Source organism: Triturus cristatus, chromosome 10, assembly GCF_964204655.1.
Source record: "Triturus cristatus chromosome 10, aTriCri1.1, whole genome shotgun sequence".
Classification (NCBI taxonomy): Eukaryota; Metazoa; Chordata; class Amphibia; order Caudata; family Salamandridae; genus Triturus; species Triturus cristatus.
The window spans coordinates 784,865,381-785,009,559 of NC_140593.1; positions in this window are offsets into that span (position 1 = coordinate 784,865,381).

Here is a 144,179-nt window from a genome sequence, read left to right on the forward strand (position 1 = left end):
GGTACATTTGTCCAAGTATGATCTGGTCAGGGGACACACGTTTCTCTGTCACCATAGTGTCACTGGCCCCTGTGTCCCTGCAAGCCATTGCTTCTTTTCCATTTACCAAAGGCTACTGTCTGAACTTGCCCAAGTTAGTGGGACTGACTAGTAGGGTGGCAAAATCTATGCCACCATCACAGACTAGAACAGCCTGAGCTGGAGTTCTGACTAAGTCAGAACTCCTCTCAGATCCCAAGTTAACCCCACTAATTGTTGGTTGCTGTACCACCACTTGTACTTGTGTTAGGGGGAGCAGGTGCCTTAAGGGCAGTGGTAGTAGGTGTTTCCTTGCCCTTTGAACAATTAGTATCCCTTGTCTTTACCTTACAAATGTAGCGCCAAGGTTTCTGTTTGCCTTTCTTGGAATTTCTTTTTGCTTTTCTTGGAATTTTGGAACTCACCCCCAGATGTAGGTTTTTGGGACCCTTGTGAATACTTTTTTATATTTTCCCTTTCCCCACCCTTATCCTGGGATTTAGAAGAATCTTGCTTCTTCTGGTCACCTCCATTACCATTGTTTTTCTGCTTAACTCTGGTGTGGACCCATTTGTTGGCCTTCTTTCCCAATTCTTGGGACGAGGTCAAATCAGAGTCCACCATGTACTGATGCAAAAATTGGTTCTGACAGTTAATAAGGATGTGCTCACTCATAATCAAACTGTACAATCCTTCATAGTCCTGTACCTTGCTTCCATGAAGCCAGCCTTCCAGAGCCTTAATAGCACTGTTTACAAAGTCTACCCATTCCTGGGTGTGTGCCTTCTGGGCGTCTCTGAACTTAATCCTATACTGTTCAGTGGTTAAGCCAACCCCATCTATTAGAGCACTCTTCAGTACTGAGTAATTGAAATCATCCTCTTCTCTAACAGTGAGGAGCTTATCTCTACCTTTGTTAGCATGGGAGAGCCACAGGATAGCTGCCCACTGCTCTGGAGGGATCCTCTGAACTGTGCAGGCCCTTCCCAAAACAGTGATCCATTTATGGATATCATCCCCCTCCTGGTATGGAGGGTGTATCCTGCTCAGATTCCTATTGTCAAAATAAGTTTCTCTGATTCTAGGGACACTGTTGCTGCCACCATGGGACTCCAGTCCCAGTCTCTTCCTAGTCTTCATTACTCCCAGGGATACTTTATCAAGAGCCAACTGATCTCTCCTGAGGTTAAGTCTAACTTTCTAGAATTTGAGATTGGATTCTCTAGAGGAGCATCTAGACCTCCCTGGTCTACTCTGGACCTTCAGGAGGAACAAAGGGTATATCCTCTGTGGCATCTGCACTATTCCCTGAGGGGTCAGAGTTTGGCAGGTTGGAATCATTTGGGTCCTACTGCCCATACACAGAATTGAGATCAGGGAGAGCCCCTGATGCTCTCTCTTCAGGATTATTCCCACCAGCATTTTCCTGTTCTTCTGCCCTTACAGGATGGACATCATCCTGATACAGCAGCTCTAAAAGCAGCTTAATAGTGGGGTTTCCACCTGTCTTTATCTTTCTAAGACTACATAGGGTCCTTAGTTCCTGGAACTTTAGATCACTGTACTTAGCAGACTGGAGTACACTGTATCCCCAAGTAAGGACATGGTTCTAAGTGTGGTGAGGTGTTGCACCTACGTACCGTAGTGGAAACTAAACTCTGAGGTTGGAGAGGGGTTGTGCTAGACCCTTAACTACCCAGATCTAAGATCAGTAGAACTTACTTACTCTAAGCTGTATTATATGTGCGTAATATTAGTGATGGTGCACACCAATGTGAGAAGCTGGCTTGGTATATGGTACACACTTATGTAAGTGGGCACCCTGCACCAATCCAGACAACCCTTATGGTGATTGTAGTGGTCTTAGACAACCTAGAAAGCTCTCTAAGTGGTAGCTGTGGAGAGCAGCCTTCAGGCTTGTTTTACCAGAGCATCATTTTTTTGTAATCGTTTAGGTGAAAAAGAACCAAACAGTGGATTTATAAAAATATGTATTTATTATAAGACACTCACTAACACATACAGATGTCTCCTAGCTGGAGACACAATGCACTCAATGCTTTGCAATAGACACAGGTAAGTAGCACACATACACAGTGGTCTACAGAGGGAGACTAAACCATATACTAAAATAGTGGTATGCAAACCATGACTCAAATCAAGACTATACCCAGAAGACGTAGGAGTGGCAAGGGCCCAAGGAACCATCCAAGGTAAGTAACCGGGAACCCCATGGAGGCCGTGTGCAGAGTGGGAACATGACAGTGGGCTCAATACAAGTCAATGGGTAAGTCGTAGTTGCAATTTTAAAGAAGGGCCCTTCCCAGTGGAACCTGAGGAAACCCCGTGGAAGACAGAAGGTTGGAGGTCCACCCCACCTGTGGATACCTTAGGAACCTGGAGACCTACACCAAGGAAGCTCGGTGCACAGGTGTGAAGTGTTGTCGGAAACCGCCGTCAAACTCAATGGAGGACTTCAGGAAGATGCCGCTGCTGGAGATGGTGAAAGTGTCCGGTGGAACCCAGAGATGGATTCAGGATGTGTCGTACTTTGCAATTTGGGACCGCGTAGGAGACAGGGCCCTACCCCTGTCTATCCCGGTATTAGCGAACCGCGAATGGTCAATGCGGTATGTACAAGTGCTTTGTATAACGTTCTAGCTATGAAAGCACTGTGTATACGATATTATACATCACTACGTGGGTTCCATCTTAGAGCGGTGGCCATCTTATGGTTGCCCTCACATAGGCTACATATCATGAAGCAAATACGGGCCTTTAGAACACATGTGCCTTCCTTTGGCTTCTCTGTGACCTCTGCAGCTTGGCTCCGCTGCCCCAGGTCAGTCCGGTCTCACGAGCTCCCCGTCCTACGGCCACCTGTGATTAGCATCAGGGCTTGACACACCATAAAGCCTTTTTCATCCCACACGAGCCTCCAGTTAATCTCTTTCACACCTGACCGTTCCTGCTTTATGGCTTGTTTTCCAAACAGGAGATGCCCGTGTTTATTGGGGCCTGTTGATATCTGATGTGGGATCTGAGCCTCGCTGGGTAAATAATTGTGGGCTGGCCTAACTGGAATGTGGGATGGTCATCATGACTCTGCCTCTTCGTTTGTAATGTATACCTGTAAATGACCATACCGTAAAACAAGGAATGTGTGCCTGAAGCATGATATTTTGTATTTAAGGAGAAGCTCATTTCTGTAATTTTTAGCAGTCTCCTGAGAACATACACGCTGTTGTACTTCTAGGATACCTGTAATTGGTCTGCAGCCAATAAACTGATCTTTGACTTCACCCAGAAGACTCTGTGTTTCTGTAGGTCTGAAACAGGAAGAACCCGAAGTCATAGGGTGTGTACACCTGCACCGCTGGGCTTAAAATTCCCAGTACATCAGATGAAAAGTGACTGCAAGCAGAGGGAACAGTCTATACCTCTTGGAAGTGGAAGTTTGACCCAAGCACTTTTTAACGTTCATGCATGCGCTTTTCTTAAAACGCTCACGCACTCGTTCTTCTGAAGACGCGCACGCACTCGTTTTTGGTTTGAGCACCCGGTAACTTATTCATCTATTTTATTTACAGGCACGAGATAAATCGTATTACAAACTACTAAAAGAAATCATTATATCGGCATTTCTCTTTCTCGGTGCACCTCTTAATTAATCTCTCAACTTTATTCACGGGCACTGTATCAATCGCTGCACATATGAATCGATGGTGACAATCACATGAACCATTGTCGTACACCACTTGCACTGTTATGTATTCAGGTATTGCACACGTCGACCGATTCACACTGCCAATTAACACACCAATGCCTGTAAAGAATATAAGAAATGCCAGCTATTCACAAAGATAACTCTAGGCTTTACCCGGACGTTTGTTCATGCACTTAGTTTCATATATTTTTATGGTAGCTTAAAAGTACTATTGGTGTGACACATAATTTTTATACTTTCAGAATTTAAGTTCCCTGAAGAAGGGCTCAGCCCGAAATGCATTGGGCAAAACAAATGTGGAACAAAAGACATATTATGAATGCAATAGTATGAAACCAAATTAATTCAATAAACAATGAAGAAAAAATCGACAAGATTTGTATGAAACATTATTGACAATCATTTAAGGAGTGCACATTTGGGGACGTTACTCCTACGGGATATAACGCTTCGTTTCTATGTGATTTACTTACCCTTGTGCTAATAAGGGTTCACCAATACGGCACCCACCACTGTGATTAAACTCAGTATAACAAATTAAAACTTGGAGTGCGAAATTCCACATTCCAATTGGATTTCACCTTTAGTGTAAGACACTCACTAACACATACAGATGTCTCCTAGCCGGAGACACAATGCACACAATGCTTTGCAATAGAAACAGGTAAGTAGCACACATACACAGTGGTCTACAGGGGGAGACTAAACCATATACTAAAATAGTGGTATGCAATCCATGACTCAATTCAAGACTATACCCAGAAGACGTAGGAGTGCCAAGGGCCCAAGGAACCATCCAAGGTAAGAAACCGGGAACCCCATGGAGGCCGTGTGCAGAGTGGGAACACGACAGCGGGCTCAATACAAGTCAATGGGTACGTCGCAGTTGCAATTTTAAAGAAGGGCCCTTCCCAGTGGACCCTGAGGAAACCCCGTGGAAGACAGAAGGTTGGAGGCCCACCCCACCTGTGGATACCTTAGGAACCTGGATACCTACACCAAGGAAGCCTGGTGCACAGGTGTGAAGTGTTGTCGGAAACCGCCGTCAAACTCATTGGAGGACTTCTGGAAGATGCCGCTGCTGGAGATGGTGAAAGTGTCCGGTGGAACCCAGAGATGGATTCAGGATGAGAAGTGCCTGCAAGCAGAGGGGACAGAGTCTGTACCTCTTGGAAGTGCCCAGGAGGCCTGGAAGACGAATGTCCAATGAAGTTGCGTGTTGCAGGAGAGCTGACGACTTTGAAACTGCAGCTGTGCGGACCAGGCAACGCTGTGGAAGACCAGGAGCCGTGCAGTGCATGAGCTGTCAGATGTCGAGAGTTGAGGGGTCGGTGTCCGTCGGATGCACCAACAAGCCTTTGCAACTGCAACCAACGTGGAAAGAGAAGAAAGTACAATGTCGGGACCAGCAAGGTCTAGGTGACTCACCACAAGCAGGGGAGTCAGGGTAGGTCCCGAGCAATCAGAGGAGCTCGCAGAAATCAAAGACGATCCTCAGGAGGATCCACAGGTAGGAGGTGCTGGAGTCGCAAGACGATCTCGAGCAGCTCACCAAAGATGCAGGCCCATGATGCAAGTGATGCGGTGAGGGCGAAGATCTTGGTCACAGTAGATGCTTGAGGTGGGGGTTTCTTGGAGCCTAAAGATCTTGGTGGAAGGAAGCCAACAAGCCTTTGCAACTGGAAGTCGACGCGGTGCACAGGGGTTTGGTTCCAGCGGCTCCGACGAGGGATACTGGCCTCAACCTTGGTGAGAGGACAGGGCAGGCCTTGAGATGTGAGTCTGTGGGAGTCCGCGGATCAGCAGACCAGTCAGCTTAGTTGCGGTGCCTGTTGGTGCAGGGAAGTGACTCCTTCACTTCAAGGGAGTCTTGGATGCCCACAGGCCTTGGAAGGTTCCTGTATGGAGCACAGGTATGGAATTTGCAGCAGGCGAGCAGGGCAGCGAAATTAGGAGCAGCAGAAGTCCTCTGAATTGCAGCCTTGATGCCCAGAGTGAAGTCCTGTGAAGTCCAGAGTGCCCAGACAGTCAAAGAAGGAGTGGTGTCTTAAAAATGAATCTTGTCCTACGATGAATCTAGGGACCCACCCTCAGGTAAGCCCTTAGATACCCTAAGGAAAGGGTTGTGACGATTCAGGGTTCCCTCCCAGGGGAGGTGTCAGACAGTGGGGATAACACTCCCATGTCCTTTGTCCAGTTCCGTGCCAGATCAGGAGCCAACGTCTCTCTGAGGTGGTTTGAACTGGACTATGCAAGGAGGGCACCAAATGTGCCCTTCACGCAGACTGAGTGGCGCTGGCAAGCACTCATACCCGGACCCAATACACTAATACACTAAACCCTGTCTGGGAGGTGGTTACATCTCCCTGTGACAAGATATCTATTGTTCTGCCTTCCCCTGCTCGAGCTTGGCTCAGCTGCAGGAGGGTAGAATTGTGTCTCTAGTCAGCAGTAACAATGTTGTGCTGTTCAGGTCTAGAAGACTGGCCCCAGGAGCACGGAGGGCCTCCGGAGGAGCTTTACAGTACAAGGAATCATACCTCTCACACCGATTACGGTGTGGTGGTATGATTCCAACATGTTTGATACGAAACATGACAGGGTTCGTTACAGCCAGTTTAGAGATGACTTGTGTATCGTAATGACTGATGCACTTACAGCCCTGGAGAATGGACTCTGAAGGCTGTAGGGGTGTTCTGCTCATGCAGGAGCACCCTCACACTTAGAACCGAGCACCCTGCCATCAGGATTGAAAGGGGTGACTTATAGGTTTTAAGTGCAGTGACCTTAGATATTGGGAAACCTATATCTTTCATAAGTGGTGCAAGTACCAGCTTACAAAGGCTGCAATGCCAGGCCTGCAGTTCCAGTTTGAGTGGTCCTTGATGGGTGGCATAATGCATGCTTTAGCTCATGAGGGACCCCTGGTGTAACTATGCCCTGGGTACCTCAGTACCATATACTAGGGACTGATAAGGGTACACCAGTGTACAATCTGGGATGTACCTATGTACTTAAAATACCAGTTTAGGGGAGAAAGCACAGAGACGGGGGTCCTGATTAGCAGAATACCAGTTAGACTAGTCAGAAACAGCATAGCACCAGGCAAAAAGTGGGGGTAACCATAAAAGCAGATCCTACTTTCCTACAGCAACCTAGTATTGCGGTCGGTAAACACCTCATGCCTCTTGGGCCATTATTCCCATTTGCTATGGGAAAGGGTTGCACAAGTGCTGCCACAAGTCTTGGAGGAGGCCTGGGCTGACCTCTCCCAAGCAAGCTGTTGTGGATGGGAGAGATGCAGGAAAGTTTGCCATACTTTGTGGCCTAAAGCGGTACAAAAGGGGGTGGTGATGGACGGAGCATCAGAACCAATCAAACTCTCACACACAGTCAACAGCTCTGTGTTTCATCCATCACCGTTCTTTAGCCCACTCTGCCACCCCAGTTCAGACATGGCCATATGCAAATCAGTCTGACCATGTACCTCATGGAAACAGCCCAGCCCGAACTGCCAAGCCATGCCTTCCCTGTACCGAAAACAAGCTTCCTAGGACCGGTTTCTGGCATTTCAGCCGTCTTCAGCCAGGCTTGCTTGAATCCAGTGGCAAAGTGAGCAAGGGACTCAGATCTGAGCATACCCTGCCAACTTATGGCGAACAAAGCGGTACAAGAGGGGGTGGTGATGGACGGAGCATCAGAACCAATCAAACACTCACACCCAGTCAACAGATCTGGGTTTCATCCATCACCGTTCTTTAGCCCACTCTGCCACCCCAGTGGCCTAGATACGACAGACTCGCTGGGCAGAGTGTTTCCCCGAGAGTGGCCTGGTTGAGAATGTCTGGCTTCTCAGGGGATGTCCAAGCCAATCTTATGGGCATGCCCTGTGATGACTCTTCTCTCTTCGGAGACTGGGCGGACGCGGCTAGAGTGCTTCAAGCAGTCATGGGCTACGGCCACGTCCTTTGGCCTCTCGATGTCATATCGCCTGCGTCCACTTTTTGCGTCTTTCGTGGCTACGGAAGGGGCTTCCAACTGCACCAGCTCTACCCCAGCCAGAAGACCGTGTAAGTTCTGCAACCACAGTGTGGTCGTGGGTGCAGTTCACCCCGACCCAGCGGATCAGGTGGCCAGAAGTCAGGTCAGGCCACAATTCCTTTCCCCTCTGCCTCCAAACCTTCCTGGTCCAATCCTCCCAGATCGTGGACGTCCAGTTGGTGGCAGGATACACCATCACCTACACCACTGGCAGGATATCACCTCTGACAGGTGTGTTGCCTCACCAGTGCCTCTCAGGTGTTCACCAAGGTGATGCCAGTGGTCGCAGCCCATCTGCGGAGATCAGGGATTCCAGTCTTCCCCCATCTCGATGACTGGTTGTTGAAGGGGGGCTCATCCCAAGCAGTCATCTCCCACCTCCAGACTATGGCAAACCTCCTGCATTTGTTAGGGTTCACTATCAATGTGCTGAAGTCACACCTGACTCCTTCTGATGCTCCCTTTCATCGGAGCAGTTCTGGACACGGTGCAATTTCAGGCTTATCCTCTTGAGCGGCCAGGATATTCAGGCCCATGATACCGATATTTCATCCTCTATCCTGTTTTTCGGTGAGAATGACTCTGAGGCTGTTGGGCATCATGGCCTCCTGCATCCTGTTGGTGGATCATGCCATATGACATATGCAGGCTCTGCAGTGGGACCTGAAGTTCCAATGGTTGCAGCATCAGGGGAATCTCACCGACCTCATTCATATTTCGGAGGGCACAAACCACGATTGGGTCCTATCCAGACCCCCCTCTCTCTTCCCCACCCAGATCTCACGGTGGTAATGGATGCATCCCTTCTGGGATGGGGTGGCCATCTGGGAGAGGTTCACATCAGAGGACTCCAGTCTCCGGCAGAAGCAGGGCTCCACATCAACCTGTGGAAGCTTTGTGCGATCCGATAGGCACTGAAAGGCTTCTTACCATCCCTCAAGGAGAGGCTAGTTTGTGTTAACAGACAACACAACTGCCTTGTGGTATTTCAACAAACCGGGCTGAGTGGGGTCCTACACCCTCTGTTGAGAGGCCCTGCATCTCTGGACTTGGCTGGAACAACAGGGCATGTCCCTGGTTGTTCAACATCTGGCTGGTTCTCTGAACACCAGAGCAGACTAAATCAGTCGTCTGTGCCTAGCAGATCATAAATGGTGTCTCCATCCAGAGGTGGTGCAAAGTCTCTTTCAACAGTGGAGAGAGCCTTGGATTGATCTGTTCACCTCTGAAGAGAACGTGCAATGTCAACGGTTTTGCTCGTTGGAGTTTCCAAGGCAGCTCTCGCTCGACGATGGTTTTCACACGGAGAGTTTAGTATCTCTAGCTTTTGCGGATAAGCATTGAGTCTCCGATCAAGCTGCTTCTTCGAGAGGATCTTCTGTCACAGCAGCAGGGGAGCGTCCTCTACCTGAACCTGTTCACACTCCGCCTCCTTGCGTGGAGATTGAGCTGCGAAGGTTGACAGCTTTTGACCTTCCTTCCAAAGTGTGTGAAGTTATTCTGGCAGCCAGGTGTCCCTCCACAAAGTTGGCATACACCTGCCAATAGCAAAGATTTTGTAAATATTGTATAGACTGGTCTGTTCATCCCTTGTCTGCCTCCCTTACTGACATTCATCTTTTCATTCTCTTTGACCCAGCAGGGCTCTACTCTGGGCACTCTGAAAGGTTAACTTTCAGCCCTGTCTGCTTTTCTTCAGTTGCCAGATCAACCGTCACTTTATAAATCACCTCATGTACAGCAATTCCTGAAGGGGCTTACTCATTTGTTTCTCCCTTCACCCTTGTAGGAAAGTAGGATCTGCTTTTATGGTTACCCCCACTTTTTGCCTGGTGCTATGCTGTTTGACTAGTCTGACTGGGATCCTGCTAATCCGGACCCAGTCTCTGTGCTTCCTCCCCTAAATTGGTATGGTATGAACTTGGGTACATCCCAGATTGGACACTGGTGTACCCTTATCAGTCCTTAGTATATGGTACTGAGGTACCCAGGGCATGGGTACACCAGGGGTCTCCCATGGGCTAAAGCATGCATTATGTCACCGATGGGGGACCACTCAAACTGTAACTACAGGCCTGACATTGCAGCCTTTGTAAGCTGGTGCTAGCACCACTTACAAAAGATATAGGTTACCCTATATCTAAGGTCACTGCACTTAAAACCTATGTCACCCCTAAAGCAGACTTTTCAATCCTGAAGACAGGGTGCTCGGTTCTAAGTGTGAGGGTGCCCCTGCATTGGCAGGGAACGCCTACAGCCTTCGGAGTCCATTCTCCTGGGCTGTAAGTGCATCAGCCATTACGATACATAGAGTGACCATGCGTCATTATGGGATGACCATCTCTAAACTGGCTGTAACGAACCCTGTCATGTTTGAATCATACCCCCCACACCATAAATGGCATGGGAGTTATGATTCTATGCACTATAAAGCTCTTCCGGGAGGCCAACAGTGTCCCGATACCAGTCTTCTAGATCTGGACTGCACAACATGGCTGCTGCCCACCAGAGACCGGATTCTGCCCTCCTGCTGCTGAGCCAAGCACGAGCAGGGGAAGGCAGAACAATAGATATCCTGTCACAGAGAGGTGTGAGCACCTCCCAGACAGGGTTTAGTGGATTGGGACCGGGTGGGAGTGATTTCTAGCGCCACTCAGTCTGCTAGAATGGCACATTTGGTACCCTCTTTGCATAGTCCAGTTCAAACCAGCTCAGGGAACCCTTGGGTTCTGCTCTGGCGTGAAACTGGACAAATGACATTGGTGTATTCTCCCCACTGTCCAACCACTCCCCTGAAACCCTGAATCATCCCAACCCTTTCCTTAGTATACTACGTTCTGGGCATCAGGACTGCAACTGGGAAGACTTCTGCTGCTCCTGATCTCGTCGCCCTGCTCGTCTGCTGCAACGTTCGTGCCTGTGCTCCATACAGGAACCTTCCAAGGCCTGTGGGCATCCAAGACACCTGAAGGAATCTTCTTTGAAGTGAAGGAGTCACTTCGCTGCATCTGCAGGCACTGCAACTAAGTTGACTGGTCTGCCGATCCTAGGCTCCCATGGACTCCGAAAGGCTCAGCAACACAGGTGGTTCTTCACTTCCCTTGAGGCCTGCCCTGTCCTCTCACCAATTTTGAGGCCAGTATTCCTAGTATGAGCCGCAGGAACCGCGTTGACTTGCAGTTGTAAAGGCTTGTTGGCTTCCTTCCGCCAAGATCTTCGGGCTCCAAGTAGCCCCCACCTCAAGCATCTCCTGTGACCAAGATCTTCATCCTCACCGCATCATTTGAATCATGGGGTTGCATCTTTGGTGAGCTGCTCGAGGTCCTCTTGCGACTCCAGTGCCTCCAGCCTGTGGGTCCTCCTGAGGATCTCCTTTGATTTCTATGGGCTCCCCTGAGTGCTCGGGCCTGCCCTGACTCCCCTGCTTGTGGTAAGTAACCTGGGCCTTGCTGGTTCCGACACTGCACCATCTTCACTTTCCACATTGGTTGCAGTTGCAAAGGCAGACATCGACCCCCTCAACTCTCAACATCCGACGTGAGACAGCTTGTGCACAGCTCCTGCTCTTCCACAGCGTCGCCTGGTCCGCACATTGCAGTTTCAAGGTCACTGTCATCTCTCCTGCAACACTCTACTTCGGTGGGCATTGGTCTTCCTGGCCCCTTCCAAGTGGCATAGACCCTGTACCCTCTGCTTGCAGGTACTCTTCATCCTGAATCTCCTTTGGGTTCCACCGGACAGTTTCACCTTCACCAGCAGCAACATCTTCCTGAAGTCCTCCATTGAGTTTGACGGCAGTTTCCGACGCCACTTCACAACTATGGACCCGGCTTCCCTGTTGTAGGTATCCTGGTTCCTAGGGTAGCCACGGGTAGGGTGGCTCTCCAACCTTCTGTCTTCCACTGGGTTTCTTCAGGGTCCACTGAAAAGGGTCCTTCTTCTTTAAAATTGCAACAGTGATCTAACCTTTGACTTGTATTGAGTCCGCGGTCATGTTCCCACTCTGCACACGGCCTCCGTGGGGTTCCTGGTTACTTACCTCAGGTGGTTCCTTGGGCCCCCTGCACTTCTACGTCTTCTGCGTATAGTCTTGACTCTTCGCATACCACTATTTTATTATATGGTTTGGTCCCCCCTGGAGACCACTGTGTATTTGTGCTTCTTACTGGTTTCTATTGCAAAGTAATGTGTGCATTGTGTATATCTCCAGCTAGGAGATATCTGTATGTGTTAGCGAGTGTCTTATAATAAATACATATTTTTATAAATACACTGTTTTCTTTTTCACTTAATCTATATCAATAAGATTATATTCTGATAAAACAAGCTGCTTCACGCTCCTTCTGGACTAAGCCTGAAGGCTGCTCTCCACAGCTACCATTTAGAGAGCTCTCCAAGGTTGTCTAACACCACTAAAATCACCATAAGGGTCGTCTTTCTTTATACTTTAGAAACTTTATTGCATGATTTGTTAAAAACCCTTATAAAAATGTTACAATATTTAAATTTGATTAAAAAAAACAGTTCCTGTGGGTAAAAGCGCCCGACAACCCAATTAATAAAACTCTCTTGTAGGTGCACTGTTCATAAGTCCTATAATGCTGTTCCCTTAAAGAAAAACTATAGTCCAAGATCAAAATAGCGTTTGAGACCCGGATTAGCTATCCTATAGGCTGCTGACCATTCTATTTTATTTTTCAAAAAAACTGTCCGTGTGCCTAACTGCTCAAAAAAGGAGTTTGTCCAACTGCTATTACGGTAAGCAGGGTGTCTGGGTCTCATGCCGAGAAAGCGTTGAACAGTTCCCCTCTCCTAGTTTTTTTACAGAGCGATCCATGAACCTAACCAGTGCACAATTTAGGGTCATGTTCGGGGATTAAAGCAGGCCAACACTGCGCCGCTACATGATCTGACCTCCTTGTCGATCCATCCCCTTCGTAGAAGAGCCCTTCTTTCCTTCATGAGGTTAGGACACAAACACAGTACATGCAGTAGATCTTCCCTATGTTGGCCGCAAAGCCGGCATGTTTCCAGGGCACAGTCTCTTTTCAATTTGGGCAGATGACAAATCAATGGAATCACCCCCAGTCTCAATTTTAAAAAGCGTAGCTTGGTGCGTGCACTGAAAGTGAGAGTTAAATAACTCTGATGTTTAAGCTGTGCATAGGTGCTAAGCGACATCCAACCGTGACTTCTAACTGAGAGGTTAGCTCTGTCTTCTGCTGAGGAAAGCCTTTTTGCGCTGAGTTTTGCTAGCCTCTTGAATTCACTTTGGCTTACATGTAAGTCCCAGTGCTCGCTTAGGCCACAGGTCAAATAGCGGTATCCCGCTAGCCATCGTCTTGTGTTCAGCTGTACCCATAGGTGGTGAGCCAGGCTGCCCTCCTTTGACGCCCTTAACTTGTGACAGCTCATTAAAAAAGTCATCCTTCGGCCCATTGACTGTTTGCAGATGCCGAATTCCAGCCTGATTTGTGCCGGAGAGGTGTGGGACGGTAGCGGGAAGTTCGTTCTAAAACGTTTTGCGACTATTTTATCTAGTTGGCCGCAGTCTAGTCCTTTTAGCACCTCACTTCCATACATTAGAGTTGGAATGACTTTTTCCTGGGCCGCCTGAAGGGTTGGAGTGAAGGTTGGGCCAAATAATTTCTTGTGAATGAAACAGTGCAAATACTAACGCAGTTCCTTTCTTTTTCTGTTCATCCAAAAGGCTCTTGTATCTGCCATTATTATTGAAGAAGACTCCTAAGTACTTGTGACAGTTGGTTTTTTCAATTCTTTCCGAGTTTAAGACCCATGCCAGCTTCTTGGGCCTTCCTGAGCGAACCATAAGTTTCGTCTGGATTGGTGCAGGGTGCCCACTTACCTAAGTGTGCACCATATACCAATCCAGCTTCTCACATTGGTGTGCAGCGGTTGGGATTCAAGCTTGCATTGTTTTACCAGATAATCTTGGTGTGGATTAATTGAAAAACCATCACTAATATTGGGCACATATAATACAGCTTAGAATAAGTATGTTCCACTAGGGTAGGTAGGTGCACCACCCCACTACATCTAGAACGATGTCTTTAGGTGGGAATACCAGTGTTCCCTAGTCTGCTAAGTACAGTGGTCAAAAGTTCAAGGAACTAAGGACCCTGTGTAGTCTTAGAAAGATAAAGACAGGTGGCAACCTCACCATTAAGCTGCTCTTAGAGCTGCTACCTCAGGATGATAAGCATCCTGTGAGGGCAAAAGAACAGGAAAATGTTGGTGGGAATACTCCTGAAGAGGGAGCATCAGGGGCTCTCCTCTCCCTGATGATCTCAATTCTGAGTATGGGCAGGTGGCCTCAAATGATTCAAACCTGCCAAACTCTGACCCCTCAGGGAATAGTGCAGATGGCACAGAGAATATACCCTTTGTTCCTCCTGAGAGAGTCCAGAGTAGACCAAGGAGGTCTAGATCCTGAGAAAGTCATACTTAAGCTCAGGAAACCTGACTCCTAGATAAAGAGTCACTGGAAGTACAAAAGACTAGGAAGAGACTGGGAGTAGAGTCCCATGGTGGCAGCAACAGTGTCTCTAGGATCAGAGGAACTTCTTTTGACAATTGGAACCTGAGCAGGATACTCCCTCCTTACCAGGAGGGGGATGGTATCCATAAATGGATCACTGCTTTGGAGAGGGCCTGCAAAGTTCTGAGGGTCCCTCAAGAGCAGTGGGCAGCTATCCTGTGGCTCTCCTTTGTTAACAAATGTAGAGATATGCTCCTCGTTGTTAGAGAAGAGAATGCTGATAATTACTCAGTAGTGAAGAGTACTCTCATAGATGGGTTTGGCGTAACCACTGAACAGTATAGGATTAAGTTCGGAGACACCGTGAAGGCACACACCCAGGACTGGGTAGATTTTGTAAACAATGCTATCTATTAAAGCTCTGGGAGGCTGGCTTCATGAAAGCAAGATACATGACTATGAAAGATTGCACAATTTGATTATGTGGAAGCACATCCTTAATAACTGTCAGAACCAACTTTTGCACCAGTACCTGGTGGACTCTGATCTTATCTCTTCCCAAGAATTGGGAAAGAAGGCAGACAAATCGGTCCGCACCAGGGTTAAGCAGAAAAATCATGGTAATGGAGGTGACCAGAAGAAGCAAGATTCTTCTAAATCCAAGGATAAGGGTGGGGACAAGGTAAAGATAAAAAAGTCTTTACAAGGGCCCCAAAAACTTGCATCTTGGGGTGCGTCCCACAATTCAAAGAAAGGCAAAAAGAAACCTTGGAACTACATTTGCAAGGTAAATATCCATTGGGCAAGGGATGCTGATTGTCCAAAGGCTAAGGAAACTCCTACTACCACTCCCCCAAGGCACTTGCTCTCCCTAGCACAAGTGTTTGTGCAGCAACCAAGGGATTAGTGGGGTTAATCTTGGGATCTGAGATGGGTTTTGACTTAGTCAGATCTCTAGCTCAGGCAGTTCTAGTCTGTGATTGTATCATAGATCTTGCCATCCTACTGGTCACTCCCACTAACTTGGGCAAGTACAGACAACAGCCTTTGATACTTGGAAAAGAAGCAATGGCTTACAGGGGCCAGTGTCACTATGGTGACAGAGAAACCTGTGTCCCCTGATCAGATCATGCTTGGACAAATGTACCAAGTTACCAACACCAGGAATGTCAGTACTGACCATTCCTTGGCACTTACGAACCTCAGCTGGGGAGGGGTATCTGGACCTAAACAGGTTGTGGTATCTCCAGACCTACCTGTAGATTGTTTGTTGGGCATTGATCAAGAAACTTCAGCCTGGGCTTAAGTGGAATTCAGGACTCATGCAGAGATGATGGGCCTCTCTGCTAGTGTATTTGCTGTCACCAGGAAACAAGCCAAACAGCACTACACTGACAAGGCACTGGATCCTGGAACAATGGAGGTTGGTAACACTCCAGAGGTTCAGAGGTTTCCTCCTCTCCCTGGCACATGATATTCCTCTTTCAGGACACTTGGGGCACGGCAATACTTGGGACAGGCGTGTTCCTCACTTTCACTGGCCCCATATGTCTGAAGACACAAAGGAGTTTTGTCGCTCCTGTGCCACTTGCCAAGTCAGTGGTAAGTCAGGTGGCACCACAAAGGCCCCCTTAATTCCACTTCCAGTGGTTGGGTTCCCCTTTGAAATGGTTGGGATTGACATTGTTGGTCCATTGAACCCTCCAACTGCATCTGGGCACAGCTATATACTAGTGGTGGTGGACCATGCCGCTAGATACCCAAAGGCCATTCCCCTTAGAACCACTACAGCTCCTGTAGTGGCCAGGGCCCTCCTGGGAATAGTTTCCAGAGTGGGCCTCCCCAAGTAGGTCTTAAGAGACAGAGGTACAAACTTCATGTCTGGGTATATCAGTGCCATGTGAAAAGAGTGTGGAGTAAACTATAAGTTTACCCCACCCTACCATCAACAGTGCAATGGGCTTGTTGAAAAGTTCAACAAGACCGTAAAGGGTATGATCTTGGGACTTCCAGAAAACCTTAGTCGAAAATGGGATGTCCTACTACCCTGTCTTCTCTTTGCCTACAGAGTGGTTCCTCAAAAGGGGTTGCCTACAGCCCATTTGAGCTTCTGTTTGGACATCAAGTTAAGGATCCATTGTGTCTAGGAGTTTTGAGAGGTTGCTCCCAACCTTCCTTCACTAACCATGACATTGTGGACTATGTCCTTGGCCTGCGTTCCTGCATGGCTGAGTACATGAAGAAGGCCAGCAAAAACCTAGAGGCCAGCAAAGAACTTAAAAAATCTTGGCATAACCAAAAGGCTGTCTTGACTGTTTACCAACCAGGCCAGAGAGTGTGGGCTTTGGAGCCTGTGACCCCAGCAGCTCTCAAAGACAAGTGGAGTGGTCCCCACATTATCCTTGAACAAAAAGGTGAAGTCGCTTACTTGGTGGACCTAGGCACTCCCAGAAGTCCCCATAGGGTACTTCATATGAACCAGCTGAAACATTTTGTGGAGAGGGCTTACTTGGGCTTGCTCATGGCAACTGACGAGGGACAGGAGGAAGAAAGTGACCCTCTCCCCGATCTCTTCTCTCACAAACCTGATGATGGGTCAGTAGATGGAGTAGCCGTGGCAAACAGCCACACTGACCAACAGAAGCTGATTGTAGGCAAGTCCTTAATCAGTACAGAAATAAGTTCTCCCTGACACCCAGTCAAACCACCTGGTGTACCCATAAAGGGGACACAGGTGACAGCCTGCCTGTTAAGAGTACACTCTACAGACAGCCTGACCATGTCGGGGATTGCATCAGGACAGAGGTCCAAAAGATGCTAGAATTGGGGTCATTGAGCCTTCAGATAGCCCCTGGGCTATTCCAGTAGTCCTTGTGACAAAACCTCAAACCAAGGGTGGAGAAAGAGATGAGGTTTTGTGTGGACTACAGAGGTCTCTATACAGTCATTAGGACTGATGCCCATCCTATTCCCAGGGCAGATGAACTTATAAGATACTTTGGCCTCAGCCATGTTTCGGAGAACATCTGACCTGACTGCTGGCTACTGGCAAATGAGACTAGCTGAGGATGCCAAGCCAAAAACAGCATTTTCAACCCCTAGTGGGCATTGTCTGGTTCTTTTTCACTTAATGTATACCAATAAGATTATGTTCTGGTAACACAAGCTGCTTTACACTCCTTCTGGGCTAAGCCTGAAGGCTGCTCTCCACAGCTACTACTTAGAGAGCTTTCCAAAGTTTTCGTAGACCTCTAAATCACTGTAAGGGTTGTCTGGATTGGTGCAGGGTGCCCACTTACATACGTGTGCACCATATACCAAGCCAGCTTCTCACAACCCTTTAATATACCCCAGTGGGACTTTAACTTAGTTCTCACCTTCTTGATGTGTGCACCTTTTGAACCAGTGCACAATTGCCCGCTCCGGCTGCTTACTATCAAAACAGACTTTTTAGCGGCAATAACTTCTGCCAGGAGGGCGAGCAGATTGCAGGCTCTGTCAGCACAGCTTCCTTAGCTGACCGTCTTTCTGGGCAAAGTAGTGCTCCCCACTAGGGCTTCTTTTTGCCTAAGGTAGTGACACCTTTCCATCTGGGGCAATCCGTCACCTTGCCCACCTTCTGTGCTCCTCCGCACCCTTCTAAGGAAAAATTGTGTTTCCACCATCTGGACCTAAAAAGAGCGTTGTCATTCTACCTTGATTGTACTAAAGAGTTCTTGGTGTACGACCGACTCTTTGTAGGGTATGTTGGAGCAAAGAAGGGCTGTGCTGTTCAGAAGAGGACCATTTCATGTTGGGTCATCCTCTGCATGAAGATATGTTATGCTTTGGGAAAGAAACAGCCTCCGGAAGGCCTTAGAGCACATTCAACCAGGGCTAAGGTCAGGCCCGGACTGGCCGTAGCAGGCACCGGGCAATCCCCCGGTGCGCCGCACGGGTGGGGGCCGGTTTTGGCCCCCTGGGGGCCGTTTTTGTTACAGGGCCGTTTTTACAGCATAGCTGCAAAATCGGCCCTGTAACAAAATCGTCCGAAAACCGGCCCTGGCAAAGAGCTCGGCGGCACCCCCAAACCCCGGGGGGCCGGCCGAGCACTTTGCCAGGGCCGGTTTTGGTTCCCAGTCCGGCCCTGGCTAAAGCAGCCACCACGGTTCTTCAGCGTGGTGTTCTTGTTCTTGACATCTGCCAGTCTGCCCCGTGGCATACCTGCGCACGTTCGCCAAGCATTACTGCCTAGACAATCCGGTCCCCAGGGAATGCCTTTTTCGCCATTCTGTCCTGCTGGGCTTTTTGGTTTAAAGCTTTTCCGCAGTCCCTTCTCCGGGGATGGTATTGCTTGGGTATCTGTTCACAGGTAATGAATCTGCGACTAGAGGTCTCTATCAGATGGACAAGTTACTTCCCTTCGTGAATGCCTTATGTGGTAGATACATTGTCTCACCACAGATTCCTTACTGACCCACCTATTCTCCCCGCACTGCAGATTAGTTTTTAGTGCCAGGGCTGTTTCCCCTCAGGGCCCTAGTTGTTTTTAACACACCACAGTCAGTCACTTCATGGCTCTGCGCTTCTGAGGTTGAAAGTTGTGTAAAGTACCGACGTCGGCTACCTGGGGTGGCGCTTATATAGATGACGCGGACGCCATGACGACGGTGAACTCGGAGCCTACGACATCATGCGGAGTCGACCTACTTTACCTTTCGGGGCATAGGGGTACTGCTATTGAAAATCTTCTGGATCTAGCCTGACGTCTGGAATTCACAGGTAAGGAATCTGCTGCTGGATCATGTCTCTACCAGTTAAGGCATTACTGAAGGTAAGTAACGTGTCCGTTACTAAGTCTGTAAGCATCAGCTCTCGTAGCGCTGTATATTTATATGCATTCACCCTCATTTCTGGAGGTGTGTGTGTGTTCATTTTTTTTCTTCTTAGCTCAATCTTTTTTTGTGCACTAAACGTGCATCATATACTCTTGCATCACAGCGCCCTGCTACTTTCACTCATTGTGTGGAAAACAATCTAACATAGTCAATGCACACTGCCAGCTAAGGAAGGAGTCTGAACCTTATGACATGAAATACTTTGGAGAAAAACAACTTGTAAACATCCAAGCCCAACACTAGATGGCAGGAGAGCATGCAGAACTTGTGAATGTACAGCACTGCACGCTACTTGCAGATTCTTATAAGGTAACATTTCCCTTATCTTTGCCAAGTATTGCTTCCATTGCTGTGAATAGTGCACATTGGTAAAGCTTTGCTAAGTATTTTTGCGCAAATGTACTTATCTATGTTTTAATTGAAGTCATTCCATTACGGAACACAAGGCAGTTCTTGTTTTTTGTCAGAGTTTGACGGTCTGAACTATCATGCTAGTGAACGCTTAGCAAATTAAGCCTCACCGATAAGGTTTCCTATCTGTGCTTCACAGGGCCTGCAGCTACCTCGACATTAAGTGCACTTCTGGCCCCATAACATGTATTTGTAAAGTGCACAATCACCGGTGGGAATCTTTGCACTGAATGCCAGATGTTCTTTGCAACCCAACTCCGTGATGCTCATTCTCACAAGCATGAAAGGTTGAGTTGACCGCTGGGATTCGAACTGGAGTCCACTGGAGAGCCCTGTGGTGGCTGCACTAGTCCATTGAGGCACCGGGCAGGCAGTGCTACTGTAAAAACGAGTTTTCTGGTGGAAGACCGTGCACGTGACGGCACAGTGGGCTTTTCTTTAAATATCAACGTCTAGTATTAAATGCTGGAACCACTAACCCTAACATGATGTTTATTTTTTATTTTAAAGTCTCTGTGCTGTTGATTCAGAGAGTACTTCCTTAATGCTGTACAGCAGAGTGTACCATTCCAAGGTGGCCCCTGCTTCCTTGACACTGCACATCCTGCTGGGGTGTATTGTATTGTATTGTAATTGCATTTATATAGCGCTTACTAACCCTGACGCGGCATCAAAGTGCTTTTTCGGCGAGTAGGACGCTACTCCGGAACCCATAAAGTAGTACGCAGACGTTTGTGATGGTTGGGTGCAGGGTGTGTGAGTGTGTGCAGTTGTCGGCATTATTTTTCTGTGCACGGGCCTGGGATTATCTGGAGACAATCTGAAACAGAAGGTCGGCAGAGATGAGCCCAAGGCATGCACACTTCCACAACTTTTACACTCTGCGTTCTTCATGCCTTTGCTGAACCTACTCCACATTGCACCTCCCCACCCTCCCTTCGAGTTTGCTGGGATCCACACTGCCGTCACCTTTCTGCACCTTTGCGATGTATGTATCGCACCTACACAATGCCCTATCTCCATGCAGCCCCTGTCTGATCTGCCCACCTCCTGCATTTATGCCTGCGTGCACGAATATTTTTTTTTGGTTGAACCTTCCAGATAGTGTTTTTCAGCCAAATAGCTTGCGCTATCAGCGTGCCAAGATCTGATGGTAGGCTCATAGCCCACCCAGTGCTTACCATTGGTTGGCTCTGATGTCACTCATTTGCTTGCTTCTTATTGAATGTATTCCTTTGGCCATCTTGCTTGTTCCTCCCCTGGAGTGTAGCCTTCCTACTTTTCCTTCAAGTGCTCACTTTTAGGAAGCAATTTTTTTGGCTTACTCACTGAGAATGTGTGTGTTTTTAAGCTGTCCGCCTCATGCAATTGGAGGGTTTCTTTTATTTACTATGGCTCTCATTTCTCCTTATAATGGTAAATTAAAAGTATTAAATAAATAAAAGGGCACACAGAGCACCAAGAAACATGCTTGAGTGTATGTCACCACAGTGTGGCCCTCTCATAAAGTAGAAATAAAGGTGTTGCAGTATCATGACCCTTCACGTGCATGGCGTACGGTACACGTATCATTGCGCTGGGTCTGCTATTTTAGTTTTGTTGTTTATCAAGGCCGAACTGCAATGGAAATGACCGTTGCCAAAGCCAAACTGTTACCTAGCAAAGGGGAGATCGTTTGCTTTTCTTTTTATCTGTCAACAAGACATACCTTCAAGCACTATGCTAAGTGTGCTCAAAGGATGGCATAAAAACCTTTGACACTGTGGCTGTTCAGGTTTATGCTCCCCTTCTTGATGTTTGTGAGGTGTCTTTTTTAGGTTGAGCATTCAAGACCTCTTTATATACTTTACTATATACTTATATGTGTATGTACTTTGTGGGCGCTGGAGATCAACCCTAGGACTTGTCTGCTTTTGCTTAGGGACTTTTTTTGCTGTTCAACTGCCTCTATTTAACTGTCTTGATAGAAAACGACCAGTAGAGGTCAGTTAAAAACCAGAATTGCTTTCTGCTTGTTCAAATGCCTCTATTTAACTGTCTTGATAGAAAACGACCAGTAGAGGTCAGTAAAATACCAGAATTGCTTTCTGCTGAGGGACTGTATTTTTTAAATTTATCTGCCTCTATTTAACTTTCTTGCTAGAAAACGACCAGCTGAGGTCCGTAAAATACCAGAATCACTTTAGCATTCTCTAGATTCCAGTTCATAGAAATTGTCTTCCATGAGCACCCGTAAACATTATTTTTTTCAAATCTTGTATTTTCAGTGATATGACCATCGAAGGCCCTGATACTATATTAACAACAGAGCTTTGCACTATACCATTTCCCACTGAAAGGCAATGTATAGCTCCATGTGGTCCCATACCTGGCATGTCACACAGTTTGGTACTTACTTTCTCTCCATGTTAAAGAACATTAGATGTTTCAGCACCCAGGCGAATGTGCTGCATAGCTAAATACATATAAGGTCCCAAAGGCAAGAGCGATTGCATTGCAAATGCTTGTTTTTTATTGTCACAAGGCAGCCCTCTTTCAAGTACCGTGCAAAGTCTGCTGAGACTCCCTGTTTAATGCCGCCACATTGCACACAGGCATTTTCATGAGATAGCCTTATGTTCTGCATCGTAGGATCCTCACTCAAAATTATAAACATAGAATATTCCTGTGCATTTGCAGGGATCCCGGAACATTTTCTCTTGAATTATTTAAAGTCCATCTTTAGATGGAGGTAGTCACCTCTGTGTCCATGAAATTAGTGTTTTCTCCATTAAAAACAAGACAGGCCTGCTTTTGCTGAATATTTGTGAACTGTAAAAGGACATTTATTTAATAGAAGTGACCACATTGCAGCACCTGACCGAGGCCAATGTTGAGTTCTATCCTAAAACACCTGTTAGGTACATACATCAAGAGTTTAAGGACTTCAAAGAAAAAATTAATTTACTTTAAAGTGCAGCAACTTCACTTCCCAGCATGAACTGTCCAGGCAGTTTGCCTCACGACCTCAGTTCTTTTTTCTGGCTCATGCCGAGAAGATCTCAGAACACTCTCTGGATTTCTCTATGCAGGTTTTTCTTAACCTTTTGTTACAAAAGTTAGGGTTATTTTTATTTTTTTGCTTCACTTGACATCTATGAAACTATTCTACATTTGTCACCCTTTTTTACATCTGAAGTGGTGATTATTTTCATGAAAATACTTTACCTTTTTGTGAAATGAAGTTCATGTTGGCATAAAAAGGCTTCATCAGACCCACATTCTGTGTGTTTTATCTGTCTTCCTGCCTCTCAGTAAAAGAGTGCAAATTCTACCAGAAGATGTCTAAAAGAGCCACAAAACACTGTGAGGGAATTCACCTCTAGTGAAAGTTTGAGAATCTGTCCCAGTAAGAAGAGAATTAAAAGCGAAGAAAAAGAGACCGAGAAGGGTCTCCTTCTCTTGAATCCAGAACTGCTCATAATAAGCACTCACATAGAGTAAGATCTAAAGAGATGCAGCATTAAAAACCTCTCCACCATGACTCTGGGCGTTCTCCCTACTTTCAAACACTGGTTGACATCAGCACAGATTTGCTCGCCATCGAGGAGTGCAATGACAATACCGCCAGTGTCGATTACAACACCACAGGTACTGTTGACTCCACCATCGGCGTAGATACCAGTTCCTACACTGCAAACGTCGACTGCAAAATGTTTGACTGCAGAATACTCGACATGACACATCATCAGTCAATGTTTAAAATATCAACGCCAAGACACAACATCAAAGAGATCGTCAAGACACTCAGAAGTCTCAATTTTTCCAGTTGCTTCTGATAGTCATCATTCAGATGAAGAGATAATTATTAATCCTAGAACAGCTCTAATTATACCACAAGCGGGCCCTGTTCAGGAACATCTTATTCCTCTAGGCTTTCCCTCGTTGACCTATTTCTCCATCCAGTATGTCCTTCCATGCAACCACAGGAGCTATGATCAGGACCAAGAGCCATAGTTTCACTAGAAACTGACAGGGGACAGGTGTCCGTAGCCTACTTCTCCAAGACTTTTGACTCTAAAATGCAAAATATCACATTCTAATTCCCCTTCATCAACTAGGCCTCATTCTACTGATTCCCCATACACTCCTACCTCTCCCGCTGCATTGCCTCTTAGATCATCTCCGGTAGACGACATTCTGTCTTTTCAAGATGTAATAGTCAGAGGTGCAACTAAACTAAACAGAGCACCTCAAACAGCAGTTTTGATTATAAGGGAGACTCTTCAACCAAGAGCTTCACCATAACCTACTTTACCTCTGGTAGCGGGTTTGTGGACCTTGCAGAAAAGTTTTTATACCAGCTACTGTTAAAGCTGCAGCTCCTTGGCTTCTCCCAAAAATACAAAGCCTCTGATCAAGATCCTATGTATCTGAGACATGATCTCAAACCAGATTCGGTAACGGTCTCTGTTGTAAAAAGACCTCTTTAGGCTCCTGAAACTTCAGTCCCTCCTGAAAGAGTAAGTAAGAGACTGGATGCAGTAGGAATAAAAAAACTTGTAATTCTGCAACTGTAACTTTTAAAAACTGTAGCGCATCTGCCCTGTTAGAAAGATATGATTGAACACTATGGGAACCTCTTGCTGTGTTTGCAGATGATCTTCCAAAAGCCAGAACACAAGACTGCATGAGATAGTTTGACGGTCAAATAGTCCTGAATCCGCGTGTTGCTGCAGCCATAGATGAAGGAGATCTGTCTATAATCTAATTCTGCAACTTTATCTCTCTTCGAAGGTTGCCTTGGCTTAGACTAACTTCCCTAAAACAGGATGCTTAATCGAAGATCATGAACCTCCCTTTCACCAGGACACTCTTTTTTGGTCCTCACACCAATGAAGAAAAGGAGAGGGTGATGAACAAAACAAAAAACCCTAAAAGCAGTTGGTTTAGAAGAAATATTCTATTGTTCCCAATGTCAATGCAGGGACTATAGATATCAGTGCCGACAGAGGGCTCTATCCCTTAAATGGTCCTTCTATCCTCAATCCCAAGGCCGGCAAGATCAGCAGTTCCATCCTAGTGATCCAGCGGTGTACCAACAGCAGATACTCTACTACCATATACTCACCTGGGCCCATAAATGCACAATTGAGTAAACTGCTGGTTTGTTAAAGTTTTATATTTTCCACAATGATCAGGATTAGTTCATTTAATACTTCTGCTAATTTCTAACTAACCCTTTCACAGATCAAAACGTTCTTTCCTCTAGTCGATGGACCATTAGTTGAACTAGTTGATGATGATAATTAACATAATACTAACTTTTCTATACTGTAGAATAAATAACCACAGACTCAGGAAAGTTTTAAATCTTTATCTAAGTTAAGTGCATGTGAACCACTTCAAAATACAGTGCAGTCACCATCATTCATTGGAGAGATAATACAATTCATTAAACACCAAGCATATACTTCGGAGTCATGCAATGATCGATGCTCAGAAAGGGAGAGGACAGAGAGAAAAGAACATCTGCAATAACGTGAAATTATAGTTACCAAGAATGGTGTGAAAGACCAACCCCCTGGCCAAGGAGCTGGTATGGGTCCCCCGGGATAGGTCAGGCAATAAAGACTTCAGGACAGGATAGTTGACCTCTCTAGAATACTGACGATTGCGCCGCACCCCTCTCTGACACTCTCTTCCTCCTTGAGATTCTTCCGCGATCTTCTGATCTAACCCAATTAAATTAGGATAGAAAATTCTGCTTCAGGTTCTGCATTCGGCTCTTCATCAGCATCTCACAGCATCTCTCCCAGCATCAGCATCTCCTGCAGCACGACTCACAGCATCTGGTTCTCAGCATCGCTCTCATAATAGACTCCCTAACTAACTAAGGCTATCTTAATTATATCTTTCATTTTCCATGTTCCACCCACTAAAGTTTCAATATCGTAACAATACGAACTATGATTGATCAAGCAAGGGAGAAGCTCCATCACACCATGTTTGCATGACATTAAAATCTATTCAACTATTGTTCACAAACCCATCTCCTTAATTTTTATTCATAATTTTTAGTTCTCATACCCATTCACATTTCTTTTGCAACAATTTATTAACATTCTGAATGTAGGTCCTCATCATTGAACTCTTCACCATCCGTTCCCAGGGAGTAACACTTTTACTCTTGCTCGCATTCAAAGTTTCAGTCATCGTTCCAGGCTCTCTTTCAGTGGACATGCGCAGTCTTTCCCTTACTCTGCTTACTTCAGTTATACGAGAGAGGCCCAAATGCACACTAGTGATAAAGTCAGAAAGACTAATATTAATTTCACAAATAAAGTGGTTGCACTGTATACCACCCACCTCTACTCTAATCCACTTTACTTATTAATACTTTTACAGCATTAGCGTTAGTAGAATAGCTTGTTTTCGTTTCAGTTAATGAGATGCCATGCACGAGAGCCTTCAAGACTCCATTTTAGTGTCTTCTGCTCATGCGCAAGAATTTCCCTACAAAGGAATAGCTCGTCATCCTACGTAGATGTAGTTGAAGCATGAGCAGTAAAGATTTCCCGTTTAAAGCGGTTTTAGTCCTTCGTTCATGTTATCTACGTTAGTTAACACATAAGCAAGCTTCACTAACCCGCGTTTTCATGTGGTGCGCATTAGTTTTACACGAAACAATTTTAATAACTTGTTAGTGAGTTAAAGGAGCGGATTGTTTTCAAGCAAGTCTCTTTTCTACGATCACTAGGAGCAATCAAGGAAGAAGTCAGGAACAGAAAACACCGCACCCGTTTTTTTCCAAGTCACAAACAACATAAAAACATTTTGAATCACACTCCCCCTGTACTGTTTCCTACTCTGGTGGGAGGGAGTGCATTATCTTACCTAACAGAGCGGAAGTTAATATTCACTGACAAATGGATCTTGCAGATCATCCAGAATGGCTAAACCATCCAGTTAAAAAATCCTTCGACCTTCAATACCTCCAAAGCCAGCACCAAAACTTCAGTTACTGCAATTAAAAAAGGAGGTACAATCTCTACTCCAAAAACGAGCAATAGAACCAGTTCCTTCATCTCGAAAAGGTATCTATTCAAGGATATTTTTGGGTACCTCAGAAAAGTAAACACATGGTTTTCAGGCCCATTTTCAACCTAAGTCGTGTGTGAAAAAACTAGGGACAGACACCCTACTCACATGGAACCAGGTTACTTTACAGTTTAACAGAAAACAACGGTTCCTGTAGACAAACAGTCAAAGATACTTACTACATATTAATACAATCACAATAATTGAAGGCAAGGAGATGTCGGAAAGAGAAAAGGCATATAGCACGAATTTGGTATGAAAATACATTGTTTATATAATGTAAACATATTATTTTAAATTCAGTGCATGATGTCCCAAGTGATTGTGAAACCTATATTTCAAGGTTGTGACATAAAAAGAAGGTTTCATCAAAAACTTACAGAAGTGGCCATTAAATCAATACATAAGGAGTACTCGCAGCCTACTAATACAATATTAGTAGCTGACAAATGGTTCGTTTCACTTAGTCTAAGACTTTTTTCAATTAGCAGGATCCCAGTCAGACTAGTTAAAAACCAGCATAGCACCAGGCACAAAGTAGGGGTAACCATGCAGAAGGATCCTACCTTCCTACACCAAGAAACAAAAATTCAGGATGCTAACACTAGATAAGATATATCCACAATTAATGAAAGGAGACTGGATGCGCTCTGCGGATCAAAAGATGCATATTTTCACACACCCATAGCAAGAAAACACAAAGTTACTAAGATTTACAGGGTGAAATCCCCATTATTAATACAAAGTCCTTCCATTCAAACTCAAATCAGCACCCAGAATATTCTCCAAACGCATGGTTGCGGTTGCAGCTCCCCTTCGAAGAAACAAGTTTTACATTTACATCTTTCCAGATGATTAGTTGACAAAGGCACCTTCTAATGGTCAAGTGCAGTTAGATTTCAACATAACAAGCAAGCTTTTCACAAAAGTGGTCTTTCATCTCACCATGAGACGTCAATTTCTTCACCTCGCCATTTTCTTTAAATATCTAGGAGCCACTCGATATAATCTCTATGAGCGCTCTGCTCATCAGTCGAGACTCTGCATCCATTCTTCTGCTGGTACCCGTTATCATTCCTCTGAGGGGATGATTTTGTCTCCCCTTGGGCCCTAGGTCCCGCCGGCGCCACTTGCCACAGTAAGGATGAGGAGAAGCTTTTGGGTGTGTGAGGACGGTGGTCCTGGTTTCGTGGCTGCCAGAGGCATTACCTGTGACGCATGGACGAGTGTGGGGCTGAGGAGGTGCCGATGGACAAGGGGAGGTGTGTCTAGGGGGCCCTCCTGTGGCAGCTGGGTGGCCTTGTGAGGCTACGTGCGGCCCCAGTAGTAGCGGCATGGGTGTGGATCAGCGCCTGCTAAGTGCAGCTTCTCCGGCCGTGGGAGCAGCCTCCAGCGGGGCCACCTCGAAGTGGTGACCTTACCACAGGACCTACCACTCTTTGTGGATTTGATGGGTAGGAGCTGGCAGGGCTACAGACTGTCAATTCGGCCATGCCCCCCCCCCATACCTGCAAAAATGTTTCTCTCCCTGGGACACAGCATCCTGACCGGGGACTTTCAGGTGAGCTGGCTTGCAGCCTTCTGGATAACTTGGGGCTTTGCATAATTTTCTTTCCTCCCTCTGTGTTTGGACCTGAACGGGTCATCTCTAGGCGTTGGGGTTTTGGCTCATTTGGCTATGTTTGTGTCCATATTTCAGGCAGGCTGCAATCCTGAGAGTCTTCTTTCCCAAGAATGCCAGCATTGGTATCACCCAGACCCGTGTCCCTAGCCCATGAACCGATGGCTCCTAAAAAAAAGATATGGAGTGTTAATGGTCTGAATGATGGTATCAAGAGGAGTGCAGTATTGGGTTTTGCGAAACGTCATGTCCTGATGTCCTACTACTGCAGAAGGCGCACCTTCTTGGTTCCAGATCCCCCTTCCTAGCCCATTATGGATACGATAGGGTATATCACACCGGCTACACTAGGGATCTAGTGGAGTAGCTATCCTGATCCACAAACCCTTACCAATGGTGGTCACCTGTAGTGCAATGGACCCACATGGTAGATACGTCACATTGGAGGGGGAACTGAATGGGCAGGCTTACAATTTGCTGAGTGTTTGTTCCTTCCCCAACTGCTGGTTTCTACGTTGGATGCAGTGAGAGAGGTGTTGGCAGGCCTCCCCAGGGGTGTCACCATAGAGGGTGGGGATTTCAACAGGACTATGTCTTCTGACACTGACAGCTCAAGGTCCTCGGAAGGTCGCTGGCTCATGGTTTCCCACTTTATGGACGGGGCAATTTGTCTTGGTCTGAGTGATGTTTGACGTAACTGGAACCCTCGCGCACACAGGTGTATACTCTCACTTTAGCTGCAAATAAGACCAGATCATTTATCAACTATGTTTTCATGCCCGTCACTCACTTACTTCTCACATCGGGGTCTAAAATACTTTAGAGGGGTATTTCAGATCATTCCCCGGTTACTGCTTTCCTGGGTAGGGGAAGCCCCAATCTGGTACTTTAACGCTTGGTGCCTTGTGAACAATGATGCTGCAGAGTTTGTTGCAGAAACTCTATGCCTTTTTGGAGCTGGATGTTGATTCAGTAGATTCCCCAGTGATACTTTGTATGGCCACCAAGATGTTTATGCGAGGCGTTGCTCGTATACATTTTATGCTCCGGATCAGTAGGGACTGTCGCAGGTTGAGGGACTGGAAACCCGCATGGCATTGGTGGAGAAGCCCTCCACTGTAGACGCTGTTGAACAGCATAAATTGGCACTGGATAGGCTCTTGCTGTGGCAGCTGTGCCTCGACGAAGCAAGATTGTGCTGGGTGGCCTCCCAGGTTAGGGTCTACGGCTGGGGTGATACGTTGGGTAAGCTTCTCCACTGTCTGGTAACTAGCAGCCTGGTGGATAGAATGGTTTCATAGTGCTTGGGTCCATGAGCATGGACTGGTAACCGAGGCCCTTAACATCGCATCAGCGTTTTGCAGACTATTATCGCACTTTATATGCTGATCGCCCAAGACCACCACGCAAATATTTGTCTCCTCTGATTGTGGACTTGTCTTCATGCACTCCTGCAGCAGTGGATGCAGCAGATTTTGACAAACCAATTACCCTCATGGAGATGGACACAGGTCTTTAGGACATGAACCATGGGAAGACACCAGGTCCTGATGGCTTTCCAGTAGAGTATTACAGGAAATTAAAGAAATTGTTTTGACCCATTTGCTTGCACTCTAAACGAGGCTATAGCCAAAGGCCACTTTCTGGCGGAGTTAAATGAGGCATCTATAGTGGTCCTACAGAAGGCGGACAGTCTCCAGTAAATGGTGTCTTTTTATCACCCGATCTCGCTTATTAATTCCGAGTGTAAGATATATGCCAAGGTGCTTGCCAACCGCCTCCTCTGGGTCATTCACATGCTGGTCCTCCCTGATGTGGGTGTATGCCACATCACAACGCACGCCGCTGTAGCCGCAGGCTACAGGCAGCAGTGGCGTACCATCAGGTGCTGCCGGGGTCTAATGCCTTTCTCCTTATAGATTTTGAAAAGGCATTTGACTCACTTGATTGCAACTCTCTCTGGGACACCCTTGCTCCTTTGAGCTCTGTCCCCTGATTCATATCCTATATGCAAACACTTCACGTCAGCCCCATGATCAGGATTTCGGTGAACGGTGCCCTTTTGCAGCTGTTCCTGGTTCAGCGGCAACCAGGCTGGGGTGTCCCATTTCTTCCCTTCTTTTCACTCTGGCGACCGAGCCTCTGGAGACTTGGGTTCGCTGCAATGCACAGTTGCAGGGGTTCCGGAAGGGGAAGGAGTTGAAAATTATTGTATTGTTTTATACACTGACGGTGTACTGCTTTTTAAGCTACCCTACTGTAGCGAGGCCCAGAGTTCTACATATTTTTATTTAGTTATTTGTATAGTTTTATATAGCGCTAGCTCGACCCGAGGACATCAGAGCGCTTCACATAGTATACGTGGTAGCAAATTTGTTGTTTAAATAAAACATATTAGGGTAGACATACAGGCAAAATTGCAGTCGAAAGACGATACGTAAGAGGGTATAAGGAACAGTAGCAATACATTAATGAGGTAGACACAAATGGCAGTACATAAGAGAGGTAAATGAATGTCTCCGCGTCAGTGGCTGATGTAGTAATGAGGTAGCGACAGCATAAATATATAACAATATGACAATGCTTTCATACATTTGCAAGGGGTAACATGAGGAGTAATTAAAAAACACATATGGCCAAATAATAACTTTTGGCTGCATCATGCATAGGCGAAATATAGGAAGACATTAAAGACAATATCTTTGCTGTTTTTGAGGTAGCAAAGCATAGATGTGCTTGGAGTAAGTAGACATAGATATGACCAATAATTCACAGTGAGGTGCGATTTGCAATAGAGTTGAATGGGCAAGATATTTCACGAGTAGCTATAGATGGGCTTCTTTGTGGTGTGGGGTGTGGCGACAGGGGTTTTCCCTGAGAGAGGTCTCTTTTGCCCAGCTTTTGAGAGATTATTTGAGAGGTAGGATGGTTTATCCGTATGGATAGCTTTGTGGGTTACGCATGCAGTTTTGAGTATGGACATATGCTTGACCTTTATGGCCAGGAATCCAGCTTGATGGTTAATCATTCTAAGTCCTTACTGATTTCGCTGATGGGTGCCACGGAAGACCATAGCTGGCAGGGGCATATACCCTTTTGTAGGTTAAGCTTCCACTACCTTGGTGTCTATTTTTCCACTCCTTCCCACTCTTACCTGGTCCCTGAACTTGACACCTCTGGTTGCTTACATGACAATAGATCTGGAGTATGGTCTTCCCTACCTTTCAACATCCAGGGGAGAATTGCCCTGTTTAAAATGATTGTGCTGCCATGTTGTCTACATTTCCTGCAAAACTTCTCCTATACTCTCTCCAGGTCTTGGTTTCTCACTATTTAGGCACTAGTGCACTCCTTTTTTGGGCCCATCGAGTTCCTTGTATTGTCTTTGGCAAATGTGTACAGTCCACCTTTGACGGCAGCAGACCTGCAGCTCTATTATTGTGCTTTCCAACTCATGGTTTTGAATGACTGGCTCCACTGCTACTGGGATGACCCACTGTACCACGTGGATCTGTTGCTTATGTCGTGGGACACGGCCGAGGAATGCATGTACAGGTCCTTGATTCCCCCCACTCGCTCCCTGACCTGACTAGAGTAGTATTCGGGGTGTTGTGGTCGGCTGTGAGATAGACTGGATGGGGGGGACAGGGTTACTCTCCAGACTCCCCTACGGAGAGGTACACAGCTTTGCCCTGTGACCAGCTTGGTGGGGTTTGGGAAGTGAGACTTAATTGGCATTTCATGTTTGGGTGATTTTTGGCAAGGATCACGCATGTGTTCCTACTCAGACTTATAAGTTGACTTCCAGTTACACTGCTTGCAATGTTTCGAATTCCTGCAGCTCTGCCATGGCATATGGTCCTACCAGTCCCCGCTCTGGGAAATTTCTGAATTCCGTCCCACGGAAGCCAAGGTTCTTATGAGTCCTCTGGGACAAGGAGGGGGGTCTCCAAATGTATCGGTCATTAAGTCTCTGGGTTTGCTCATCACCCTTCGTACCCTTTTGGAGTCCTGGGTGGGCATTTTGGAAGATGAGGAGAGGAGGGAGCCGCTTATGGCCCCAAGAGAGATGGCTATATCTTTTCAGTTCCGGTTGATCGAAGTGAATGTCCGACATGCTACGTACTTGACACCGCTGCTGCTTTGGAGGATGGGTCAACTTTCTTCATTCGCCTGTCATCGCTGTGAGACTGACTGTTTTTATCACGTAGTCTGGTTGTGCCTTTTTATACACTGGTACTGGTCCCGAATCATGGCAGCTCTGTCAGGCTGTTGGGAAGACCAGTGGACTGTTCACCCTGGATTGGTCTCCTGGGATTACTGGAGGACCTGGGTGGGAGGTGATTGGAGAGGTATCTTGTAGGTCTGGGTACAATGCTCGCTAAGCAAGCTATAGCCCAGAACTGGACCTCGTCTGCCGTCCCAGATTTGCAAGCATGGCAATGGGCTATGGACTAATGTGCTAAACTGGAAGAACCCGTGCATGCATCACGAGGCTGCCCACACAAACATTGCAAGATATGGGGCCATTGGTGGGATTTCTCTGGGCTCCAGGGATTGACCTGAGGATCCTGAAGATGACATGAGGCCACAGGTTTGTGGTTGGTTATTTTGTTTTTTGGTTGTTTTGTTCTGCCTGCCGTATTTATTATGTTTGAAAACCCAATAAAAATAACTTATAAGAAAAAAACTTTCTCCGGACTGTTTGACCATTGTGAAGGAACCCAAAAATCCAAACACAAGTGTATTTTTTAAGTGGAACAGATTTGCCATCTAGTGTGTGCAAAACAACAATGATCCAATAAAATGCCAAGAGGATGGTATTTTACCATATCTTCTTCATTTAGCACGATCAAAGTTACAGTTCACTCAATAAAAGTGCATTTAATTGCCATAACAGCATATAGAAAAGGTCAAATTCAAATATCCTTCTTTACTAGGCCAGTTGTTAAAGACTTCTTCTGAGAAGGATTTAAAAATACATTTCTTCCTATTAGATAGCTTCCCCTCCCTTGGAAGTTAAATCTAGTTTTATTCAAATTAATGGCTCCTCCTTTAGAGCTCATACAATCCAGCCCCTCACCTTGAAGGTAGCTTTTTTAGTAGCCATTACGCCAGCAACAAGAGTGCATGAACTTCAAGTTCTTTCTTTTCTTGGACCATGTGCAGTTTTTCATAGTAACAGAGTAGTATTAAGAACGTGCCCTTTATTTTTACCAAAAATGGTTTCAGATTTTCAAATCAATCAATTTCACTTCCATTATTTTTCTGTAACCCTTCTTCACCAACAGAAAGCATCCTTCATTCCTTTATTGTTCAATCAATCAATCAATTTCAGCTTTATTTCGACTTATTTTGTCATAAAAGCAACATACATAGGTTAAAAAAAACATAATACATAATCCGAAGTTCCAGGCAATATGATGGAGGTCAATCACGTTCAATTCTGTCACAGCTATGCTAAAAACATATAAATTAGTTAAAAAGCCAGATAATATATACAAAGTTATTAAAATACATTTTGCAAAGGGTGAAAGAGTAAAATTCATAGTGTCAAACCAACCAAGTACATTAGCTAACCAGTCTTTAAGTATTATAATTTGTATCCTTTCTTATTCCTTATAAGATATACATTAAATAGGAATCTACTTAGACCAAAGACTATTAGTTGTGAAGTATTTGCTTTGAATGTACGTTCTGCCTCTTTGAAAAGCCTAAACCCCAGATTTATACACAGGGGTTTAATCCATCGAATTCTTGGTTTTTTGTAAGCTGGGCAGAAAAACAGTACATGAGCGTCATTTTCTATTGCTTTTTGTACGCAAAGGGTGCACAAACCACTTTCATCTTCATTACCCCTCCAACTACTAGTGTTTGCAGCTATCTGTAAAACTCCATATCGGTATTGAAGATACAGTGTTTTAGCTAGTGGTGGTCTTATCTCATCCATGAATTGTTCGAATATAGGGGTATCCTTAACAGATAAGAATTCCTGTGACAATGTACCCAGTGTAGTATTAGTGGATACTTCATTCTTTACATATATCCAGAAAGCAGATTTCAAAAGGTTTTTTTGAAGTTGGTGACATATTCTGAGGGTTTTCCCAAAAATGAGTAAACCCAAGCTTTTTGAACCACTGGGAGATGTGTTTTAACCAGGGGATACTTTTATATTCGTCAATCCTAATTATTTCTAGCAATCCGTTCTTGTAATCGCTCAACTCAGGGGTTGTCCATAATCTAATCCAATAGAGTAGAGGCCTTAGTCTAGCTTGATGGTCAGTTCTCTTAAGATTAATATCCAGAAAGACTGGAATTATCGGTGTTCTTACTGGTATTTTTAGTAACCTGCGTATAAAGTTGTTCTCTTCCTTCCTAAAGTTGTTGTTGCAGGAATAACCCCAGACCTCGGCACCATAAAGTGCTGCTGATTGGGCCTTTGCTTTAAATAATTCGAGTGCCGGCGTGATAGATTTAGATTGGCTACTGCCGTGCACCTTTAGGATGGGCATTGAATTTTGTTTTAAAATTAAGTTACTTTTTTCCAATTGCCCTTTCCAATTGGGTGTACTGTCCAGCATAATGCCCAGGTAATTAAAACTCTCAACGTATTCCAGCTTCTGGTTATTTAGGGCCAAATTCTTTCTAAAGGATTTCTGGGGATTTATGGACATATACTTTGTTTTAGATGAATTAATTTCTAGTCCCTTTTCCACACAGTAATTATTAAAAGTGTTTACTAAGTTTTGTAAACCTTGCGGGGTTTGCGAGATGAGGATTGTGTCATCAGCAAAAAGCAATGCGGTGACTACCTCATCTGCTAATTTCGGGGAATCATGTTTACAATCTTTAAGATAGTTAGGTATATTGTTAACGTATAAGGAGAAGAGGGTGGGCGCCAGCACACACCCTTGACGGACACCCCGCTCCACAGGGATCTCTTTTGAGATTTCTCCTCCCTTACCCCATCTAACCCTAGCATAGTTTCCTGTGTGGAGTCTAATTATTTCCCTGAGTAGCTCACTAGGGACTGCAATGTCTTTGAAAGTGGACCAAAGTAATTTACGGGGTACAAGGTCGAAGGCAGCCCTTAAATCGATAAATGCTACGTACAAACTTCCCTTTCTTATATTAATATATTTCCAGCAAATACACATAAATCTGAATACTTGATCTACTGTGCTGGTTTTTAGCCTGAATCCTGCCTGGTATTTAGTTAAAATATGTTCCCCTTTTATCCACGATAAAAGTCTATTTAAGATATGTCTGGCGAAAGTTTTTTGTAAAAGATCAATTAAACTAATGGGGCGGTAATTTGCTGGATCATAGCGATCCCCTTTCTTAAAAATTGTTACAATTTCAGCCCCTTTCCATGAATCAGGGATTGATGTCCCAGCCACTATAGAGTTACATAAAAAATTTATATAGGGTCCCCAAATTCCTACATCGTGCTTTAGCAAGTCACCGGGGATTTTATCAGGGCCTGGTGCTTTACCCGATTTAATAGCCAGGAGTGCCTCAACAGTTTCTTCATGGCTAAAGTGTAGACGGGTGTTATTATCAAGTAATCTATTTATTTCGATATCATCCATAGCCATCTCCTCATTTGTATTGCAGTATAATTTAGAGAAGTGCTTGCACCAGGTTTCTTCATCAAGATATATATCCCTAGATGATCTGCCTTTTTTATTTCCTTTGGAAATTAAGTTCCAAAATGTGGCCTGTTCTTTCTGGTGAGCTGCAATTAAAAGGTCATCCCAAAGAACATCATCCCAGGTTTTTTTTGCTTGGGACAATGTCTTTTTATATGCTAGTCTACTGTCTTTAATTCCCTGTGCGTCCTTTACTTTTACAGCCTGAATCAGATCATTTTTAGCCTTGCGACAATCTTTATTATACCAAAGATTTGTTGTCGCTGGATTGTTATCTTTCTGACTCAGATCCTTTTTGTAGCTTTTACTTAGATGGAGAGTCAGTGCATCTACAAGTTTATAGTGTAAGTTTAGGACATCCTGGGTACCTAGAACAAGCATATGACTTCCCTCCAATACGTCAGCAAATGAATTATATATATTTAACATCGTTTCGTCTTTAGCCAGAATGTGGGGCCACTTAATAGCACGTCTGTTATTGGAGACCTGGTGATCTCCTACTGGGACATTTGATGTATCTGTCATATTTATTTTCTGTACGAAAGGTTCTGGATGTAACCATAAATGGAGGGGGAAGTGGTCGCTCTCTATTCTATGGTCTATTTTAAAATCTTTTATTAAGTACCATAGATTCATAGAAGCCATTAAGAAATCTATATGGGACCTGTAGTTCCCCCTACCAAAAGTTGGAGCCGCTGGTCTATCTGACTTAAAACGGCCATTACACGCCCTTAATTCATGGTTAACAGTAATTTGTAAAATCTGCATAGCTGCTCTTGAATTTTTTACCATGTTATTGGACTCTACAGAAAGGACATTATTAGCTATATCCTGTTCCTCAAATAAGGTATCCAAGCCCAATATCGGCTCATATTGACAGTTAAAATCTCCACCAACAATTACCTGCTTACTTGGACTTAAAGTGTTTAAAAAGGAGTCAAGGTGGATTATCACCTGTGAATCTTTGCTATGGGGATGCGGTCTATTATAGACATTTATTAAATATATTGTTTCTTTCCCCTTAGTCACCATTCTTAATCCCATTATATCTAGGGAATCAATCGGCAGTAATGTGATTTCTGCCTCCACAGTAACCCTTATCCAAATCACCAGACCGCCAGATGCTCTTCCTCTCACGGATGGCACTGCGCCCCGACTAAAAGTTTTATAACCCAGTCTATGCGGTGTATCTGTGGCCCATGTCTCCTGGAGAAGAATAATATCAAAGTTTTCAATGTAGGAGCACCAACCCTCATCCTGCATATTCCTTGATACCCCTGCTATGTTCCATGATATTAATCTAACAGATGGGAATTCGGCTACACCATCCGCAATAGTATGTGATACATTATTTCCATGCGGTGGTGAGTTTACGATGGTTGGACCCCAATCCTTAGTGTGCCTGATACCAAATTGTCTCTTCTCACCCAAGCTATCAGTAGTTAACATGGGGACCCCCACCCCTATTTGGGCAATTTCATCACTAGCTACCACAGTGGACAGAGTCATATTTCCACCTTGAATTGTTAGCTTAGATTTCCTATCTGACACAGGTGGTGGAGTTAGTCAATCATTCGAGTCCAAGGGGCTTAGTGCCAAGTACCTATTATTCATGTTAATCTGGAATGGTAAACCTTGGAAAACATTTTGAGATATGCTCGAAGTGGTAATCTGCTTACCCCTAGCTAGGTGCTGATAGAAATAGCCTAGCGGATGTGCACCCACACTATTCTCTGTCGGTACCAATGATGCTGCTCTAAGTAGTACGGTCGCCACGTGTTGAGGATGTTTAAAGTTGATTATTATGCAATCTCCTTTACAAGCTTTCCTGGCACTCCCAATCCAAGGGACCCGTCTGGTTGATAGGATCTGTTCCGAATAGTTGACAGGGAACCCACAGTTGTGGTGTAGCCAGGAAACTGTTTTCCGTTTAAGACAATCATGTGTTTCATTTTGCACCTTAGACTGCATAGTATCTAAGGGTGGCACATTTGTGAGTACTACAACATATGGTTCGCATTGAGGGGGTAAATTAGTAGAGCGGGTTTTCTTTGCTTGAACCATTGTCCAGCCTGAAGGGGATGGATCAAAGTCCGGGGCGATTATTTTGTCTGGCAAATGTTTGCTTAGGGTAGAATTAGATGGGGGGATGTTCTCCTTGGACGGGACTTGTACATTTCTTTCCTCCTGCTCATTTGAACCACCCTGCGATTTGGTCTGAGTGTTAATCAATGAGGATAGGGAGCCACCTAGTCTGAGCACTTCTGCGGATAATCTATCTATTTTTTCAACTAGTGGTTTTACCACTGCCTCTATTTTGTCCTCAAAGGCCTTAATAATACAGGACATAGTGTCGGGTGAAAATGTATCATTGCCACAGTTATCGGTCATAGTCCCCTTTTGGGTAAAGGGGTTTTTTGTGGTGACTTGACAGTTCGATTTCTGCTGTGCCCCACCTCTGTTTTGTTTCGTTTTCCTACACTCCCTTACAACCCTTTTTTTTGGGGAGCATTCGGAAAGAGAGACAATTCCAGTTTCATCCAACAGATTCAGGGTTGTGGTGTTAGAGTCTACAGGCATAGGTACAGGACGCTCTAAGACTACAGGAGACTCAGGGAGCGCCGTGAACTCTGTTAACAAACACTCAGTCACAGGGACAATAGGCGTCACAGTATTTATAATAGTGTTACCACTGTTACTCAAAGTGCCTAAATTGGTAGAAGTAGTATCTTCACGGCCCAATGACTTCCTTCTATCCTTGTTAATTTGGCTTACTACTTTCACAAGGTAATTATCCATAGTTGAATATTTCTTTGCCATAAATTGACAATATGGATCACAATTAAATTCAGAGCCCTGTTACTTAGCTCTCTATGGCCAACCTTAATGCCCCGCGTCTCAAGGTATATTACTTAAGTTATCACCACAATTACAACACAGTAAACAGTAAATTCTAAGTTGGATCACACACAGAAACAAAAATCCAACGCGTGTCCTCTTATTGCACTATCTAGATTTAACTGCAATCGTGTACCAAACGTATTAGGGAACCTCTGCCAGTAACTATTGGTGAAAATACCAAGCAAACCTGCAACTAATTGGGCACCATTTAGTAAATGTCCACTGATAGGGTCGGTAGTCTCTCTAACAAACTTGTAGCCAACCAACTCTCAGGATGATACAATATGCAAGCTTGCATGGGAAAGTCAATTCCGTGATAGTGAATAGATTCACAGCAGATGGTGGTGTAGTACAAGGGGTATCCAATTGTGACGAGAGCACTTGCCTTAGAGGGGTGGCCCAGCCCGGCCTCCTTCGGCCCCTGACGGCCACAGACGGCCCGCCCTCTGCCCGGGCTCAGCCCGGCGACACCCGCGCGCGTCCCGCGACGCGGAGGAAGCACCGTTCCTTTTGAGCGCCTCCTGGCGCGTAAGCGGCGTCAGCTGTTCCCCTGGCGCATGGAATGCTGGGAAGTGAAGTCCGTCCCCGCACAGCGGCCGCAGCTGGTAATGGCGGTAGCGGGGGACGGAGAGCAGCAGGACAGCGGAACAGGAAAATGCAGGTACGGAGGTGAGTGGGTGCCCAGAAAGACAAAACGCAACCACAAGGACCGCAAGCAGGAGCCCACTCTGCCGAGGAAGCACCGTTCCTTTTGAGCGCCTCCTGGCGCGTAAGCGGCGTCAGCTGTTCCCCTGGCGCATGGAATGCTGGGAAGTGAAGTCCGTCCCCGCACAGCGGCCGCAGCTGGTAATGGCGGCAGCGGGGGACGGAGAGCAGCAGGACAGCGGAACAGGAAAATGCAGGTACGGAGGTGAGTGGGTGCCCAGAAAGACAAAACGCAACCACAAGGACCGCAAGCAGGAGCCCACTCTGCCGAGGAAGCACCGTTCCTTTTGAGCGCCTCCTGGCGCGTAAGCGGCGTCAGCTGTTCCCCTGGCGCATGGAATGCTGGGAAGTGAAGTCCGTCCCCGCACAGCGGCCGCAGCTGGTAATGGCGGCAGCGGGGGACGGAGAGCAGCAGGACAGCGGAACAGGAAAATGCAGGTACGGAGGTGAGTGGGTGCCCAGAAAGACAAAACGCAACCACAAGGACCGCAAGCAGGAGCCCCTTTATTGTTAGAAGAGATCTTTAATTTTATTTGGACAGAACTAAAGAAATTTGCAAACAAACCAGTTGTTCATAAATTATGGACCTTTGAGAACTGGTATGGCTTCATCTGAACAACTATAGCTAGTTGGATAATTGTTCCTGTATTATTCTGTTACTAGTTGTATAATAAGTCCGTTTCAGATAAGCCAAGAGCTCACTCTACGCGTAGTAAGGCTGCATCTGTTGCCTGGATTGAAAATATCCCAATATCAGAAATCGTTGTATGACAGAACAACAAAATCCCTAACCCCGCAAGCCTAAATAATGCGGTCTGAATAACGACTGTGTGTTAACCACGCATTGCTTTACAACGAATTTTTTCGTGGTAAACGCGTGCATGGTAACGGGGTATGCAAGACTATGATCGACACCCCCCACCCCACTGCCCTGATGTACAACCTCCCCCTCCAGACTTGTGGTGCACAAATACCCCTACCCTCTCCCAACCCCACGCTGTTCCCTCTCCCTGCCCTAATGCCTAAACCCTGTCCCTTAACCTGACCCTGGCCAGCCCTGACCCAGCCCTAAGTACTGCCCCCCTCCCCTTAGCCCTAAAAACTACCCTGACTACCCATTTCCCTCCCCCTGCCCTGAGGCCTACTACACAAATCCCTAATTAAAAAAACGACCCTAACACCCCCAGCCCTAAAAACTACTCTGACTCCCTTAGCCCTGAAGATGTGCCCCATCCTCTTAGCCCTGAAAACTAGCCCGCCCCCCAGAGCCCTGAAAACTAGCCCCAATCCCCCCAGCCCTGAAACCTACCTCTAACCCTCCAGCCCTGAAGACTGGCCCTGAAAGCCCCAGCCCAGAAAACTACCCCCAACCCAGCCAACTACCCCGACTCACCCCCAGCCCACAAAACAACCTTTGACCAACCCCCAGCCTACCTAACTACCCTAGACATCCCCAGCCCACAAAAGTACCCCGGCCCACCCACCAGCACCCCCTTACCTCACCGCAAATCTCTCCCTGCTTCCTGCTTCCGCCAGTCCGCAAGCCCTACCGCGATTTGCCTTAACCACGCACATGTATGGTTATGGCATATGCGTGGTTAAGACATATGCGTGGTAAAGACATGCGTGGTAGGGCTAGCGGAGTCAGAACACTTGTGGTTTAGACCACTGTGTTCCAACTGTTACCCATCATAAATATGTAAAGCAGCTACATGGAAATTTATGTTCATATTTTCTCTAAACATTATTTTTTGGATGAAGATTCAGTAGCTGATTCTTACTTGCCATAAGTCTGGTTAGATTGCCGTTAAAAATATTTGATAGTTTTAGATTTGTATTAACACACATGGGTTAGGAATATGCTTGCTACTCTATTCTGTGTTTGTGAGTGAAGTTCCTACGATGCATAATGAAAAGTTACTTACTTGACTTCCTAGTTCTGCATCATAGGTGTCCTCACTGAAGTCACAAACAACCCTCCCACGGGTTGTCAATATATTTGCTATTTTAGTAGTCTATTAGTGCTATTCAAAAACAACTGAGGCTGTGAGGCAAACTGCCAGTATAGTGCATGCTGGGAAGGGAAGCTGTTGGCTCCTTAAAGTAACTTTTCTTTTCTTTGCAATCCTTGAACTCTTGATGTGACAGTTTCCTTTTTCTTTCATCTTTCTCACTCTGTATCTACCGAATCGGTATTTTACGATTGAACTCAATATTTACTTTGTCAGGTGCTTAAATTTTACATTCTATTAAATACATGGCGTTTTATGGTTCTGAAGATTCCATTAAAAGCAGGACTCTATTTCTTTTTAATGGAGGTAACACCAATTTCATGAACTTTGAGGCGACTACCTCAGTCTAAAGATTGGCTTTAAATAATGGAAGAGGAAGTTTTATAGGATCCCCACAAATTCACTGAAATCTTCTATGTTTAGGACTTCAGTGAGGATACCTATGATACAGAACTGGGAATACAAGTAAGGAACCTTTCCTTGAAATGCAGCTCTGCTATGGGTAAAGCAGCACTATGTACAAAAGAGTAAATAAATGAGGAACTTTAAGGGAAGCAAAGGAGTTCTGCCATTATTTTAAATTGACTTGATACTCTTCAAGCCATGTGCCCACGGATCCCTTCTGCTGAAGCTGAAGGTGTAGATGAGGGAAACATCTGTGCTTATTGCTAAAACCAAGAAATGCCTCAAATGTACACTTTTTTCAGTGTTTTTTGGAAACATCTGGCTTTCTGACTTGGCTAATGTTGGCCCACCTGTGTGTATCTTGCACATTTGCATTTTAAAGACATCCATCAAAGATAAGGTCTTAATTTTCGTAGTATTAGGTGCAAATGAGGCTTGTATCATGGAAATTGGTGCCTGAAGTGGTTGCTGATGAGCGAAATGAAGTGAAGGCTACAATCTACATTTAACATCGACACCAGGACTTGCTAACTCTCCAGTGTCTTCAGCCCATGTTCAGCATGCCTTATCAAGGCAACATTACCTTTTACAATAACTTAGATTATGGAAATGGACACTTTTTAGCCTAGACAGCAACCAAGCAGCAGTTCCTTGGCACAATGAACTGATAGAGATCAGGGTGTGTATAATATTCCCACTTCCACAGATAGAGTAATCTCACAGTTACACGCACATACATTCATCATACGCTAGGGCCCATTTCACTAACATACGCTCAAATACTCTACCAGCAATAAACCTGTGGAAAGAAAACTCCTAAACACCCTGCATCCATATCGGGGTCGATAAGATCTGGTTATTGAGACTGCCCTTAAACATAATCTAAACAATCTATACGGCAATAATCAAAATATAATACACAATAATTGACAAGAAATAATATCCAACACCATGTTCAAATTATATTGCTTTATCTAAAATTAGTCAAATGGAAATCAATCAGAATAAATCATTTTTCTCATAGTTACCTATTCTAGCTAAATGTCAGAACAAGTCTTTCGGTAAAGTCTCTCAAGACGAAGTCCCTTCAGCATCAATCCTCAGCAACGCAGATTCGGTACGCGGCAAAGGCAAATGGCAAGTGGGAAGAACCTCTCTAGGCTAACAATTCTTATACTGAATCGAACAAAAGAAAGATACATAAAAAAGTTGTAATGTCCGCTGGACCGCTGAGCAGAGCGAGAAGGAAAGGATGTAACATTGCTACATTCGAAAATCTCCGCTCAGGAAAAATCACAAAATAAAAACTACGGAACAGGAACCAAGAATCACAAATGTATCTTGTTAGTTCTACTTCTCCTCGGCAATGAGACCAATGTTCAGAGTCTTTCTCTAAGGCTCCTTTGTTTTCCCAAGGCTGCCAAGGACGTTCCATTTCACTTGAAGATTACCCAAGCTGCTGCCGTCCTCACAGAAATTTCAGCAAGGCAAGCAAGGACTGTGGTCAGCTGACTTCAGGACCATATTCAGCAGGGCTCTCTTCCATCACGGTTTTTCTACTTTCAAATCGAGGCCAGGCTTACAAAATCGGCCATCTTTTGACTAGGCCACCATAGGCCACAATAGACCATCTTAATTAAAAGAAACAAAAACAATGTTACCACAGCATAGTGATTAAACAGTGTTAACCCCACTAATACCCTTATGTGTATGCATCTATCTAGCACTTGCAACATAGGAAAGCATTAATTCGGAAAGCGTCTTGTGCTCAAAAATAAACAGCACATAGCAACGTTTAAACATGAAAACACGCATGTTATTGTTAAACAGCACATTTATGCGCACCCACGTGTAACTTTCTCTTATTAGGACAAACGGATTGATTAATATAAACACACTTGCACAAGACAAATAATTAATTATTAGTGATTAATAAATTAGTATGACAAATAGACATGCTAGAGCTTCAAAAACCAACGAATTTTCAAACAGAAAACTCTGCTCCAGCAGAACCACAGTGATTACTTCATGGGAAGATCTTCACCCACCAGCCCCGACGATTTCGGGACATTTTGTAGAAGAAGATGGTCAGCTGAAGTGTTTAACTTTTTTTTTCCTTCCAATTGGCTTCAAACCTGATAAATGTTTGAGACCATGAAATTTCATGCAATATCTCAAACATCTTATTAATTTTTGGTTTCTGATAGCTACTTCTAACCGTAGATTCCTCACCTTGTGAATAACTACAGGCACCAGGCTGGATCTGGAGAATGTTCTTCAGCAATTCCCATGCACATTGGTAGGTTGCATTGTGCCGCTCCATGTTGGATCAGTCCTGAATGGGATGTTGGGGTCCCTACCTAGTCCCCACTTCTGCACTGCGATGAGAGTTCCTTTTTTCCGTGCCTTCTGACACTGATCCAGAGCTTGCCCCCTCAAATTATGTCATGCTTGACAGACTTTATTTTGCAATTTTGAAAAATGTTTTAGGTGTGCACGGCAAACGTCTCCCCAACCACCAAAACACCGGGCTTAAACCTTGTAAGGATTGCAACAAAGTGTCAGTGACGGTCGTTCACAATGTCTGTATCTGGCGTTTGGGCTCCTCACATGACTTGGCATAGTGTAACAAATTCACTTGGCTTAATCCGAAGGCCATTTTGGCCAAGCTCAGTGTTGCAGAACATTGACGAAAGGCCTGGCCCTAGTGGGGGTGGCAGATGTGTTCTTGTTCCTGGCCCTGACCCTACAAGCGCTCCTAGTTTGAAATCATCAGGTTAGTTGTAGAAGAAGCATAAAAAGATGAAGCATGACACCCCCTCATTCAGCCATTATCACCACGAGGAGTTGCGCAGCGCTCAGGGTACCTCTGTCGCAGGCTTGTCAATTATTTTGGAACAGATCCCAGCCTTATGCCTGGTTGAACCAGAGTTTTTGGATCCATCAGTGACGCCTCAGCAGATCCAGACCTTCAAAGAGACATTACTGCCTATCTTCCTTGCCCTACCTAATCCCTCTGGAGCACATTTGGGACCTAAGCTTCTGAGGATGTCTCCATTCGGCCAAAACGCAGCAGATTTGTCCCCGACTGTGCCCCTCGACTCCGCTCTGGGGTCAGCCCTGCTTGTGGGTGACACCTACACCTAGGCCCTAGACGGCACAATGATTGACCAGAGCCACAAGTGTTGACACCAGCACTGATGCCACCTGTGGCAGAGGAGAAGCCGATAGACCTTTCGGACTCTGAAACAAATCCACTGCAACCTCAACCAAAGTTGCACCCATTGCACCCCCTTGCATATTCGAACTTAGAGACACTTCCATCTAATTATAATTTACCTGACCCTAAATATTGTGATACCTCACAGGTTTACAATGATGAAAACATTTTTTGTGACCTCCATCATGCCAGTGGCCTAGACACATCTGCAGATACTGCCTACCCACACCCACCCCTTGCATAGCCACAGAAGAGTCTGCGTTATTTGCCTTGGTCGTAAGGAGGCAAACACAAGGAGATGATGGACGGAGCGCTGAAACTTTTCAGACACCCACCCCCAGTCACTTTCAGATCTGGGTTGAATCCATCACCTTTATGAGAACAGTCCAACCTGAACTGCTTGTCCAGGTCCTTCTTGGACTGGAAACAAGCATCTTGGAACTGTTTTTTATAGATTTTCCCCTCATCAACCAGGCAAGCTTGACTCCAGCGGCATGGAGATCACAGGACCCACGTCTGGGCCTACCTGTCACACTCAGGCTGACAAATACAAAAAGAACAATTGACAGACAGAATGTTGAACAATGCTCCCTTATTCGCTGTGCCACTGGATTCAGCCTAGCCTGGCTGATGAGGGGTTAAACCCCGAAACCAGTCCCAGGATGCCTGTTTCCGGTCCAGGGTGGACCTGGCCTGGCAGTTCAGGCTGGACTGTTCCCATGAGGAGCAAGGTCAAGACTGATTTGCATAAGGCTGGGCCCAAACTGGTGTGGCATAGTGAGCAAAAGAACGATAGATTAAACCCAGATCTATTTAGTGGTTGAAAAGTTTCAGCACTCCGTCCATCATCTTGTTGTGTTTGCTTATTGTCTAGTGTTCTTCTCAAAATATCCAACATTTACTGGCACAGTTGTTTGATATTTGCTACCTTGTCTCTGTTTAGCCAAACAATGCCTTGCTCTGCAGCAGTTAAAGATTGTCAGCCTTCTTACCTCAACCTGATCAGTCCTCTTTATTTAAATCACCTGTTGTGATGCGTTTTCTCAAAGGGCTGACCCATATGGTTTCCCTCCCCCTACGAAGGAAGGGGAAACACCACGATGGCCCAATGAGGCCCAATCTAGTTTTTTTCTCATGTGCACTGCATTTGAGCCAGTGCACAGCTATTCTCTCAGACTGTGCACTTTGAAGACTGTATTTCTCATAATAATACTGCGCGCACATGCGTGAATTTCAAGGACTGTCTATCCAGCAACCCTATACCAACTTCTTCCTGAACAAACTTGTACTACACACTAAAGAAGTGTTTCACCTGAAAAGTTGTCAGACCTTTCTACATAGGACAGTCTGTTACCCTGTCATCTTTCTTCGTACCATCTCATCAATCCAAGGAGGAAGAAAGGCTACATGCCCTTGCCCCAAAAAGAGCTCTAAGCTTTTACATTGATCATACCAATGCACATTGGGTGTACGATCAGCTCATTGAAGGCATCTCTGGGGCGAAGTAGGGAAAACTGTGCTCAAATGAACCATCTCCAGGTGGATTGGTCTATACATCAAAATCTGCTACGGACTGGTCAATAAACAGCCTGCTTAAGACCTATGTTCTCATTTCAGCAGATCAAATACTGCTCCCATTACACCTGGTTGTGGGGGGCCTGTCTTGGACATTTGCCAGGCTGCTATGTGGGTATCAGTTCACATCTCTACAAAGTACTACTCCCTGGATGATTCGGTCCAGTGGGAAGGTCATTTTGCCCATTCTGTCCTGTAGGATTTCCTAGTCTGAGTCATTCCTCAGACCCGCCACCTAGGGGAGGTACTCCTGTGGTATCTATTTACAAGGTGAGGATTTTGTGATTTGAAGTATCCATCAAGAGAACAAGGTATTTACCTTCTATAGCTCTTTCTGTTGGATAGTCTATCTAACCACAGGTTCCTCAATGACTCACACCCTCTTCTCACTGTGTGGAAGTGGCTACTATGTAGGAGCTCCTATATCATATTGGAATGGGTACAAATCTGACGTGGAGCTGAATGACACCACCTACTGACGCTGGGGGGAATTGCTGAAGAAAACTCACTATCCAGTCTGGTAGTATTCACAAGGTAGGGAATCTGCGGTTAGAGTATCCACCAGAAAGTATGTTATCAAAGGTAAGTAACTTGTCCTTCCTGCAGTATCTAAAAAGGCACATTTATTTTTTGCTTCCACTAGTTTTTCTCCTCGGTCGTTAAAAAAATTGAATGGTCCATTTGTCTTTTGCTGAAAGTTCAACAGACTTGCTCCAAGGAGTTTTCTCTTTCCTGATTACCTCTCTCCTACTGAGGTCATTTGACTTTGTGATAGGGCATTATACATCCTCCCCATAGTTGCAATACTATTACTCACCTCAGCTGTGCGTTTCTTAATGGCTCACACCGAGAGAGAGAAGGGAAGGACCCAAGAAGAGTGCATTTTTTAACATTGCTATTGAAGACTGTTTAGGTCTCGCGACCTGCGTTGCACTGCACAGCAGTGCTCGCACAGGCGAGAGTCCTTTTGTCTGGGGTTCAGAAATGGACCCTGGAAACGCACACGCTCGTGCGATTCCTTTTGTGCTACCCCATTGGCCTTTGCGTGCTTCTTTTTATAAAGACTGCACGTAATTGGCCAAAGGCGGGCACGTTGCTCCGCCCACAGCCTATTGGTGTCTATTACGCGCTTGGTGCGCGTAATAGACACCAATAGGCCATGTGGTTTCAATTATCGTGCCCAGACACGGGCGCGATAATTGAAAGCACGTCTCGTTTGTTTTGTTCCTGACCACGCCCACATTCGTGAGACCAACCAGCTGAACCCGGGAGGAGAGGCGTGAGCAGTCGTGTGCGAACTCTCGCGTGTTTAACAGCCAGTCCCCGCCATGACGTGTTTAATACGCTGCTGCGGCGACGCAGCCACTTTTGGTTCGGTTTCTGTGTGATGGGAGGGAGCCGCTCCCCGGCGGCAGGCGCAGATGTGGCGCTCGCGGCGCGAAGAGATAAGATGGCGGTGGATTCCCGGGTCACCCAGGAGGAGATCAAGAAGGAGCCCGAGAAACCCATCGACCGCGAGAAGGTACCGTGTTCCCTGAGGGTCGGACTGCATGGTTCAGGAGGAAAGCCTCTCTCTCCACTGGCCTTGTACTCCTGTTTTTTGCATAGCCTAGAGTATGCTAGACGCTTAATCCCATTGGTTCATCCTTTTAGTGGGACAGAGCGCTGATTGAACCTTTCTTATAAGGATATACTTAATTAGATTATCATGGTGATATGGGCATGTTTAAAGTATATGTGTGTGTGTTGTTTGCTAAACATTCTTTTGTGGGCACATTCTAGACCAGGGGCCTCCAACCTTTTCTGTTTTAAGAGCTGCTTATGTTCAATTAAAATAATCCCGAACTGCTATTCCTCATAGACTTGCGTTAGCAGCCACATCTGGTTGCATTAGTGACCATCATAGGCAAGGTTACCAGCAGTGATCACCTTGGTCCACCAGACACGGTAGCCAGCAATAATGTAACAAACATTTGCAATAGGGCACGCATTTGCTAGAGTTAGAGCTATTGGCGCTGTAAATTACAATGTCTTTTATCTATGTGTTTTGGGATGGAGCGTGATGGTTGCATGTGGTGTGGAGTGGAATTATGAGTTAATGACACAATGTAAACAAAAAACAATAGTGCATCAAACACTGACTAGCAGGCTTGCAAATATATGTAAACTTACTGTAAATATTTTGATAAAGCTTCTAAACAACCCTAATTACAATACCAATATTAAAGAAAAACTCTTGTTTACTTTGCTCACATCGTCTAATTGTACATATTCAAACACTGTTTAATGATATTTATTATAAGTTAAAATTTATTTTTAACCTTTTTTTTATACATTTCGCGCCTAGATTCGAACCCGGTTCCCCAGGCCCAAAGTCGTCACCTCTGTTTATTACCACTCATCCCTAAGGATCTCCTGTTTGTAACAGGTGCATTAGGCCGCGCCCTGCTCCCTGGCAAAGCGCCGGCTTCATTGATGCCCTACTTGCATTTTTTATTAAAATCAGCGCGACTGCCGCCACGCTTTATCTGTAAGTACGACAGCCGCCTGCCTTCCCCAGTCTTATTATATTTTTCTTTTCATTTACACACTCTCAATGTATCCAGTGGCAAACCACGTTTCCCCTTTAATTAAAAAAAGGGGGTGGTGGGACCACAAAAGTAACAGCTGCACTACCTCCACACCACCCCGTAGCTCACCAACCGTTTTATTTATGGCTGTCCTTGGTAACCTCTGAAGAATGTTTTCATCCCACAAAGCGTGAGACATGCCAAATTATGAAGATTTTAATTCCAGACTGGCAGGCCTGTTACCAGTTGCTTTTAACTCTGAGAAAAATACCAGCTCAAATTCCCGTTTAGCAGTGATCTTAAAGGTAAACTGTTGTTTTATTTTTAATGTGCATAAGTTTCAGGCGACTTTCATTTGGGAGGTTACTGCGTGACTAGGGTGAAACAAGATATTAACGCCGGGTTGCAAAATCAGGGGAACTATTTGTCAGAATAAATGACACGACTCTACCGAGACTGAAATAAAAAAAAAAGTCCATTAAATCGCACTATTGTTCCTGCTAACATTTCACATACTTTACTTAATCTTGCATTCCCTATGAGTGTTTGCTTTTTCCAGGATCTTTGTTCTTTTTTTTTTTCAGGCAGCATATTACTCTTGTCTCCCCTCCCACATAACCTATTTCCCATTTTCAGGTTCTCCAGCACCGCAAGGTAATGCAAATGGCAATAGCGCTATGTAAATGTAATAACACCACTGGACATAAAAAAACTAAAGTAAAAAAAAATTGTCATTTTCAACGCCAACAGCTTTAACTTTCACAAATGTGAGACCTATTGCCATGCAAATGCTTGTTTTATTATGTACTAGTAAATGCCATAGCAAAGTCCTTTGTTTTGAAATACAGGCAATGCCAATTGCTTCTGCACAGTATTACTTTATCTGCCCCTTGGCTCTTTCCTTCTCTTAGCTTCTTTGAATTCATCTATTGCTTCTTTACTTCTATACTTGAATGCTGTTATCCTTGTCTCCTCTTTTTTACCTTCCCCATTGTTTGTTATCCGTGGCATCTCACCATCTTCAAACCTTCAGGTTTTATTTCTCTCTTGCTGATTAAAGCAGTGTGGTCGCCAGTATATTTCTTTGTATGTCTTCTTGATTAGTTCCCCTACCTGCCTGAAGCATCTGCGAGATAGTACCACATCTTCCATCCTTCCTGTTAAGTTGATTGCTTACATATACTGTCCATCTCACGGACTCCATTTCTTTAATTTCAGTTCACTACTCTTTCCCTTGAATTGGGTTCCTTAAACACTGGTCACTGCTGTTTTTTAGAAGCAGCATTAGTATTCGGTTGCTTCAAAGCAGCTCTTGTGTGTACCATTGCATTTTTGATGTTAATCCTGGGACGCTCCTTTCTTTTGTTTGCACCCATGCTACTTACCAAGTTGGGGTTCATCTTGGGAAGCAGTGTCTTTTTGCAGTCACATCCACAAGGTGGGGAACTTCATAGACTCGTAGTAATGTTGTTATTAACCTGGAGGTCTGCAACTTTCAGTTTGGCCTCTGCATTCTGTCTAGTTTTCTATAACTTTAGGTATTCGATCCCACTTGCTAGGTTTCTGCAGACTAAGAACCACTGACCTTTCATAGTCTTTAAGATGTTTATGAACGCTTAAGCTCAGTCTCAATTATGTTGCCTGTACACTAGCTTCCTAGATAGATTCCCCTCCACAAACATGTGCACCCTTTATCCCAGTCTTCCCTGATGTAGTCTTTCCCTTTTTTTCTGTTCTTCTATTTCTGGGCCTTGCACCGTATCATTCACACTAAAACATTTGCCTACCCTACTCTTCTGTCCCTTACGCAGCTCTCAGGACATTCTGATCCGCTTCTCGTATCCACACCTTTCCAACACCTTGCCCTATATAGAACAAAGACTCTGCATTCCCTCCCCACCGCCTCCTGCTGTATTTGCCTGCAGTCTCTTCATCCCAGTAACCTGCACGTATCTTCAGCCTGCTGTTCTAGCACTGCAGCACCTCTTTTACCCGGAATCATTGCTCCTCACACCAGGTACCGTTTAAGTGGTACCAAACCGATTATGATTCCCAACTCTGATAAGGAGCAGGACTGACATCGCACAATGTCTGTTCCAGTGCCCACCAGGCCCACACTTCCAAATTGGAAATGGAGCCCTATTTCCTTGAAGGGCCCTCTGAGGAACACGAAAATGAAGAGCCTGACTGATGTTACTGGTCTGGAAACCTCACCAGATACTGGTCTCCTCTCTCCTCCAACAGTGGCTATGGAAGAATAGGCTTTCTTTGCAATGGTGGTCTGCAGGGAAGCTGAGGTCCTGAACCTTCAGCTTCCCATGGTTGAGGTCAAGACCAATGTCTTGACAGGGATGCCTCAACCTGAGGTGTCCCCCTCAGAGCCCTCACTGCCCTTCAATGAAACCCTCACTGATGTCCTGCTCGGAGCCTTGGCCATGCCCTGCACAGGCACTCCGGTGCACAAGATTGTCTCCCACTGCCATTGCTCCACTCCCAGGGACCCAGCCTTTCTCACTGTGCATCCCACTCCTGGGAGTCTGGTGGCCCTGCTTCCACCTCCAAATTAAACCCTGCCTCTTTTCCTACCACACGACTGGATAGGGAATCCAAAAGGCTGGATACCTTTGGAAAGAGGATTTTTTCTTCCAAAACCCTTGCACTGCAGTCAATGAACATTGCATGCTTATTGGGCCAATATCCCCATAATGTATAGGATATGGCTGCGCAAGTGCTGCCTATGGTCTCTGAGGAGGCCGAGCCAAACTCTCAAGCTATTGTTGACTGGGAGAGATACAGCAAAAGTCACAATCCGATGTGGATTGGATATGACCGACTCGCTGGGCAGAGCCATTGCTTCCACTTTTGTGCTCTGACGTTACATCTGGCTAAGGACAACTGACTTTTTGGGTGATGTCCAGGCATCCCTTATTGACAAGCCCAGCCATCTGTTATGTCAATGCCCTTTGCGCACCCAAGTGTTTTTGTGACAAGGTGGATTCAACACTCTAATGTTTCAGGGGTATTAGATCAACCCTAGGTCGTTGGGATCACTTTGGCTCTGTGACAGCCCCGTTCTGCCTTCTGTGACTACAGTAGGGGCTATTAGCCACGTCCTTCTTCCCTATCAACCCCCGAGTCACCTCAGTCCTTTCATGGCTGTGGAGCCTGCTCCAACAAGCCTTGTGGGAACCAAGGCCAGAGGTTGATCCAATATCTCCCCCTACCTCCCCAGCAGCTTGCTGCAGCATCAAAACCCCTTTAACTATCCCTCACCATCACAGGCATTCCGATGGTGGCAGGATTCAACACCACCTACCCCAATGGTGGGAGATCACTTCAGACCAATCGGTGTTTCATATTGTCCAGTGGGGCACACACTGCCTTTCCAACAGAAACCACGACTTTTGCCACTGTCCCCCAACTGGCTGACAAAGGACCACCTTTCTCTCTTGTGATAGGAAGTGCTGGCTCTACCGGTCATAGGAGCCATTGAGAGAGTGCCGGCATCAGAAGTATGTCATGGTTGTTATTCCCGCTACTTTCTAGTGGTGAAAAAGGATGGAGGCCTCTCTCCTATTATATGCACAAACCCGAGGGGAACCCCACTAATCATGGGGTGCACCTGTAAAAGTGTATCCGAGATTGGTAAGTCAAGGCACTCAGGTAAATCTGTGTTCACCTCACAAGTTCTCAAGATTTTCAATATTGTGTGGTAAGTAATTACCTTTTGGACTGGTATATATGTTCCCATTAGTATCAGAACCAAATTAAAATCTATGTTGGATGATATGGTTAAAGGGGAAATTATCGAAGAGATTGAATCATCCGAATGGGTTTCATCCATTGTTTTAGCACAGAAGCCTGACAAAAGTATTAGGATGTATGTTGATGGCGTACCACCAAATTGAGCTCACAGAAGTTTCCAAGCATTTTACCTCTTTCATCCCTCCTCATGGACTGTTTCAGTTCGGAAGGATGCCTTTCGGCCTAGCGTCGGCAGCATCCGTATTTCAAAGGGCTATGTACCACATTTTTAGAGATATTGGAAAATTTGTGAAATGTTTCCAAGACGATATTCTCATTTTTTCCACGTGTGAGGATGATCATGTCCAACATCTCAAGGAAGTTTGTTTAAGGTTGAGAAAGAGTGGTTTGACACTTAAATCCAGTAAATCCAGTAAATGCTAACTTTTCCGCAAATCAGTAGAGTATCTAGGTCACACCCTCTCAGGTGTGGTACCCAAAAAATCTTTGGTCGAGGCAATTATAAATGCACCTTCACCAGACAGAGAAAAACTTTTCTTATTTGCTGGCCTATGCGAATACTATAGTAAGTTTATATAGAATTTCGCCACCAAGATGGAGTTAACAAGAAAATCTACTGAGTTTGTCTGGTCAGACAGACAGGAAACAGCTTTCAAACAAATCAAATGTGAGATTGTGAATGCCCCCACTCTCAAGTCCTTTTGTTTGAATAAAAAGTGCCTTATCACTGTTGATGCTAGCTGTTATGGTCTGGGAGGAGTACTAAGTAAGTGCTCTGGAAAGGAAGAGTGGTGTGTTGCGTTTGCATCTAGAACCTTATCGGCTACTGAAAGAAGGCATGCAGTGATTGAGAGGGAATTATTGGCATGTATTTGGGGCATAGAGCATTTTCGCTACTATGTGTGGGGAAGCAGTTTCCTCCTCAGGACTGATCATAAACCACTCATCTGTATTTTATCCCCAATAGGGGGATTGGAATTCTACTGCTCATATTGCTCGTCTCACTTCCAGACTACAAGAGTATGATTTTGAAGTTTTGTATGTCCCTGCCAGGAACAATGTTACTGCTGATTTTCTTTCTAGATTACCTTGTTCTGATTATTGTGTTTTTTTTTCTGAACAGGAGTTAGACATAATTGCCACTGTCAAAGATTTTTATTCAGAAGAATTTACTAGTTTGTCTGAATCTGAGTGGGTGAATGAAATGAAAAATGATGCTGTGTCTCAATTTGTTTTTGACTGTTTGAAAAAGGGCTGGCCTAAAGATAAATCTACTACTTCTGATTTTGCCCCGTTTTGCCAAGTCTCAAGTGAGATTGAGTAAGATGGCGGTTTACTTTTCAAAGGGGAGAAAATTATTCCTCCAGTCTCCATGCAGAGGAAAATTCTGTTACTTGCACATCAGGGACACCTTGGTATGTCCTCTATGAAACCCCTTATCAGGGCTAATTTTTGGTGGCCTGGACTTGACAAAATTGTTCATAGAGCTGTTAGGGAATGTCCTGAATGCATAAACAGTGACAAAATGCTTAAAGTTTCCTCCGCTCCTCTCAGACCGGTCTCATGGCCTGATTTTCTTTGGCAGAAAGTGGCTTTCGATATTTCAGGTCCTTTTAATCATCTACCTCATAATGCACGTTTTGCCCTTGTGATGATTGATTATCATTCTAAATGGCCTGAAGTAAAATTTGTATCGAGTGCCACCACTCAAGTTATCATTTTCTTTTTCAATGAAATTTTGCACTTGAGGGGTCCCCTGAAATTTTGGTGACCGATAATGGGGTTCAACTCATTTCACAGGATATGGAGAATGTCCTATGTATGTGTGGCATTAAGCATGTTATCAGTTCCCTATATGAACCAAGGGAGAATGGCCAAGTAGAGCGATTTAATTGTGTTCTAAAAGATAGTATTGATTCCGCTTATAAGTCAAGTGGGACCTGGAGAGATGTGGTAAGAAAAAGGTTATGGATGTACCGCATCTCTCCTCATTCAGTTACAGGAGTAAGTCCTTTCAGACTTCTTAAAGGCAGAGAACCCATATCGGATATTTGTCCGTGGTGGGTCAGGAAAGTTAACAAGGTTGTTGATTACATTGATTTAGATCTTGTTGCTAAACATGTTGAAATTAAGCAGGACAAGATAAAAGCATTGTTTGACTCTAACATGAATGTAAAGGTTCCTGATTTTGCTGTTAGCGAGTGGGTGAGGATCAAAAAACCTGGGTTTTTAGCCAAAGGTACCTCCAGGTTCGGTCATCCCATCAAAATTGTTAAAATTTGTAAGAACTCAATCATCACTCAGGATGGAAGAGTATGGAACTTGAGAAGAGTTGCCAAGAGCAAATCTCAAGAGCCTTGTATGAACTGTCATTTTGATTCACCACCTAATTCTTGTTCTTCTCAGTCTGTTGCTTCCAGAGTTAAGAGTAACAATAGACCAAGTGTGTTACCTGCCAGATATTCATCTTGATTTCAGGTTTTCATTGTTTTATTTTTTTTCTTTCTTTCATTTTCTGTTAGGGTTAAGATGTGTTACATTCCTTTCTTTTCCTCCCTTTCCTTGCCCTTTCCTTCTTGTGCTTTTTCTCCTTGTAGAACGTGTAACTATGTACCTGCGTGTACATTTATTATTCCATGTTCCATAGTTCTAGTATTGTCAGTTACTGTCTTGATTCTGCTTCGTGCGGATGCGCTGTGCCACTTCTACAATAAACTTGGATTTTCCACTTCCCTACCGGAGTCTTCATTACTTTACATTGAGTTTTCGCCAGGAGCTTGTGTTACCCTGCGTGATATTAATATTAGCCTTTTGCTTCTGCAATTACATATGTAGAAAACTTGCACGATACCATATAGACCATACTTGAAGGACCTTTTTCTTATATGGTCATAGATGTCTAGTTATTTACACAGACATCATAGGGAATTTCAGGGGTGAACCATCCCTGTAGTCAAACATTTGTCAAGGGTACGTATCCGTTCTCACTTGAGGAGTATCCCTGTCTCCTTGCATTTTCCTCTGTCCTATACCAGATATATGGCCTCTAAATTACTCTCAGGAAAAAGGAAAGATTCAAAATACAAACCATGGCTCGGGTGCTGTCTGCCCTTGACCCTGGGGACTGAATGGTAGTGCTGGTCTTGCAGGAAACCTACTTCATATCCCTGTTCTGCCTTCTCATAGGCGTTGCCTGTGGTTCATGGTAGACCAAGAGCATTATCAGGTAACACGTGCTCCCCTTTGCTCTTACAAGCTCCCCTCAGGTGTTCACCAAGGTGATGTTGGTAGTTGCAGCACAACTGCGAAGGTCAGGGGTTCCAGTCTTCTTCTTACTCGATAACTAGCCTTTGAAGGCAGGATTTCCCCGGGCAGTCATTTCCCATCTCCAGACTACGACGGACCTCCTGAATTTGCTGGGGTTTGCTATCAACATTCCAAAGTCACACCTGACTCCCTCTCAGATGCTCCATTTAATTTGAGGTGTTCTGAATACAGTGCAGTTTTGAGCCTACCCTCTGGAACAGCGAGTCTAGGATTTGGACTACGATTCCGATGTTTGAATCTCTGTCCTGGATTTCGGTGAGATTGACACTGAGGCTGCTGGTTCTTTTAGCCTGCATCCTACTGGTGAAGCATGTCTGTTGTTACTTGTGGGCCCTGCAGTGTGATCAGAAGGTTCAGTGGGCACAGCATCAGGAGAATCCCTCCGACCTGGCCTAGATATCAGAGGGAACTGCAAAGTATCTTTTGCAGTTCCCTCTGATATCTAGGCAGTGTGGCTCACATACCGCGATTGGGTGTGCTGCAGACCCCTCTCCCACAGAAAGTTAACTGTGGTGACAGATGTGTCACTACTGGCCTAGGGCGGCTATCTGGGAGAGATGGAGAATGGCAGAAGCTCAGCTCCACATCAACCTGTAGGAACTGAGAGGGATTCGCTTGACATTGAAAGCCTTTCTTCCTTTAATGAAATTAAATGAAATGAAAAGGAGACTTATAGAGCGCAAAACATTCACCCAAAGGTATCAAGGCGCTAGCTCAGCACAAAACAGATAAGACCAGTAGAGACAGCCTCAAAGATTAAAAAGCCACGTCTTTAATGTCTTCCTAAATGGCAACAAGTGAGTCTCTGCCTTAAGCTGCATTGGAAGAGTGTTCCAAAGTCTGGTCGTACTGACCAGAAAACTCTTTCCCCCCCGGCACACTTTTTAAACCTGGGAACTGCCAGGTTGTGAGAGTGTGCCAAGTGGAGCTGGTGGACAGTAACATAGGGCTGCAAATTCTTTAAAAAAAATGCTGGCCCAAGGAAAGACTGGTTCAGATGTCACGGGCAACACCACCGCAATGTGGTATTGCAAGAAGCAGGACAGATTGGGGTCATAGACCCTTTGTCAAGAGGCCCTGTGTTTCAAGACATGACTGGAATGTCAGGGCCTTTTCTTGGTGGATCAACATCTGGTGGACTCCCTGAATGTCAGAGCAGACTAACTCAGCCATCAATGCCTCCCAAATTATGAATGGCGTTGGTGAAAGGTCTCTTCAAAGATTGAGGAAAAGCTTGGTTAGATCTATTTGCCACAGACGAGAATGCGCACAGTCAGCATTTATGCACACCAGAGTTTCCAAGGTGGTGCTTGCTCAGAGACACATTTCTTCTTGAGTGGAGCTCTGCTGCCCAGAGTTCAGAAGAAGATCATGAATGACCATTCCCAAGTCATCTTAATGGCCCCGGATTGGGCAAGGAGAGTCTGGTGTCTCGAACTCTTGAGCATGTGCATCTTTCCTCTGGGGAGGATCTCCTATCACAGCAACGGGGAAGGGTCCTGCACATTCTCCATCTACATGTATGGAGATTGAGCAGCAACCGGTGAGGGTATTTGACCTCCCTCCCAAAATGTGGTATGTCATTCTGGAAGCTAGGCTTCCGTCCACAAAAACTATTTATGCCTGCAGAAGGAACACAACACATTTGTTGTTCCTCTGTTTTCACCCTTTACTGAAGTTCTTTTGTTTGCCTGATCTCTTGCCTGCAAGTCCTTGATTTGGGCACAGTTAAAGGGTACCTGTCTGCCATTTCAGCTTTCTTGCATTTGCCGGATCAACCCTCCCTGTTTACGTCACCCGTTGACTCATTTTTTGGAAGGTTTACAGCATACGTTTCCTCCTACACCTTTCATTATGCCCCACTGGGATCTTAATTTAGTTATTATCTTCTTCATGTATTCATTATTGGAGCCCATGCACAGCTGCCTTTTGAGACCATCAAAATAGTCTTCCTTGTGGCCATAACATCTGCCACGAGGGTTGGTGAATTGAGAGAACGATTTCCCACGTAAAACTGTGGGATTCAAACCGTGCAGTGAATGTTTAAATGTCGAAAACTAATGTCGGTAATGTACCCACATGAGGTGTTCTATTGGTGTTTGGGTTTGACGCATGACTCCAAGTATTGTGATGAATGTCCGCTGTTGCACCCTAAGGCGATCCGGGACTGTGAAGTGAAGCTGTAAGTCGCCAAACATTGAAAGAAGTCACGGACCTCGTGTAAGTTCTGCTCCAAGTCAAGGACACAGATCTGTTCCTGCTCTTGAAGCCGATCCCATGACAGATCTTCAGGTCTTCTTCGTAGTTGAAGTCATCTTGTAAGTCAAAGTCCAAACCAAAGAGGAAATACAAGGTTAAATGGACTCAAATTCATTTTGCTACTCTCTATCTAAAGAGAAGTAGCAAGGATATCAATATGCTAATCTATCTTGCTCCCAATCCCTAATTGAAGAGCCATTCCCCAGTCGATCCTGATGCAACCCGAGTTCTCCGGACCATCAGTGACATTGCGAAAGGTTGAGTCCTCGAAGGAGGCTACGCTGCATATTTTGGCACTCTTTTGTCTCCCACTTGTATACCTTCAGGCCCCAAGGATCTGCAGCTGCCTCCAGTCAGATTAGTCCAGGCGGATCCATTCTCTATACCATCTGACCCCCTGGAACCCTTTTCTGGTTTTGCACAGACTCTGGTGCAGTCTTACATTCTAGCTCGAAGACACTCTCAAGTGCCTCTTTCATCAGTGCTGTTGATGGTTCTGGAGGGGGATCCCCTACTGACTCTGGTGTCTAACCCCACTCCTGAATCCATCTCGACCCCAAACAAGGCAGTGTTTCTTTTCCACTTCAGCGCATCCGGTTCCTGTTCAGTTGGATTCAGACAATACACTCCCACTACTGTGGAGCTGCTCAGAAGCTCCATATGCTTTTTGATTCTGATTCTGATTCTGACTTGACTTTACCGTTGCTCGTTGATGACAGTGGTGATGATGCGGATTATTTACTCCGACATTATGATAGTTTATACATGGGCTTACAGGAGGCTAGTAGGCTTGATACTGTCCCTGATACAGGGTTGCGTTCTCACCTTCCAATGGCCAATGGAAGAGAGTGCTTCCTTTCATTTGCAGGCTGAATTCTTGACTTACAACTGCTATCTGTTTAAGACAAATGTCCTTAATTAAGTTCTGTAACCTGGGCCCGCTTCTTCTGAGCCCTTACTCCCATTCACCGAAGCCCTAACTGACAGTCCAAAGGCACTTGGTCTAAGCCTTGCTCATGCCCACTGTTGAAAATGCATGTGGCCAGGCACCACAGACTGGTGCCTGGCTGCATGGATTTTCTCATGCAGCATCCTACTTCTGAAAGTTTGGTGATTCAAGATTCCACCAACAAGGTGAATCCTAATTAATTCCCTATGACCTTCCCAGACAGTGAATCATAGAAGGTTTGGGGGTGTTTAGTAAACTAAGCCTTAAGGTCGGTTAGTGCAGCTTGTATACTCTGCAGTAATACTCATGCCTTCTGGGATATAGCTAATGAGATCTTGCCAGTAGTCCTCAGGTGGCATAGGGTTGTCTTCTGACAATGGTGGTGGGGGTGGTAACTTGGCTGGATCGTTTTGCCTCCGTTGAACGTGCAGTGTCCAAGCTCTTTGCTTAGATGGAAGAGTTGAGGGCTGCCTGGGCTCAAACCATTGAACATGGTAATGATGTAGCCAAATATGTGATTTGTGCTAGTCTCAATATTACCAATTGCTAGGGGGTGAGCAGTTGACACTAGTGAGGTGCTCTGGGGCCATGTGTGGATGCTATCCACAGATCTTTCTGGAGATGTGCGCACATCCCTCATGGTATGCCTTTTGGTGGATCCTGCTTATATGGTGAAAAATGCTGATTCTGCCATATACCGTTTCTAGTAAAGCTGGGATACAGCATGTTGTTTGGGCCTATTGATTTCTACCAGACAGTTTCCATATCAGTTTCAGCCTCTCAGCCTTTCCAAGAGTGCTGATGTATAGGCAGCATCAGGCTCCCCCACACCACGGTCACACCAGTCCTCTTGTGGGATCAGGCAGGCATTGCGCAGGTCTATAGGGGCACTGATTGTTCCCCAGTCCACCACTCCTGCCGCGTGAACTTCTAAGCTGCTTTAGTTAACCCTTTGTGGCACATAATCAGCTTGTGGGAGACAGGATCTGACATTTACTCCCATGATGGCAATCCATCACATCTGACCGATGGGGCCTCCAGATGGTCCAGAACGGCTATGCCCTTCTGTTTCTTTCAAACCCACAGAAGCTTTCGCTAACATCAGAGTGGCTTTCAAGGGAGTACCTATCCATCTTACTACAGGTAGTTTGAGCTTTACAGTACAAATGAGCCATGGAGAGGTTTCCAGGCTCAGGAATTGAAATGAGTTTCCTCATGATGGAGAAAAATGGAGGCCTTCATCATATTTTAGACCTTTACCGTCTAAATTTCTTCCTGGGGAAGGACAAATCTAAAATGCTCACACTGGCTCACGTTCTGACTGCCCTGAATCTGGAGACTGAATGGCAGCTTAGCACCTGCAGGATGTATGCATTCATGTGCCTGTCCTGCAGTTCTACAGACGCCACCTGCGGTTCAAGGTTGACCAAGAGCATTTTCAGTGCTTCCCTTTGGATCAACTAGTGCCCCTCGAATGTTCATGAAAGTGATGGCGATCTTTAGCCAATCTTCGGAAGTTGGGATTCCAGTTTAACACTACCACGATATCAGGCTGTTGAAGGCAGTCTCGCCGCAGTCAGTTTTAGACACATCCGGACACCTCCAGACAATAGTGAACCTCCTGAATTCATTGGGGGTTCTTGGTTGACGAGTTGAAGTCACATTTGACTCCCTCCCAGAGACTGTCATCGGGGAGAGGTGGAGATCAGAGGACTCTGTTCTCTGGTGGAAAACTGCCCCCATATCAATCTGTTGGAGTTCTTGGTCATTTGCTTGGCGTTGAAGGTCTTCCTCCTGTTCATCAGGGGGAGCCTGGTATAGGTTACCATGGACAACAATATTGCCATGTGGTAATTTTACAAGCAGGGCGGGGTGGAGTGGGATCCTGGGTCCTGTGTCAGGAGGCTCTGCACATTTTGAGGTGGTTAGAACGTCCAGACATCTCCCTGATTGTGAACAACCTGGTGGGATCATGCTCAGCCAGAGATGTCTGGCAGATTAGAATGGCAGCTGCATCCTCAGGTGGCATAGGGTTGCCTTCTGACAATGGTGGTGGGGGTGGTAACTTGGCTGGATCGTTTTGCCTCCGTTGAACGTGCAGTGTCCAAGCTCTTGGATATTGGAGTTCCTGCACAGGTAATTACTAGGAGATGCATTCAAACTCGGGTGGAGCACTGGGCTCCTGTATTCCTTCCTGACTCTGCCTCACCACCCTAGAGTTCTGAAGAATATCAGGTATGACTGGACTCTGGTAATACTAGTGGCCCTGGATTTGGGGCTGTGAGTTTGGTGCTAGGAAAGTCTGAGAAAGTGTGTTTGCCCTCTGATTGGACTACCACCGGAAATCTCTTGTGTCACAGCAACAGGGCAGGGTTCTTCACCCAAACCTGTGCATGCCATACCTCCATTCATGGAGGTTCCCTTCCACAAACTGTTTACGGGGGTGCCGGGACAAATTTGCAACCTTCTATAGAGTACGCAGGGCAAATCCTTTGCTAGCCAAGCTGTTGAATATTTTGTTATTGGTCTGTCTTTGGCCTAGCAAGTCCTTGTGGCGGGCACTATCAAAGGTTAATAATAATCTTGTTCAGCCTTTCTGAGTTTACTGGACCGACCATCCTTTTTTGTGATGCAGTTTCTTAAAGGTTAAACACAGTTTTCCTCCTAACCTATTTGTGATCCCCCAGTGGAACCTTAATTTGGTCTTGACAGTTGTTTTATATACTCCCTTTGAGCCTATGCACAGCATCTTGTTTCGTCTTCTGTTTCAAAAGACTGTCTTCCTTGTTGAGATCTCTTCAACTTGTCATGCAAGTGAGTCCCAGGCTCTCTCAGTTCAACTGCCCACACCACCTTTTTTCTGGACAAGCTGGTACTGCGGGCCAGGGCGGCTTTCTTGCGTAAAGTTGCCTCCTTATCACGTTGGGCAGTCAATCACCCTACCAGTGTTGTTTACCCTCCTCACAACTTGAAAGAGGAGAGACTCCATCGATTGATACCCAGAAGAGCTTTATGGACTATATATAAGTGGATAGTGCTTTGTATTAAGATCTGCTACACTTTTGCCAAAAAGCAGCCTCCGGAAGGACTAAGGGCCAGATGTATCAACGGTTTCTACCTATTCTGTCTCTATGGGAAAATGTGTTTATACATAAGGACCTAAAAGTCCATTGCACCCCTGGCCATGGCTGTCACCTCTGTGTTAGAATGTGGAGTGCCTGTTCTTGACATCTGCCAGGCTGCGATGTGGATGTTAGTGCACATGTTCACAAAGCACTGCTACCTTGACGGCCAAGTCAGACAAAGGGATTGAGCCCGTTCAGTCTTGAAAGCCTTTTAGTTCTGAGTCTACTCCACAGACTATCCACCTTGGGAGATTCTGCTTTGGTATCTATTCTAAAGATTAGGATTCTGTGGTTAGAAGTATCCATCGAAAGAACAAGTTACTTATCCACCAAAAAGAGAGTTACTGAAGTTAAGTAACTTGTTCTTGTATACTTTTATTGCAAGTGAAGTACTCTGCTGACCATGTGGTTACTTCTGTTTATACAAGTCTCTAGGATAACAAGCTTTGGAAAAAGTTCACGGTTTTGCTTCTCTTTGCCAATGTTGTAGAGAAGACAGCAATGCTTCAAATACTTTCATGCAGCAGCCACTTTGCAAGTGACAGACAATCTCGGACTGTGAAAGAATCAAACCCTTGGGGAAGATTGTAGTGGAGCCTATTGAATGGGGTAGATTGGAGTAGGGTAGTTTGGTGTAGAGTGGGGTAGGGTAGATTGTAGTGGAGTAGATTGGGGTGGAGGGGGTTAGATTTGACTGGAGTGGGGTAGATTCAGGTGGCATGTGGTAGATTGGAGTGGGGTAGATTTGTGAAGGCAGGAGAGAGGCACAGTGGTTATGGAGCACCTCCTGGGGTAGAGTGAGGTAGGCAGGGGATGGAAGAAAGGGCTAGTGGCAGCAGAATGTTGGAGAGAGGGACTGAGGCTCTGCAATCGACGTATATTGAGGTTGGGGCACAGGAGCAGAGCCAGGGTTGGAGGCAGAGTCTCGGGAGCTGCGTGGGAGAGAAGTGCTAGAGATGAAAGCAGAGACCAATTATTGCAACTGCAAATCTGAGAATGGAGGAAAGGATCAGATTGGGATGTTGGGCAGTTGCAAGTCTTATACCAACCCACTTTCTCTATGCACTGAATAGATGGTTGTATGGACGCTAGATGCTGGGTAGGGCAGTAGGTCCATCACAAGCCCGCCTGGCCACAGTAATTCCCAAAGTCTGTTACCTAGGCCTCAGTAAAACGGAGTGACTCTCTTGGAAAGGTGAGTTCATGCGACGGCAGACTGGAAAAACATGTTCACTACCCCCAAGTCTCACTTGAGTCTGACATTCTGCAGCTACCTTATGGTTAAGCACTCTTGAACTGTACAAAGAAATCCAATAAGGTAGCCACGTTTGAGCACTGACAAAGGTGATATAAAAAAAAGATTAATCAATTCCAATGTTCTCACCACTGCAAGAGCTATTGGCAACAGTGGTGTAGCAAGGACGGGGACGTTCTGGCCGTGGCGGCACGAGTTTTGGGGGTGGTGGTGGAACTTTTACCCTCATCTCTCTTCCTGCCACCACCCCCACCGCTCGTACCTGCGGCCGTTGCTGGGCGACAAACACAGGGACCGCCACGGGCAGCAAAAGGTCTACACCACTGATTGGCAATATGTTTTCGCCATTATGTACACCAGTGGGGCTGCTGTTCAGCATGGCCAAAACTTAGTGTAGTGGGCTGGGGTGGGGTTGATTGGTGTGGCGTAGATTGGGGTGGGGTACATTGAAGAAGGGGACTTAGGTATATTGGGTGGAGGGTGGTGGGGTAGATTTGGGAAGAGTGCAGCGGATTGGTATAGGGTGGGGTTTGGTTGGAGTGGGGTGGGGTGGGGTAGGGTGGTGTGGGGTGGGTTAGGGTGGTGTGGGTGAATTGGAGTGGAGAGAGTTAGATTGGAGTGAGAGAGATAGGAGTGGGGTAGATTGGAGTGGAGAGGAGTGTGAGAGATAGGAGTTGGATAGAATGGTGGGGGTAGATTAGGGTGGGATAGCTTGTAGAGAGGTAGATTTGGTTAATGTGGGGTAGATGTGGTCTAGGTGGGGAGAATGGAGTGGAATAAATTGGAGTAGATTGTAGTGGAGCGTATTGAAAGGGGTAGATTGGAGAAGGGTAGTTTGGTGTGGAGTGGGGTAATGTAGATTGTAGTGGAGTATGTGATGGTGGAGGGGATTAGATTGGACTGGAGGGGGTTAGATTCGGGTGGTGTGTTAGATTGGAGTGGAGTGGGGTAGATTGGGTAAAGTGGAATGGAGTGTGGTAGAGTGGCGTGGGGTAGTTTGGTTGAATTTGAGTAGTGAGTTTGCAGTGGGGAAGATTGTTTTGGGGTGTAGTGGGTTAGATTTGAGTGGGGTAATTTGAGTGGAGTAGACTGAGGGGCGGAGTGGGGTGGATTGGAGTGTGGTAGATTGAAGTGGGGTAAATTGTGGTAGATTGGCTTGGGGTATATTGTGGTAGATTGGCTTGGGGTAGGTTGTGGTAAATTGAAGTGGGGTGGAATGGAGTGGAGTTGGATAGATTGCAGAGGGCTTTGAAGTGGGGTACATTGGAATGGAGGGGGGAAATTGGAATGGGTGGATTGGGGTAGATTGGAGTGGGATAGATTTGATTGTGGTAGAGTGGGGTAGATTTGAATGAAGTGTGTTGGATTGGGGTGGGGTTGATAGGGGTAGATTGGAGTGGAGTGGGGTAGATTGTAGTGATGTAGGGTAGATTGGATTATAGGGGAGTGGATTGGGGTATATTGGAGTGGGGTAGATTGGAGCAGAGTGGGGTAGATTGGAACAGAGTGGGGTAGATTTGAGTAGAGGGGGGTAGATTTGAGTAGAGTGGGGTAGATTTGAGTGGAGTGTCGTAGAATGGGGTAGAGTGGGATTGTTAGGGTTAGATAGTGGAGTAGGGTAGATAGGAGTGGATAGATTGTAGTGAAGTGGAGTAGATTGGATCATAGTGAAGAAGATTGGGACAGAGTGGAGGGGGGTACATTGCGTTAAAGTGGGATAGATTGGGTTTGATTGAAGTGGAGTCGATTGGGGTGGGTACATTGGGGTCAGGTGGATTGGAGTGGGGCAGATTGGGTGGAGTGAGATAGATTGTAGCAAAGTGGGGGTGGGGTAGAATGAGGTACATTGGAGTGGAGTGGGATACATTGGAGTGGGGTAAGTGGTGTGGAGTGGCATGTATCGAGGAGTGAGTGATGTGGAGTCGAGTGACATGGCGCAGAGTGTCTTAGAGTGATGGGGTAGAGTGGAGTAGTATGTCGTGGAGTGTCACAGAATGGAGTGGCGTAGTGTGGAGTATACATGATCTGGTTGCACTCTGCCATTACAGACAACACATTTTCAAGTGAAATTACATTACATTGGCACAGAAATACGTTTTTTCTGCACACAGACTGTGTCTGCAAATGTCATCATATAGTGTATTGATGTGTTTTGATCCTATCCAAATATTTGTTTCCACCACACTTCAAAATTACAATTTTTTTTAAACTTAATTTGTACAAATTCTGATATATTCTGAAACACCAGCACAGTTCATTTTGGTTTTTGGTTGTATGCTGGAAAAAAAAAACATCCTCCACCCTCTTCTCATACGTGGATATTCAGCAGGATTTTCACATACATTCTCTCACTTTGAAGTTAGAGAAACAAAAGTAAACACCAAACTCTGTCAGAAGAGAGCGCTTGACATTTGATGTCTGTCTTTGAATGCACAGCAAATGTGACAAGATAGGAACAAGCGTTAAAGGCCTGTTTACAGAAAGGAAGTTTGTGGAAGAATGCAGTAAAGAGGGTTTGGGCAACAGGAGGGACGAACTCAAGCTTGACAGCCTGAAACAAATAAAGCCAGCAAATGTGAGCTACAAACCACAAAGCCAAAGGTAAGCAAGCAATGGGTGGAATGCATTCCTAGCTCAGCTTTCTCAATGTCCCCAAGATGTCTTTAGCAAACCAGACAACTGTGCTGTGTGGTAGGCTTCGTCCTAAAAAAGCCTGCTACATTGTAACACAATTAAGTGTAATTATTTATTTATTGATTGGTGAGTGTCTGTGTGAGATTGTGCAGTAGGGTGGCCATGAGAATGAGTTGGATGGAGCAGTGGATGAATGAACAGCGGTGGCTGGTACAGGTAAGCGTGGTTGGGCGATGTGGGGTCGGAGGGGGTAGTCACGATTCGGCCACATAGGTAAAATTAAATAAATAAATACAATCTATTCCATCCTCTGTCGACTCCCTCGCCACCCCACAACGCTTCCCTGAACCGGCCGCGACTGTGAATGAAGGAATGAGGACCTGGATAAACAATGGCTGATTTGAGGGCAACATTGGATTACAAGGACGAATTATTGAATAAGTGAATACACAAATTGATACAGACTTGTTACACCAATTTTATAGGCGGGGGTATCGGACAGCCCTTCTGAATGTTACAAAATTGCCAATAATTACTACGGAGTACTTTATGTAGGACAATTAACCTGTAAATTTCTCTACACGCTGGATTAATTACCTAGAAGTAGTTTTAGAAATGAAAAGGCTTCGAGGACCTTTTAAAACCTGCCAAGTAAGTGCATTTACTACCGTTATGTAAGTCCATTCTTTACACAGGAGTGGACACCACCATTCCAAGAATGCTCAGATGTCAAGAATTGCCACCATTATGTAGGTTCAGATCACTCCGAAATCCCCAGGACATGTTTAAATTTGTACCATCTCTCAGTCATTGGTGTATGTTCACATTTGCACTCCTGAGTACCTGCTCAGATTTGTACCACACTTAAAAGCCTTGGGTTCATGGCTGCAATTTCAGCATCCCTCATTAATCAGAATGCATATTCAATCTCCTCCATCGCTCAGTATTGGTACATTACTTGTATAATGATGGGAGGCTGGCTTGTCCATGCGAGGTGCAAACTTTCAACCTACCGATCCTCGTAGTTAACTAACTGAAGCGCCATTAACTGGCCCTTCTGAAGTTTAGTCCCCATCCAAATAAAACAACACTAGGAAAGTCAACAGGACATTATACCACTGGGGATCTGCAACAAGGTTAAATGTAAAGCTCTGATTTTACATTCTAGGGGATTCACGGGGTCGCGTTGAGCCATTTCGAAGCAACTGAACAAGAGCCAGGACAATGCCCAACTATGTGTTGTCGTGTCTGGGAGATACACATTTCACTACCCTACACAATGTGCCTCACTGAGGTCCATGATGGGGTTGGAGCGGAGCCCAGCTGTTTTCTTGCTCCAGTTTAGACCTTGCTAAGTGCCAACTCCCAATTGTAGCTCAAAGTAACTGGAATTATGGGATCGCAGGTGACTGCCTGTTCTGCTCGATTTTCCCGGCCTTCTTGTGTTAAAAAGTGATTGAATGTGACTTCAGTCTCTTACCATTCAAGCCTAAGGGTTAGAGTAGTGAATGGAGCCTATTTACTAGGCACTTCGATATGATTCTGTGCTCTTCCCCATAGATCAGGGCTTGCACACATAGCCTAGGGGATAGATTCGTTAGTATTAGGGATAACCTGTCCTGTAGTGAGGGTATTTCATGGAGCCGTGCTGAATTCAGGCCTGGTAGGCCTCAAACGGGAGAGACTCCATCTTTCTTTCTGCTCCGGCAGCTTGGGATGCTTCTAGGTCAAATGTAATGTTTTAGTTATGAGGTGTTATTCGCTTGGAGAGAACCGGTTCAGGCCGGCCCTTATCGAAGGATTGTATTTTTCTTCATGCCGAAGACACTACATCAGGCCGGCCGGCTGGGAACGTGTCCTTGGTACTGGGAGGTACAAGAGTTTGGTGGGCGGCAGGTTACGGGCCGGAATTTTCCATGAGGAAACGCACCTCTATATTAGTGAAAGTCTGAGGCAGTTACATGTTCAGTCCGTAGGCGGCATCTAGCCGTTAGCAGTAAAGCTACTACTTATTCCAGGGAAGACAGACGCCATCTTGAAGGCGGAGAAGAACTGAGAGACAGATACTCTCCTAGCAGAATAGCCAGAGAGGAGAGAGTAGCCGATAAGGAAGAGGTCCCAGTGACTCGGAGAAGGGTGATCCGTGACTGCGGAGGTGTGACTTCCAGTCGAGCCGAGGCACAGACGAGAAGGGAACCTAGATGACCACTGAGTGCAGGCTACATACTACTAAGGTGATGTCGACCCTTTCTTATTAGAGTGTACAACTTAATCTTTCACTTTTCTTTGCAGGTTATGTGTTATATTGTAATGTTATGTGATTGCGTATGTAATGAGTAATAAAGTACCCAGTTTGTAGTGAACCAACATGTGCTGCGTGTTCTTGTATGAGAGGGTAGCCTATTCTTCTAGTCAGCTGCGGCTACATGAACAGATGTTAACCCTGATCAGGTAAGTGGTAACAGAATAAGGGAAAGAGGAGCCCCTCGAACCGGAGAACAGGCTATGCTCGAACTGGCAGTCCTTGTGTGAACGGATGAATAGTGAGACTGATTCCCTTTTTATATGTTATGGTGATCATAGGATGAACTGTCGTATGAGACTGCCGTCTGGGTAGAGAGGTCTGGATTCGTATGGGATCGCGAGGCCGCCACTTGTGATACTGCCATCTGGGTAGAGAGGTCTGGATTCGTATGGGATCGCGAGGCCGCCACTTGTGATACTGTCGTATGGGCAGAGAGGTCTGGATTCGTATGGGATCGCGAGGCCGCCGATTGTGCTGAGACTGCCGTCTGGGTAGAGAGGTCTGGATTCGTATGGGATCGCGAGGCCGCCACTTGTGATACTGTCGTATGGGCAGAGAGGTCTGGATTCGTATGGGATCGCGAGGCCGCCGATTGTGCTGAGACTGCCGTCTGGGTAGAGAGGTCTGGATTCGTATGGGATCGCGAGGCCGCCACTTGTGATACTGTCGTATGGGCAGAGAGGTCTGGATCCGTATGGGATCGCGAGGCCGCCGATTATAAGAGGTCTTGGTATGTATAGTAGGAATTCCCTGTCCTTAGGTGGTAGATATATGTGGTTGCACTAGTGTAAATAGGCCCTAGGGAGGGGGTAACGTTCTGGCTGGGTTAGTGAGGCTCTGATGAGCGGGTTCTATCTGATCCGAAAACCCAAGCAGAACATTTGGCGTCACGAACCGTTTACGAAACCTGTGTGCGTTGTGGTTGTATTGTGTTTGCTTTCGGCACGTGCGTGGTTTCGTTTGTATATTATTTGTCTATAATTGTGTGTGTAGTTTTTTTTTTTTCTCTTTCTCTCTTTTCTTTTTTTTCTTTTTTCTTTCTTTTCCAAGATGTTTTCTAGAAAGTCGAAATCTACTTTTAAGTTGCCCGTTGATATTCCCGGCTGGGATTCAACGCCTTATGAAGCCTTAGCCCGTGAGTGGGCTGATTCTACTGGTTTGAGTGAGAATTGGAATTCTTTTTTGGAGCTGGCGGAGCCGGCTAATGTGATTGCTTGTTTACAGAAGGTGCCGGTATCTAAGGGTGATGAGCTTCCCGTTTTGGGGCGCAGAGGTTGGATTGTTCTGTCTGCGTACAGGATTCTGCATGAGAGGTTGTTGAAGTTACAGAAATTGCATAAGGATGTGGAAGCGAACTTTGTTGAGATTCAGAATGCTCATACTTTGTTGCGGTGTCAAAATAAGTTGCTTGCTGACAAACTTGAGACGTACCAAACTATTGCCGAGAGGGCGGCTGTGCGAATTGCTCGTTATAAATACAAGAATCGGCGTGGTCGGGTTTCGACGCGAAAGGTGCGTCTGGTCGTGGCGAAAGCCGGACTGGATTGGAATCCTGATGAATGGGATGGTAATATCTGGAACTCGAGTGATTCTCCTTCCTCGGGTGAGGAGTCTGCCAAGCGCGAGTCCTCTCGCTCCGGCCGTAATTGTAAGTCTGCTTCTTGCGCCTCTGATGGTGCACCCCGTGATTGCGCTCGTCCTTCGAGTGGGGTCGATGCTTCTTACACTGATTGTTCCTCTATGTGTACTGGTCGAGCTCCTTGTGATGCTCGTCCCGCGGTCTCGGTGCATCCAGTTTTTCGGCGGAAGTTGCAGCAGGCTCCCGGTGCTCCGAATGGTATTGCTTTAGACTCTTTGGAGGATTTTACTCAACAAGAAATTAATGATATTTTGCAGCGATTTCGGCAGCGAGCTGGTGAGACCTTACTCACATGGATGGTGCGCCTTTATGAACTGGGCGCTGCTGGCATTATGTTGGATGTTGGCGATTGTTTGAAGTTTTGTTCCTTGAGTTCGGATTCTACTGTACAGGATCATTTTCGTAACTTTAATGGTGGTGGTCAAATTTCTTTGCTTCAATTGGCGACTGAGGGTTGTAATCAAAAATATCCTACTGAGTCTGACTGGCCTGTGAATGACAAACCGTGGTATACGTTGCGCGATGCTGCACAACGTCTCAAAGAGGAGGTGATGAAAACGGCAATTTTTCTGAATACTGCTGACAGGTTGCTTGATGGTTTGTTGACATCTTCTGTGCGGAATCGTATTATTCGTTCTTCCCCTGTTGCTTATAAGCAGGTCATGATGACTTTATTGATTAATCAGACTGGTTACATATTGTCTATGGTGATGGAATCGGTACGCCAACTCGGTGAGTTGGGTGAATGGTTTAAACCTGAACGGCAATCCCGGCCTGACACTCGTACTCCTGGTGACAATAAACTTACTAGACGTGATATGTTTTTTGGTCTTATGGCCGATGGTGTGCGGAAGGAGGACATTGACGGTGAGACTACTTCTCGTTTGTGGGAAATGTTTCGCAAACGTGGCTTGGATCGAAAGGAGGGTGCCCGGCGTGTTCGGACGACTGAGTGTGATCGTGGTTTTTCTGACGGTAGCGGTGATGACGACCGCCGTGGGCGCTCTGATCGTCGTGATGATCGACGTTATGTACGTGATTTGTCCCCCCGTCGTGAGAGAGACAGAGAGAGAGAGAGAGGGAAAGAGAAAGGGGGAGAGAGGATTATGTTAACAGCAGACGTAGAGATGATAGGGATCAATCCCCTGAGTTGAGAAGGAGAGAGGATCGACACAGATTGGCCGATCGAAATCCGCAGTACAATGCAGAGAACAGGAATCCATTTCGTAATGGAGATGGATATGAACAGGAGGTATCGATACCTGGGAAACGTGAGAGCCTTTATCCTGATTTATCCTGGTACACAGAACACAGTAAAAATGACTAGGAAATAGGTCAAGCTCCAGTACACAGATGGGCTCACAGAGATAATAGACCCTATGTAGATATTGATATTTATTGGAGACATCGTAATATCCAAAGGGCCCGAGCATTGGTAGATACAGGAGCGAAGGCCACTCTTATTCATGGAAAATCAAAGAAGTTTAAAGGTCAGCCTTTTACAATTACCGGATTAGGTGGAAAGGAAACTCCCGCAGTTCAAACTTTACTTGAAATGAGAATAGGTAGAATTCGTAGAAAAGAATACTCTGTATTAGTGGTACCACTCTTAGAATTCATAATTGGAATTGATATTTTGAAAGGAATGACTTTGCACTTAGATGATGGATGTTACCAATTTGGAACTAAACATTATATATCGTCCAGGCCTGTACGGGTTGGTCGTTTAAGAATGCCCCCCATAAAAGTTCCCCAGGCGACAAAAGTGGTTCGTCAGAAGCAGTATCGTATTCCAGGTGGTCATGAAGAGATTAGTACCACTATTCAGGAGTTGGTGGATGCAGGAGTTATATCCCCAGTTACTTCTGCTTGGAATAATCCTGTTTGGCCTGTACGTAAGAGTGATAATTCTTGGCGCATGACTGTTGATTATCGAGAATTGAATAGACACACACCCTCTTTGACTGTCGCAGTACCGGATATTATTACCCTAATTGAAAGAATCAAAAAACATCCAGGTACATGGTATGCGTCCATTGATATTGCTAATGCTTTCTTTTCGATTCCGATTGCCCCTGAGTGTCAGGAACAATTCAGTTTTACGTGGAACGGGCGTCAGATGACGTTTAGAAGTCTTCCTCAGGGCTATGTGCATAGTCCTACGATATGTCACCGGCTGGTGGCAGAGCATTTGACTGAGGTACCGGTTCATCCGCAAATTCAGATATGTCACTATATTGATGATATTTTGATCCAAGGCGAAACACAAGAGGAAGTTCAGACCCAATTGGACAGAGTCATTGAGTGCCTGCGTGAGAAAGGTTGGGAAATCAACCCGGATAAATTACAAGGTCCGTCCCAGGCTGTGAAATTTTTGGGTATTAATTGGCATGAGGGGCACCGAGAAGTGATCCCTCAGGTTAAACAGAAAATTCTTGATTTTGCAGTTCCGAGGAATAGGAAAGAAGCCCAAAGCTTCATTGGTTTGTTTGGTTTTTGGCGCCAGCATATTCCTCATTTGAGTCAAATATTGGCCCCTTTGTACCATGTCACTCGTAAAAAGAATGCATTTGAATGGGATAAACCACAGCAAGATGCGTTCAGTCTGGCAAAAGAAGCAATTCAGCATGCTCTGGATTTATGGCCTGTATGTGATGGTGATGTGGATTTGAATGTGTCTGTACAAGGCCTTTATGCGAATTGGAGTTTGTGGCAGAAACAAGGCAAGAGTAGAGTACCGTTAGGTTTCTGGACCAAAAAGTTACCTGATGCTGGTGAGCGTTATACACCTTTTGAGAAACAGTTACTTGCGTGTTATTGGGCTCTGGTGGATACCGAGCAATTGACTTTGGGACATGATATAGTTTTGCGACCTGAAATTCCTATCATGCAGTGGGTTATGAGTTCGCCGAAAACTCACCGAATTGGACACGCTCAAGAGGCGAGTGTGATTAAATGGAAATGGTATATACAAGACAGGGCACGTGTGGGACAAAAAGGAGTTGCATCTTTGCATGAGCAGGTGGCACGGGCGCCATCAACTGAGACTGAGAGTGAATGTTCCGTACCTTTAGTACAGGAGTCTCCTGTTCAGTGGGGTAGACCTTTTGATGATTTGTCCGCAGAGGACAGAAACCATGTCTGGTTTACGGATGGTTCAGCAAGGTTCATAGGGACGAAACGGCATTGGAAGGCGGTGTCCTATAATCCGATCACACAAAAATTGCTGAGTACAACTGGTGAGGGTAAGAGCAGTCAATTTGCTGAACTCTATGCTGTTTATCAAGTTCTGAAACAAGAGTTACCTGGCACATGTCATATTTTCACCGATTCTTGGTCTACTGCCAATGGACTGGCAGTTTGGTTACCGACTTGGCATTCCCATAGTTGGAAAATCCATTCAAAAGAACTGTGGGGAAAAGAATTATGGCAGGAGATTTGGGAAATGCTCCCACAGAGTACTGTTACAATCTTCCATGTGGATGCTCATACCCCGATAGACTCTCTTGACAAATTCTTTCATAACATTGCAGATGAGAAATCTAAAATTGCTGAGGCAGTGGTGGACAGGCAATATTCTGATATTGCGGGATTGGCGAAATGGGCCCACCAGAAAGCAGGACACTTTGGAGAGAAAGCCACTAGCAGGTGGGCTGCTGATCGAGGAATTTATATTCCCCTAGATTTAATCAAAAATGTTATTCTACATTGTCCCATTTGTCAGCATATCAGGCAGCGCAAAGTGCCCCAAATTGTTAAAGGTCATTTACATCGCGGGAAATTGCCCGCTCAAATTTGGCAGATTGATTACATCGGTCCACTTCCTATGAGTAGGAATTGTCAATATGTTTGCACTATTGTTGATACATACAGTGGCCTGTTGGTGGCCCTTCCCTGTAAGCAAGCTACCCAATTGAATACTATTAAAACATTGGAATTGATTATGATGTATTATGGTGTGCCATTCCAAATTCAATCTGATAATGCATCCCATTTTCGTGGAAGATTGGTACAGGAATTCTGTGTGGAAAACAATATTGAATGGGTGTTTCATATACCATATTATCCACAGGCCTCGGGTCTTGTGGAGAGGTTGAATGGACTGCTGAAAGATCAGTTACGTAAATTAACAGATGACAAGTATAAGAATTGGCGAGACTTTTTGCCTCAAGCGCTATTGATTTTGAATAACCGTCCTTTTCTAAATGCTGAATCTCCACTTATGCGTTTGTTTCCTCCGAATGTTGATGCTAAGCCCAATGAAATCAGAGAGACTGTGATGTACTGGGAGATTACTCCCGGAGCTTTGGCTCCATGTAGAGCGACCCCAGGGTCGGCAGGTTTAGACTTGCATGCCATGGATGACACCGTTATAAAAAAGTAAGGATCGAGTCATCATTGAAACTGGTGTTGGTGTTCATATACCAACTGGGAATTTCGGATTAATCGCCCCTAGATCGGGGCTGGCTGTAAAAGGCATTCAGGTGCTTGGAGGAATCATTGATAGTGATTATCAGGGAGAGATTAAGGTGCTCCTGCTGAATAGCAGTGAGGTTGACTTACTGATACACCAAACTGACCGAGTGGCTCAATTGCTAATAATGCCTGTTTTCAGTGGTGAGATCACAAAAGGCACTGCCCCAACGTTGCTAACTGTACGAGGCCAGAAAGGTTTTGGCTCCACAGATAATCCTGGGGTCAGAGTTTGGGTGCAGTCGCCTAAGAATCCCCCTGAACAAGCAGAAGTCATTGCAACCGGTCAAGACAACACCATTTTAGTTATGAGACCAGGGAAAGATAGCTGGGAAGCAGTCCCGGCTGACAAATGTTACTTACGAGAATGAATAATGCCTGTATTTGATTTTCTTTCAGATCATTCTTTGGACTGTTGCTGCAGGATGTGTCGGCGTTGGACTCCTTTTGGGCTGGTACGACGAGAGAGGAGGGATCCCATCAACCCGGGCTGAGTTGAGAACCCGAGTGTCGCGTTCCTTCGCTGCGTGGGATTCGTCGTCGAACTTTTGGACTACGTTAGCCAAACGAGTAACTAAAGCCCCTCATTTCTGCTTGACACCGATGAGATCGGTGACTGATATTCTAGCGACTTGTTTAGTTGCTGTCCCTGCTTCATTGGAGACTTTGACTCATATTTTCAATTTATCGTATGCTCGCCCCAATGTTCTTCTGGGCGATTTTGCTACCCACGAGTATTGCCCCTTGTGTACTGTACTGTCAGACCCGATACCCCCCATCCAGTCCCAAATAGTTACCTATAATATCACACAGGGTGATTTGTGTTTTTTCCTTACTTGTGATCCTAGTGCGATTTCTGAATGTATGCGTTTAAGATTGAACGGTGCCACTTCATTCACCGCTCATGAACGAACTTTGTGCCTTCAAAGGACACCGAAAACATGTACTTCTGTTCAGAATGACATGACTTGCAAGAGTATGGTAGTTACCCCCAGTCACTATCGCACGATGTTACTACCTGCCGGATGGCTTTTCTCATGTGGTAATACTTCCTGGCCATATATCCCCGCATATATTTCTGGAGGCCCATGTGCCATCACTAGACTGAGCTTGTTAATGTTTTCATCACATCCGAATGCCAACTCTCGTGTGATTCGAGATACAGTGAGGTTACAGGAGGATTGTGACTCATCTTTGCATTTATATTCCAAGTCTGAATACCTTAGCCTGGCTGTTTCAATTGTTGGTGTTCCTGCTTTGGCAGTTTATAATGCCAAATCTATTGGGAAAATGGCCTGCTGGATGGTAAAATCCATTAATCATACTTCTACAGCCCTGTCTGACATGCTATTAGACGCCCAGGGTGAACGTAGAGCTATCTTGCAAAATCGAGCGGCCATTGATTATCTTTTGCTTAAACATGGACACGATTGTTCTGATTTTGAGGGTCTTTGTTGTTTTAACTTGTCTGATCATACAAAATCCATTCAAGCTCACATTGATAAACTACATGACTTGACAGAAGAAGTTAGAAAACACATTGACCAGGGCTGGTTTGACTGGCTCTTTAATTGGTTACCTGATTTGCATATGTTGCGTCAGATATTAGGAGGTATTCTGATTACTATCGGCATTTTGATTTCTATCTGTTGCTTTATTCAGTGTATTCCTTCACTACTTCAATTCTGCACACCTGGTACTAGACATAGATCAGTTAGTCTTGTTTCATATTATTCTTCCACAGATATTAGTTCTGTTTAATGAATGTATAATAGACTGAAGTCAAGGGTGAAATGTTCTGCTCGATTTTCCCGGCCTTCTTGTGTTAAAAAGTGATTGAATGTGACTTCAGTCTCTTACCATTCAAGCCTAAGGGTTAGAGTAGTGAATGGAGCCTATTTACTAGGCACTTCGATATGATTCTGTGCTCTTCCCCATAGATCAGGGCTTGCACACATAGCCTAGGGGATAGATTCGTTAGTATTAGGGATAACCTGTCCTGTAGTGAGGGTATTTCATGGAGCCGTGCTGAATTCAGGCCTGGTAGGCCTCAAACGGGAGAGACTCCATCTTTCTTTCTGCTCCGGCAGCTTGGGATGCTTCTAGGTCAAATGTAATGTTTTAGTTATGAGGTGTTATTCGCTTGGAGAGAACCGGTTCAGGCCGGCCCTTATCGAAGGATTGTATTTTTCTTCATGCCGAAGACACTACATCAGGCCGGCCGGCTGGGAACGTGTCCTTGGTACGGGGAGGTACAAGAATTTGGTGGGCGGCAGGTTACGGGCCGGAATTTTCCATGAGGAAACGCACCTCTATATTAGTGAAAGTCTGAGGCAGTTACATGTTCAGTCCGTAGGCGGCATCTAGCCGTTAGCAGTAAAGCTACTACTTATTCCAGGGAAGACAGACGCCATCTTGAAGGCGGAGAAGAACTGAGAGACAGATACTCTCCTAGCAGAATAGCCAGAGAGGAGAGAGTAGCCGATAAGGAAGAGGTCCCAGTGACTCGGAGAAGGGTGATCCGTGACTGCGGAGGTGTGACTTCCAGTCGAGCCGAGGCACAGACGAGAAGGGAACCTAGATGACCACTGAGTGCAGGCTACATACTACTAAGGTGATGTCGACCCTTTCTTATTAGAGTGTACAACTTAATCTTTCACTTTTCTTTGCAGGTTATGTGTTATATTGTAATGTTATGTGATTGCGTATGTAATGAGTAATAAAGTACCCAGTTTGTAGTGAACCAACATGTGCTGCGTGTTCTTGTATGAGAGGGTAGCCTATTCTTCTAGTCAGCTGCGGCTACATGAACAGATGTTAACCCTGATCAGGTAAGTGGTAACTGAATAAGGGAAAGAGGAGCCCCTCGAACCGGAGAACAGGCTATGCTCGAACTGGCAGTCCTTGTGTGATCGGATGAATAGTGAGACTGATTCCCTTTTTATATGTTATGGTGATCATAGGATGAACTGTCGTATGAGACTGCCGTCTGGGTAGAGAGGTCTGGATTCGTGTGGGATCGCGAGGCCGCCACTTGTGATACTGCTGTCTGGGTAGAGAGGTCTGGATTCGTATGGGATCGCGAGGCCGCCACTTGTGATACTGTCGTATGGGAAGAGAGGTCTGGATTCGTATGGGATCGCGAGGCCGCCGATTGTGCTGAGACTGCCGTCTGGGTAGAGAGGTCTGGATTCGTATGGGATCGCGAGGCCGCCACTTGTGATACTGTCGTATGGGCAGAGAGGTCTGGATTCGTATGGGATCGCGAGGCCGCCGATTGTGCTGAGACTGCCGTCTGGGTAGAGAGGTCTGGATTCGTATGGGATCGCGAGGCCGCCACTTGTGATACTGTCGTATGGGCAGAGAGGTCTGGATCCGTATGGGATCGCGAGGCCACCGATTATAAGAGGTCTTGGTATGTATAGTAGGAATTCCCTGTCCTTAGGTGGTAGATATATGTGGTTGCACTAGTGTAAATAGGCCCTAGGGAGGGGGTAACGTTCTGGCTGGGTTAGTGAGGCTCTGATGAGCGGGTTCTATCTGATCCGAAAACCCAAGCAGAACACTGCCGCTCTATGGTGCCACATTGTCGAAGGCTTCCCGGCAGAGGCGGGTGAAGTCACTTCTTTAGACACCTCCCGACCGTCTGCTTCCTTTGGCCTCTTCTTCACAATTGGGATTTCAATCTGAATCGTTGGCCCAAAGTCTGTGATTTACTCACTGGCCTCGTCTGCTGCCCAGTGCTCGCCGTTTTGTAGGCAGCGGTGATCTGTTTTAGCCGCACAGAAACTACGGAAAGTGCATGCACCCCTTGTAGAGTTATAACATGCATTTGTATGTCTGCTGATGTAATGATGGAGCACGTATGATTTAAAGGGAGCAACCAGACTTAAACTGAGAAGTGTCACCGTGCCAGGCAGATCATATACTGTCATTATAGTATCTGTGGCTCACAGTTCAATGCTGCCTGTCGATGAAACTGTCTGAAACGCCATCTGTTCTTTCAACTGCTTATTCACACACCTACTGTCTTTGACTTGAAGTCCTGGATTAACTATTGATGTTTGTGTCGGATCCTGGTTCGATTTCACGTCTCCAGCTCCCGATATTCCACCAATAAATGATGACTGTATCCAAGTACTGAAGACTCAGGGTATTGTTTGATCAATTACTGGATGAGAAACTGACTACTTCCAATGCTGGTTCTGCAATTGATTAATAGAATGTTAACCCATCAATCAGGGCAGGAGTTGGGGATGGACGCGGTGTACGGAGTATACACACACTAATTCTAGAGAGGGAACGCCATTCCCCTTAGCCTGGGGGCAGAGGAAGGCTTGGAAGTGTACCTTTAACTGTGAAGGTGCTGGCTTTCTCGTGCAGCTTATTGTTTTTGTCTCACACAAAAGTGTCAGAGGAGGGGTTGTGTTTGCAGGTGGTGCTGTGTCAAGCGCACCCTCATCTCCCACAAGCTCTTATCATTCTGGGCATTAATGTTTCGTAAGCATTGCCTTTACGTTTTTTGATAGTACGCATGTTAATGGTCGCCCCTTAGAGCAGACGGATGTGTGCGTCTGCCTTTGTAATGCCGTCCTCACCGCCTGCCCCCATTTGATTTATCTGCTCTTCAGAACCTGCACCTGTTAGAACAGGAGGCGTGGTTTCACAGTACACGCACGTTTGTTTTTTAGGTCTCGCTGAGCCAGCGCATGGGCTGCTCTGCGAGAAATTTAGTGAGTGGCTTTTGAAAGTGCTACCAGAGGATTTTTTTGGCCTCAAGCTTGCGTTCCCTCGCGCGTGCATGCGCGCAGCCGCCATGTGGGTTTCTGTCAAGGCTCATTAAGCCTTGCGTGCCTCTCTCCGCTTTGTTTTATTTACTTTTTGCGCGTGCACACACAATTCCCGGTCGCGGCCGAACTTCTTGCTTGCGATCACTTTCACGCGCACCATTTGCTTGTTGAGGATTTCTCTTGGTTCAAAACATGGATGTGCATTACTTGCCACGAGGATGTGAGTCTTGTTATTTTGGCACGTTAGTAACCGGGGGCGGCTGCACCACCACCCTCTCGTCAGCCCCATAAAAACCGGTCATTTGGCTGCAGCACATTGGGTGCTTTGAGAGGGGGACACAGTGCCTCATTGTGCTATGGTGCATTCTGACATTTAGGACGTGTCGTTGAGGCAGCAGAGCCTTTGTCGGGTGAGAGGAAATGAGCTCTGCTGCTCCGAAATTAAAAGGCATTGTTAAGTTTACACGACCAGTGATGTCAACACATTTCCCTGTCATCGGGGTTATTTTTGCAGCATATTTGGTTAGAGCGCTTGGTGTCTAGATTTGCGGTAACTTCAGAGAGAGCAGCGGTGTCGGCACGCGCTTCGGGCATCCGATGCCGCCAGCTTTAGGGAGATCAGCAAATAACGCCAAACACAAACCCACGTTGGAGAGCCTTGTTTTTATTGGACGTGAACGTGTACACGCCTCATCAGTATCCGGAGGGAAACCGCCGTCATATCGACAGCCACATAGACACAGGCTTAAGCAGCATAAGGAGACCGAACAGGCTACAACAGGGCAAAGTATGTGCATTACATTCTAGTACTCTTTCTGATTACACCTCCACTCTCTTCAGAACTTAGGATCTATTAACCGGATGGTCTGGAAAGCGCTTTGGGGCCTGGACAAAAGTAGGAAAGCGCTATTGAAATGCTGCAGTATAAGACAATACCTATATATCGATTACACAGAAGAAGGGTTCACATTAAATGTTCGTTGTATCTACAGTATCTCATAAATCGTGCTAACTTGCTTCATGTTAACATTTAATTAGTGCTTCGAGGCCCTCAATAAGAGGTAGGAAAGTATGACCTACGGTACTGGGCCAACCCAAGCCTTTCACTTTGCCCCAGACCTGCCTCCCGTGGACCACGGGTCAGCGCCAGGTGAACCAGTGCCACAGTAACACTCTTAGTGACACACCTTCTGTGGGTCTAGGACATCCAGTCTTGGGCACTAAGAGCTTTTGCTCAGCTGTTTATCAAACAGCGGAAGTATACAGGGCCAACAACAAGAGTGTAAAACTAGATAACTGTCTGGAAACTGAAAAAATCTACTGGAACCCACACCACAATTGGGGTGTTACGAGGGGCTGAGTCTTGGGGGACAGTAGTCATAACGAAGGACAGTGTTAGCAGATTCAGTGAATGTCAGTCATCCTGAGATGATATCTGTTATTGACAATAAAGTCAGAGTTAGTAAAGCTGGTCTTGATTACATTTGCTCACAAATAGTATGAAGTTTAATGTAGCTTTGGCGCTTAAAGCATAAAGCATCTGCTGAAAAAATGTGTATCCAGCAAGCCTTGGAGTGGGGGGGGGGGGTACTGTTGGCAATGTAGCTCAGATGGTTTATGCACTTCCTGGAGACATCTCTGCAATCTCTAGTCACGAGCTTGAAACATCAATTTTACTTAGTGTTTGTAGAGCATATGATTACCCGTAGGTGTCCTATTCCTGGACCTAATATATTCCAGAGGCACCCGCCTGAAAGGATTTCCTAAATTCTGAACAGCTAAGTCTTCAGTCTCTTACTGAAAACTAATAGATGGCGGTGGACCTAATCTCGAGAGGAACACTGTTGCACCACTGTGCCTCTGTACCGGAATCCTGCTAGAAGCTGATTTGGAAGAAAATGTACCGTAATAAATGTAACAAGCTGAGAGTTTAATGGAAAAGGTTAATGTGCCAACTGCAGATTATTGGTGTAACATGTAGGATACAGATTTGTATCCTGTGTAAGTTAGTTCAGTGGGTTAATCAGAGTGTTGCAGAGGTCTTTGTGTGAGCAGCTGGTTAAGAATTACAATTATGGTTAAAAAAAGCCTAGTGGATTATGAACTAGCTGCACACAGTTGCGTTATATGAATCCTACAAGGTCTGAACCCCACTTTTGTTATTGCAAGATTGATAAAATGGGTTCCATTCAGTGCTAACAAACACTTAATAAGTGTCAAAAACAATCGGTTTGTGTTGTGTGTTATAAAAAATGGCTGCATTTGCTATAACTACACATGTGCATTTCACAGACAAGCATTGGCATAGCTAATAGGTCTTGCCTTTGGGACCTTATAAGTGTTTAGCCATGCAACAGTTGATGTTGTTGCATCAAGGATATTGTGCTGGATAACTAAACACTTATAAGGACCCAAAGGCGAAACCTATTGGCTATGCCAACGCTTGTATTTCGTGTAGGGGTGGAGAGGGTGTAGAAGGAGAAGGCGCAGTCGCTGTTTCACAAATTAAACAACAAGACGCTTAGAAGGGCACCCCCCCCCTTGCAGAGGTCTTCTCGGGTGGGGACAGACATTTGCCTGAACTCGTACACTGGATCTAGGGGTGGTATCTACAGCTGCAGATTAGAGGGGGACGTGGGGGTACGCAAGCGTAATTTTCCTACTTCCACCCCCGAAGCCAGGAGCGGAGACGAGGCATGCGGATAAATGAAATTCATATCGGCGGTTGTTGTTTTGTTGACGCGGACTAAGAAGTGCCTTGAGGTGGAGGAGGGGTCATGGGTGCGGGTTCAGGCGGGGTGCTCAACGGAAGTATACCTCTCCGTGCACTGATCTGCATATTCCACTGGCTTCCCTTCGCCAGGGGTCCCATGACTTGACATAAAATACATGGCAGAGTAGAATCCATGGGTGTTCGCACCTCAAGGAGAGCGGGTCTTGGCTCCCCGACCAGGGGTGAAGGGGCGTGCCATTTCCGGGGCTCCCGTTGCCTCGGTCCCTGCTCAGGAGAGATGGGTTCTATACCTTGGCAGATCACTCAAAGCGCTGTATGTCACAAGTTTGGGGGGGTGGGGGTGTGTGTGCAAGTGATAGTGTTGGGTCTGTGCGCGGGCAGTGAGTGTGTTGGGTCTGTGTGCAAGTAGTGAGTGTGTTGGATCTGTGTGCGAGCAGTGAGTGTGTTGGGTCTGTGTGCGGGCAGTGAGTGTGTTGGGTCTGTGTGCACACAGTGAGTGTGTTGGGTCTGTGTGCGGGCAGTGAGTGTGTTGGGTCTGTGTGCGAGAAGTGAGTGTGTTGAGTCTGTGTGCAAGCAGTGAGTGTGTTGGATCTGTGTGCGAACAGTGAGTGTGTTGGGTCTGTGTGCTGGCAGTGAGTGTGTTGGGTCAGTGTGAGGGCAGTGAGTGTGTTGGGTCTGTGCAAGCAGTGAGTGTGTTGGATCTGTGTGCGAGCAGTGAGTGTGTTGGGTCTGTGTGCTGGCAGTGAGTGTGTTGGGTCAGTGTGAGGGCAGTGAGTGTGTTGGGTCTGTGTGCGCGCAGTGAGTGTGTTGGTCCTGAATATGGCAGAATTATCAGGTATGTGTAAGCAATGTTAGAAAGCACTATCTGCCGCCTGTGCCGCTTCAGGGTGCCTTATAGTGCCATCTTCAGATGTTATTGATTTGACTCAATATATTTCAGCAACTGATGGAAAGATGAAGGGGGCCTAAGCTTAGCATGTGACTGTGGGGTGGCATGCTGGGAGGGGCTGTACTATCAGACAATTCGAGTCAAGTTTACCAACCAACTATGTATTGTTATCCTTTATTTCTAGAGTCTCTCACAACAGAGAGGGCCTCTTGGCGCACTCGCACAGAAACGTCAAAATATGACCCCATACGAAAGAAGGTTTATAGTGTTACAACATAAGATTTGAGGGATCAGAGTCTGATCCGATGTGTTGTTACTTTAATACCCCCTTACCCGAAGAATCGGAGCAGAATGCGTTTTATTCCGACAGGCCTCACTCACCTTAATTCCACCAGCAATGGATATATGTAGTGATATTGTGTCCTGTAATATTAATGCATGATGTTTGTGTGCTATGAAAAGACAAAACTGTAGCAAGCGCTATATAAAAAGGAAGTTATTGTAATAAGGCAGAGTGACGTCTGTAGCACATACATAATCTTTAGCAGCTAATCCGTTAGCATGGGGAATGGATGGTGAGGCAGACGAACCGTAGTTGCTTGTGCACGTTCTTACTGGTAAAACCGGTAATTTTCTATATATGCGAATGGTATTCTGCAAAATAGATTTATTAAGCTTCTTCTCATACCGTACTTTTTTATTTATTATATTTACAATATAAATAGAAGACACGCACAAATAAGCAACGGATAACAAACATGGATCCCTCTTTCGATAGTCATATGTACACACACTGATAGTTTCTTTTACCCCCTCTTGTTTTGTCTAAAGCGACCTGAAGTGGCCGAGGACTCAGCGCGGCGCTGTCCGAGGAAACGCAATCCCATCACATCCCGCGGCAGAACGACCAGCAAGATTTATTCCCAAAATGTGGGAAGGGGTCAAGGGAAACGAGGAGACCTGGAAGGAGAGAAAGAGGGGGCAGGGTGGAGGAAAGGGAGGTGGAGACAGGCGGGCTGTGCAGAGTGGGTGGGGTTGTTGTAAAGTTGGTGGAGGAGCACAGAAGGTAAGGAGGGAAGAGAAGTAAAGGGAGAAGTAGTGAATGTCAGTAGGATAAAGCGAGGGGTGTAAGAGAGAGAGAAAAGACCCAGGGAGATAGAAAGTGAGTGAGTGATGGGAGACAAACATAATCACCTCTTTGCTCCTGCCTAGCCTTACGAATCTGCTCGCCTCAAGCAGTAAGGTGTATGCGCTGTAGAGGCGCCTAGAGCAGACCGCAGAGTACTCATCCTTGACAGGACATGCCTGTAGCGCCTGAAACGACGGCCTCCGCAGAGCTTCTCTTCTCAGACAGAAAAAACGCGTTTCTTTATTGTCCCTGGAGTCACTAAGTGTTTTTAATTCTCTTCACATGTCCTAGTCGTTAGACAGGGAAATACGCGGTTCAAAGACAGGAAATCTCTTGACTTGTTTTATTTTGTTTCTTGTTTTTGCAAAGTGCTACTACCCACCCGATGGTGTCTTCAGGGCACCACAGGATGCAGGGTCAGTGAATAAACCGATAAGCACGGACACACCGGTGGATTCACACGGTCAAACCTCGACTAATAACTAGAGAAACTTGGCTTGGAAGCGCGGAGAGAGGCAAGCAAAGCACGCGCCCGCGCACATGCACTCAAGTTCTAGGCCGGCCCTGGCAGCATCTGGCAGCACTTTTTTTTACCCCTTTACTAAAATTCGAGCAAGCAGCGCATGCGCTGCTCTAGGCTCGACCTAAAAAAAAACGCATAGACCTTCCCATCTTACATAATGCATAGCTTAAGAATGTCAAAAACACTTCCAAATCACAGCTTATCTCAGGTCAACTTTTGAAGTGACATGCAGAGTTCGTACTTCTCTGGTTTCCCTGATAAGATGATGAGTCTGGCAGCAATGGGCTCTCAACCAGGACACCACATGGATAGAAAAACGAGAAACTCGTTCATGAAGTGCGGCATAAGCAGCCGGTTCCACTAGTAAGTAGTCTCACTGAAAGCATGTGGCCTTGTTGCATGTGTTCCCACATCAGGACCAATCACTGAATCCGGATGCAGTCAGGACTATTCGCAAGTGGCAGTTAGGAGCTTGGTTCCGGCTCAAGCAAAGCTTCTGGAACCAGACCCTGTTTGGTTCCGCTATGTAACCGCTCTGATGTTCCTGTATACTTTTCATAAAGCTCACATCACAAACCGAACTGCCTGGTGCTTAAAAAAATTGGTGTTAATTTCACTTAAGTTAATAGTACTTGTTATTGACATATAGGACAAGATTGTGCAGTGTGCTTTTTCACCAACCAGCGGTACAGTGCAGTTTTTGCACCAGGACTTTGGCACAGATATTTATGCAAAATTTCACAGCTGCAGTTCTGCACTCAGTAATGTTTATGGAAATTTGGAAGCCGAAGTAGATCCTCTCAGGATTCCGACCAGTATTGTAGCGTTTAAGCCAAAGATTATATCATTGAAAATTTCTCGGCATTTTACTACTAAATAATTAAAAATGAAATGAACATAGCTCTCAAGTTTACCAGGTTCATGCCGTAGTAGCTCATTGAATGTAGTTTTTTCCTTTTATATTCTGATATTTTTTTGTCACTTTTTGATACCATTATTAAATCAAACTACAATTCCCAGAATTCAAATTAAAATCCTGAACTTAAATGAGCTACTTACTCTTGCACTTAGAAAGTTTGAGAGCTCCGAATGAAAGTGAAAGGACTGTGCTACTTTGAGTGCTGCCGAAGTATTACGTGCTTGTGATTCATAATATGTTTGTGTTTCTTCACTTCTTGATGAGCAAACGAGCATGTGCATGCCTTTATCTCCACATAGCACTACCGCTGGTGCATGCTTCTCTTCGGTGATGAAGAATCAGGGCGTGCGTTTTTAAACCCTTGAAACTTAGTGCTATATTTTTTGCGTTCAAACCCCCGGTGAAATAACGTCGGTACTTTCGTCAAAGATAGCGCAGGTTTCCCACAGCCCAAGGTTCCTTTTCTAAGTAATTTGCTGCTGCAGCATCTTGATGTCACTTGTGCATGCAGTGACAGTGGCGCGTGGGGCTCGCTTGAGCAGACAGCAGAGCGAAGCAGGCCTTGCGTGACTGAGGCCTGGTCCTTGCACCTGACAGCACGCCTGCACGTGGTGACATCATGTCACGTGCTAATTGTCTTCCCGGGGCCCAGGACCCCCTCGTGCCACCTCTCACTCTTTTGTTTTATCTGTGGATTCCAGATTATATGCTTTTACTGCCATTTGTTACGTGACCCTTGAACCTAGAGGTGCCGTGCAGTCACAGCTGGTAATTGCGCATTCACGGCCTGCGGAACACACAGTGATGCCCACACAATGACTGTTTCATACCAAAGCCCTGTGTTAATTCAGTGTGTCCTGTCTGTTTCAGGATTGAGCACATCTTTGAAATTCTCCAAATTAGAAAAATCTGCCTTGGTGCAGTTTTTAGTTCTCGCTGAGCCAGCACATGCGTTGCTCTGCGAGACATTTAGTTAGTGGCTTTTCAAAGTGCTACCACAATCTTTTCTTGGCCTCAAGCTTGCGTTCACAAGCGTGTGCATGCGCGCAGCCGCCATGTGGCTTTAATGGCTCATTAAGCCTTGCTCTCCCAAGCGCCTCGCTCTGCCCCTCCCCCACCACAGACCGCGTCCCTGCCATCACTTTCGCTTTCACGGACGAAGGGAGGAGAAATTATAACAAAAGAAAACTTTTAATTGGAGTTTTTGGGGAGAAACTCCTTCTAAACAGACAGAAGCTAGTGGAGAATTACAATGAGTCATCTCCATTGCTGTAACTAATCTAATAATCGTCTTTACCGTATGACTTTTTTCCAAGCACCCTCATGGAGCTCTCTGAAGCACTCCTCCACTAGAATTGAGTAGATGCCTAAGTTAAGTGCGGGTCAGGTTGGGTTACACATATACGGTAGCATCACTGAAATAAAGAAGTCCATGAAGGAGTTTTAAATTGCACCTGGGTTTACTTCAATGGCACAACCAGTCCCTTACGTTACCATCTTAGTCTTTTTCTTCCTTTAGTTCTTAAAAAGTTGACCTTCCACCCTTCACTCTAAACTGCTGCTTTTCCGATGTTATTGAATTCATACTAAGAAACACAATCAAGCTGTTCTCACAAATACATACCCGTTATCTGTATGATACTTATCTGTGTGACTTCTGGATCACATGTGGGTTGACTTCACAAGTGCATTTTTAGTAAATACCGAACACTCCTTGTGGCTCTGATGACAGTCACCACAACTACATTCTTAGGAAATAAGTTATTCTGTGTCCCTTGTGTTTGACACCTGGGTCGACCATACAAATGCACATTGAGGAGCTAAGCAAATCTTTGTTTCCTTTCAAGTATATTGAAGTATACAGTGCAAATACTATGTTCTGAGAAATTCAGTAATTCCATACGTTGCATTTAAAACCCATATTTTAATGTGTCTCAAATACTAATACACTTTGAAAGAGAGTAACCCTGTATTTCTTGTATTTGACTTATAGGAAGAACTTAAACAAGCCTTGGCATAGCCAATAGGTCTCGCCTTTGGGACCTTATAAGTGTTTAACTATGCAACAGTTAATGTTGTTGCACCAAGGATATTATGCTGCATAACTAAATACTTATAAGGTCCCAAAAGCGAGACCTATTGGCTATGCCTATGCTTGTTTGCCTTGCAGTCACTGAGGTTGTTGGTATGAACAGTTTATTCATTCATTATAAATAAAGTGTGAAAATATTTTTATCAGGAAAATGCATTAAATTAAAGTTGGTGGTGTAGGAGCGAAAAAGCAAAAAAAAACCCCAAACCTTGATTTTTATTTTGGTTTTCATACAGCCGTCAAAAGGCTTCAGGTAATTTTTTGATACAATCAGCTACGCCTACATGTTCAGACAGCAGCACATTGCACTCTGAGATAAGTAGTTTTGTTTTCAAGATTTGCCAGTAGGGTCTCAGAATTGTAACATGCATTGTGGTGCTGGCTACAAAGCCACAACTAAGATGCCAGAGTGCCACTTGGCTGCTGTTTTGATGTTTTACAAAATGCCCATTTAAATAAAACTGCAAAATTTTATTGTGAATGGTAAAACAAACTTTGATTTTTTTTTGTGAGAGTTAATTTCTAGCAGCATTCATCAAAATAAACATTTGCAATGCCTGGTTTTCAATGTAACAGAGAACATCAAGCATTTAACACCCACAGTAAGGGAAAACATGACAGGCAACAGTGCAGGCGCCCCTAATATATAATATAATTACAGAACATGCAGCAGTAAATTAATCACACACAACAGAAACAACACAGTAAACAACCGTGCAAGCTTACCACCCTCAGAGCAGATACACCTGAATTTCCATCAGTGAAAGCTTATCTCCCTCACACAAAACAGACACACAACAAGCAGCTCTTTTCCGGAGAACAGTCAAGCCTCCCACCCTCGCAGTACAGACCTCGTATAAGTAGTAGTTCAAACTGCTATCCTTACAGAACGTATATAGTTTGCCAGCACCAGTGTAAGCTTCCATCGCTCACAGAACAGACGCAAATCAGGCAGCAGACTCCCTCACAGAACCAGTACAGCGTGACAGTAGTAGGTCTTTTGCAGAAGGCCATTGCTATACAATGCAGACCAAATTTGAGCATGGCAGCAGTAGTGCAAGCTTTCATTGATCAATCAATCAATCAGGGTTGTTAAAGTGCAACTACTCACCCGTGAGGGTCTCAAGGCGCTGAGGGGGTGGGCAGGGGCTGGCTCCGCAGTGTTCTGGGGTCATCTGAAGGGCCAGATCTTGAGGTCCTTTCTGAACTCGGGTAATGTGGGAGATTGCCGGAGGGGAGGGTAGGGTGTTCCAGGCTGTGGCTGTGAGGTAGGCAAAGGACTTTCCTTCCATTCTAGTCTTGTTGATACGAGGGACGGTGGCCAAAGTGAGCTGGGCTGATCGCAGGTGCCTTTTGAGTGCGTGAGAGGAGAGGCGACTGTTCAGGTATGTGGATCCGGTGTGGTGAAGGGCCTTGTATGCGTGGGTGAGGAGTTTGAAGGGTGAGAAGTTTGATCACCGGAGATAAACCGATGAGACTGTTTGGCCTGTTTGGCCATTCAGGCAGTACTTGGGAGTCTGGGCATGTTCTCTACTGGGCTGTGCAACACAGCCCAGTGGAGAACATGCCAAGTGGGCATGATGATTTGGCCAGCCCCAAGCCGTCATGCGCACTTAGGGAGTCCGACCTGGCTGGAGTCCCGCGAAGAAAAATAAAATGATAATAACTTCTTATTATCATTTTCTTTTGCTTTTTCACTGCTCAACGAGCAGTGGGGCGATGCTCCAACCGCCTTAGCGGAGGAGCCGCCACTGCAGTTAAAAGCTGGAGGTATGCACATCCCGTATTCATTTAGAAATAAAACCAGTTAACTCCAGCAAAAAAGTTTGATTGTTGTACATTTTTGTTTGTGAAAAAAATTATTTCATGTTTTTTTGCTCAAATAAAGAAATTGCTTAGGCCAGGGCCCCCCAGCTTCTATTAGTGATGCAGTGGGGTTCACAGAAGTCAAAAGGTTAAGACCAACACCTCTAGGCTGTTCCCATGCTGATGCAGCTGAGACCCCCAGACACTGGTTCTATACTTTATCTGACTCACTGTTCTCACATTTGTGTAATCTGTTTTAGTTGACCTGTGATATCATTTAACAAGTTTGAGCAGATTTAGAGGCCAACGCTACTCCACAGAGGCTGTAAAGTGATACTGGAAGCCTCATAAAAGAAATGAGCGCTCTGCTTGACATGCCAGGACCACACTTTGGCTTCTGAGTGGAAACATGGAGAAGTGATAAGAGGCAATGCAGCTGGTGAGCCCCAAAGAGACACAAGCAAATAGATATTCTGCTTTTCTGACCTTTTCAATGTTTTCCGGGAGCTAATGTGTGACCATGTAATGCCTTATGTATAGCGAGTGGAACAAATCAGTTATGTTCATTTTGTTTCATACACGTGTCCAAATTCACCCGTTTATTGGACTGTAATGGTCTAGAAAATGTCTTAAAACAGATGCTGCCCCCCTGCACCCCTGAAGGGCTCAGGTAAGGTTACCCACCCACTTTTTATGGTCTGACTTGACAACCCAGCTGTCGCAAGACAATTATGTGAGATTCACCAGGAGACGTGCTATGGCTCCGGCCACATTTTGGGAGCCAGGAGTACATGTTTTGATTGGGCAGAAGTTGTGTGCTTCCACGAAACAAAAGTATTTGGCCTCCACACAGCTGTGATCATTTTGTTATTTTTTTGAGCTGCCCAAGCTTGAATTTTCAGGGGCCCACACATGCCATTTCACTGCTATTAAAGTGTCTTAGATAACTAGATCGTTTAAGGCATTTTCTCTGGCAGCAGCACAGATGGGAGGAGGGCAGTCATTATATTACATGGACTTTTTTAGGACTGGCTTGACTGATTTCACAAGCATGACCTATTTGCATTACCAATGCTTGTCTAAAATGACCTGGCCTATGGTAACCGAATTTTGCTCCCACTGTGTTTGTCTTGTTATATTTGTTTTCTATCTGCAGACAGCTGCCAACGTTTTTTGGCGCTAAGAGAAAGCATACCATTTGTAAAAGTTCATGAAGACCTAGTAAAACAATTACAGATTAAAAAGCCATGTTTTTAACACTGTATAGCGGACGAAGTTTTAAAGGCTCGCTAAACAAAAGTAGCAATATGTGCTCTGAGAATTTAATTTGACAGATCTCACACTATTTGCTAGTGAGAGATTTCAGACCAGGCCTGATGGTGAGCGAGTCATGACCTGTCCAAAATAAAAACGTGCAGCAGTTGACAGTGGCTGGCTGCTGTAGCTGACACCCCAAAATGTTCAGATGTAGACCATTATCTATAGATTTTAAATGGCTTGTTGTTCCAGTGCCAAGTGTGCCTGGAGCTTCACACTTGCACAAGTGAGACAGGGAAGTGACTTCCAGTAGTGGGCAAAACTATGGCCCATGTTGGGTGGTAATGGAAAATCCCGTTTCAGGAGGGTGCTAAATCCAGTAGATTTCACTTGGGAAAATTCTCTCCAATATACTATCGCCAAAGTCGTGGAAATGCTACAGGTGGATCCTTCTCCAGATTTAACGCTTGCCTATAAGATTGACCTCTACACTGGTGGACCACCAGGGAACCAATGAGCAAGTTTACAATGTGATATCCCCACCAGAACGTCTCTTATAGAGACGTTCTGGTAGCGATATGCCCTTCTCCATATTTACAAAGCGGTGTTAAGCCACTTTTTGTGGTTTAATGCCGCCTTGTAAATAAGGCACCTTTACACACATCACTCACATGAAAGGGGCGCGCAATGGGTGTTGCAGTGGGCGTTCCACTGAAACACCCATTGCTTTTGACGCTGCCCCAGATTTTCAAGGAGGTGTAAATCTGAGGCAGTACCAAAAACTAATGCTATGCAAAAGCAGGTTTTAGAAATACTTTTATTTTGCCTTGTTTTTGCTTTTTCTATGTGTGCTGAATTTTGCTGCACACACAGAAAGAGCAAAATACCATTAATGATTATGTGCAGGAAGGTGTCCCTTCCTGCACATAAACAATCATTAAATGATGACGATTTACTACTTCTATGTGTGCTGCATTCGGCAGCACACATCGAAGTAATAAATTGCCATTAGAGATTATTTATGTCTAGGAAGGGACACCTTCCTGCACATAAACACTAATTTCCTGCAACTCAGGCACCCTTGCACTATGGTGCCTGGGTTCCTGTTTTGGCTCTAGGCAGCTAAATTTAGCACCTGCTCTAGGGAAAACAAAGGGTCCGCCAAATTTAGCGCAGCTCCGTGCTCTGGCATTTTCTTGCAATTATACCCCCAAGATTGTTATTGTGAGGCACTAGCCATCTTTCACTTGTTGTTCCTGGACAGGGTACTCCTCAGAACCTTTCTCTAGGCTTTGCCTAGTTAAGTTCTACTCTCACTTCAACATCTTCGTGCTTGTATACCACCACCCTCCCTATATTCATTTCCTACTTTCCCATCCTTTCCAAAGTTTTATTCCTTCATGTTCACCCTTTTCTCGCTTGCCCTTTCTCTCTCTCTCCTTCCTTCCTTCCTTTTCTGTCATGTCTCATCTCTGGTAATATTTTCACCATCCTCAATTATCTTTCATCTATTCCTTCTTTTTTGTTTCAGGCTGGTTAATATCTTTATGCTCACTGATAGAAATAGACCAAGTTAGGATGAGAAGTGTACTACGCATCAAAAGTACAAAGCTTTCTCCAAACAGTTGTACGACCAGCGCCGATCCAGATTCTTTTGTGGATCCAAAGGGCTTGATTGGAGCTGGGGACAGAACAACTGCCAGAGAACCAGTGGTGGTCCTCCCAAACCCACGGGGATCAAAGGCATGCCAGGGGAAATGGGACGCCAAAATATGAGGTGCATGGCCTCATAGAAGTCACGAAGTTGAGCTGGAGTTGCTCTGGCTTCCAGAAACTCGGGGAGGTGCTGAGCAGTCCACACGCAGGCTCAATAGCAGAGCCAGGCCTTGAATGGTGAAGCTTCCTCATCTAATCAGATGACTTCAACAGACGGAGTGCAGTCAAAGACCGTTTCAACTTTTTACTCTTCTTATACTTCTGGGACTTACCCGAAGACTACTTGGAGTGCGATGAGAATTTTGGGGCTCCACCACCAATCCCGGGACCTTCCTCTCAACCGGGATCGAGACCATCTTGGTGTCACACACCAGACGGCAAGGAGCTTGATGGAATGCTCTCTCTAGGCATTGGGTGCATGACACGGCAGTCAACTCAGGTTTTTGCGTTGTCACGCTGGAGGCACCAAAGGTAAACAAGATGCTGGTCTGTCACTGACTTTGCTGGTAGCAGGCGCTGCAGGGTTTGAAGCCAGCCTTCCTAGTTGACATCCTGCCACACCAGGAGAACAATCTCCAAAAGTGTAAAAAAAGTTGAAACAAATCTGTCAAAAATTGACTTGGGGGAGCTCTCTCCGGAGCTGGGCTGACTGGCATGGAAAGAAAAGAACTAACGTCAGCGTGCTGGGCAGGCACCTATATAGGCACTGCTCACATCACTTCCAGTGCGACGATGCCACACGGAGCCGAAAGATGCCACTTACCGGCACGAGGGGTACTGTTCAAGAAAAATCCACATCCAGCCTGACGTCTGGGGATAGTCTACGGTAAAGAATCTGAGGCTAGAAGTGTCTATCAGATATAATCCATAAGAGCGCTTTGTAGAAATAAATATTAATTGCATGTTTGCAAGTTATCATCTACCTAAATGACTGGACCGTGATATAGTATTCGGTCAGATGAAATAACCATACAGCAGTGCAAAAATTACATTTAAAGGACTAACAGTTGCGTTGAAGATCAGTATAACACAGATGATTAAGGAGTATTACAGTGTATGTAAGTGAATGATAGGGATTGCATGGAAATGATTAAGAAGTATTATGGTAGATGTCAATAAAGGTACGAAAAAGAGGCGAGGAAGGAAAAGGGAAAATGTGGAATTGATGGCAGAGATTATGGAGAGGCGAAGCTACTGCTCACAAAGTACAGAATTAGGTACACTGACATCACCATGGGGCCGCAGGATGATAATACCCAGCCCTCTATAGCTAGAAGTGCAAGACCAGCATTTCAGGATGTACCAATATGTTTCAGTAGTAGATTTTTTCAGGTGGCAGGGCAGGGCTCTGGAAGAACCTTAATTATCAGGAACAGATCTATGATTGAGTCTGAATGTTGTCACAAGCATAACTCTAAGTGAGCCACTGCATTTTATGGATTAGGGCACTAAAAGTGTCAGGGAATCCTCAGGAGCTGAGCTTCAAGTGAATCTCTTATCATGAGTGGAGCTCCAAGTGAATCTCTTATCATGAGCGGAACTCCATGTGAATGTCTTTGTCAGGAACAGAGCTCAGAATGTGTTTTGGTGTTATCAAAAGAAGACTACTGGGTTCTTAGCAAACGTGTATTACTAGGAGTATAACTTATAAAGAGGAGAGCTCTAGGTGAGCTTCAGTAGTAAGGTAAGAGCTCCAAGGCTTGGCATTGGTACTGAGTTTTGAGTGACCCGGGGAATTAACAACAGTAGATACATGAATGAACCTCAGTATTATCGGAAGTTGGGTGGATCTGTGGGAAACATTATCAAAAGTCAATCCTTATTGTTCTCTCTGTATAAATAGGTATACATCTTTCTATCTCTCTCTGCAGGTTACTGTTATGATGTAAGTTGTCTTATGCTCTGAGGGGGATTTGCTGATATTTCGGTGGTCAATGTAGAAGAAAATGATGTTTGTGTGGTAACAAAACAAAATGAGAAAGGGGGACCTTCATTTGTGACAAAGGAGAAGTTAAGGAAGTGCTCTTGATGCGGTAGTACGTGCCACATGGGAGATTTTAAACGTTGCTTTGCCATTAATAAGGAGTGCAGGAGATGTGGGCATAAAGGACATTATGCACGGATGTGTAAAGGCTACAATGTGAGAAGTAAGGTGAACAGATCAAGAGTAGGAGCAGTGGAGGAGGTGAGGGACGGTAGTTATGGTGATGGATGCCATGGGGACAGGATTTTGGTGGTGTGTGCAAACACTATACAGGAGGATGTATGTGCAAATACGAGTAGGGTTTGTTGGCTGACGAGGCCGGTTGCTAAACATTTGGTGTGTGGGAAAGAGGTGGAGCTCATGGTTGACTCCGGGTCGATGCATACCATCATCCCTAAACAATTGTTTAAAGAACGGTTGGGTGATGTGCCATTGAAGTCCAAAGACATCAATCCGTGTGGGTTTCAAGGTGAACCCATTGATATAATTGGGTACATGGAAGGGGAAATTCAATTTGAGACACGGTCTACGAATGGTAAAGTCTATGTTTCTCTTGGCAGGCCACCAATTTTGGGTTGGATGCAACAGTTCGATCTGAATATTATTATAAACCCGAGTGCCACCAATCAGATTGTAGTGGTGGGAGATGTGGGATTGACTGATGTTTTGGAAGGAGCTGCAGGAGTGTTTTGCAAGACCTTAGAGTGTCCTAAGGGGTATGTACACATAATCCTATTGAAGGAGAATGTGGTGCCAAAACAGCATAAACTAAGGAGGGTACCACTTTCAGTGAAGGATGGGGTCAAAGAATTGTTGGATGAAATGTTGCACAAAGGTATGATTGATCCCGTGGATGCCTCTCAATGGATTTCTCCAGTGGTGATTACTCAAAAATCTGATGGCCGTCTGAGATTCTGTGTGGATCTTAGATCGCTGAACCAAGAGATCATCATGGTCATGTTTTCCTTTCCCAACATCAGTGAGTTATTAGTCTCAGTGAAGAATGGTAAGTCCTTCTCAAAGTTAGATTTGAGGAGTTCTTACCATCAAATCAAACTACATGATGACTTGAAGGCTTTGACTGCCTTCATTACCGCCGAAGGTATCTTCGAGTTCACTCGCATGCCTTTTGACTTAGCATCGGCTGCAAGCGTGTTCCAAAGGGTAATGACAAAGGTTTTGGAGGGAGTACAAGATGCTATTTATTTTCAAGATGACATCTTAATTATGGGAGAGACTGTGGAACAGCATAACATCGCTTTGAGATTGGTGTTGGCAAAATTAGGCGAAGTTGGGTCAACACTCAATAAAGAGAAATGTACGTTCCTGACAGAACAAATTGAGTAATTGGGTTATACTATTTCAGCTGGTGGAGTCAAACCAAAGCAATCATTGTTGGATTCCATCAAACTAGCACCAGCCCCAACAGACAAATGATCAACTGATGTCCTTTTTAGGACTCATAGAATACTATGCGAAATTTGTGGACAGATTTGTCGACAAAACAGAAGTTTTAAGAAAGCTACTGCGCAATGGAGTGAAGTTTGTTTGGGAAGAGAATCAAAATAGATGTTTTAATAACATAATGAAAGAGATTTGTGAGGTTGCTATTTTATCACTGTTTAATAATAAGCTGAAATCTATTTTGACTGTTGATACAAGTGCGATTGGTTTGGGAGTAGTATTTTTACAAGTACATGGTGGAAAGAGAAGGCCAGTTGCTTTTGTTTCTCGGACGCTCACACAGTCAGAAAGGAATTATTCGGCCATTGAAAGGGAGGCATCAGCCGCTGCTTGGGGTGCTGAATATTTTTGGGTGTACTTGTGGGGCACTACTTTTGTGATGCGCACTGATCACAAACCTTTGCTCAAGTTCTTGTCTTCTGGTGGAGCAGGCAAAGGGTCTGCCAGGTTAGCAAGATTGGCAGCAAGGCTGCAGGAGTACTCATATGTGGTTGAACTTGTGCAAAGGTAGAGGAACGTGCAGGCTGATTGCCTATTGAGATTACCTTTGAATTGAGAAAATGTTGATGACGTTGCTGTAAGGAATTTGGAAGCAGAAGATGCGGTGGCTTCGGTGCATGATGTTGAATGGTGTGGATTGGGAGGATTTACTTTAGAGGAATGGGAGGAGGAAATGGTGTTGGATTGTGTTCTTGGTGCCAGACAAAGGGGGTGCCACTGTCATACTGGACATGACAGCTTACAGATCAGAATGTTTGCGTCAGTTGAACATACAGACTTCATACCACAAACTGGCTCAAGACCCTACTGAAAGATTGCTAAAACAATATCGACTATGACAAAAGAGGCACTGGACAATGGTTGGATTACGCACAAGGAGGCCGAGTTTCTTTGCACCAAAGAGCCAGTTACACCCTATTTTTATGTCTTGCCAAAAATTCACAAAATACAAAGACCCCCACCTGGAAGACCCATTATCTCCGGCATCGGTTCTCTCTTAGAGCCTCTGTCCCAGTTTGTTGATTTCTTTCTGCGCCCACTAGTACGTACAATGCCAACATTCTTACAAGATACGAAAGACGTGTTAAGGCTTCTCAGAGAGATTTTGATCCCCTCACAGATTATCTCATCTCTTTTGATGTAGAATCACTCTACACCTGCATTCCACAAGAGCAGACCTTGGCTACTATTGAACAACTGCTGTCTCAACATGTCCCAGACACTATTACACCGATTCCCTTCATAATGAAGTGTGCGACTCCAGCTATGAAAGAGAATTTCTTTCAGTTTGAAACACAATTGTATCTTCAAGTGTCTGGCACTTCAATGGGCAGCACTTTCGCACCAAGTTTGGCGAATCTGTTTATGCATGTGTTTGAGCAGAATATGGTACTCTCTTCCAACAACCCTTTCCAGAGCCATATCCGGGTTTGGAAGAGATATATTGATGATATTTTGGTTATTTGGAGAGGAGAAGAAACAACTATCAATGCCTTCCTCACTTGGCTCAATACACACAGCGAGTATCTCAAATTCACATGTGAATATAGTAAGAACAAACTCGCCTTCTTGGATCTTTTAATCTTTCCATCAAGGGGCCAACTAGAGACTGAACTCTACACCAAACCAATGGCTAGGTATGCACTTCTCCACTATGGTAGCCACCACCCAAAATCGCTCCGAGATAATCTTCTGTTTGGACAATTTCTGAGATTGCGACGGAATTGTGCCAGCATTGATAAATACAAAGAGCACGCCCACACACTCAGAAATCATCTTTTAGATCAACAATATCCCAGAACGCTGGTTAGAAAATCAGCAAAACGTGCACTCAACAATCATCGCGATGCCTTATTAGATATTACCTCTTGTAAGCCACCGCAAACCAGACTCGTCTGTGTCAACACCTTAAGTACACTTTCAAAGGCAGGCAAAAAATCAATCTCGAACAATTGGAAGATCCTCAATAAAGGCCAGTTTACCTTACAGAAACCACTGTTTGCATTTAAACGAGGCACTAACTTGCGCGACACCTTAGTACATACTAAACCTAGGCCTAAACCCAGACACAAGGTGAATACACTATGGCAACTACCATCTGTTCAGGGCCATTTTCCCTGTGGCTCATGTTCGGTATGTGCACAAACACGTCCCACCAAACACATAGACATTAGGACTGACAAACCATGGGTATTGACACATCATACCAACTGCAACAGTGAACGAGTCATTTACCTCATTACCTGTCCTTAAGGCCTCAAGAATGACAACACGCAAGGTACGGATAGGGATACACGAACACAAGAGCACCATTAGGTGTGACAAACAGAACACAAGACTGACGAAACATTTTTCAGAACTACAACACCAGGCAGATTCTCTGACCTGGACGATAATTGAAGACCGAACTTTTCTGCTACCACACCTGACCTTACACTCAAACTTCTACGCATTGAACAGCGATGGGTATTTAGGTTGGGCACGTCCAGGATGGGACTCAACAACGAGATCCCTTGGCTATCATTGACATGACCATCTACCCATAGTTTATAATTTTTACACTAAAAACTTCTACTCAGACACAGATGAGTCCAACTCAATTGCTTTTGATGGCATTTTTTGCTTTTTATATCTACTTATTCTTTAGCCTTGTGGGTTACCTGAAAATCCCCCATTAGCGCACTTCTCATTGGCCATACATGTGGCGCTTGATGCGCTTCACTGCTTGTTGACTGTACTATTGTACATACACATAACTTCTTGGGCTAGGATACGCCCCTTTCTATTTAGTCATGCCATGCCTGCCTGACTCCGTTTCTATCAGGCACCGTTCGGTATTTTCTCGAGCCGTCAGCTAGCATAGGGGCTTTCGCGTGTATTGTTCACGCTTAAGCTTAGTGCAGTATTGCTTCCAGCATCTGTTGCAATCCTCTATCTTTTTCTTACCTAACTACTAGTTCCGTGATTCTTCACGGCTTAACTACAATTCCCATTACCCTTTGCGGCCGGAAATGTATTTTTAAGAACCTTTGACCCCTGGTCACCCGGCAGTTCCTGTTGGATGGTCAGACGCCGTGGCCCACGGAACACACGGATTGCGGTGAGTGCGATACACGTTCCATTACACCCGTAGCTTTATCATAGATTTCTATTGTGTACGAGCCTTGTCTTTGAGTCTAAACTCTCTAGCTACGCAGCGCACTTGATTATGCGCTGCCTGCGGCTCGTTTAAAACTAGCATTACTGAGCCCGCTGCTGCTGCCGGAGCTTTGTCTCTGACTTTAATTAATATTTGCACTGATGGGCCATCCCTATCTTTCTTAGGAGCCCTTACTGGCGATCTAATAAGTGTCCCATCTCTTAAACTGAATTATGGACAGCGAGTTGTTTAGCGTTGGATTTTCGTGTATTGACACCACTGATTGCATGTCCCCAGCTTTGGACTACCTTACTTAGCGCCAGCTTGGTCATGTGGGTGTCCTCTTGGGTCCCAGACTGGTCCTCTACCCTAAATCCTATACCAGCGCTGTCACAGTGCCTGATTGGCAAGGTCTTTATTTTAGTTTCTTTAGTTTGAACGCTTACCAGTACACAAGTACACTGGCTTTCATCGACACTGCATTGTGCGCTGTTGACTGTTTTACTATTCTCCAATCTCTCTTTTACGCCACCACTTCTCTTACTACATAGGTTGGCATCTGTACCTTTTACTAATAGTCCCGGACAGATGTGGTAACTCTATCAACCTAAATAGGTGAGTGCCATAATAATGCTCACTGCTAGCAGATTAACAGTGATTGAGCCTGGCAAAATATGCTTGGGCTTATATTTGTCAGTAAAGGTGTGGCACAGTTTGAAATATACTCTGGTTCTTGTCTGTTTCCATTACACGTTTAAACGGTGGATGTGACTGAACATGACAGCATCTGGTTCAGTATTGAGACACCATTGTTTGTTTTCTTCTTAATGCTTTGCATTATTGCACTTATTCACTCTAGCAGTAGCTGTTTTTCTAAAGATCCTGAAGAAAGCCTAGACACTTATATAGGTCAATAAGGCTGAAACGTGTCGATCTAATTAATGTAGCCATCTCAAATCTGGATAGGCTTATTACAGAGCTGATTCTGCCACGGGGGAGCTGAATAAAGTTTGCCGCTACCTCTGTCGGCTGTTTTAACTCACACACACACACACTATCAGCACTGCACTTTACTTTTCCACACACCACGCTCACATAGGGTTTTTAGGACAACCCGTATGCCCACATTCATCCCTGAGCTCCCTCCTCCTAGAGAGGAGGTTGTAGCCCGCGCCAGAATGAAGTTCTGACGCAAGGAGGCACCCCTATGATGAAGCATGACACCATTGGTGTGTGAGGGGAGTCGTCCTTAAAAAAGGATATTCCCTGTATCACTACTGTTCTTTGTGCATATTGTCTGTCCACACCTATGTTCTACTGACATTTTTGGACCTGTGGGTTCTTTGATGTGTGTTCAAGTTCTTAAAACAAATGGTATCCAAACCGTAGATCATGTCTGTACTAGAGAGAGGTCTTAAGAAGGACTGCCCTGCTGCTCCCTGAACCAGCAAAAACAGGCTGCACCAACGGCTGGACTGTCATGCTGCACCTTGGGCTAGCAAAAAAAGGACTGTACCAAGACTTCCCCGAGCCCCAGACTGAGAAGGTGATTCCAGGTGTCAGTTGAATGACGCTCTGTTACACCCATTGGGCCATAAATGTTGAAGACACCTGCCTTCAGCGAGCTGGTAGCCAAGAATGCCTGATAGCCACTGACCACCAAAGTGCAGCCTTGGAGACTGAGTCATAACCCTCAAAAGTTGCAGCCGAATTTGCTCAACGCAGGAATCATCAGAGTGCAGTTTTGTCATTCAGCAAGGACGTTACTGTCAGTTAAAGGGAACTGCTGGTTCTGATGTAACCGGAGACCAGTGGCAACTGTTTTTTAGCCTGAGTTAACCCATACTTCAAGGGAAATCCTTCCCTGAAGCCATAGTAGCACTCTGTGTTTGTGGATCAAGGAGTGGCCCCAGGGAAGACTCCCTACACCAGCTCAACATCCTTCAGCATCCCGCATCCCTTGCATCAGGACCACTCCATTGATTCCTATGACGGTTCGCCCATAGACCTGGCAGTTGACTGGAGACTGCTTTAACTGTGAGGTAACTGTTCAATTGGACCTTATTGGTACCTGTGACTGGCTCCCTGCAGGAGTTGGTTGCCACAAGACAACCTTTATAGACATTTGGTTACTTGTTGTGGCTAAGCCTAAACTGCGAGTCATTGTAGAGTACAACGATTTATTGCGCAGTAAAAATCTCCTTAACCTTCAGTGGTAGATTTTTGTTAATGAGGTGTCCATTTGAAGAGAAAATTACAGCCTATTTTTTGAGTTGGTGTGGGATTTTTATTGTGTTGCGTTTTTTTCTTAATTAACTGGTATGGCACTTCTTGGTACTTACGCTTGTTCCTTTGATAAGCCTGACTGCTCTGAGCCACAGCTACCCAGTACTGAGCAAAGCTTTTACAAATTAACCTGACTGGACCCGATACAGAACTGTTTCTTTATTACATTGTGAGGTTGCAAAACCACACCGTGTAATAAACCACTTACCACACACATGGGTGTTCCCCAGTAGGACTCCGGGACACACAAAGTTTTTTATTTTTTTATGTTAGAAAAAGTATTAGCATTAAGACATTCTGTTGAAAGGGTGCACACTCTACATGGGACTGAACACTATAATATCATGTTTGTCTATTAATATTGGAATATGACTTCATAATGCACCATGGTATCATGAACCCCATTTTGCAATAATGTCTTTTAGGACCACCCCATACATAGCCATCTCCCCCAATATACACAAACACACAATCCAGCTTACCATAGATTGCTTTCCTTCTGCGTTTGTTCATTCAGTAATGCCATGATTTTAAAAATATTCTTCTACTTTTTGTACGCCATTGCAACTTTCCTGCACCCCTCTCAGAAAATTGTTCCAGCACCACTGGATGATGCTAAGATCCCAAGGAGAAGGCAGCCCTGCCCCACCCTGCAGGCTAGACTAAGACATTGTGTTAGTATTACTGTAAGGATCTGGTGTTTTCATTCAGTCCCTCATTCTGTGTCTATGTGTGTATTCCTGTCTCGTGCTTTTGTCACTGGCACAGCAGGGAAATAAGTTCTCTGACCAATGCAGTAAAGAGGGCTGAGAGACCAGTCATGCCACAGAAAGTGCTTAATCCAGTGGTTTTGGGTCATGTGCACCGGCACTGACTTGTCAACATCAGCACTAATGACAGTCTGCCACTTTGTGGCGCTTTTTGTTTAATTTAGAGGTCAGCAACACAAAAGTTATTTATTCATTCAATATACATTAAAAACTACTAATACCTGCCTCCCAAGCTGTTCTGGTAGCTTTGGGGGTCTGAAATAGTCTAAATGATACATTTATAGGTGTATGATGGTTAGTAGTTGTTTGGCAGCATTGGTAGGTGCAATGGGTGGTGCAAGGTGCAATGGCCTCCTGGTGAAGGCCCTGGCAGTTATTTATTTACAAATTAAGCACTGATCACAGGGCTTCTGTGGTAAAGACTCTCTGAAATCCCAACTGAGACGAAGGCTGCACTGGTCCCCTCAAGTTTCTCTTGCACTGATTGCATACCCTCCATCCTGACGACATGCACTCCATCAGGCTGATTCACAAGTGAATTGCTTCACCAACTAGCGGAGAGGACCTGGAGACTATGAACCCTGCTGCCCACATCATCCAGTAACAGACCTAGAACGTTGGGAGCTGTTGTGGCCATCCCAACCAGTAACCTGCACAAATTACAGTAGGAAACAAGTTATCGGGTGGGTCTTACACATCTTAGACCAGCACATATACTGCACCAGGTTCCGAGCAGCCCCATAGTGTTGGCACCCTTCCTCCCCAGAGGGCAGCCATTACTTGTGATGAGCCAGTCTCTCCCGTCCCCCTCCGTTGGGTGGCCCTGTGCCACCCACCAGAATCCAAGCCTGTCCCTTTACTGAGGCAGCTCTACGGCAACAGCATCGTAAGTATAGAGTCACCATGGTGCAGTGCCCAAGAGCTTGTGGTGTACGCTCCCAGGGTTGTATCCCTGAGTGAGGGGACAAAATAAGCCAGCTTCGGATTACCAAATAGGCAAAGTACAACCTTCACCGGTGCTGGTCCCGATGCTCCCAGTAGCAATTGGCGCCTTCCTCATTCTCATCTCCGACTCCGACACTGAGCCAGATGGGCGTTGTCGACTCTGGTGCCAACTGGAGCCATGCCTTCCAGGCTGGAGCCCTATTCTTATGGGCTGGGACTTCGGGAGGATTGAAAGGGGTCAGTGGACCCTGGAGAATACCAGCCCCTAGACACCAACATGGACTGGTGTGAGGAATCGGCGGATGCCAGTGGACTAGACACCTTTCCAGATACTGGCATGCTCTCTCTTTCTACCATGGCTATGAAGGAGGGGGCTTCTTTTGATATGGTGGTGAGAATGGCGGGGGAGGTCCCGGACCTTAACCTAAGCTCTGTGGTAGTCAAGACTAATGTCTTGACAGAGGTGCTTCAGCTGGTATTGACCCCCTCAAAACAGCGTCTCCCATTTAATGAAGCTATCGTGTACGTCCTACTTTTGAATTGGCCTAAACACTGCCACCATCGCCCCACCCCTGGGAACCACAACCTCCTCAGAAAACCCCCTACCCTGAAGAGCTTGGTGGTCCAAGCCCCGCTTACCATGTAAATCCTGTTGCATTTCCTACCCTTCCATTAGACAGGTAATCCAAGAGGCTGGAAACCTTAGGAAAGAAAATGTTTTCTTCCACAAGCCTGGCACCGCTGTCCATGAACACCATGTGCCTTTTGGGCCGGTAATCCCATGCCCTGTGGGTTTTTGTTGTGCAGGTTCTGCCCATGGTCCCAGAGGAGGCCCGGGACATACTCTCGCAAGCTATATCTGACAGCAGAGATTCCACAAAGTTCATAATTTGATTTGGGCTGTAAATCACCGACTTGTTGGGCAGAGCGGTTTCTTCCTTGATGGCCTTACGGCCCCACACCTGGCTGAGAACAACTGGCTTGTCCGGAGTGGTCCAAGAGTCACTTATGGACATGCCCTTTGATGGCTACCATCTCTTTAGAAACAAGACAAACTCTTCGCTGGAGCGCTTCAATGATAGCAGAGCTACTGCTGGGTCCTTGGTCCTTTCCATGGCCCCTCACCAACCCCAGTCCGCCTTCTGCACCTCTGTGGCCACAGAAGGGGATTCCAGGCCATGTCTTTACAGGCCCAGCCACCACGGCACACACGCTTCCGGGCCTCTGCGTGGCGGAGGATGGGGTACCCACAGACCCTGTGGTTCAGGCAGCCAGAGGTCAGGACAATACACCACTCCACCTGCAACCGTAGCTTCCAAACCCCTTTAGATTGCCCTCTATTCATCAAGGGCACGCAGTGGGAGGCAGGATATGTCATGCCCTGCCCCACTGGAGGTCTATAACATCAGACCGCTGGGTTCTTCACCCATGCGCTCCACTTGTTACATCTTTCCTTGTTCTGCCAGGAAGTGATGGCTCTCTTGGCTAAGGCAGCCATAGAAAGAGATTTCCGATGCCAGAATAGGTTGTGGTTGTTATTCCTTCTACTTTCTGGTGCCCAAGAAGGACGAAGACCTTTGTCCTATCCTAGACGTGCGCCCTCTCAATTTATTCCTCAAAAAGGAGAAGTTCAAGGTGCTTATGCTTGCTCAAGTCCTGTCTGTTTGGACCTGGGAGACTGGATGGTTGCGTTGGACTTGCAAAACCCATAATTCTACATTCCCGCCCTGCCTGCTCACAGGCATTACCTGTGGTTCACAGTAGTCCATGAGCTCTTTCAGTTCGCTTCCTTTTAGCCTTACCAGTGCCCCTTGGGTGTTTCCCAAGGTGATGGCGTTGGTTGCAGCTCATCTGCTGAGATCAAGGGTGCCAGTCTTCCCCTATCTCATCGACTGGCTGTTGAAGGTGGGTTCGCCACAGGCTGTCCTTTCCCACCTGCAGACTACAGCGAGCCCCCTGCAATCACTGGAGTTCACTATCAATGTGCAGAAGTCACACCTGACTCCCTTTCAGGTGCTCCCTTTCATTGGACCTGTTCTTGGTATGGTGCAGTTTTGGGCCTGTCCTCCCAAATGGCGAGTCGAGTGTATTTAATGAACTGTAATAAAAAGACTTACTCAAAAGTTTTCTCTTAAAAATGCTCAGAATTACTTAGAGAAGGGCATATGGTTGTGGCCTTATCTTCCTGTAGACAAGGAGAGACTAGTGCCAATCAAGAAAGGTTGTGTGCCCTCATCTTAAAAGTGGGGGATGGGGACAGGAGGCACTGGCCAAGCAGAGCATCCTGTTTAAAACTCTTCATGGAACCCTTCACATTTGTCCTGAATCAAGCAGGTGTTAAATGCCACGTATATGCCTATGGCACACAACTGCACTGCAAAATAACATCTCACAAAGACATCTACCACCTGAATATCACACTAAACAAGATACAAACCTTGCTAATCACCATTCACTTCAAACTGAACCCCAATAAGACTGAAATTTTACTCTTTCCACAAAGGACAAGACTGTACCAATCCAAGAATAGCTCGAGAACCTGGATGCATCAAACTGTTCTCTCTCTAACACTGTGAAGTGTCTGGGAATCATCCTGGACAAAAGCATGCCAATGAAAGAGCACATCAACAACTTAGCCAAAGGGGTGCTCTTCACCCTAAAACATCTCAAGAAAATCAAACAGTGTTTTTTCCCTAATGAGCTAAAGACTATTGCAACCACTTGTCCTATCAAACCTCGACTACGATAGCATCATCACCACTGGGACCCCCAAAAGGCACCTTGCACCTCTAATAACAACTCTTAATGCAGCCGCCAGACTCCTTACAGGAATCAAGCAGTTCAACCACATCTCACCTGCTCTCAAGAGTCTCAATTGGCTTCCCATTAGAGAAAGATGCATCTTCAAGACAGCTTGTATAACTCCAAAAGCCCTCCACACTGCAAACCATAAGCATCTGGAAAAGAAACTATTTGAGAGCAGGAAGAAGTCGGGCCCTGAGAAGCTCCAACTCACGTCTTCTTATCCCTCCCAAACTGAAAAAAACCCCTTCCCAGGCACGCTGTTTCTCAGGAAATGATCCAAAGATTTGGAACTCACTTCTTCAGAATCTCTGTTGTAACCACTTCTATACTTTTTTCAGACAGTACCTCAAATCTCTATTGCTTAACCCCTTTGGTGCGTCAGAAGGCCAGGAGCCGTCTGACGCACCAGTGCTCATGTGCATCGGATGGCTCCCGGCCGTCCACGCACATGGCACAGGGAATCCCTCTGGTGCCTGCACCAGAGGGATTTCATTCTGTCAAAACACCCTCGGGAGCTGGTGAAGAGCTTCTACAGCTCCCGGGTTTGTTCTGATAATTTCTCCGAAATGACAATCAGCGCGAATGTTGCGCTGATGTCATTTTGAAGAAGTTTCAGTTTCACTGCCTCGGTGCTGAGGGAGCTATCTCAGCCCCCTCAGCACCGAGGCAGACGGGAGTGGTATCATTAGAAAGGGGAGAATCTCCCCTTTCCAATGGCAGAACTCACACTAAGCACCAGGGATTTTTTTTAAATGTATCTAGGGGTGGGGCTGCTCAAAATGGACATGCCAATCCCCCACCCCCAAATTCCACAGTCTTTCTGCCCCCCCTGGGAGCTAGGTGGGTGCAATAGCTCCCGATCTGCCCCCCCAGAGGCATAAAGCACACTAGGCACAAGGGATTTTTTTTATAATGTATATAGTGGTGGGGCTGCCGGAAATGGGCATGCCAATGCCCTCACACCCCTAAAGAAATTCCACTTATTTTTGCCCCCCAGAGGCAGATCTGGGAAATAGCCCCTCATCTGTCTCCCGGAGTGGCAGAGAGCCCACTAGGCACCAGAGGTTGTTTTCTTTATACATAGGGGTGGGGTCTGCCTAAAATGGGCATGCCAATGCCCCAATCCCCCCAAAACAATTCCACAATCTTTCTGCCACCCCGAGGCAGATGGGGAAATAGCTCCTGATATGCCCCCGGGGGGCAGACAACCCTCTAGGCACCAGGGATTATGTCGTTTTTTTTTATACATAGGGGTGGCGGCTTCCCAGAATGGGCACGCTAATGCCCCCAGACCCAAAAAAGTCTTTCAACCCCCCTGGAAGGTAGATTGAGGCAATAGCCCCTTACCTACCCCTCGGGGGGGGGGGGGGAAGCCCACTAGGAACCAGGGATATGTTTATGTTTTTTTAGGCACACATTTTGGCTGTTTCAGTGATATATTTAGTCTTATCTACCCCCGAGCGGAGGCCCAAAAACCACTAGGAACCAGGGAGAGTTTGTGTGTGTGTGAACTGGAGTTTGGCTGATGGTCTGCGTGTACTGACCTTTGGCTGGCATTTTGCTGGTGGTGTGTGTGGGCTTGCTCTTGGCTAATGGTGTGTGTGGACTCGTGCTTGATGACAGTGTGTATAAATTGGTGCTTGCCTGGTGGTCTGTGTGGAGTGGCACTTGGCTGGCAGTGTACGGGGACTGGCGCATGGCTTACGGTGTGCATGGATGGTGCTTGGCTGGTGGAGTGCGGGGATGGCGCTTGGCTCGCAGAGTGCGTGGATGGCTCTTGACTTGCAGCGTGCCTGGATGGCACTTGGCTGGTGGTGTGCGTTGATGGTGCTTGGCTGGCGGTGTGCGTGGATGGTGGTGTGTGTGTACTTACTCTTGGCTGGCGGTGTGGCTTGCATGGATTCCCCAGCGTTTTCTTACCCCCGAAAGCCTCCAATTTGCTTACAAAGTCACATTTTCCTCACATTTCTATGTGGGTTCGTTGTAAGATCACTGCGCAGGCACAAATTTCCTACCACCCAGTGTACCCCATGGTCTGCCGAGAAAAATGATGCCTCACTTGTGTGGGTGCCCAATGTAGCGCCAGCCTAAAAACATACAAGAAAACTGTCCTTTTGGACCCGTCTTCGCCCCCCCCCCTCAATCGCTACATATTTTTGGCCCTTTCATGTCATAAGCATTTGGCCCATCCACACAAGTAAGGTATCATTTTTATCGGGAGACTGAGGGGATTGCTGAGTGGTTGGAAATTTGTGCTGGGCAGTGACCCACAACTTTCCCACATGGATATTAGAGGAAAATGTGACTTTTTAGCTAAATTTGAGGTTTGCAGTGGATTCTGGGAAGGAAAATGTTAAAGGGATCAACGCAAGCCACACCTCCCTGGACTCCCACAGGTGTCTAATTTTCAGAAATGTATCGGTCTTTTTAGATTACCCATGATGTCTGCAAGCCCATTACCAAAAACACAGGCGTCCAGATATCTCTCACAAAACAACCTGCATTTTCAAGGGGGTCACCTGCGTTTTTGGTCCCAGGCTCAGCAGCCATCTAGAGAGACCTACCAAACCGAGACATTTCTGAAACCTCAAATGTAGCTAATAAAATCAAATTTTCTTCACTTTTCTGTGTGGGAAAGTTGTGGGATCACCATGCTGCCACAAATTACCACCTAGCATTACCCCAGGTCTCTTGATAAAAATTGTACATCACTTGTGTGGGTAGGCTTAGTGCCCGCAACAGGAAACACTCCAAAACGTACTGTGGAGACTTCGAAATGATCGATCAAGGGAGTCATATGCGTGTGATTTTTTTCCAGCTAAAGTTAAGGTTTGCAGGAGATTCTGGGTAGGAAAACATTGGGGGATCCACACAAGTCACACATCACTCGACTCCCCGGGTGTCTAGTCATCAGAAATGTCAGGGTTTGGTAGGTTTACTATGATGGCCTCCAAGCCCGGGGCCAAAAACCCAGCTGACCCTCCTTACAAAACCAGGTCGTTCCGTGATAGGTAATTTTGATTCTCCACAATACGTTTTGGACCCTTCCCTGCCGCGGGCACTTAGCCCACCCACACAAGTGAGGCACCATTTTAATCAGGAGACTTTGGGGAATTCTGGGTGGGTGTAAGTCTGTGGATGCATGCAGATTCCAGAACTTTCCATAACAGAAATATGAGGAAAATGTGATTTGTTTTCAGCTAAATTTGAGGTTAGCGGGGGATTTTGGTAGGAAAACGTTGTGGGATCCACACAAGCCGTACCTCCCCGGACTCCCCTGGGTGTCTAGTTTACATAAATATCTGGGTTTGCTAGGTTTCCTGGGATGGCCTCCAAGTCTGGGGCCACAAACCCAGGTGACCTTCCTTGAAAAACCACGTCATTTTCTGATAGGTAATTTTGATGTCTCCACAATAAACTTTGGGCCCTTCCTCGCCGCTGGCTCTTAGCCCACAAACACAAGTGAGGTATCATTTTTATCAGAAGACTTTGGGGAATGCTGGGTGGGTGGAAGTTTGTGGATCCATGCAGATTTCAGAACTTTCCATCACAGAAATGTAAGGAAAATTTGATTTTTTTCGGCTAAATTTGAGGTTTGCAGGGGATTCTGGTAGGAAAATGTTGGGGGATCCACGCAAGCCATACCTCCCTGGCCTCCCCCAGGTATCTAGTTTTCAGAAATGTCTAGCTTTGGTAGGTCTCGCTAGATGGCCGTTGAGGCCGGGCCAAAAATCCAGGTGACCCCCCCTTGCAAAACCAGGTCGTTTTGTGATAATTTTGATGTCTCCACAATACGTTTTAGGCCGTTCCCTGCTGCGGTCACTTGGTCCACCCACACGTGAGGTTTCATTTTTATCAGGAGACTTTGGGGAATGCTGGGTGGGTGTAAGTTTGCGTATCTACACAGATTCCTGAACTTTCCATCACAGAGGTGTAAGGTAAATGTGTTTTTCTGACAAAGTTTGAGGTTTGTAAGGAATTCTGGGTAACAGAACCTGGTGAGAGCCACATAGGTCACCCATTTCTGTATTCCCCTGGGTGTCTAGTTTTAAAAAATGTATAGGTTTGCTAGGTTTCTCTAAGTGCTGGCTGAGCTAGGGTTCAAAGCCACAGCTAGGCACATTGCAAAAAAAGGGTCAGTTCTCACTGGAAAAATGTGATGTGTCCATGTTGAGTTTTGGGCCGTTTTTTGTTACGGGCACTAGGCCTACCCACACAAGTGAGGTAACATTTTTATTAAGAGACTTTGGGGAATGCTGGGTGCATGTAAGTTTGTGAATCCACACGGATTCCAGAACTTTCCATCACAGAAATGTGAGGAAAATTTGTTTGTTTTTTTACAAAGTTTGAGGTATGCAATGGATTCTGTGTAACAGAAACTGGTGAGAGCCACACGAGTCACCCATCCTTCTAGTTTAAAAAATTTTATAGGTTTGCTAGTTGCTCTGGTTGCAAAAAACGAGTCAGTTTTCAATGGAAAAATGTGATGTGTCCACGTTGTGTTTAGTGCGTTTCCTGTTGCAGGTACTAGGCCTCCCCACACAAGTGAGGTAGCATTTTTATTGGGAGACTTTAGGGAATGCTGGGTGCATGGAAGTTTGGGGATCCACGCAGATTCCAGAACTTTTCATCACAGAAATGTAAGGAAAATGTTGTTTTTTTTACAAGGTTTGAGGTTTGCAAGGGATTCTTGGTAACAGAACCTGGTGGTAGCCACACAAGTTAACCCATCCTGGATTCACCTGGGTGTCTAGATTTAGGTTTCCCAAGGTGCCTGCTCATTTTCAATTTTTCTTATTTTCAACTGTAGAAATGTATAGATTTCCGGGATCCATTATTGTTTTCACACCCATTTCTACCACTAACTGGAAGGGGGTTGAAAGCACAAAAAGTAGCAAAAATAGGCTATGTCCTAGTAAAATGCCAAAACTGTGTAGAAAAGTTTGGTTTTCTGAAAAAAGTCTGTGTGTCCCTGAAAACTGGGAAGATGGTGTTTTCAGCAGCACAAACCCTTTGTTAATACCATTTGCAGGAAAAAAAACAGATGCTTTCTTCTGCAGCAGTTTTCCCCCATTTTTAAAAATAAACCAAAACTTAGCTGTATTTTGGTTCGTTTCTGGGTCCCCTCTAGAGGAATACACAAACCCTGCATACCTTTAAAAGCCCCATAATGTTGGAAGAAAAAGACGCACATTTTGCATGGATACCTTATGTAAACAAAACGTTACACGGCCTGGAGCGCGAACTACCCCCAAGAGCCAAAAAACGGCTTAGCACGGGGTGGGGTGTGGGGGGGGGGGGGGGGGGAAGGCCTGCAACCGAAAGGGTTAACAAATGATCCAGTTGCTTGACCCGCTCAGCGTTTCAATCTGTCAGTAACGCCACTTGTTATAAATGGAGGTCTCTAGTTGGCAGAGGTATGCACCTTTATCCAAGTAGGGACCCTTGTTTCCAGTCACGGTAAGGGAGTTACACACTTTAGATAACCTCTGCTCATCCCCTTGGTAGCTTGGCATGAGCAGACAGGCTTATCCCAAAGGTAATGTGTAAAGTATTTGTACTCAAAACACACTGTAACACAGTAAAAACACCACAAATGAACACCACACCAGTTTAGAAAAACAAAGTATGTGTATCCAAACCAAAAAAGAACAAAATGACAAAAATCCCAAATCAGGTATCAAATTATGACTTTAGAGCAGTTATTTCAAAAATAGAAATTGTAGAAACAAAATAGCTCCAACTGGGGCTATTGCGATGTCGTGACAGGCATAAATACAAAGTAAGGCGCTGACTGTGAGGTGTGCAGCGTTCGGAACTGAGTCACACGTACCCCTAAACAACAGTACCTTGGAAAAAGAAGTTTATAGACGATGCATGGCATCATGGAGGTTTTCAACTATTATCCAAGGAGCCCGGTCGACATCGTTAACGCGTCGAACACAAAGGTTATATCATACCTGCGACGCCCCTTCAACCATTGTTTTATTTATCAACAACTTTTATCAAGACCGGCATTTACAAGAATCTATTAAATACCAGGTTTTAACACATATAAGAACTATTCGTAATGAAATACCAAAAGAACTGTCATTGACATGTAAAACTTCCGTCAAATAAGGTTGCGCTATATTTATGGAGTTACCGGAATTCATATCATAAAAGAATAGCCATCCCCTCTCAACACCCACTATCTTTGAGTGAATAAACATCCATTAAGGTATTCACCTACAAGAAAAAATTATCTATCTATCTACCTGGAAAAAGCCTCCTTCTGAACTTTGAAAAACAGGAATTGTGGCCTTAGTTTTCCTGACGAAGGCGTTAACTACGCCGAAACGCGCGTCGAACTATAAACAGTTGTGCCACCACATTTGTTTATCTTTTATCTCCATGTAACCCACAATTTATTTTACCATTTGTTATGATTTTTTATTATGTATAGAATAAATTTGTTTTTAATTGTGAATGTATTCAGAATTTATAATTAAAAAAGAATCACAATCTTAATTTTTGTTTCGTCTTACTGCTTAAACTGGTCTGACTATCAAAAGGAAAATATCTACTACTGCTATTTACAAAAATTGCCTAGGTTGTTATTCTACAAATATATGTTACCCTGTCCTAGGAATTTTCAGGGGGTCCTCATTATCTGCACAAAAAAATCATGGAGGTGAGGTGTCAGGGTCGAGGCCGATTCCCTGGTTGTCACAGGGAGGCAAGGCTTCGAATCCCGAACAGAGGAAGTTAGGCAGTGGCAGTTAGGCACCAGTTCCAGTGAGGTGATGCAGTCAAAGAGTTCGTGAAATCACCCGTGCATGTTATCGGCTCCTCGAGAAAGGGATGCTGGCGATGATGACATCGGTGTGAGCACTGGCGTCGGGAAGGCTGATAACTACAGGCGTCGGCAGGCGTGGAAGGGCATCAGAACTGTGGTGCAGGCAAGGCAGTGTGTCTTGCACTTTACGAGCAGTGCCTCTGGCATCTGTGCAGGTCGCAGCATCGCTGATGGCAGTGGAGAGACAAAATAGCTCCAACTGGGGCTATTGCGATGTCGTGACAGGCATAAATACAAAGTAAGGCGCTGACTGTGAGGTGTGCAGCGTTCGGAACTGAGTCACACGTACCCCTAAACAACAGTACCTTGGAAAAAGAAGTTTATAGATGATGCATGGCATCATGGAGGTGAGGTGTCAGGTTCGAGGCCGATTCCCTGGTTGTCACAGGGAGGCAAGGCTTCGAATCCCGAACAGAGGATGTTAGGCGTGGAAGGGCATCAGAACTGTGGTGCAGGCGAGGCAGTGTGTCTTGCACTTTACGAGCAGTACCTCTGGCATCTGTGCAGGTCACGGCATCGCTGATGGCATTGGAGAGGGTTTTCCTGTGTTGCAGCACCAACCATACAATTCTCTGGGCCCAGGAACTGGAGTTGGAGTCCTTTTGAATGCAGGAGTCCACAGAGGAGCCCAGGTGCTGGTCAGTGGGTTGCAGGTGAAGTCTTTGTGTACCTGAGACTTCAGAACTGGAGGCCAGCACACACAAGCCCTTGGAGATTCCTCTTCAAGCAGGTTCACAGCAAAGTTCCAGTATTTGTCCTATCCTTGGTAGAAGTAGCATCTGCAGGCCAACCCAGCAAAGCACACACAGCAAAGGGGCAGTACTCCTCCTTACAGCTCTTCAACTCTTCTCCTTGGCAGAGTTTCCTCTTGAATCCAGAAGTGATCTAACTCTCTGGGGATTAAGGTCCAATACTTACACCCCATTTTCTCTTTGTTCTCTTTGTGGCAAGGGTCTCTGCGCCCAGTCCAAACCAGGTCTGTCCTTTCTGGCCCAGCTTCACTACAGGAGGTGAAGACAGCATTATGCAGAGGAGACACTGCCCTTTCAGGTGCTAGTGAAAACTCCTCCCACCACTCTAAATGCAGACCAGGACTATTCAGCCCAACTATGAGTCACCCAGGAAAGGCAGGACACACCTCAACCCCACTTGTGGCTGTCTACAGTGAATGTACACCCCCAGCTCCTCTCATTCCAAAATAAGACAGTCAATACACAAACCAGCAAAGGCACACAGAATGGTTAAACAAGAAAATGCCTACTTTCTACAAGTGGCATTTTCAAACACACAATTTAAAAACCATCTTCCTGCAAAGATGTCTTATTGATTTCTGAGTTCAGAGAGCCTAAACCTTATTTCTCTATCTGGTCCCAATGTAAAGTTATACTTGTAAGATGTTTTAAAGTAACTCCCATGTTAGCCTATGGGGCAGATAAACTCCCATGTTAGCCTATGGGGCAGATAGTGAAAAATGAAACTGGCAGTATTTCACAATCAGGACATGTAAAACACACCAGCACATGTCCTACCTTTTACATATGCTGCACCCTGCCCATGGGAGTACCTTGAGCCTACCTGAGGGGTGACTTACATGCAAGAAAAGGGAAGGTTAGGACCTGGAAAGTGGGTGCACTTGCCAGGTCAACATGGCAGTTACAACCTGTGTATGCAGACAGTGCAGTGGCAGGTCTGAGATACTTTTATAGGGCTACTCATGTGGGTGGCACAGCCAGTGCTGCAAGCCCACTAGTAACATTTGATTTACAAGCCCCTGCACACTCAGTGCATTTTTTCCAGGGACTTACCAGTAATCAAATGTGCCAATGACACTGACCAGCAGTGGCAAAGTGCCCAAAGCTTCTAAGCCAGCAAAAACGAAATCCAGCATACCATTAAAAATACAGGGGGTAGAGGCAAAAAGTCAGGGGAAACCACGCGAAGGATGCCAGGTTTAACACCACTGATCCATATTGTTGTAATACTCTATGCCGCCTGAATATAAGTATATAATGTTGTATTGTTTTCATTTCCTCTGTATATACTCTGTTTACCCTCACAAAGCCTTGTTTTAGTTCTATTGAATATGTTAACAAGACCTGGAAAGCACTCTGATACCTTCAGGTCTAGCTATTGCTATATAAAACTAACAACTGAATAAATAAATAACTAAAAGCAATTCTTTGGTTTTCCTGTAAAATCGAAGAAGCGGTGAGACACTCTCTGATAGACCATCAGCTACAGCCTTTGTGACTCATATCATGGCTGTGGCAGCAGGAATGCTGAAGGCACAGAAACCTTGGACTGCCTGGGTGCAAAGACTGAAGGCACAAACTGCTCTGACGCACCTAAAGATTTTCACAGTGTATGGGGTCATTAACGCTGTTTCCTGTTCAAGACTGTCAGGCTTAACCTGGTGGTCCAGAACAGGAAAAGATTACATAAAAACCTCTACCCTCATCAGTGCGATGGTCTGATGTCCATTGACTGACAGACCAATGTCTGTGCAGCATTTGGTCAAAGGTTGCTGCTAGGATAGGCGCCACCGTCAGAAACATGGTGGCTCCCCTGACTCTGGGGAAAACGTGAGATTTTAGCAGACAGGGAGGCATATTTGCAAGGGCATTGAGCCACAACAACGTCACTTTTAACGATGTTCTTGTGGTGCAATGCCCTGCTCCATATTCAGAAAGTGGTGTTAAGCTACTTTTTGTGACTTAATGCTGCTTTGTAAATATGGTACTCTTTCACGCAGATATCTGCATGAAAGAGGCGTTCAATGGGTGTTGCTGTGAGGTGTAAATCTGAGGCAGCGACAAAAACTATTGCCATGCAATAGCAGGTGTTAGAATGGCGCAACGAGGAGAAATACTTTGATTTCTCCTCTTTTTTGCAAAACGCCCTGAATGATTGTTTATGTGTAGGAAGGTGTCCCTTCCTGCGCATAAACATTCACTAAATAATGACAATTTGCTACTTTTATTGCCATTATTGATTGTTCATGTGCAGGAAGGGACACCTTCCTGCACATAAACAATCATTCCCTATAAAGCAGGCCCCCTTGCACTCTGGCGCAAGGGTGCCTGCATCGGCGCTAGGCAGCTAAATTTAGCGCCAGCGCTAGGGAAAACATGGGTGCCTGTACAGTTGTAAATACAACGCATCCCTGTGTTTTGGAAATGAAGTGCGGAGCTGCGAGATTTGCCGCAGCTCCACGCTCCGACATTTCATCGTACATATGCCCCAGGGTTTTCTGACCCATTTTTGGCAGAGAGCCCTGTGCTAGTAATTCTAAATAAGCCCCAGAGTTCACAAACTTGAGACATTGTGGTTTACTGTGCTCTAGTGATATACGACAGACCTATATATTTAAAGAGTATATACTTGCAGAAGGATGCACAAGCCGATTTTGGCTGTTCTTAGAAATGTTGAGCATTTTCTCAGTGTAACATAACTATGGAAATACAGTCAACAGATGTTACGTGAAAGTTCATAAATCAGAATATCTTTCCCTAGAGGCATAGGGAGTACAAACAGTGAATCCCTTTTGAGCTGTTCGTTCTGTGGGGCCTGGCCTTCTGACATGGTTGGATAGATTCATACATTCCGAAGTTGCCAGCAATCATTCATTACCAGATTGATGACATAAAACAGAGTATTTATCAAAATGTTTTGTTGTTACTGCTTTATTGATGTAATTCTCAATGGTACAAATGGATTTCTAGCCAGTTCTTCAAGATCCACCTAATAATTGTTCGTAAACCCTACATATTGTGCATTCATATTACGATTGGGTTTCCAAGTAGAAACAACAGTCCAGGCTTAGTGCCAGAACACTTAACATGGATGCAGCAAGCAACCTCTCCCTCTACATTTGTCGATCAATTACCATGAATGTATAAATGACTTACAGCCTCATGCATCAAGCCAAAATCCAGTCGGTAAAATACCGATTCGCTAATAGCTCCCGGTATTGAGTTAAAAATACCCAATCCCAATGCATCAACCCAAAAGCAAAAATCGCTATTTAAGGAATCCTTAAATAGCGATTCCTTAAATAGCGATAGCATTTAAGGAATCCCAAATTGAGATTCCTTAATTTAAGGAATCTCAATTTGGGATTCCTTAAATGCAATGCATGAAAGTTAAAAAATTAGCGAATTCGCTAATAGGGGGAGCAAATTACCATGAAGATGAACTGCATGGTAATTTGCTAAAAGTTTGAAAAATGCACTTTTGTGCATTTTTCAAAGTTTCATGTTGCGCACACACATGCCCTTAGAGCATGTGTGTGTGCAACATATGTGCACATATCAATTTCAGGGGTGCAATAGGGTGTCATTTTGACACCCTTGCACCCTTGAAATTGCATGAGCAATTTGCGAGAACCGACTGGTACTCGCTATTTGCTCATGCAATCTCCAATTCATTCCTATGGGCCTGGAGGCCCATAGGAATGATTGGGATGGCATTCCTTAATTGCTACTCGCAATTTGCTAGTAGCAATTAAGGAAAGTTAAGGAATCGCTATTTGAATAGCGATTCCTACATGCATAGCCTTTTGCTATTCCTTATTAGCGATTCCTTATTTTTCGCTAATAAGGAATCGCAAATGGCATTGTTGATGCATGTGCCCCATAGATGCTAGAGTAAGGCAGGGTGGAGGGGTTTATGCGGAAGGCCATTTGGAAGTCGACCCTTAAGGATGGTCAGAGATGTTCTTAAAGGTGTTTCAAAACCTCTTTCAACGAAATCTAATTTGTAAGTACTTACACCCTCAGTATGAGTGTACCGGTAAATTATGGTCCTTGCGCGAACACAGAATCACAACTATCAGTATTGCAATGTCAATTGCACCTGGTAATTACTGGGTATCGAAAACCTAGTACCCCACATAAATGCAGGCAGTTCAAGCCTGTTGGACCTTAAAGAGGGGAAAATGACCAGGCGATATCAAGATATGCAGATTGTGGTGCATCAGGCGCCAATGTCCGCATGTTAAGCCCCATTTTAAGGGGAAAATGTGTAATAGGCGATAATGGTCGCACTGGTTACCTTCTGAACACATCAGCGTTGGGTTTTATCCTGAGCGCTTACTGCACCAAATACTGGGCCTCTGGAAATGTGGGCCTATTTGTAGTCTAATTTTGCAGTGCCTGACTGCTGTGAAGATTACATGATCACAAAAGCGTGTTTTCAGAAAATGATATTTTGATGAATGTGTACAATGGTATATTTTTACAACATTATATGGAGATAGATGTACGTGTGCAAAATAATTTTACCAAAGTAAAATAAAAAGCTTGTCTTTGGGGACACACTATAAATAACAAAATGACAAGGGTAATATTTGAGGACAAAATTATATTTTTTTTTTTACTAAAAACATGAAGTTGATATATGGGGGGAAAAGTGCATTTTAGCAAGCTGATTTTGAGAATAGAAAATATTTTTTTCTGAGAACACTATATGTTGATGTTATGAGAGCATTTCCTTGTTGGCAGAATACTGCTGTTGTGATTATTTAGTGACTCTGAAGAACCCGACTATTTCATAAGAACCCGTTTCTAACATGTGGAAAACTGGTATTGTTGTATCTAATTTCTTTAGACAATTGTGCTAAAAATGCACCTTTAGAGTTTGTGCGCTAGTCCATTGCTAATTTTGCTCTTCACCTCAGTCCAGCTCAGAGTGCGACCCCTTTACCACATTCAGTAGTGCATTTGAACCTCTGTAGTTTAGATTCACAGTTTGTTTCATAGTACAATTATTCTTTGCATTATCATTGTTTGCCCATGCATGGCCAGTTTGAACCGTACTTGGTTTGCCAACCCTTTGACAGTGTGCCAATTCGGTGCAAAATAGTGCAATAGTTCAAAAGTTTTATGGGGGATTTGAAATCATTTTTACTTACCAATACAATGAGATTTCACACAGGAGATTTTTCTCTGCCTCAAAATTGTGGAACAAATGGTCACCAAATGTTTATTGCTTTGCTGTCTTCATCATTCTGTAGCTTTTTTGTTTGGTGAAAACATTTTCACATTTTTGAGAGATAATGTAAAATATGAGCACCCAGGGCGCCTGCCAAAGTATTATATTTTGTTTAAGTTTGCCAACACCGGACGGTCTATTCACTGACAATAGTACCACAGTTTGCATCCACCCACTCCTTCACTTGATTCCCAACTAGGAAAAGGGTGGACTAGCTTTTGCCAGCTGGCCCACTCCCCTGTTGCCTGAAGCATTTTGTGGGCAATGCAGGTGCAGTTCACCACACAATCATTATGCACCCACACAGCCACCATTTAACAACGCTTTCCAGTTACACCACAAGAATTTAAGTCATGCAATCATGCATTCTTTACACATTTATAAACCTGATCAATGATTTTCTCAAGCATGTGACATTTTCAGGTATGTCTATTAAAAATGGAGGTGGGAGTTATGGTTGACTTCTTAGGGTGAGGTTGTGATTCGAGGGAAAGGTTGATTCTTAACTTGTGAATTTCATGTCTTATTGTTTTTCATGGCTAAACCACTGTTAACATATCAGCAGCGCCGGCTCATCCTTAAGGCAGAGGAGCGTAGCCGCACTGCTTCAACTGCTAAAAATAAAATGATAATAACTTTCCATTATTATCATTTAATTTTTTGTACTGAGCTTGCCGTTGAAGCCAGGTTGTTAGGGTGGAGCGTGGCTGGGCTCCACGAGTGACAGGGAGGAGGAGTGGTGGCTGCGCCTTAAGTGCGCATGACATTTTGGCCGGCCATCTTGGGCTGGCCAGTCATGCGCACTTTGCATGTTCTCCAACCAGGTTGCATTACAGCCTGGGTGGAGAACATTCCCAGCCTCCCAGTCCCTCTCTGAGAGCCGAACCAAGGCGCTGAGATCAATTGCAACTCTGCTCTAAGGCTTTATCGTGATTGGCCAGGGGATTCTGGGAGGCTGTGTGCTTCCTGCTGCAGAGAGGACAGAGGAGAGGTGGCGGCCGGTGGTATTCAGGTAAGTGTTTTTAAAAATGTTTCATTCCCCCATTACGTTACCCCTCCACCCCGTTCAGTAGCAGTCGCTGCTGCATATTAGTCAACCTAAACTCCATTCAAATTAAAAACATTTAGAGAATGAAAGGTATGCAATGTCATTGCCCTCCACATGCATGATAAATACACCCCTGCTAATGGGAAAAATATCCCAGTGCGAGGAAGGCAAGGGGCTTCAGGCAGAGAACTGTTTGAGAGGCAGTTCTGCCACCCCCACTACCCTCTCATGCCAAACAAACAAGGCTTACTTACACTTCTACTGATGTCCTGGTGTATTTTTACACTCTTAATGGACCTCAGCTGCTTAGAGCGTTCAAAAACGAGCTAGAAACTCTCTCACAGCAGGAGTTTCCAGCTCACTTTCTCTACTTCCATATAATATCAGCTATTCACCGGGTGACCATGTGAAGGGAGGCGATGTCGTGTGTCACACTGTGGAGTTGAAGAACAGGAGTAAACCCGTTAACCTAGCTGAGACCTGGGTGCAGTTTGTAACTAAAAGACAACATCTCAACCTGTAATCATTTAGAGGGGCAAGTACTAGGAGAGTACCAATCACTCAGGGAAGGGAAAGAAGGGAGACCACAGAAAGTTTCATTAAGAAGTAAATTCTTTGTTGTACGTAGTTATATCGGCACTACAATACAGTTTATGCGAAAGTAACCAAAACACACAATTGTGCACTGAATGTGCTAGTGATAGTGAACGGCGCTGTGACACAAAGGGGTGAAAAACAGAGCAAACGGTGCAGGAAGTATATACAGAAGTAGTGGTCAATGAGACCGTAAGGATTATATACAATGAGGGTTTCTTTGTTAAGGCTGTTTAAGTAGACCACAATGATGCCAAGTATACGCTGAATAGTCGACGGCGTTTCGACCTGTTCAATTCCAAGTCATCATCAGGACAGGCTTAATTTATTCAAAGTAGTGCTGTATAAAAAGAAAGAAGAATTAGGCCCAGAGTGCAAGAGAATAAATCAAGAGGTAATAGTTGTGGAAGCTGAAACTACCTATGACGGTAGTGGTGAAGAGATCCAGATGGTATAGAGAATAAGCGCGACTGCGTAGAGGCAATGCCTAGTTAAAACCATAAGGAGGTTGAGCGACAGTGTTAAATCAGATACACCTTCAAGGAGGCCAAGGACAGACGACAGGAGAGATAATGCGATAATTACCTGTACATCGAGGTACAGGGCTATCCAAAGATTAAGAGGAAATACATTTGCAGGGTTCATGGGTCCATCGGAGAGCGGACCGTCACTAGGGGAAAAAAACGAAAGCCAGAGAGTGCAGCATTTGTACTGGCCATGTGGGCAAATGGATAAACCACACGGTGGCATCCTCGTGTGAATTGGCAGGTCTGTGAATACACTGATTACCTTGATATTTGTTATTTTCTCCTCCAAAGCAGAATTTTCTGTCACTTATTAATTTCAGGATAACCTTATTACACTTCCTTTTAACTATGGAGTTTGAAGGCAAAGGTTTGATAGAAGTCAGAAATCTGTGCCTCATAAATGTCTGCCTTTCTGACTTATCAGCGAGTCTTAAAAATATCCAGGAATTTGCTTGGAAATCTGCACAAGTCATAGATTCCTATGCATACTCTTATTTCTCCATACAGCGTATCCCGGTTGTATGCCTGGCACGGCTTGGCCTTATAAGCAGTCTGCTTGAGTGTACCTGGCAGAACTCTGCACTTGCAAATTGTTTTGCTTTACTTTGTTCCCACTTGGAAACTTTTTTGACTCTCTCTTTCACCTTTCTTACCCCCATGAGATATAAAATCCTAATTTTTATCTATATGTCGCACGCTGGCCGACGTTTTACCTGACAGGGTAGATTTTTTATTTAGGATCGAATAGACACTTTTTAAGCACTTTCCTGAAACTCAGAATGTCCTAGTATGTACCTTAGAAGGAAGGCATGCCACCCTGAAAGCTCTATCGCCTACCCTGACTTTTGTTTTTTGGGACCTGCGGTTCAAACAGGAATCTTGAACCCAGCAGGTTGGAGGCACCAACCAGGGTAAATGTATGCCCTGAGAAAAAGGCTACGAAAACATGAGCGATTCATACATACCAAAAATTAGGTCGAAAGCGGGAGGTTTTGAAAAACAAATCGAGGGGAATTAATTTTCCTCATTGACATACATTGAAGCAGAGGAGATTTTAGGTGGAAGTCACTTCAAATAATAATAATTATGGGCTTAAAAATGGAGAGTCTCCCGCCTGAATCGGGTCTGTTGACATGTAAACATTATGCATAGAGATGTAAATATTCATTTAGCCAAAAGGTGCTAATGTAACTTGTTTATGACTGGTGAAATATGGTAATATTTTCCAAAACCTGCGGAAATTCTGAACCTGCTGCCATCTTCCCATCAAATAACAGGCAGTGTCCCTTCCCTTATCTCATCTGGAAAAGTAGGGCCGGCTTTAGCTCTGGTGGCGTGCAGTGTGACTATGTTTTTTGGCGACTCCCTTCGAATGACCACCACCTCCACGGATTTCCTCGCTACCATCCTCCAACAGTGCCCCATATCTCTCCATAGCCTCTCTCTCATATGCATTTTATTTGTTTTATAGCGCTACTCTTAGCAGTGTAGTGTTTCTGAGAACTCTACATCATACTCACATTATACTGAGAAAATGACACATAAGTGTGTAAATCAGTCTACAGGAAATGTTAGATAAGACAATGAGGATTACAAGGTGTAGCAATCACGTGACATCCATGCTAGTTGGCAGTATATTTTAAGAGGGTTTGGTCTGAAGAAGCAAAAAAGCAGGATTTAAAACGCACCACAATAGTAAGGATTGGCTTTACTAATAAGAATGTATTTCTACCCAAATTAACACATTTTAGTAACATTAGGATAACGAAAGACTGGAGAAAAAAACATAATATTCAAAATTATACCATGCAGTATGCGTTCATCTCTTTGACAGTTCATAGGTCACTGTGCTATAGTAGGATTGTAACTTATTGAACTGCCAATAACAAAAGGATCTGTGTAACAAAAGCAGTAACCCACTGAGCTATCCACATAAAATACAGTTCTGTGATTTTTTATGGTACACGTTCTTTGAAGCAGGCATTTTAACCCTCTGCGCTACTTTATGATGAGTCAAAACTACTGTTAGGCAAAACTCTAATTTGTCTCCAGCAGGAAAATGAATCGCAGTTATCTTGACATTTTTATTGTTGCCTGAAAACTGCTGGACGCACAAGGAACTCTGCAGCAGGTCTTTTAAACCCGTACATTATTTCTAAACACAGCGCCCCCTCAGCTTCACCCTTTCCCCATCCGAGCTCAGCCCCTGGTGTGGTTGCACCGGTCTCACCGCCCTAAAGCCAGTCCAGTGGAATAGTATTTCTATCTGCCTTTTACATTAGTAGTTTTAAGTGCTGTATATAGAAAACAACCCGCGAAAGGTTTCTGAATACCCACAAACGTAAAAATGGCCGTGCTTCGCGGCACATGCAGGGATATCCCCTACCTCTCTAGAAGCCTCAACTTTCCACTCTTACCCACAAATGACATTGTTGTACAAAAACAATCCTTAGAGGCATATTCCTCTTTCTATGTGTGCTGCAGAATCAAGCCCACATGGAAAGATGAAGTAACTAGGAGAAAAGAAGGTGTTTCTCCTTGTTATGCCTCTCTCAGGTGGGTGGACCATTTTGGGTCAAACCCAGGCTTATAGATCTTTGTGAACCTGGGTTAACATCAAATTACATCGGTCGATAAACAGTAACGCTCATGCTCCACCCATGCAATGCAGGCCCAACTCAAAGTAACGTAAGGCAGTGCTATATGTTGAATCGGTTTACTTTGAATTGACTAAACCACACAAGGCAGCTTTGCATGGCTTAGTAAATGGCAAATATGATTTTGCATTGAGGCTGCGCCCCTAAAGGCATGCATCCCAGACACACAATTATAATAAATCTGGGTTATTTCAATGCTAAAAAAAGTTTGAGATTGTGCTACTATATGTTTTAATCCAGAGAAAGCAGCTTCAGAAATTCACTATCTGTGAAAAAAACATTTAAAATGCCCCCGGGGCATTACACCGGGAGGGGTGAGGCAAGACTCTGGGGGAATTGCAATTGTTCAAGAACAAGAAACTTAAAATCTTATTTTGTCACCTGGATTTGAGCCTCTTTCCAGGCAAAGTTCACAAAATTAAGATACTGCATTGTAAAGTTCAGAAACAGCATCTTAATGTGATTTAGAGATAATCGTCAGATGAACATATTTCAAGTGTGTGCTAGCTGGAGAATACACATGTTACTTTGGGTTATTCTCAGAAATGATGAGCATTCTGGAAGTGTAATGTAAACAGAGAAATACAGCCAGCAAATGTTTCAAGAATGTTGAACATTTTGGATATTTATCCCCAGTGGCATAGGAAGTACAAACTGTAAATCCCTTTTGAAATATTAGATCTGTGATGCCTGGCAGATCAACGTTTCGTAAACATGTCTATTGGATGGATTCATACTTTCCAAGGCTGCCAACAATTACTCATCTCAAGAATGAATACACAACATTCCTTCTTTATTAGGTGTCATGTTCTGCTGTTGTTTTCTTAGTGTTTATAGTGATCAACAGGGCAAATCGATTTCTAGACACTTCTTCCACTCAAAAATGTTCAGTGTTGGCTCTCCCCAATAGCAATGCATTATGCATTTTGTATAGTTGCATTTCCTGGTAAAACTAAATTCTCAGTTAGATGTCATAATGAGAATCAGTCAGTCAATAAAACTTTATTCAACCAAAAAAAATGCATAAAATAATACAAAGATTTGTAAAACATTCAGTTAAAACAAGTTAAAATACCATTGTTATTTAAGCACGCAATTCAAAATGAGGTATGATACCTACATCTAAGAAAAGATAAGCATATCAAGGTAGGCCTATATGTATCACAGGATAACAACAACATACAATCAAGGGATGCAGATTAAGAGCAAAGATGGCCAATCCAAGATTTGCTAATTGCCAGAGCCCTAAGCTCTTTCCTAATCCTTAAGGAATGGTGAATGAAGCCAATAATAGCATGACAGATGGGTTGAGATGTCAAAGATTGTAGCTGTCGAGCCCATCCACAATAAGTAGATCACAAAGTAGGACGTAGGAATTGGACTCTATTGATTGTAAAAAAAAACTGTAAATAAACATAAAATGTGGGGTGGGGCGTGGCCATCCGCCGAGAGGAATGGCCGCATTCTGAAGCTTCTCTCGCCATCCACCGACATAGCCCTCGTAAATCTGATCCCTAGGGCAGGCAAGCATGGTATTTAAAGGCTGCGCCCTGGAGGGTACCAAAAAAGCTGCCTACACTGGCTCTGACAGATTTTGCACCGGAGTTCGAGGCATGGCCTGCGAGGTAGGGTGGAGCTGCGGCCTCAGTTTGAACGCTGATGGCTGCTGTGGCATGGGCGGAAGGACAAGTCCTGAAGAAGCACCTGCTCTACCCACCACCATAGAAGTTCGCTACGCTGTGAGGAGCCCCCCTCTAACTCACCGCTTCGAATGTAAGGGGGCAAGGCATCTTGTGTGATGCAGCCTCGGAAGCTGTGACAGCCTGCTGAGCTGCCAGGGGTTAAAGCTGCTTGGAACCAGTGCCCTAGTGGTGGTGAATTTTTGCCGCATTGGATGCCCCCGGGTATGGACAAAGCTGGTTACAGATACCATACCTGCACATTGCGGGTGTTTCGTATACACCCTCGTGTGATCCTTTGATTCGTGTGCTATGCTATTTTATCACCCTTTAGCAAACATTTTCTCCATATTAGTAATGTCTGGGGTTAGGGCACAATATTAAGTGTGTTACACATCATACACGCGTATCGAGAGTAAGGGACTGGAGCTTACCGTCCGTGTCTCTGCGCATGCGCTTGTTTTGGAGAAACGCGCGGCTTTGTAGATGCAAGTATATTGGGAGTTGATCTTCTACTGGATTACTTATTGTAATATTGCATATACAATATTAATGCTAGCGGGTAGTTCACACTTTAGACTAGCTTCCGGAGACTACACATGCGCATCGCGGTATAGATCAGTGTTCCTGTCTTTGCGCATGTGCATCGCTTCGGATTACAGGCATTTCTGTGGCCACCTATACTGGTCCACCACACCTGAAGCGACTACAGAGAAAGCAGGATAAATAGACAGTGCTCGCTCGTCCGCGGTTACCTCCGGTCTTGACTCTAAGACCGTCCCGGGGTACCGACGGACAGGTGAGCTTAGACTTTGAATATGTGTAACTTTGTGAACTTCGGTGCGTACCTACTGCGTGTTTCGTATCCTGCCACTCTAGTATTTTGACTGAATTGTCTCGTTGATCTCAGATACTTGATAACGCAGAGAGATCACTTGTCCTATTTAAATCAGTCAAGTCTGGTCTTACCGTTCATGTGTAAGGACCTGTATGAGCAACTAAGGGGCTTGCCTCTTTAGGATACTTCTCCATGTGGTATTTCCAATTGCCTAGTAAACACCTTAACAATGGGAACGGTATTAAACACTTACACCGGTCTCACTAGGCTCTTTCAATTTCCTATTTTTCTAACGTTTGGACTGACCATCTTTTGCCATCCATTGCATTGTATGGGTGTTTCTCAGTTTTAATACCATGCCTTCAAGAGGAGAGTTTTTTCAGGTTTGGCCGGTTGTTACCTGTTTTCTCTCCTATTTTGTTTTTATGTCTAGAGCGGGGCCCCTTTCCCTGAGTTGAGACCAGGTTGAGGTGAGGGCAGTGCCCACTTGTTATGGGTAAGTGCAATTCAATTTACTACATTGAATGCCATTTATCATTAATATATGTATGATTTAGGTCATTTAAGACTTATGACCTCTGATTATGTTTGTACACAATTGGCCATTGTATTTTTTCACTTTCTTCCACAGGCATCCGGTTTTGATTGTTCCTGACCTGACCGGTGCGGTAGGATTAGTTTATTCACATACCCTTTTTGAAATATTTTGTTGACACGTTTTCACACTCATCCACAGCAGTAATCAAGGTCCTGACGAATGCCCTGATACTTTTGATCTGGTGTGGGCAGAAACATGTTGACCGATCATGCTATGGACAATAGCATAATGACAAAATTATTTATGCCATATTGCCATTTTGCTTCTTAATCTTGACAAGGATCCTCTGCCATTAAAGACTTTTTGAGCATCCTTAGCCATTTTTAAATTCACTTTATTATTTTTACTGCTGATTTTAGGATCTCCCGTTTGGCTCCTTGGGTAGGATTTCATCACAGACAACACCCGCGAGGGATCAGGTGACTATCCTCCTTTGGTGCTTCTTCCATGCTAGCGACCGGTTCACTGCTTTATGAACTGGTCCAGCAGGTTGGAGCAGGCAGACCCAGATGATAACAACAAATAACCACCTTAAGTGATTGATGGGTCCTGTTTCAGGAGAGGCTCTCTTATAGAGTTGTCACTTTTATATTGGGGTTCACCTTGGCTATTTTGTGTACGTTCTTTACTCAGTCCCAGACCCAGGTTGTTTCAGTGTTGTGATGGACAAAGCTTCCCCTGCATCACCTTCCAAGTTGTGGCTTACCGGGTCCAAAGGAGGCCCTGTTAGATAGTGGGGTTTGACGGTCCTTACCAGTGGCCACACATCTAACCACGCTGGTCCAATCGTCAGACTTTTAAGCCTGTGGAGTTTGGGGAGGCCAGGGGCAGGAAAACCGACAGGCCGCAGAGTGGGTATTGATTATCCCTTGGCAGACAGCAGCGATTACCGAAGTGACCCCTCCTCCCTGGCCCCCGCCTTTATCATACCTCGCAGATGGTCGCTACCCTCACTTCCCTGGCAATATGACTGGAGGTAGAGGGCTCACAGCACTCATCAAACTAGAAAAATATGGCCTACCCAAAGACCCCGTCCCTCTGAAAGATGCCCAAGAAACACAAACTCCTGCACATCAGTTAGCCCCGGAGGAAGAGTCACTCACACTACACAACATAATGGCAGCAATTCAGGGGATCAGTACCTCTATGGAGCACAAAATTTACTCAGTGTCTACAGAGGTCACACTAATCAGGGCGGATCTCTGCAATATGGAGGGGGCAGAATGACGAAAGTGAAGGACTCAATTGCCCCCTTCAAGGCAGATAATAAAACCTTGAAAACCCAGGTCAGTGAGCTGCGTGCTGTTGCAGGGACTCTGGAGGATTGAGTGAAAGACTTCGAGGGCTGCTCAAGGTGCCACAACATTTGTATTATTGGGGTCTCTGAGCACTCAGAAGGTCCGGCGATGGACCTCTTTGGAGAAGAACTCATACTCAAGGTGTTGCAACCCAGGGGCCTCCAACTGTTTTTCAGTGGAACGTGCCTATCGAATCCTGGGTATCTTGTCTAAATTGTGTGCGCCTCCTCGCCCCATAATAGCTCATATCTTTAACTAAGGGACCGTGATGTCCTATTGTAGGTGACTCGTAGTGCCCCACCAACGGCCTATGAAAATGCCACCATTACCTTCTTTCCAGACTTCACACTAAAAGTCCAAAAATTGAGACGCAGCTTTCTGGAAGTCAAGAGGGTCTTGAGAGAATGAGAGATACAATACTCAATGATTTTTCCGGCGAAGCTCAGAATAGCGGCAGACGGTAAGACCTGGTACTTCACAAATCCTGGAGAAGCTTGGGATTTGCTTGACTCCTGGAGGACTGTTGGAGGCTCTACAGCAAGACCTAAATTGGGACATAGATGACGAGAAACGGATGCATTTGAAAAAACAAAGGGACGCTGAAGTTCTACCACACTGCTCTAACACCCACCAAGAACAAGCAAGTTGATTTGTAGTGACTCACGTTCCTGTTGACCGCAGTCCTGGAAGAACCATTCCTGAATGATGGTCAGATCTTCAACATCACTAGATTTCAATCCCACAAATGTACAGTTGGCTCTCCAATTACCCAATGCTGCTCTGTGGACAGTATGAGTACAGAGAAGTAACTATGCACTGAGACGCAATTTTGGTAAAATGTCTCCTTTTTTATAGGGGAGGGGGTGGGTGATCGCTTGGCATTGGTCACAGCCTCCTGTAGTTTGTATGATGTTATGGGGGACAGGGGCTCTGCAAAGTCGGGGGGGGGGGGTTGCCAGTTCACGGTCGTCATGCAGGGAGGCAGAGCGGAGGTACGAGTTGAGGTTTTTGCTGTTATGCCAGTGTTTTTATTAATATTTCTTGCTGTTGATACATGATCCACTCCCCTTATGTAAGTGCTCCCCCCACATCTGTTCCTGCTTTCAACTAAACAGCGAGACACATTACTCCAATCTCACATGCTTCCATGGCTGTTGGAAAGTGGTTCCCGGGGAGGCTGCGGAGTGTGCTCCCGTCCACCCTGGGGCCCACCTTTCCCAGAATTAGGCCGAGCAAGAGCAGAGAGGCCCTGCCTGGCAGGGTCTCGCACCTAGGATCGCACGCGCTGCGCTTACTCTCTCTTCGGATAGAGGGACACCACACAGTAGGTCGTTTATAAGGTAATAAGTCTTTATCGATAGTTGTCAGGGATCTTTATGATCCGGTAAGCAGGTACCAAAGTAAATGCCACAAGCGGCAGCGATCTTGTGATGAGGGAAAAAGGGGGTAGCGGGACAGTCTTTGAATCAGTGTCTCTGCGAGGTATCCGGCGCACAGCTCTCAATCCTCGAGCTGAGGAGATGTTGCTTCTCTCGGCAATCTCTGTCGGTTCTCTTGGAGGAGCGGGCCGCGAGTCACTCAGCAGGCACCGGAGGGTCTTAGTTCAGGGAGCCGCGACGGCGTCAGCAGGGCTCAGATGGATCAGAGTTCGGGGAGCCGCGACGGCGTCAGCAGGGCTCAGATGGTCTCAGGGTTCGGGGAGCCGCGACGGCGTCAGCAAGGCTCAGATGGTTTCAGAGTTCGGGGAGCCGCGACAGCGTCCGCAGGGCTCAGGTGGTTTCAGAGTTCGGATAGCGATCTTCTGTTCGGTGAGCGATCGAGCCGCGACCAGGTCAGCAGGCTCTTGTCAGTCCAGGTCTTCTCTGCCTCTCGTCCCTTCAGCACCCCTTGTTATACTTCCCTTCCTCTTTGAAGTCCGGGGTCCTCGCGGAGAGGGGTCTGGTGCCTGGGGGGCGGTGTGTCGGGGTTTCCTGTCGCTCAGCCCCTTGATCTGTTCAGATGTGTCCGGGAGGGACTCCAGACGCCCAGCAGGAGAGGCGCCCGCTCACCGGGGGCCTGGTGGTCGATCGAAACCTCCCTCGGGGAAGAGACCAGAGGTGTGACAGAGTCGGTGCCTCTCGGTCTGGTTTGGGGGGGTGTCGTTCTCCCTCGGCCGGGCATGCGTGTTGGGGATCTGTTCGGCCCTCGGGATGTTGGTCCACGGAAGCCGAAAGGCCGTGCCCACGAGGTTCGGCGTGTTGGTAGTGTGACTTGCTGGTCGGGAGGGCCCACGCCACGAGGCCGGTCTCACAATGGCCAATCCAGTAGCACCATCAGTTACTAAATTGCTTTCCTGGAATGTCAATGGATTGGGAGATAAAATTAAACACAGGGTTGTCCTACGATTCATTAAGAGACATATCCCTGAAGTAGTCCTCTTACAGGAGACGCATCTTAAAGGGAACACATATCATTCCTTAGACTGGTGGGGATAGAAAATGTTTGTTTATGTTTTGGCAATTTTTTTTTTTTTTTTTTTGAAACCGTTTATTACAGGACTCAAAAAAATTGTACAAGTATGGGCCTACAACCTTCCGGCCGGCCGCTAGCAATATAAGGAGCATACGGTATACATTTGTAAAACACATGGTGCCGCTGCCGAGCATTTACAGGAGATAACATCGTTGCGTGTCACATTATGCAGACCCCATCATACGGTTCCATTTTAAATTTAAAGCACAGCAAACACAAACAAACCCACAAGGCAATCCTCAATCGAAATAGCAACACGTGCTCCCCTAGAGGGGGAATCTAGCCATCTATAGGAGTCTCAAGAGGGGGGGGAGATATCAGAACTAGGATTGGGGACACCCGATGCCCAGGTACCGGGGGGATGAGTTGGCTAAGGGGACGGGGCCGGCGATGGATCAGGCAGTAGGGGTGGAGCACAGATTCCCCCGCGGTAGGCGTTCCAGGGGCCCCACACTTTCACCCATGTCGCAGGCTTACCTCTCGCCACATACACCACCTTTTCCCGAAACATGCACCAGTCCATATGCTCCTTCCAGGCCGAGACTGTCGGGGTGCTCTGGGATCCCCACAGCTGGGCAATATCACGCTTGGCAACCATATATCCCAGAGTCACCCACCACGTCTGCGGCACCGAGTAGTCGGTAGGCTCCCACACATTCAACAGGCATCTCCTCGCTTCGGGCAACAGCGCCACATGCGTGACCACTCGCAGCACCTCATGCACACCTCGCCAGAATCCCTCCACCTGCGGGCACTCCCAAAGGATATGCAAAAAGGTCCCCAGCGCACCACACCCACGCTTGCACAAACCGTCCTCAGCATAGCCCATACGCAGGAGCTTTGGCCCCGTCATATAGACCCTGTGGAGTATCTTGAGCTGGACGAAACGAAGGCGAGCCGGTATGGCCACCTCTTTCGGGGAGGCCACCGCGGAGATCCAGTCCTCGTCGTCCAGCTCCAGCCCATCGGCTACCCAAGCCTCACGAAGGGCAGTCAGCAAGTCTGAGCGATCGTTGATTAGTTTTTTATAGATCAGTGAGATCGTGCTGTCAGGGACGTGTCCGTCCAGCACTCTATCCTCCAGGGGGGGAGCACTCCGGGATGGAGGCGACGTCCGGAAAGACGGAGCCCAGCGCATGCCGGACCTGCAAGTACCGAAAGTACTCGCTGCCCTGCAACTGAAATTCCGTCTGCAGCATCTCGAACGTTTTAAATCCTCCCCTCGTCCAGAGATCCCCCACTCTGCTGATGCCTATTAAATCCCATTTCTCAAAGCCCTTCGAGGTCCACAAGGAGCCCAACCGCTCAGATGCGTATAGTGGTGACGCCCGGGTCAAACGGTCCTTCCACCCCATTGCAGCATTAGCCGTGTGCCACACTTGCACCATGACACGCGTGGGGCCCGTCAGGCGAGCGTCGGGCGCGCTAGAGTAGAGCGCTCGATTATAGTCACCACCTGGAAGTAGCATCCTATCCATTTCAAACGCAGGGTTTAAGGCTGGCCCATATAGGCCCTGATTAATTGCGGCTAGCTGGGAGGCCCAATAATACCGTTTAATATCCGGGAGGGCAATCCCCCCATCATACCAGGGGAGCGTCAGCTTAGACAGGGCAATACGTGGCCTCCCGTCCCAGAACAGGCGGCGCTGCAAACTCTCCACTTCTCGGAAGTAGCGCGCCGGGACAAGGTCCATCGTGTTCTGTAACGCGTATAGGAAACGCGGCAACGACATCATTTTAAACAATGCCGCCCGGCCGAGCGGCGAAAGCGGCAAACGCCGCCAGCGCGCGACATCCTCTTTCAGACGCTGGAGGGGGGGAAGCAAGTTCCGATCATACCGAGCCTCCGGGTCCAGAGTAATGAAGACACCCAGGTACCTAAATCCCTGCGGGGCGACCTGGATCGGACAGCCCCGCGGGAGGATAGGAGCCTCCCCAGAGAGAACGTACACACACGATTTAGCCCAGTTGATGACCAGACCGGAGTTACGACCGAATGAATGCAGAACATCAACTAGTACTATGAGTGATTTACGTGGGGAAGCTAGGTACAAGAGGATGTCATCAGCGTATAAGGATACACGGTCTTCATACTCGGGGGTCCAGCGGAGACCACGGATGGAAGGCTCCCACCGCAGCCACTCCGCCAGGGGCTCCAAGGCAAGTGCAAAAAGGAGCGGCGATAAGGGGCAGCCCTGTCGAGTGCCTCAGCCCAGCTCAAACGGAGCCGATACTCTTCCGTTCACCACCACCTGCGCCAATGGGCCCGAATACAGCAACTTGACCCAACTGATGAACCCTGGGCCAAATCCAAACTTCGCAAGCATCGCCCAGATATATGGCCATTCAAGCGTGTCAAACGCCATGGTGGCGTCTAAGGACGCCAAAATGGCCGGCTCCCGTATAAACGGGGCACGTGCGAGCACACCGTGCAAACGCCGCAGATTAAGGGCCGTGTTGCGATGAGGAATAAAGCCAGACTGGTCCTGATGAACCAAATCGCCCACCACGCCGACCAGCCGATTGGCCAGTACCTTAGCGAGAATCTTGGGCTCCGCATTCAGCAGCGAGATGGGCCGATAGGATGTAACCCGGTTCCGAGGTCTCCCCTCCTTGTGGATGACCACGATTGTAGCCAGACGCTGGTCCGGCGGGAGGGAGCCCACTGAGTGTGCCGCCAGGAACATAGCCCGGAGGTGGGGTGCCAGCGTATCCGGTCGTAACTTGTACAACTCGATAGGGAGACCATTCGGACCCATGGCCTTGCCGGAAGCGACCGAGCGTATGGCGAGGGCGATCTCGTCGGAGGTGGGAGCGGCGTCCACCGACACCCTGTCCTCCCCAGAAAGGGAGGGCAGCGCGATATCACTGAGCAGGGCGAGGGAATCCTCTTCCGAGCAGGAAGACACCGGGGAATACACCCCATGGAAATAATCCGCAAAGCAGGAGACAATTTCTTCTGGCTCGGTCACACACACACCATCCGTTTTCTCAATCTGCGGGATCACACGATTCGCTCTCTCTTTTTTGTCCAACCACGCTATAAGCTTACCAGCCTTATCACCCACATCATACAAACGCCCCTGTTGCTCTCTACTGAGGCCCCTGGCCACCTCCGTGACGAGGGCCCTGTAGGCCGCCTGCTTGAGTTGGAGGACATGTAATGCAGCATCCGTCACCCCACCTTCTAGATTCCCCTCCAACTCGGCTATTTCAGCCTCCATCCGGGTCACCTCCTCCCGCTCGCGCCTCCGGGCATATGAAATGAGGGATAGGGCCTCTCCTCGGAGTACTGTCTTGAAGGCCTCCCATAGCGGTATGGCCGAAGGCACAGACCCCACATTCTCATCAAAATATCGCTGAAGGGATTTAATCAATGCAGCGCGAATGGAGGGGTCGCGCAGGTACCAAGGATTGATTGGGACCACCCTACCCTCACCCCTCGGAAAGACATCAAAGTGCAGTAGGAGCGGGGAGTGGTCTGAAATACCCCGTGGCAAATGGCGTACCTCTCCCACCCTCCCAACATAGGCCGCCGGGACAAGGACATAGTCTAGTCGTGAGAGGCTACCATGGGCTCCCGAGTGGAAAGTATACTGTAACTGCGCGGGGTGTTTTAAACGCCAGCAGTCCACTAATCCAAATGTATCTAAGAGGCCGGGGAGCCACGCCTGTGCCCGGGGGAGGTCCCTAGGGGGGTGACGATCCAAAGATCCAGATACCACCGCATTGAAATCCCCCCCCACAACCAAAAGCCCCCCCGGAAGGCCAAGGAGAAGGCGCCCAAGGTCCGCAAAGGTGGTCGACTGCAGCCCCGGTGAGACGTATATTGACACAAAGACAACCACTTTGCCCTCCAGTCTTCCCACCAAGACCGTATAGCGTCCCCTATCATCGTGGAGCACCTCATCAATCTCCAACGGGAGCGAGTTCTTCACCATGATGCCCACACCCCGTGAGCCGGACGTAAAGCCCGAGTGAGCCACTAGGCGATATCCACGCCGATTCATGGCGCAGAAGGAGTTACCAATGAGGTGCGTCTCCTGCAGGAAGACTACATCAGGCGAGATTCGCTTCAAAAATTGCAGGACCACACCCCGTTTGATCCTGTCCCCCTGTCCATTCACATTCCAGGATAACAAAGTTAGTTCCCTACCCCCCATCATATACAAGAGCCATCATTCGTACCCCGGAGAGCACCTTAAAACCAACACAATAATACGTTTGCCTTGTGGTAAGAACGAACAACACCCCATCCCAACCCACCCACCCCAACAGAACTCCCCCCTCCCTGCACCCCTGCATGAGCCCAAACAGCCCCCCCAACGTGCAGTGTGCCTGTCGCCCCATATATAGTTAGACTAACTAAGCCCCCTAGAGGAGGAGGGAGAACCCCCAAGAGACCCAACACAACCTCCATAGGAGGGGAACTTACAAAAAACTGACGCAGAATTAAAAGTGTTACAACAAACAAATGATGGACGGAATGCTGACAATGCATACATTCTCCCCCAGTCAAGAGATCTGGGTTAAATCCATCGTTCTTTTGCCCACTACACCACCCCAGTTTAGACATGGCCATATGCAAATCAGTCTTGACCCAGTGCCTCATAGGAACAGTCCAGCCCGAACTGCCAAGCCATGTCTTCCCTGGACCGGAATCAAGCATCCTAGGACCGGTTTCTGGCTATCAGCTGTCATCAGCCAGGATAGCTTGACTCCAGTGGCGTAGTGAGCACGGGTCCCACGTCTGGGAATACCCATCTCACTTAGGGCGAAAAGCGTTACAACAAACAAATGATGGACGGAATGCTGACAATGCATACATTCTCCCCCAGTCAAGAGATCTGGGTTAAATCCATCGTTCTTTTGCCCACTACACCACCCCAGTTTAGACATGGCCATATGCAAATCAGTCTTGACCCTGTGCCTCATGGGAACAGTCCAGCCCGAACTGCCAAGCCATGTCTTCCCTGGACCGGAATCAAGCATCCTAGGACCGGTTTCTGGCTATCAGCCGTCATCAGCCAGGATAGCTTGACTCCAGTGGCGTAGTGAGCACGGGTCCCACGTCTGGGAATACCCATCTCACTTAGGGCGAAAAGCGTTACAACAAACAAATGATGGACGGAATGCTGACAATGCATACATTCTCCCCCAGTCAAGAGATCTGGGTTAAATCCATCGTTCTTTTGCCCACTACACCACCCCAGTTTAGACATGGCCATATGCAAATCAGTCTTGACCCTGTGCCTCATGGGAACAGTCCAGCCCGAACTGCCAAGCCATGTCTTCCCTGGACCGGAATCAAGCATCCTAGGACCGGTTTCTGGCTATCAGCCGTCATCAGCCAGGATAGCTTGACTCCAGTGGCGTAGTGAGCACGGGTCCCACGTCTGGGAATACCCATCTCACTTAGGGCGAAAAGCGTTACAACAAACAAATGATGGACGGAATGCTGACAATGCATACATTCTCCCCCAGTCAAGAGATCTGGGTTAAATCCATCGTTCTTTTGCCCAGTACACCACCCCAGTTTAGACATGGCCATATGCAAATCAGTCTTGACCCTGTGCCTCATGGGAACAGTCCAGCCCGAACTGCCAAGCCATGTCTTCCCTGGACCGGAATCAAGCATCCTAGGACCGGTTTCTGGCTATCAGCCGTCATCAGCCAGGATAGCTTGACTCCAGTGGCGTAGTGAGCACGGGTCCCACGTCTGGGAATACCCATCTCACTGAGGGCGAAAAGCGTTACAACAAACAAATGATGGACGGAATGCTGACAATGCATACATTCTCCCCCAGTCAAGAGATCTGGGTTAAATCCATCGTTCTTTTGCCCACTACACCACCCCAGTTTAGACATGGCCATATGCAAATCAGTCTTGACCCTGTGCCTCATGGGAACAGTCCAGCCCGAACTGCCAAGCCATGTCTTCCCTGGACCGGAATCAAGCATCCTAGGACCGGTTTCTGGCTATCAGCCGTCATCAGCCAGGATAGCTTGACTCCAGTGGCGTAGTGAGCACGGGTCCCACGTCTGGGAATACCCATCTCACTTAGGGCGAAAAGCGTTACAACAAACAAATGATGGACGGAATGCTGACAATGCATACATTCTCCCCCAGTCAAGAGATCTGGGTTAAATCCATCGTTCTTTTGCCCACTACACCACCCCAGTTTAGACATGGCCATATGCAAATCAGTCTTGACCCTGTGCCTCATGGGAACAGTCCAGCCCGAACTGCCAAGCCATGTCTTCCCTGGACCGGAATCAAGCATCCTAGGACCGGTTTCTGGCTATCAGCCGTCATCAGCCAGGATAGCTTGACTCCAGTGGCGTAGTGAGCACGGGTCCCACGTCTGGGAATACCCATCTCACTGAGGGCGAAAAGCGTTACAACAAACAAATGATGGACGGAATGCTGACAATGCATACATTCTCCCCCAGTCAAGAGATCTGGGTTAAATCCATCGTTCTTTTGCCCACTACACCACCGCAGTTTAGACATGGCCATATGCAAATCAGTCTTGACCCTGTGCCTCATGGGAACAGTCCAGCCCGAACTGCCAAGCCATGTCTTCCCTGGACCGGAATCAAGCATCCTAGGACCGGTTTCTGGCTATCAGCCGTCATCAGCCAGGATAGCTTGACTCCAGTGGCGTAGTGAGCACGGGTCCCACGTCTGGGAATACCCATCTCACTTAGGGCGAAAAGCGTTACAACAAACAAATGATGGACGGAATGCTGACAATGCATACATTCTCCCCCAGTCAAGAGATCTGGGTTAAATCCATCATTCTTTTGCCCACTACACCACCCCAGTTTAGACATGGCCATATGCAAATCAGTCTTGACCCTGTGCCTCATGGGAACAGTCCAGCCCGAACTGCCAAGCCATGTCTTCCCTGGACCGGAATCAAGCATCCTAGGACCGGTTTCTGGCTATCAGCCGTCATCAGCCAGGATAGCTTGACTCCAGTGGCGTAGTGAGCACGGGTCCCACGTCTGGGAATACCCATCTCACTTAGGGCGAAAAGCGTTACAACAAACAAATGATGGACGGAATGCTGACAATGCATACATTCTCCCCCAGTCAAGAGATCTGGGTTAAATCCATCGTTCTTTTGCCCACTACACCACCCCAGTTTAGAGATGGCCATATGCAAATCAGTCTTGACCCTGTGCCTCATGGGAACAGTCCAGCCCGAACTGCCAAGCCATGTCTTCCCTGGACCGGAATCAAGCATCCTAGGACCGGTTTCTGGCTATCAGCCGTCATCAGCCAGGATAGCTTGACTCCAGTGGCGTAGTGAGCACGGGTCCCACGTCTGGGAATACCCATCTCACTTAGGGCGAAAAGCGTTACAACAAACAAATGATGGACGGAATGCTGACAATGCATACATTCTCCCCCAGTCAAGAGATCTGGGTTAAATCCATCGTTCTTTTGCCACTACACCACCCCAGTTTAGACATGGCCATATGCAAATCAGTCTTGACCCTGTGCCTCATGGGAACAGTCCAGCCCGAACTGCCAAGCCATGTCTTCCCTGGACCGGAATCAAGCATCCTAGGACCGGTTTCTGGCTATCAGCCGTCATCAGCCAGGATAGCTTGACTCCAGTGGCGTAGTGAGCACGGGTCCCACGTCTGGGAATACCCATCTCACTTAGGGCGAAAAGCGTTACAACAAACAAATGATGGACGGAATGCTGACAATGCATACATTCTCCCCCAGTCAAGAGATCTGGGTTAAATCCATCGTTCTTTTGCCCACTACACCACCCCAGTTTAGACATGGCCATGTGCAAATCAGTCTTGACCCTGTGCCTCATGGGAACAGTCCAGCCCGAACTGCCAAGCCATGTCTTCCCTGGACCGGAATCAAGCATCCTAGGACCGGTTTCTGGCTATCAGCCGTCATCAGCCAGGATAGCTTGACTCCAGTGGCGTAGTGAGCACGGGTCCCACGTCTGGGAATACCCATCTCACTTAGGGCGAAAAGCGTTACAACAAACAAATGATGGACGGAATGCTGACAATGCATACATTCTCCCCCAGTCAAGAGATCTGGGTTAAATCCATCGTTCTTTTGCCCACTACACCACCCCAGTTTAGACATGGCCATATGCAAATCAGTCTTGACCCTGTGCCTCATGGGAACTGTCCAGCCCGAACTGTCCATCAATTGTTGTTTTTGCATTTGTCACCCCGAGTGGGAAGGGTATGCTCAGACGTGAGTCCCTTGCTCTCCATGCCACTGGAATCAGGCTATCCTGGCTGACGAGGGCTGAAAGCCCGAAACCGGTCCTAGGATGCTTGTTTCCAGTCCAGGGAGGACCTGGCTTGGCAGTTCAGTCTGGACTGTTCCCATGGGGCACAGGGTCAAGACTGATTTGCATATGGCTGGGTTCAAACTGGAATGGCATGGTGAGCAAAAAAACGATGGATTTAGGCCCAGATCTCTGTACTGGGGTGAATGTATGACATTGTTCTGCATTCTGTCCATCAATTGTTGTTTTTGCAGAATTAAAAGTGGCATCATTTTCGTCCAGAGTGAGGCCCATTATGAGACCCTCAGTCCTGATCCAGCGTGCCGTCACCCCCCGCCGCCCCCCCCGCCCCCCCGATCACGATCCCCGGGCAGAGTATCCAGCCAGTCCCCGGCCGCCTCGGGACGATCAAAGAAATGCGTGCGACCATCCACCTCCACACGCAACTTGGCCGGGAAAAGCATGGCATACTTGAGGTTTAGGTCCCGAAGACGGCGTTTGACACCTAGGAAGCTCAGTCTCTGCTTCTCGACCGCTGGAGTGAAATCAGGATAGAAATTAACCTCCATATTGTCTAGCTTGACCGGTCCATGCAGTCTGGAGGTTTGCAGGATAGCGTCTCTATCCCGAAAATTGAAAATCCGGGCGATGAGAGGTCTCGGAGGGGCTCCGACATTAGGCCGACCCCCGGGAACCCTGTGAGCCCTCTCCACAGCGAAGAACTTGCTCAGCCCCCGTGGCTGGAGATGGGTAGCAATCAGGTCCTCCACAAAAAGATCCGCCGCCGCCTCCTCGCGTCCCTCGGGCACCCCGATAATGCGGATGTTGTTCCTCCGTGCCCGACTCTCGGAGTCCTCCAGGCGCCGATCCATTAGCGCCGTCGCCCGACTAAGCCGGCGCACCTCCGTTTGCAAGGCCGGCACATCTGTCGTTAGGCCCGATGCGGTGTGGGCCAAAGAATCTACTCGGTCATTGGTTTTGGAAAGATCGGCCCTCACCAGGCCAACATCCACAAGGACCGAGTCAATCTTCTGCGCCAGTGTATCAAACCGCTGGCCCACCGAGGCCTTCATCTCGGCAATGGCGCCCATAACATCTCGCAGAGTCAAATCTGCGGGCAGGTCTGGGGCATCAGGAGGACTCTCAGGGGGCCTGCGCGGTCCATCAGGCGATCCCTTCTGGAGGGTATAGCGGTCCATACTGTTGGCCTGATGGACGGCACCGCGCCGGGTCGATTTGGTCTTTACCCGGTCTCCATCTTGTTTCGTGGCCATGACCGCCAGTCTCCCAGTCGCACCAGCCACGCCGTGTAGGGCAGGAAAGCAGACACAGGCTCCGGGGGGGCCCCCTCGGGGCAGCGGGGTGGACACAGCCGGCAGGCAGGCAGGGTCTCCCAGCAAGGCCACACCACACCAACACCAAGGGCTCCGCGACCCAACCTTGCAGAGACAACAAGGTGGTGCGAAAGCGAAAGTGAAAGTGCGGGGCACGCGAGTCGCCAGGCCCTGCCTGCCGCTGTTGTTCACTTTGTCCCTGGATCACCCCACTGCGCAAATCCGGGGTCCGGCGAGGGGAAGGCCGCACACTTCAATCGGTGCTCACTCCGGTGTCCGAGGTCCTATTCGGAAGCGGGAAACGGGTGCCACCTCAGCTCAGGTTCACCAACCTAGTCCCCTCATCCAGGGCAGGATAATGTTAGGATATTCGTAGGAGGTCGCGGAGGTCCTCGGGAGCCTCGCACCTACGCGGCCATCTTGGTTGCGCGCTAGGCTCCTCGTTTTGGCAATTTTTAGAGCGTGCAACTACCCAGGGGTGTCTCGGCGCTTAACTGAACAGATGATGGCTATGGCAGATTTTTAATGTGGGAACAGCCAAGTTTTTAATCACTTCCTAAAGCTAAGGAGAGTTGGGGCCGTTTTGATGGTAAGAGGGAGTGAATTCCATAGTCTGGCTGTGGAAATCACAAAACATCTGTCACCCCAGTTGGCTTTCCTTGTGCGTTGGACATAGAGCAATTTTGCCGAAGATGAACGAAGAGTTCTAAGGTTTTCAGGAGGATGGAAGGCGTCTTTGAGAAACTGCGGTCCTGAGTTGTTAATAGATTTGTACGCAATGCACAGTGCCTTAAATTTTGTGCAGCTTTTAACAGGAAGCCAATGAAGCTGTCGAAGATACGGGGTGATGGAAGTGAACTTAGGGATGCCCAGTAAAATTCTGGCTGAGGCGTTTTGTTCCAATTGGAGCTTTTTAAGGACGTTTTCTTGTGCATTGAGAAGAAGGGCATTACAATAGTCAGTTCTAGCAAAGACGAGGGTGCTTATCAAAGTTTTACCAGATGAGGTAGGAAGATATGGGCGGAGCTTCTTGATCTTCTTCAAGGTGAAGAAGGAGGTAGAGACTACCGAGTTGACGTGGTGGTGGAAAAGCAGTCTATCGTCAAAGATCACTCCAAGGTTACGAACCTTGGTGACAGGTTCTGGTGGTGGTCCCATCTCATCAGGCCACCATAGGGGAGACCAAACAGGTTCCAGTTTCTCGAATGTCATCACCTCCGTCTTTTCAGAGTTCAGTTTAAGACAGTTTGATGACATCCAGGAACTGATGGCGAGCATTCCCTCCTGAAAATTTGCTGCAACTGTAGGTCCATCGTTGTAAACTGATAGGACCAGTTGAGTATCATCGGCATAGGTAGTAAGATTGATGCCGTAGGATTTGATTACCCTCGCCAAGTCCGAGACATAGATATTAAATAAGGTCGGACTTAGCGAGGAACCCTGTGGTACTCCGCATGGAAGGGAGAATGTATGAGATAGGAAAGAGCCTAGTTTTACGGCCTGAGATCGATTTGCCAAAAAGGAGGCAAGAAGATCTGTGGCCTTGTTCTGAATGCCGATTGTTGAGACACGGTCGATCAATGTAACATGATCGACCGTGTCGAAAGCTGCAGATAGATCGAGCAATATTAATATTGCCGCACCGCCTTTGTCTAATGTCATCCTGATTTCATCAGCTGCTTTTATTAAGGCTGTTTCAGTTCCATGTCCCTGCCTAAATCCGAATTGGGTATCGTCCAATAGATTGTTTTCGTCAATGAATTTGGAAAGTTGTATATTCATGACCTTTTCGAATATTTTTGCAGGGAAGGGAAGACATGCAATAGGTCTATAGCTGGGTGGGGAGGAGGGGTCGAGAGTGGGTTTTTTAAAAGTGGCTTAATGATAGCCTTTTTCAAAACAGTGGGATATGAGCCAGTAGTGAACATAGTATTGCAAATGTTGGTTAAAGCGGGGGAAATGGCATCCGGGATTAGATTGAGAATGGAAGGTGGACATGGCTCCAAGGGTGATCCTGATTTAGTACTAGAGATTAGGTGGGAGACTTGTTCCTCCGAAACGGAGTTAAAATTACAGAAGGAAGGAACATTAATGGCTGGCGATTGTTTAGGTATACTGGTCGAGGAGGCCTTGTGAAGAAAGGCTGAGAAGATAGTCGTAACTTTATCCATAAAAAAGTCTGCAAGGGAGTTCCAAAGGACCTGAGACGTGTCAGGAGGGGTAACAGATGTGTTAGAGGGATGATTGACCACTTGAAATAATTTTCTTGCGGAGTTTTGAGCTTGACAGATTTGAGAAGTATAGTAAATCGTCTTTTCCGAAGTAATGAGATCTTTGTATATAGATAAGGCGCTTTTATATGAGATCTTATCTATAGGGTTGTAGTGCCTGCGCCAATGCCTCTCCAAATTCCTACAGTGTTGTCTTTGTAGACGTAGGGATTCGGAGAACCAAGGGGCAGAAGGGGATTTTCTGTTGCGTTGAGAGGTTTTGGGAGGTGCCAGTTTGGAACATGCTAGAGGCCAATGATGGATCCTGTTCCATAATATTAATACCCTCTGTCAGCATAGATGTAAGCTGATCAGTATCAATGTTTTTCCAGTCTCGTGTTGTAATAGGAGGAGATGGTCCACTTTGAAGTGGCAAGGATTTGGTTTTAATGGAAAAACAGACTGCTAAATGATCTGTCCAAATGAGGGGAATGGGAGGGGAAATTAAAATGTCAGGATTGTTGGTAAATATTCCATCAAGGGTGTGACCTGCTGTATGGGTAGGATGGTTGACAATTTGATGAAGTCCTACTGACGAAAGATCACTAATAAGGGCATTCGTGTGATTGACGCTTAGGGATTCTAAATGAAAATTAAAGTCTCCTAAAATGGTATAATGAGGAGCTCCGGCTGTAACTTCAATTAGATTATTGAGACAGTTAAAAAAACTAGGTCTCATGGTGGCTCATGTGGGGTACACCATTGGTTCAAGAGGAGTGGGCATCCTAGTGCGCAAAACACTACCACTTACAGTCCGACACATCTCACCAGATACTCAGGGTCACTATGTGGTGATCACTGGACTATGGGAGGGTAAACCGATTAACATAATTTCTGTATACGCTCCTCCACAATTACATGATGTGTTTTCCGAATTAAGTGCGCTGCTTCTCTACTTTTCAGAGGGTAGATTATTGAACAGAGGTGATCTTAATATTGCACTCAATGATGAAACTGATCACTTGCCTCCCAGACTGACGGGGACTTCCCGTCGACCATTGGCTGACTTTCTATCAGCTCTTGGTCTTATGGACCCATGGCATTCCCATAATCTGGTGGCACAACAATACACATTCCATTTAAGGGTACATGGTAGTCTTTCCCATATTGACTATATCCTTACATTAGCTCAATACACCCACCACTTTAATGAAGTCTGTCCTTCACCTAGGGGCATCTTGGATCATTCCCCAATATTGACGGTATATGGCCTCCCACAACAACAGGATTGCGTGGAATAACACTCCATCCTTTGTAGATACAAGAGGGTCTTTGGCAGACCACAGAGTATTGTTTTGCTGAAAACGAGAATTCGATGGACTGGACGCAGACCCTCTGGGAGCAATATAAAACTGTTATAAAGGGACAGGGCCTTTCATTGATTGCAGAACACAAGCAGAATAAGAGGGCACACATGTAGTCAC